Genomic DNA, 124,954 nt, shown 5'->3' with positions numbered 1-124,954 from the left:
TGTGTTCGTGTGTTTGTGTTCATGTGTAAGTTTGTGTGTGTGTGTGTGTGTGTGTGTGTAAGTTTTTGTGTGTGTGTAATTTTTTGAGTGTGTTTGTGAGTTTTCGTGTGTGTGTGTGTTTATTTTTTGTGTTTGTGGTTTTTTGTTTTTTTGTGTGTTTTTTTAATTTTTTGTGTTGTTGTTATTTTTCGTGTTATTGTGTTATTTTTTGTGTGTGTGTGTTTGTGTGTGTGTTTTTGTGTGTGTGTGTGTGTAAGTTTTGGCGTGTGTGTGTAAGTTTTCGTGTGTGTGTGTGTGTGTAAGTTTTTGTGTGTGTGTGTAAGTTTTTGTGAGTGTGTGTATGTTTTTGTGTGTGTGTAATTGTTTTTTTTATATATATTGTGTTTTTTCTTTTTTTTTTGTTCTTGTTTGTCTATTTTTTTGTGTGTGTGTGTGTATTAGTGTTGTTGTCGTTTCCTGTGGGTGTTTAGGTTATTTGTGTTGGTTTGTTTGTTTGTTTGTGTGTGTGTGTGTGTGTGTGTATTTTTTTGTGTGTGTATTTTTTGTTTTTTTTTTTTTTTTTAATTTTGTGTTTGTGTGTGTGTGTGTGTATGTTTTTGTGTGTGTAATTTTTGGTGTGTGTGTGTGTGTATTCGTGTGTGTGTGTGTAAGTTTTTTGTGTGTTTGATTGTTTGTGTGTGTGTAAGTTTGAGTGAGTGTGTGTGTGAGTTTTTTTTGTGTTCATGTGTAATTTTTTGTGTGTGTTTTTGTGTATGTTTGTTTGTGTGTTTTAGTGTTGTGGTGTGTGTGTTTGTTTTTTTGTGTGTGTGTGTGTAAGTTTTGTGTGTGTGTGTGTGTAAGTTTTTGTGTGCATGTAAGTTTTTGTCTGGATGTAAGTTTTCGTGTGGTTGTGTTTGTTTTTGTGTGTGTGTGTGTGTGTGTAAGTTTTTGTGTGTGTGTGTGTAAGTTTTGGCGTGTGTGTGTAAGTTTTTGTGTGTGTTTGTAAGTGTTCGTGTGTGTGTGTAAGTTTTTGTGTGTGTGTGTGTGTAAGTTTTCGTGTGTGTGTAAGTTTTGTGTGCATGTATGTGGACCGGGGGAGGATCTTTGGGGCCCTGGGAGGGCGTTTGGGGATCCGGGGCCCTTGAGGATTGGGTAGTCTTTTGGGAACCCAGTGGACCTTTGGGGACCTGGGGAGGACCTTTGGGGGCCCGGGGGACCTTTGGGGGCCGGTTGGCCCTTGGGGGGCCCGGGGGATCCTTGGGGGCGGGGTGGCCCTTTGGGAGCCTGGGGGACCTTCGAGGACCAGGGGTGGGCCTGTGGACGTCTGAGGAGGGAGGTTGGTGGGATAACATTTCGAAATTTTTACTGTGTAGTTTACTTTTTTTGCGGCACACCCCTGCGGCGCATCCTGCAGCGCTTTCCCGCGGTGCCTCCCTGCCGCACATCCCCTGCGGCGCTTTCCTGACCCGCGGCGCATCCCCGCGGCACATCCTGTGGCGCTTTCCTGGCCCACGGCGCATCCCGGCGGCGCTTCTCTGGTCCGGGGGACCTTTGGGGGCGGGGGGAGGGCCTTTGGGGCACAGGGGGGGCCTTTGGGGGTCCGGGGGGCAGTGGGGGGCCGGGGGGACTTTTGGGGACCGGTGGAGGGCCTTTGGGACCCCGTTGGTCCTTTGGGAGCTCGATGGGCCTTTGGGGGGCCCGGGGATGGCCTTTGGAGGTCTGGGTAGGCCTTTGGGGGCGCCGGTGGCCCTTTGGGAGCTTGGGGGGCCTTTGAGGACCGGGGGCTTCCTTCGGGGGTGGGGTAGGAGGATTGGAACCCTTTGGGGTTGGGTTAGAGGACCTCACAACACTGTTCAAATGAAACTTGTGTGTTATAACGACCACAGAGTTTCACCATTAAATTCTCTTCTAAAATCTCTTCAAAAATCATCTTTTAAAATGTCTCTAACTGTTTCGCCGAAATAGTTCCATAACCTGTCTAAAACAGTTTTGCCCAAATAATCCCTAAACGTAATTCAGCGTGTTCCTTTTGTTTTTGGCATCTCTGCGCTAATGCATTTCAAATTAATAAGAAACCTGATTCCCGCGCTAAAACAATTCATCGCTAAGATGTTTCTTGGAGAATTGTTTCCATGGCCTTTGGCTATTAATATCCTTTGGAGTTCGACCAAAAGAGTTGTTTCCGAGGCAAAGACATTAATGACTTGGATCTATTCCTGGAGAATCGTTTCTATGCGAAAATTTTTAAAGTCTGACAGATGATGTCATTGGTTGATTGATCTGTCAAGAAAGGGGAATTAATTTGTTGTTTCTAAGGGGAATTATTGATTCACGATTGGTGAATTGAGGTCGACAGCACAGGTGTTCCAAAGTCCGGGAAACACATAACATTTGGCTTGAACAACAATAACAAATGCTATTTCTGGATCATAACATTCGCTGAGAACGTGCACTTTCAACAACAACAACATCGACCTTGGAAACTTAGGTCATTGACCCCATTAACAACGTGTTCTCCCCAGGGAGGCTATGCCCATATATGGCGTGGGGTTCAGAGTCTATGCCCATATTTGGTGTGGGGTTCGGAGTTATAGGGTCATCTCTACTAATAAACTCCAGTTGACTATTTGTATCCATGATTTTTTGTTTGAAAATTTTGCGCAATAAATTTTTCTTTCAACAAATTTTTCTTATCGCTATCGTTTGTCCACTGATGCTGAAATCGGTTCTCGAAATCAGCTACGTGTGCCCAGCCCTTCAGTATTTTTAACATTAATTTTCAAACCTATTCTTACCCCCTGAACTATTTTGTGTTCGGTGGCAGAAAAGCGCAAGTACAAGTGACATCTGAGTTGATTTTTATACATACATCTAGTAACTGCGATTGTTTGTTCAACAGTGTTCGTTGTTGTTGTTTTTCTATAAGCCAATAGCTGCATTGTAATTTTCGTTTTATTTGATCGTTACTTATTTTTTTGCCGTAGGATTGGGCCAATATACTTTTAATCTTTTTTTTTTAATCAGTTCTAAAGCGAATATTTATAAACATTTGCTTTTAAAGCATATTATTACTAAATTAAGATCCTTCCCTTAGTCGAAAACAAATTCCTGGCGGAAAGGCTATATCCAAGGAGGGGGGATTAGATGGTTTGCCCCCCCCCCCCAAAAAAAGAAACTCCGACTCGTAAAAACGTAGCAAAAATGAATGTGGAAAAATTTTTGATGTATTTTTTATGTATTTTTTGTAACACCCCCCCCCCCCCCGAAAAAATCCTGGATACGTTCTTCCTGGCCGATGACAGTAGATCTCACACTAGGTGGTTGTCCCTCTTCCTTGAACAAGCCTCTACCTATGCAGCTTACTTTTCTCCACTTTAAGTTGTTCGTTTAACACATCTGTATTCAATTAGGACTAAAATAAATTGCATTTTAAGAGTATTTATTTCAGGCATTAAGCGGTTTTTTAATGATGATAACTCAAAGCGGAAAATTACTTTACATATCAGAAAATGCTGCTGATTATCTTGGACATTCTATGGTAAGTTTAACAAACTTTCAATAGTTCTCCCCCCCCCCTTCCAATCACATTGCTCATAACGCTAAGTGTGGCTCGCACTTTTCTGAAGACCCGATTTATCTTCAAAGAATTTGTTAGAAAGATAATAATAAAGTTTTTCTTTTGATTATTCATTGGCTGAAAAACCATTTATGCTCAAAGATTGTATATTGTTGGAAAATAAAATAAATTTAGATGAACACAAGTGGACATGCGCGTTGGCACACATTTTAGAAGATAAATTTTTTGAGCAGGGGCATTAATTCTAAAACAAAAGCATGCGTTTTACATGACAGATTCATAGTTTGTGCTTGTGTGCTTGTGTGCTGTGTGCTCTAAGTTTGTGCTTAGAGCTTTTTTGTTTGCGATTGCATCTAATAATAATGCTAATCCAGTTTTAGAGTTTTAGTTGCTATTGGCAACCGAAACTCTACGTACCTTTTTTTTCTAGAGTTTGTTACTACGAACTGATAAAAAGAAGCATGGCCACAAAAAACGCCAAAACTTTAGCATAAGCATCAAGGGGTTTAGGACAGGCCCTTCTAATATTTAATTACCAAATATGATGTTAAAAACAAAAGCTTTTTTCAAATGAAAGTAAAGAGTGATATCAAAACTTGAAACTCCTATACATAAAGGAACTGCTACCCAGCCCAGGTTTCCTACTCTATTCACTGAAATATAACTTTTTCGATTATTCAAGAATGAATTAGTCTTTCACAAAAGTAATGCAATAAAAAGTAGACGAAGAATTGTTTGGATAAAAGGAGAATGGAAGGAGATATTTATTCACATTGTCTTGAAAAAATAAAAAATTTAAGTTCAGATGTTTTGAAGGGCAATTGGCAAATGAAATACCTGCAGTTAACAGCTGACTATATTTCAAACCCTCTAAAGTACATTTAGGAAAACATAGGGCGGGCTTTATCGCATTAAGAGCTATTGAGGGGATAGCAGATCCCTCATGTATAAAACAATATTTGCCTTAATCATCTTTTATTTTCGATTTTTACTTTCATAGCTGGAAAGTAAAAACCCCCTGCTGGAATAAGGAAACTTCAGTAGGGGTTTTAAAGGTTATTTTCTATTAATAGTGATGGTTTTAAAGGTTTTCTCCTTCTATGGCTTGCAATCCATTGAACATGTGTTTGCCTCATTGTTTAATAAAATCCTGTTGAAACATGGGTAGTGTATAGCATGGGTAGTCATACTCCTGTTGAAGTGTATAGCATTTCGTCAGTAAATTCTATAAGTGAAAATATTTGAATCAGTATTTCGAATATTTCTCTATTTTTTGGATTAACATAAAATAAATACTTACCGAAGAGGAGTTTTCCATTGAAAAGTAAAGAGCCATATTAAACTTGAGACAAGTAGAAATAAAGTTCTTTAATAATTCAAGCTTATAAAGAGGCCCAAAATTACTATCGAGCCCAAACGATTAGAATTTAAAGTAAACAATCACATCAAATGAAGTCAAAAAATTCTAAACAAGTAAAAATTGAAATGAAAATTCAGGTCAAACTTATTGCAACAAATAGGAGTATGACTACTACGGTAATTTAGCTAACTCCTCTATGATACTCAATAAACTGTATTCTTGCTGAAGTCTTTTTATTCTGTATGGGTGATACCCCCACCCTAAAAAATGTCTTAAGACATCCTGTAAGAACTAGCATTTAAAATTAATTTTTTTTAATCCTGGAAATGCTTCTAGAACAAAACGATCGCCGCTTTTTCTGCTTAAGTGGGTGGGTTCATGCCGTTTTTAAGACATTTTTATTACAGTGGACACACTGGTCTGGAACAATGCTTACGCTGACGTCAAAAAAAAAAAAAAACAACGACAAAAAACAATAGACTTAGTTTGGACACAGTATATTTTTCACTGTCACTCCCACAGCGAAAAGGCATTGAAGCATTGTTTGATGTTAAACGGTTCAGGGCTTGGTATTACTCTACTTAAGCTAAACAACTCTTATTTGGCAAACAACTTAGCCATCTTAATTTTTATTTTTTATTTTTACTTTTCTATTTATATTTTTATTTCGCTTTTAAAACTCTTGGTACTATAGGTCTTAAGCTTTTAAAACAAAATTGTGTCATATAAATGTAGCCTACAAGAATCTAGTAGCGTTTAGAGGGGAGAGGCAAAATGTATTTTCAATATCTAGGGAGGGGCAAAGAAGTTATTTTTTTTCATTTTTACAATGAAAATACAAAGAAGGCATTTTTTTAATGAAAACGTACTCAGAAAAGGCATTTATTTTTTTTTTAAATCTAGGGAGGCAAAAATCTAGGAGGCACAGTCCCACCCTACCCAATCTCCCAATACTTTTATCAATTTTTTAAACGAAAATACAAATAAGGTATTTTACTGAAAATTTCCCCCAAAAGGTATTTTTTACACCTAGGGAGGCAAAATCTAGGAGGCACAGTCCCAGCCTGCCCACTCCCTCTAAAGACGCCACTGCAAGAGTTGAAACTTATTTGTGTGTGGTAAAATAATTTTCAAGACTTGCAGGTTCTAGGTGTTTATCCCCCCCCCCCTGAAAAATACCCCCTGGTTAAATACCCCCCAGCGAAAAATACCCCCAGGAAAATACCGCCCCTCTCCGCGGAAAATGCACCCTCAGAAAATACCCCCTCTTCCGGAAAACACACCCCTTTGAAAATATCCCCCCCCCCCTGGCAAATGCCCCCGGATTTACCCCTCGACCGGATTACCCGGAAATACCCCCTGTGGGAAATATCCCCTGGAAAATACATCCTCGCTTAAATGAAATCATTCCCAAAAACTCCCCACTGAAAATTCCCTAGACAATGCCCCCCCCCCCTGTAGAAAACTCCCTCGCGAAAAATATACGTATTTTTTCCAATAACAAATACTATCTGTAAGTAACTGACAAATATCAAAACTTAAAAAGGCACTCTTAGAGTGCCTTTGAAAAAGACAAACTTGTACAATCGGGTTCTCGATTGTTGTGTTTTCCGTGGGAGGTATTTTCCGCGGGGGTATATTTCCCGGGGGGCATTTGACAGGGGGGGGGGGGCATTTTACAGTGGGGGTGGGGGTAAAGCCTGGCCACCGACTTAAAATATATTGTCGCTATTGCTGGGCCTTGCTGTAAAAAATTTTTATGTAACCTAAGTTTCTCCTCATTTTCTAGATTCTCCCTCCTAAATCTGGATTAAACAATTAAGCCAGAAGCGCCTCTGAAATTCTAATTAATAGAAATTTTCTGGAAAAATGAAGTATAAAGTTGTTATTACAGTGCCTCGTTCCACAAAGGACCAAGAGTGCACGGGTACCTGGATATTTACCTGACAATTCATGAACAGGGATGTTCTTTAGTCTTCTTTACACTATAATCTTTAATTTGGGCGTAGGAATCTTAGGGGCCTTTCAAAAGCCAATTATCTCTAAGTTATTATTCATTATTTGTTATTCTTCCTAGTGTTTTCCTTGTGCATTATTTTGAGGATAGAAGGCACTACACAATATTCTAACCTAAATGTGTGCATATAAGGGTCTAGATCTCTAGTTGTCCACAATCTTATGTTGACCGCAATTCTAGGATACAGTTGATAACAGAAAAAAAAATGCTTATTTTGGAATATCTTTTGGAACACAATCGAGGGTCACTCGCTTTCAGGAATAAAGTACAACATGTGGCGCGTGCCAAGTGTGGCAGAGCTTTGCCACGAACAGAAAAAAGTGATTATTTTGGAATAATCCGCCACGCGTGGCGGAACCCTGTGGCACATATGGTGCTACCAAATATACACTAGGTGGCTGAAAGTTGGTAAGCCCTCGAACGTGCCCTTAGCAAGAGATAAATGATAAAACGAAGATGGGAAAAACTAAGAATTAGATCACCATTTTAACTGCTCAATGCCATTTACTCCAACTATGTTTGCAACTCAAACGTTCGCTACTTCAATCAAGGCTTCGGGTGTCTTTTTTGGTTTATTCAAAGTGAATTGGGTTTTCTTAGTCCATTTACTTATTAATGACAACGTCATGCTAGTCATTCTATGTGACAGAAAGTCGCGTTGTTAAGAATGAAGAAGAAGAAAAAACAGAATCGGGCAAGTTCTGGCTATTCAGTGTCGCTTAACTAACGGGTTTTCCTTAATCATTCAAGATATATGATATTGTGAAAATGCATAGGATGTGACTTGTGTTTTTGAAGTATTCATAAATAAAAACAAATGCAGAAGGCGAAAAACGAAGCCGAAATTTAGAGTGAATCGAATATTTTGTCTATTCGATATATAAGTGCTAAAAAAAACATGTTTGTCGGTTCTATGTCTAACACCCCTCTTATAACGGCCAAAATTGCTCTGTAATAGGCAAATTACACTTTTAAGGCCAACATGATCCGGGGATAGGAAGTTCTTACGGACGTTCCCTCGTTCTTTACACCTCGACTGTCATTACACTTGCCTCAATTGTCCATGTCCTTTAGGAGGGGGGTGTCTGGTCTTCAAAGTCAGGATGACCCTGGGATTCAATGTTTGCCCTTTCCCGGGTATTCGAACATACAACAGGGGTCCAGACGTCTGACTGGGACTGAAGAGCTATCTTAGATTCGCACAAGGAGTTTGAGGTTTTCAGCTTGCTCGTTATTAAGGAAAGAGATTTAGAAAAAATCATCCTCACCCATTTACTATGAATTTCGTTGCAGAAATTATACCCTGCTAAGTACCCTAAACCATTTGTGAAGAAAATGTGCAAGCTATCTTAGATTTGCATAAGGAGTTTGGGGTTTTCAGCTTGCTCGTTAATAAGGAATGAAGCAACCATTTATACTCAAAGTTAATGTTTTGTTTTTCAAAAAAAGATCACCAAACAGCAATAACCACAGGATACGCAAGAAGGGTGCTTGTCTCTTATCAGAATAGTTCCTTTGGAGGATTCTTATTGGAGATCCTTGGAGGAATAACTGTTATTCTTTCCGATCTTATTTTAAAACTTAAAGATTCCAATGCTGACCATTGGTCTGCATTGCGAAAGTACCAATCTCCTGCTCTGCCTTCGGCTAAAAGTGCAATGCGTGGTTGGGGGCCAATCATCCGACGCTTCCCGTGTTTTCGCCCAGATTTCTTCAGGTACCCATTTAGAACTGGGTTGACTCTGGACGAGCTTAAAGACTCACAGCTCCGACTCCAGTTCCAATCCGAATAACTAGCAACAGCAGGACTTGAACCCCTGTCCTCAGAAACAAAGGATTTCCAGTCTAGCGCGCTAACCACTTGGCTAGGACGGTGTCCCATTTGGTGTCAAACAATATTAGAGGTGCTCCCATTTTAGTGATCTCCCAGTAGTTGGGCATTCTCCTCTGCATTTTTATTCATTTTTTCACTATAACAAAAATTGAAGGTACTTGTGCATTATATGGTACACACGAAAAAAGTCAAGTTTGGTAAATACTAATGACATATAATAAAATAGGATGAATATACAATAGTTTAGAAACAAATTTGGGCCAACAATTTGCACATTAGGGGGTGGGGGGGGGGGGGGTAAAGCAAACCAAAAACTAAATACGTAACCTAAACTAGGTCTCTCACCCCCCCCCCGTACACCCCAAAAAAACAACAGTTTAAATATTGTAAACGCAATTAGCAATCACGCTTTGCCATTCATTTATCTCTTGCAAATACCCGTTTGACGGGTTTCCATCGGTAGTTCCTTGTACAGTATTAAATAAAAAAAACTAGTTTTTTAAACTGAAAGTAAGGAGCGACATTAAAACTTAAAACGAACAGAAATTATTCCGTATATGAAAGGGACTGTCCCCTCCTCAGCGCCTCGCTATTTACGCTAAAGTTTTTTATTGTTTTAAAAAATAAAGTCGTGTGACCGAGTCAAACTTTAGCGCAAAGAGCGAGGCGTTGAGGAGGGGACAGTCCTTTTCATTTACGGAATAATTTCTGTTCGTTTTAAGTTTTAATGTCGCTCCTTACTTTCAGTTTAAACAACTTGTTTTTTTTAATTTAATTTTTGAACATTTTTCAATTAATGCAGGTTTTGATTTTGGCTCACCGTACATGAATAATTAAAAAAAAAATTTCATATTAATTTACTTTTATTTAGTTAAATGGCTTTCTCGAAACTTGTTTAATTTTATTTACGAACGTTTTTATTAGTAATAAATATACGTATATGAAAGGGACTGTCCCCTCCTCAACGCCTCTCTCTTTACTCTAAAGTTTTTTTTTTTTTTAAAAAATAAAGTTGTGAGACAGAGTAAAATTTTAGCGTAAAGAGCGAGGCGTTGAGGAGGGGACAGTCCCTGTCATATACAGAATAATTTCTGTTCGTTTTAAGTTTTAATGTTGCAACTTACTTTCAGTTTAAAAAACTTGTTTTTTTTATTTAATTTTTGAACGTTTTTGAATAAATGCAGGTTTTGATCTTGGCTCACCGTACATGAATAATTAAAACAAAATTTTCATATTAATTTACTTTTATTTAGTTAAATGGCTTTCTCGAAACTTGTTTAATTTTATTTACGAACGTTTTTATTAGTAATAAATATACGTAACTTACGAATTAACTTACGTAACTATATTCATATTTCTATATTCATATATTTTTAATTTTTATCTTAGGGGACTCGCCTCATAGTTAGTACCTTGTCCTTTAGGCTAAATTTCGAATTTCGTTCCAGTTCTCTAAAAATGAACGCTGAGTCACAAAGACTGTTAATTAGAATAAATAGCTCTTATGGAAGTACTAAAAAATCTCTGGCTTAAAAAGTGAGGCATTGACTATAGGGTGAACCCAATCATATATGTAATATTTTCTGTTCGTTTGAAGTTTCGATGTTGCTGCTATTGCAGTTGAAATACTTGTTTTGTTATATTAAATTTCTGATCTTTTTTTTAAATAATGCTGGGAAGTCCGGCGTCCCCTTCATAGCAGTATCCCTTCCCCCCATGAAAACTTCCTTCATGGAAAGATCCTCCCACATAACCCCCGACCCACCCACCCCCCTCCCCCACTACCAGGAAAAATCTCCCCTGAAAACGTCTGTATACTTCCAAATAACCAATACTATATGTTAACATTGGGTAAAGTTCATAACTTTCAGCCCTCCCCCCGGGAATTTCGGGGGATTAAGTCATCCTAAAAGACATACTTATTATATTTTCCAACATGCTGAACAAAATGGCTATCTCAAAATTTTGATCAGGTGACTTTGGGAAAAAAATGAGCATGGGAGGGGGCCTAGTTGCCCTCCATTTTTTTTGGTCACTTAAAAAGGGCACTAGAACTTTTAATTTCCATTCCAATGAGCCCTCTCACGATATTCTAGGACAACTGGGTCGATACGATCACCCCTGGGAAAAAAAACAAAAAAAAAACAAACAAACAAACAAATAAACACGCACCCGTGATCTTTCTTCTGGTAAAAAATGCAAAATTCCAAATTTTTGTAGATAGGAGCTTGAAACTTTTACAGTAGGGTTCTCTGATACGCTGAATATGATGGTGGGATTTTAATTCAGGTTATTTAGCTTTTAGGGGGTCTTTCCTCCTTTTTTCGAAAATCAGCCAAATTTTCTCAGGCGCGCAACTTTTGATGGGTATGATTAAACTTGATAAAATTTATATATTTGAAATCAGCATTAAAATCTGATTCTTTTGATGTATCTATTTGTATCAAAATACCATTTTCTAGAGTTTCGGTTACCATTGAGCCGGGTCGCTCCTTACTTACAGTTCGTTACCACGAACTGTTTGATTAAATAAAAAAACAAACAAGTTTTTTAAACTGAAAGTAAGGAGAGACATTAAAACTTAAAACGAACAGAAATTATTCCGTATATGAAAGGGACTGTCCCCTCCTCAACGCCTCGCTCTTTACGCTAAAGTTTTTTATTGTTTTAAAAAATAAAGTTGTGAGACAGAGTCAAACTTTAGCGTAAAGAGCGAGGCGCTTAGGAGGGGACAGTCCCTTTCATATACGGAATAACGGAATTGTATCAAAATACCGTTTTCTAGAGTTTCGGAGGGGACTGTCCCCTCCTCAACGCCTCGCTCTTTACGCTAAAGTTTTTTATTGTTTTAAAAAATAAAGTTGTGAGACAGAGTCAAACTTTAGCGTAAAGAGCGAGGTGTTTAGGAGGGGACAGTCCCTTTCATATACGGAATAACGGAATTGTATCAAAATACCGTTTTCTAGAGTTTCGGTACAATACGGAATTGTATCAAAATACCGTTTTCTAGAGTTTCGGTTACCATTGAGCCGGGTCGCTCCTTACTTACAGTTCGTTACCACGAACTGTTTGATTAAATAAAAAAAAACAAGTTTTTTAAACTGAAAGTAAGGGGCAATATTATAACTTGAAACGAACAGAAATTATTCCGTATATGAAAGGGGCTGTCCCCTCCTCAACGCCTAGCTCTTTACGCTAAAGTTTTTTATTGTTTTTAAAAATAAATTTTTGAGACAGAGTCAAAATTTAGCGTAAAGAGCGTGGCGTTTAGGAGGGGAAAGTCTCTTTAATATTCGGAATAATTTAAGTTCGTTTTAAGTTTTAATGTCGCTCCTTACTTTCAGCTTAAAAAACTTGTTTTTTTTATTTAATTTTTGAATGTTTTTGAATAAATGCAGGTTTTGATCTTGGCTCACCGTACATGAATAATTAAAACAAAATTTTCATATTAATTTACTTTTATTTAGTTAAATGGCTTTCTCGAAACTTGTTCAATTTTATTTACGAACGTTTTTGTTAGTAATAAATATACATAACTTACGACTTAACTTACGTAACTTCTATATCCATGTATTTTTAATACGTATATTAGGGGGTTCGCCCCCTAGTCAATACCCTGCTCTTTAAGAGAAAGTTCGAATTTTGTTCCAGTTCTTTAAAAATGACTACTTAATCACAAAGGCTGTTTATTAGAATAAATAGCTCTTATGAAAGTACTAAAAAATCTTTGGCTTAAAGAGCGAGGTATTGACTACGGGGTGAACCCAATCATATATGTAATATTTTCAGTTCCTTTAAAGTTTCGATGTTGCTGCTGCTGCAGTTGAAATACTTGTTTTTTTATATTAAATTTCTGATCTTTTTTTAAATAATGCTGGGAAGTCCGGCGTCCCCTTCATAGGAATGTCCCTTCCCCCATGAAAACTTCCTTCATGGAAAGATCCGCCCACATAACCCCCGACCCACCCCCCCCCCCCACTACCAGGAAAAATCTCCCCTGAAAACGTCTGTATACTTCCAAATAACCAATACTATATGTTAACATTGGGTAAAGTTCATAACTTTCAGCCCTCCTCCCGGGAACTTCGGGGGATTAAGTCATCCTAAAAGACATACTTATAATATTTTTTTGACCATTCTGAACAATATGGCTACCTCAAAATTTTGATCAGATGACTTTGGGAAAAAAATGAGCATAGGAGGGGGCCTAGTTTCCCTCCATTTTTTTTGCTCACTTAAAAAGGGCACTACAACTTTTAATTTCCATTCCAATGAGCCCTCTCACGATATTCTAGGACAACTGGGTCGATACAATCACCCTTGGAAAAAAAAAACAAAAAAAAAATACAACTAACAAATAAACACGCATCCGTGATCTTTCTTCTGGCAAAAAATACAAAATTCCACATTTTTGTAGATGGGAGCTTGAAACCTCTACAGTAGGGTTCTCTGATACGCTGAATATGATAGTTTGATTTTCACTAAGGTTCTATAACATTTAGGGGGTCTTTCCTCCTTTTTTCGAAAATCAGCCAAATTTTCTCAGGCGCCTAACTTTTAATGGGTAGGATTAAACTTGATGAAACTTATATATTTCAAATCAGTATTAAAATCTAATTCTTTTGATGTATCTATTTGTATCAAAATACCGTTTTCTAGAGTTTCGGTTACCATTGAGCCGGGTCGCTCCTTACTTACAGTTCGTTACCACGAACTGTTTGATATAGCGGTGTGTACCATAAAATGCACAAGTAACAAATTGAATTTCTAGATATTGTTTTAGTCAAGACTTTGCTCCTTAGATGAACCACTTCCAACGTGTTCTGTACATGGGTCAGGGGTATGTTATGTGGTTAGTTTGTCAGATAACTCAATATTCATAAAAGTCCGAATAAGACGTGTCCATTCCGCCCAAACTTTAAGCCAGTATTTTTACTCTTAGATTAACCGCTTCTAGCCCAAAGTATCCATGTCACAGAAAGATGATAAAGGCATGCATTGAACTCCTAGCGTGTGACTTAAGCCCAGTGGATGAGAAAATAAATGAATACGATGACACAATCTTAGGCTTTATTGTAAACAGGATGATTTAATTTTGTCACCAGGGTCGTCAATTGGATTGATGATTATTCGGCCTCCCCCAGGTTTTCAAGAAAAGAAAATTACCCCCTCTCCCAGATATTTAATAATAAATTTTCCCCCCTCCCCCTAGATTTTCGTGAAATGATGCCACTTTTTCTCACTGACCGAGTTTTGATGAAAACCCTATGTTTTTTTTTGTTATCAAATTGCTGGATTTATCATGTTTCTGCGACATATGCATGTCTCTGGGGAGGAGGAAGGGAGCATATTGTTGATTTGTTAGAGAAAGAAAAAATTAAGTTGTCTTAGCTACAAACAATCAAACTACTTCTCTAAATATAGTCTCATAACTTGTAGTTATTTCCTTCAGTTCCATTTCTTTGTTTTAAGGTGGGGTTTTAGGGAAAATGAGGATTTGGAGAGAATGCAAAGGAATAATTTTAAGAGAGTTTTTGGGCACATAATCCATTCACAGTGTTGTACTGGAAGGGGATTTGGGACTAAGTAGGTTAAAAAAAGATAGGTTAATAAGCAGGGGCGTCGTTTGGGAGGGGCAAGGGGGTGGGGGGGGCAGTTGCCCTTCCAATAACGTGGAGAAAAAGTTATTATATAGCCCATGCTCCTTGAACATCCGGATATAGACCCCTCTCCCCCCTACCAATGAAAATACCGTAGATTCGCCCCTGTTAATAAGAATGGTGAAGTTTTGGATAAAAATTTTAAGAAGTAAAAATAGGCTAGCAAAAGAAGCGTATTTTTGATTGTTGGAGAATAAGATAGGGGTAGGGCTGCCGTAGGAAATTAAGAAAATTTTTGATGAAGTAGGATATTCGTATTTTTGGAATGAAGGTAAGGGATCGAATTCGGATATAGGGGTTGATAAGGTAAAAGTTAGGTTACACGAGCTAGGAATACAACACTGGGAGGTTCGGGAGGAGGCCTAGGGATCTCTGAGTCTGTATAATACAGTGAAGGTCATGTGGGGGAAAGACGTTTATTTTAAGTTTGGGTTGAAAGGGGAAGAAATAAAATGGATTTTGAGTTTAAGGCGAGGGTCGATTGATATTGGGGAGAGAGAGAGGAAATTTAGTATGTTAATGAAGGGCTGATACATCGTGAAAGATGGCTCTCTTTATAAATAATTTCGTGAAGATTCATATATAAATACGTTTTTCTTTTTAATTTATTTGTGTTTTTTGTCGGTTTTGTTTTGTATATGTTCTGTATTTTTCCTATGGCCCGACGGCTTTTTTTGGAAATACAAACATACATACATATATACATACATGCGGAGAAGAAGCAGTAGAGGCTGTAGTATGTGTCTCTCAAAACGAGGCAAAGGAAGCGGAGATATAGAGGCTGCAAATAAATATTTCCGATGGGCAATTATTTACCAAGAGTAGTCGGTACTTTCCCATTATCCAGGCCTCTCTAAAAAGTCCAGTGTGGTTAATGCTAATGAAATAAAATAGGATGAATACATAATAGTATAGAAACAAATTTAGGCTATATATTTGTACATTAGGGGGAGTGGGGGGCAAAGCATAACATATATTAAATACGTAACCTAACCTAACCTAGGTCCCCCCCCCCCAAAACCCAATAAAACAACACCTTAAATATCTTAAAACCACGCTATACAATGTATTTCTTACAACGGTGTATTGAATCATCTCGTAAAAACGGGTTTTTCATTGTTTCTCTCCCGTTTGACTGTAGCATCTCTTGTTGGACTTCTTAGAGAGGCCCGGTTAATGGGAAAAAGTACCGAGTAGTCTGCTATTATATCCAGAAAATGGCGAAAATACTGACTATATGAGGTTTTCCCAGGGTAGTAACTTTCAATAGTAACGAAACTTTTAGGTAGAATTTAAGAATTCCACATGTGTTTAAGCACCTCTAGGGCAATGAAGAATTGCTGGTTCTCAAACAGACAGAAAAAATCGATCTGTATTTGCTCAAGATTTACTGGAATTATCGAGGTATCCTCCATCCTTGTCTTTGGTTCACATTGACCGTTGTTTTTTTTTCGCTTTTTTTGCAAAACGGCTTATGTACAACAGATGCCGCAAACATGGGAAAGCAAAAAGGAGTATGAGACCCAGTAAAGGTAGAATAAAAAGTGAATTAGTTAAAATTTACAATGAATAACGGTCTTCAACGACTTGGGTAAGATATTTTAATTCGGCCGATAAGCCACACTTTTACTTGAACGTGCTACGAAAAGAATTAAATGCACCACAAAAAAATTTTGTCTTTTTTTCGTGAAAACAGATTAGTGTGAAAAGGTCTACAGAGTTAACCAATGTATTGTGCATAACCGGCCGGGTACCCATTAGGGAGGCAGATGGGTGGGACGATTGCACCGCCGTATATTTTGAAAAATACCTTTTTTGGCATTTTTATTTTTAAAATTGAAAAATACACCCCCCCCCAGATTTTTAAAAAAACACCTTATTTAGTATCTACATTTCAAAAAATCAAACAAATCCTTGCCTCCCCTCCCTAAATGTTCGTGAATTGGCACAAATGATAACTAATTGCATTTTTTATCAGCCCCGTAGTCTGGAATGGGTAGTTATTCTTTTTGTCAGAAAATCTTTATCCCATTATAATTTTTTTATATCCGTTTCTTTGTGGATTATAGAAGAAACCCCCAGAGCCCCTGGCAACCATTTTTTCCTTGGGCATCAAGTTTGACATTACGACCAAATCTTTACGCATGCGTATATTGAAGTGTTGCGTGATAGTCATTTCTTTTTAATTTCGAACAAGCGGTGAGAGCATCCCAGCCATTACTATCCAGTCAAAACAGTAGCAGATAATCTTTTTAAGGAAGGCGGATGTACAGACATAACTGTATCTGACCATACATACTTGACGTAATAAAAAAACTGGTTTCGGCTCTCTTGACTCTGCCTAACTGGTTGCGCTCCAAGCATTTTAATAACAATACTTCATTACGAATCAGTAATGAACTAATTAACTGATAGTCTGTATAAGTGGATGCCGTTTAGTTAATAATTGTGTAGGCTTATACTCAAGATATTGTTGACTGCTATAAGCGGCATTTATGTGTGACAAGTTTAAGTAGGGACGTCATTTAATACTTAGCCATGTTCTCGACCAGCCTTATAAATTTTAATTTATTTTTGAAGATTTCGGTATTAAAACCTGACTCTAATTTGCAGTTAATTTTAAAGTGTTTAAAATTCTCACTTTCGAATCAAAGGTACCTCGAATTTGCGATGATAGCATAAAAGTGATTAAAATTGAAAATTTCGACCCCATATTAAAGACTGCGAAGCAAGGAAGCGATCTTTTTCATATTGTTTTGCTATTCAACGAATAGGTTGTTATATTAAATTGTTGTTACATAAAATTGTTATATTAATTGTTTTGTAAATAGTTATATTAAATTGTTATATATAACTTGTTTAAATTGTAATATAAATTACTGTATTAAATTGTTGCTATATAGCGATAGTTTTTTTTTTATATTTTTGTTTTCAAATGAAAACGGAGAAGCTCTGATTAGTCAGTGATCCAAGTCTCGCTATCGTTCAAAAAAAGGTAGGGATGGCTCACATCAGCTGTAGTTAGTTTGAGGGTGGATTCTAAGGTAATCGGGGGCGCTGATAATGAATATCGGGGTACACAAGTTCTTACGCGTGTAGAACATGTTCATTTTAGCCTAAAAAGTCAAATTTGGCCTATAACGACGTCATACCGCTCTGGATTTTTTTACACGGTAAAATAAACTGAAAACTTTATAAACTTGACATATTCTGAATTCTAAGAACGAGTAGCCTACTTTCACGTGGTGTTTTTATTTTGTCCTTATAACCTCAATTTTTTTAGTTAAACCCTATTAAATTTTAAAAACAACGTTTTTTAATATACTTTTTTTTTAGTTTTTTCGATTTTTCTTAAATTTTTGCCTACATAAGTATATTTTTTATGCTTTGTTTGAATTCTGCTCGTCATTACGGGTCAAACTATTTGCCTCGTTTCCAAAAAATCTTAACTCTTGAGCAACTATTTATTTTTTCTAAGTAACGTCATACCTTTCAGGAATTTGCCTACAATGACCAGGTTTTTTTTTTTTTTTTTTTTAGCTGTTAAAAAAATGAAAACAGATCAAACTGCACATCAATCAAACCGACAGAATGTCCTTTAGACGTTGTTAATAAAAACAAAGTCAAGACTTGAATCTGTAGGAATATATAAGTGTTTGAACAAGAAATTCCCCCCCCCCCCCCGAAAAAAAAGAAAATTTTCTGAATAGGCGTTTTACTCGAAGTATTTTGCACACAACCTATAATTTTTATCTCACTAAACGATAGATCGCTCTTTTCTGAATCGAATCATGTATCTATATTCTATACAACTAATATTTTGAACCAGGAAAAAAAAAATAACAGATCCCTCGTTCTGCGGTCGCATGCGCGAATTTGGTTTTCACAGCAATAAAAGAAAGCCAAGCATCTTACATATCGGGTTTTAGTTGCATACAGACTTAACCATAAAAGGCTAAATTCTTCTTTAGGTTAAAATCGTCAAATTCTACATTAGTGCGAGCATATGCACCCCGATATTTGTTTAAAGCACCTTAGATTACCCTGGAATCCGTGCTCAAACCAACTGCGGCTGATGTGAGACACTCCCTCCCTTGGTTTTAACGATAGCGAGCCTTGGAGCACTGACTATTGCATAAAATACTGAAAACTATGACATAAAAGGAAAGGATTTAGGATATTTATCTGATCTAGCTAAAGGTAAGGATTCCGGCAACAACGATTTTAGGGGGTGTCATTGGTCTTGCGTGAAGTACGCCATGTTGATACAACTAGTTCTGAAGCATGTAAACATATAGGAGATCCGTTGGACAGCATTGCTCCGCTTTTCTCGAAGTACAACGAGTCCAGATCTACCATAAGGAATCATAGCCTATGGGTCAGCTATCTAGTCGTTTCCGTACCGGAAACGACTATCTTTATACTGAAAGAGCTGCGGACTGGGGATCACACTTAAACGCCACAAAAGAGATGGTTCCGATTTTCTTTGCATCTGGAAACCATAAATACGACACAGCTGCACTTAACTACCTAGAAGAAATGCTGCGCCTGCCTGAAAAAGCGCCAGAAGTACACAGAGAGTTTCTAAGTGGCAATTTTGTGGTTAGGAAAACAACCAACCCATTTTTCAGCATTGCATGCGATCTGGCTTTAGAGTCGACCATGAATCTGGACATCAAAGGTCATCGAGGAGTTTCTGGTATTGTTGGGGTGACAACAAATGAAAATGCCAGGGATCGATATCTGGCTACTCTTCCCTTTCTCACGGCAGTAACCAGAACGCTGAAAGCAAACCTGAACATGGATGACGATGCAATGAACCATCATGAAGATATCACTGCGTTTACGAATCTGACAACAAAAGGCAGAAATCGGGTTATGGACTTGGTAGAGTTGTTCGGAAACCCATTCAAGACGACGAGAACAGAGCTCTGCAACTTTATGACAGAGGATAGAGCTCCAGAAGCCGTATCAAATAGTCTTCTGAACTTCCGAGACATTGGCCTCGAAGCCATGAGCTCATATCTCGAAGGGACATCCGTGAAAGTAAAAGTTGGCGTAGTGCAATTTCGCCTCTGTTGCCAAAAAAGATAAAAGAAACAACCACAAAAAAAGATTTTGGGGAAACTGAGCTGCTTAAACGACCTCTTCATCTTGCAAATTCAACACACACCCGGTCTCTCTGTGAGCTGCTGAAGTACGAGCTACAGCCATATCCAGCCTCACTTGCAGCATTATGATCAAGTCGCAGGGAGTCTCAGCTAGGTACTGGTACAAAATCAACAGCCTTGAACTACATTCTGCAACAGTCTGGCTTGCAGTCATGGCCAAAAACGATTCCACATACGCTTTTTGAAGACTCTCCTCGATCTAATTATACAGTTGATGTCATGAGTGTCATAAGGTGTTATCGACCAGAACAAAATGAGACGCTAGCAGATTTTGGAATAAGAATTTACAATGGGATTCTTAGGAGCACACCCAAAGCTTGTCAGTCTATCCATTTGGTTGGTGACAGGTATGACGGTCTTAGTGACGATAGAACCTGTGATGACTACTCGTTCAACCTCAAAGAAGCATCTAGCTGTCGAAAAAGAAGAGGAGATCCTAGAGGAAATATTTCCAGTCCATTCGCTTCCTCCAGAAAAGTTGGAACACTCTGGGACGGGATTCTCAGTAGTGGCTCAGCCAAAGGTCAACTCTTGAAAGTTCTTTTCGAGGTCTGGGAGTACAAAATTTCGAACCGTCTGATGGTTCATCTCGCTGGAGGTCTCAAGATTCAACATAGAGCTATTACCATTTCGCCCCATGGAAGCTCTGTTGATGACGATCTCTCGTCTGGCCATGAGGAAGCAGACACTTGGGTGTTATACCACACGGCAGTTCCCGCAAGACGGAAGAACACGCTTGTGATAATGCAAGCCAACGATACTGACATCGTCTTACTAGCTGCATACTACTTCCAGTAAATTGCTAGTCTCGGCCTCAAGTAGCTCTGGGTTGTTTCCGTCCTACTGCATACCTATTCATACGGCAGTGCAAAAACTAGGAATAACATTTTGCAACACCTTACCACTTGTCCAGAATTTCAGTGGATGTGACACCACAAGCTTTCGGTATGGAATTGGAAAGATCTGCTTTTTTTGAGTCTTTGGGAACTTTGTTGGGGTTTTTAGGTGATGAAGCTCGAGTCCTTGCAGAGAAGCCATCTTCTGTGCAAAGTGATGGTTTAGTCAGCGTATGTAAGCAGCTTGTGGTTATAGTGTATGGGAGAAGTCCGACTAACTTCAATAGTCTGAATGACCTTTGAGCACATTTGTACCCAAGATTGGAGGATTCATTTGAAAAGGTACATGTTCCAGTCACTGATTTGGATCCAAAGCCACAAGCCCCGTATTGATTTGCCTCAGGCTACCGATATGGGCTGGAGAATTGAAGATCATGAACTGAAGTCAGGCCTAGTTCCTGGGATGCCACATTGGCTAGCATCGCTTTCTTTTTGCAACTGTGACACGACGAGGTACAGCTCGCGCTGCAAATGCATTAAAGTAGGTTTTTGTGACAGCACATGCAAGGGTGGAGCTAACCTCCAAAAATGCCTACTTTCCGATGTGAATCAGAACGAGTCCGAAGACAAAGATGAAGAAGAAAAAGAGATATGAGCCACTGCTTCATGTTCAGTTTTAAATATTTGGTTTTTTGTTTGTTTTGATATTAAACTGCTAATGCAGTCGTCTAAACCTTACTTTCAGCTGATCATGAAAGTTACCATCTACTATTCAGTGGCCGTTGACCCGATCCAACCAATTGAATCATTAGCCCCTGCTATCATGGGAATCAAAGAAAATAGTGTCTTAAATTAGCCTTAGTCACCTCTGCACCACACGCTCACATGGATTTGCCACCTTGAGGCTCGTATATGAGCCTACGTAAGCCAGATGGTATCTACTACATAGTAGTAGTAGTTTTTTTTTCCTGGTTAAAAATATTAGTTGTATAGAATGTGAATACATGATTTGATTCAGAAAAGAGTGATCTATCGTTTGGTGAGATAAAAATTATAGATTGTGTGCAAAATACTTCGAGTAAAACGCCTATTCAGAATTTTTTTTTTTGGGGGGGGGGGGGAATTTCTTGTTCAAACACTTATATAGTCCTACAGATTCAAGTCTTGACTTTGTTTTTATTAACAACGTCTAAAGGACATTCTGACGGTTTGAATGATGTGCAGTTTGATTCCTTTTCGTTCTTTTTAATAGCTAAAAAGAAGTTTTTTAAAAACTTGGTCATTGTAGGCTATTTTCTGAAAGCTATGACGTTATTTAGACAAAATAAATATTTGCTCAAGAATTAACATTTCTTGAAAAAGAGGCACGGAGTTTGCCTCGTAATGACGAGCAGAATACAAATAAAGCATAACAACCTATCCTTATATAGGCAAAAATTTCAGAAAAACCGAAAGAGCTAAAAAAAAGTATATTCTTAGAAAAAGCTAAGAAAGAAAAAGCTAAGAAAAAGTAAAAAACCTTTTTTTCAAAATTAAATAGGGTTTAACTAAACAAACAAAGGTTTGGGGAAAAACTAAAAATGCCAGGGGAAAGTACTTTTTCTTAGTATTCAGAATATGTTAAGTTTATAAACTTTTCAGTTTGTTTTACCGTGTAAAAAAAAAATCAAGAGTAGTATGACATCATTATAGGCTAAATTTGACTTTATAGGCTAAAATGACCATGTTCTACACGCTTGCGAACTTGTGCACCCCAATATTCGTTATCAGCACCTCAAAATACGCTAGAATCCTCCCTCAAACCAACTGCAGCGAATGTGAGCCACCGCTTAAAAGATAACGGTCACTGGATCACTGACTAATCTGTTTTGAGAACAGTGGCGTAATTTTGTCAAAATCCTGGGGTCGGCAATGTTGCGGCAAATTTTCCCAAATCAAGTGAAAATGACAGCGAAAACTGAAAAATGAGCTATATAGTACAATTAAAAGTAAAAATATACTAAAGAAAACTGACCCGTTTCACTGGATTTTTGAATTATGCAGGCTGTATTTTGTCAATGCATTTCGTGAAATTAAATTATTTGCTTTGTTTAGTTAATCTGCTAATGGAATTTGTACAAGCTACTTCTTATATGAACCTTTTAATTTAAAATTCATCACCAGGAAGTTTATTTTAGCCATCTAGTTTTTAGATCTCAGTACTTCGACACTTGTGTGGGTTTATCTTGCCTTCAAGCAAATTTTCTGTTATTAGATGCTGTCTTTATGCACACCTCTAGAGAAATAAAAAAATATTTCCGGCCAAAAGAATTACCGAACCACAACTTTTTTTAATCTCACCGAATTATTATTTTAAAACATTAATAGACTTCATAAATTACATTATAAATTATAATTTATAGTAAATTTGCAATAAAATACAAAACTGAAGTGTAGGCTTAAACCAAAATAAAAATGAGAGCTTACTTTCATATACTTCCGTGTAAAAAAAATGTACTTCAGTTTTTTCGGTTTATTTCTGTGACGTGTTTACGTCAGCCAGTTAAATTATTTCTTACTTCTGGAGATACCAATAGTGCCATCTGTTACAAACAAAGCTGTTGCAAAGAGAAACAGAGATATTGATATCCTACTGCCTATTAAAAATCTATGGCGTTTTACAAAATGGGCATAAGTCCACTTTTCCTTATTTACAGGATAGCAAAATGAAAATGGGACAATCTTTCTCACCAATCAGAATTTAAGAATCTTCAAACTTTAAGGTCTGATGCCTTGTCAACTTTTCGATCAGAATTTGCTGGAAATGTTCAAATTGCTGAGTTATTCGTTACTTAAAAGATAGGGGACTTACGCCCTTTTAGGATAATTAATTAAAAAGCTTTTTCCACAAAATAAGTTTTTCAAAGAAAAGTAAAGAACTCCATTAAACAAAAAATGAGCAAAAATGAAATTAAATGATCTACCAAGCATGAAACTACCACGAATCAGCATCGATAAATAAATGAAACCCAAAACGACCAGAAATCACAATAAACAACCGAGTCAAACTCAAAACGAGCAGAAATTAACATAACTAGGGCTCAAAACCCCTATGCCTTCCAAAGGCCAGAACATAATTTGCACTTTACTGAAAAAAAATACAAAAGTTTTTAATTTTATGACTTTACTAAATCAAATAATATTAACATTTTGATTACTAAATATCAGTATATGTATAGTAAACTGACAATGCACATTCATTTGTATTTTTTTTTTCAGTAAAGTGCTAGAGTTTTTTTTCAGTAAAGTGCTGCTAACGAGCAGAAATTAACATAAGTTGGGCTCAAAACCCCTATGCCTTCCCAAGGCCAGAACATAATTTGCACTTCACTGAAAAAATACAAAAGTTTTTAATTTTATGACTTTACTAAATCAAATAATATTAACATTTTGATTACTAAATATCAGTATATGTATAGTAAACTGACAATGCACATTCATTTGTATTTTTTTTTTCAGTAAAGTGCTAGAGTAAATTTCTTTTCAGTAAAGACGACACACACATAGAGATGACACACACACACAGATGACTTTCGACTATTAAAAAGGGCACTAGCCCTTTGAATTTCCAATCGAATGCGCCTTTTTGAAGTTTCTACGACAGCGCCTTCTATAAAAACCTTATATGCCCCCAGGGCATAAATTAAAACCCTTGCCCCGAGGGTTGTGGAGGAATGTCCTCCTCAAAAACATATTTTTTATCTGGTAATCAACAACGCTGAATAAAATGGCAAAATTTTGATTGGATGTGTTTGGGGAATGATGGGCGTGGGGGGGGGGGGGGGGGCTGCGAGTTGCCCACCAATCAATTTCGACAATTAAAAAAAGCACTAGCCATTCCAATTTCCAAACGAATGAACCTTTTTCGAAGTTTCTACGACAACTCCTTTAATATCAAGTGCCCTGGTCTGGAGAAAAAAAAAATAATACATTGTGCCAGCATCGTTCTTTACTTAATTAGCGCTATTGCGTTGCCTATGATTTGTAACTCGGTCGGAATTAAAGATAAGCCCATTTGGAATAGAGCAATCGATAGATCTTTTCAAGCCCTTTCGAACCATATGCTTAACTCATTAAAAAAAAAAAAAAAGCGGACTAAGGTCCTTTTTGCAAAACGCCACAGAAATAAAGCTGCTGCAAAGAGAAACAGAGAAATCACTGCCTTTTACTTCCGTGTAAAAAAAATTGCTTTAATTTTGTTGGTGTATTTCTTTTGTGTGCTGTACGTACCCATGAATTTTATTTTCAATAACGAAAAACAGAATGAAATTTGCGGAAAACATATACAAATTTACGCTAATTATTTTTTTTCATTTCAAAGATAGCGGTACCCCCTTAAACACCCCCCTGTACACATAGAGATGAGCTGTCAAGAAGGAATCATTTACCCATACTTATATCCAAAACCATAAGACCGCTACAAGTAAATATTTTTGGACGGAAATAATGTAAGATCCCATGTTGTCTCTAAAGATGGGTATACGTAGGCTATATCAAACAGTTCGTGGTAACGAACTGTAAGTAAGGAGTGACCCGGCTCAATGGTAACCGAAACTCTAAAAAACGGAATTTTGATACCGTTTTTTGATTTTAATTCTGATTTCAAATATACTAGTTTCATCAGGTTTAATCTTACCTATCAAAAGTTACGCGCCTGAGAAAATTTGGCTGATTTTCGAAAAAAGGGGGAAAGACCCCCTAAAACTTATAGAACCTTAATGAAAATCCAACCATCATATTCAGCGTATCAGAGAACCCCACTGTAAAGGTTTCAAGCTCTTATCTACAAAAATATGGAATTTTCCATTTTTTGCCAGAAGAAAGATCACGGATGCGTGTTTATTTGTTTTTTTGTTTTTTTTTTTCTTTTCCCCAGGGGTGATCGTATCGACCCAGTGGTCCTAGAATATCGTGGGAGGGCTCATTGGAACGGAAATTAAAAGTTCTAGTGCCCTTTTTAAGTGACCAAAAAAATGGAGGACAACTAGGCCCCCTATCCCGCTCATTTTTTTCCCAAAGTCACCCGATCAAAATTTTAAGATAGCCATTTTGTTTCGCATGGTCGAAAATATTATAACTATGTCTTTTAGGATGACTTAATCCCTCGAAGCCCCCAGGGGGAGGGCTGAAAGTTATGAACTTTACCCAATGTTAACATACAGTATTGGTTATTGGGAACTATACAGACGTTTTCAGGGGGAATTTTTTCTGGTAGTATGGGCTGGGGGTGGGTCGGGGGTTATATGGGAGTATCTTTTCATGAAGGAAGTTTTCATGGGGGAAGGGACATTGCTAGGAAGGGGGCGCTGGATTTCCCATCATTATTTAAAAAAAGAAAAAATCAGAAATCAAATATAAAAAAACAAGTTTTTCAACTGAAAGTAAGGGGAGTGAAAGTAAGGGTGGTATTGACTAAGGGGAGAACCCCCTCATATACGTAATAACATATACGTAAAAAAAAAACAAAAAAAAAACAAGCAAAACGGCTCAATAGTAATCGAAACTTTTAAAAGCGGAATTTTGATGTCATTAAATGTATCAAAAGAATGGGCTTCTAATGTTGATTCTTAATATACAAATTGTTTTAAGTTTAGTATTACTCATCAAAGGCTACGAGCCTGAGAAAATTTATCTGATTTTTTAAAGAGGAGGAAACATCCCCTGCAAGATAAAGAATTTTAATGAAAATCACACCGTTAGATTCAGCGCATAAGAAAACCCTATTACATAGGTTTCAAGCTCTTATCTGCAAAAATCTGCAACTATATCTGCAACACATTTTTTGCCAGTAGAAAAATATACCAATATAGAAGTTCGTTACGTAAGTTAATTTGTAAATTACGTCAGAACCAAATTTAGAGACAGCCATTTAGCAAAAGAGTAAAATTTTTATGCAAATTTTGTTTACTTATTCAAGGACGGTGAGCCAAAATAAAAGGTGCATTAACTAAAGAACGATCAGAAATTAGATAAAAAAAAAAATTTTAAACTGAAAGTAAGGAGCAACATTAAAACTTACAACGAACAGAAATTATTCCGTATATAAAAGGGGCTGTCTCCTCCTTAACGCCTCGCTCTTTATGCTAAAGTTTGACTCTTTCTCACAACTTTACTTTTTTTAAACAATAAAAAACTTTAGCGTAAATAGCGAGTAAATAGCGTTGAGGAGGGGACAGCCCCTTTCATATACGGAATAATTTTTGTTCGTTTTAAGTTTTAATGTCGCTCCTTACTTTCAGTTTAAAAAACTTGTTTAAAAATCTACAAGCAAGCATCTATAAAACTAAAGCCAGATGCTCTTGGTGATGTGGATAACAAATTTGTAAGTTTTTCTAGATTTGTCAGTGTGGTGGTGAGATACATATCTGTATAGTTAAAACCACCTTGAAAACAAACAAACGAAAAAAAAATGACCTCCTCTACCCAACTAATATTTATCATTCTTTTCAGGAAGATCTCTTAATACATGGTGATAGTGTCTATGATATTATCGACAAAAATGATCACCAAGCCGTAACTACTGAGATGAAAAGACCTATCCAACCAGGTGCCACAGACACCAGGCGATTTTTGTGCCGTATGAACGTGTCAAAAAGCTCGAGAAGGCAAATGCGATTCGGAGATCAGAGGGTTCGTGTTACTTTTTATCCTATGTTAGAGTCAAAACACAACAGAAATGTTGATTTTAAAAGTTTCAAGTTACAAAGCATGATCTGCGATTAAAATTTGAAAGAATTTTCGTTACAGCAATCTATCTTAATTTCCAAAAATGAATACAAATTTCCAGCATCATATATTCGGTAACAAAGGCGTATCCAGGATTTTTGTTCGGGAGAGGAGGGTTATTTTTTTGGCGGGGGGGGGGGGGGGATTACAAAAAAATGACAAATTGCTTCCAAAATTTGTTGATTTGCATTTTCGATTCTTTTTTATGAGTCGGACAAGAAATACGGGGGGGTGGGGGTCAATCCTGGTAACCATTATAATAAGACTAGTTTAGATACAAACTTGGCAGTATGTTTCTTCTTTCTTTTGCTCTTGTTCGGATTAGTATGGAGACGCTTTTGCATCGTCTTATTACCTGTATCCAATTTTAGCCCTGCAGTAGTTTGCTGCAGCTGAGTTAGAAACCCTAGTTCCGTACTAAAAAGCTGAGATTAATGCTAGTACCCCACTCCAGGACACTTGTAAAATGATTCTTATTCTTCTTCTACTTTGGATTAGTATGGAGACGCTTTTGCGTAACCTCATCTCCGGAATCAAATTCCGAGCCCTGGATTGGATTTCTACAGCTGAGCTCGAGCTTTGGGTCTCGTATTACCAAGCTGAAATCAATTCAACTGCGCCACTCCAGAACCTCACAATATGTTTAAATTCTTCTGCAGTTTTTTCTACCATAGGCAGCGCAATGCCGGTGCCCAAGTAAAGATTTGTATCGAAGGAATTATCGTAGAAACTTCGAAAAGGGCTCATTCGATTGGAAATTGGAATGGCTAGTGCCCTTTTTAATGGTCGGAAGTGATTGGAAGGCAACTAATACCCCTTCCAAGGCCAAAATTTCCCCAAACACATCCAATCATTACTATGAGATAGCCATTTTGTTCATCGTAGTTGATTTCCAGATAGAAATTATGTTTTTGATGAGGACACTCCCCCACAACCCACATGGCAAGGGTTGTAAGTTATGCCCTGGGGGCATATAAGGTTTTTTTTATAGAAAGCTTTGTCGTAAAAACTTCAAAAAGGACTCATTTGGCTGGAAATTGAAAGGGCTAGTGCCCTTTTGAATAGTTGACAGTGAATGGAGAGCAACTCAGGCACCTCTCACGCCCACCTTTTCCCCAAACACATCCAATCAAAATTTTGAGATAGCCATTTTGTTCAACGTAATTGAAAGTTCTTAAAATGAGGTCTTTGGGGATGACAACCCCTCCGCAGCCCTAAGGGTGAGGGTTATAAGTTATGCCCTGGGGTCATATAAGGTTTTCATAGAAAGCGTTGTCTTCGAAACTTCAAAAAGGGTTCATTCAATTGGAAATTGAAATGGCTAGTGCCCTATTTAATAGTCGAAAGTGATTGGAGGGAAACTAAACCCCCTCTCACGCCCAATATTTATCCAAATCCAACAATCAAAATTTTGAGATAGCCATTTTGTTCAACGTAATTGAAAGTTCTTAAAATGAGGTCTTTGGGGATGACAACCCCTCCGCAGCCCTAAGGGTGAGGGTTATAAGTTATGCCCTGGGGTCATATAAGGTTTTCATAGAAAGCGTTGTCTTCGAAACTTCAAAAAGGGTTCATTCAATTGGAAATTGAAATGGCTAGTGCCCTATTTAATAGTCGAAAGTGATTGGAGGGAAACTAAACCCCCTCTCACGCCCAATATTTATCCAAATCCAACAATCAAAATTTTGAGATAGTAATTTTGTTCAAATTAGTTGACAGTTATGAAAATTAGGTCTTTGAGGGTGATAACCCCCTCAGAGCCCTCAGGGCAAGGGTTATAAGTTATGTCTTGGGGGCATATAAGGTTTTATTGAAAGCTTTGTCGTAGAAACTTGAAAAAGGGCGCATTCGATTGGAAATTCAAAGGGCTAATACCCTTTTAAGTGTTTTTGTAGAAACTTCAAAAAAAGATCATTCGATTAGAAATTGAAATGTCTATTGCTCTTTTTAATAGTCGAAAGTAATTGGAGGGTAACTAATCCTCCTATTACGCCCGCTATTTTCCCAAACACATAATATCAAAATTTTTAAATAGTCATTTTGTTCAATGTAGTTGAAAGTTTTGGAAATTAGGTCTTTAAGGATGACAGCCCCTCTCCCACAGCCTTCAGGGCAAGGGTTGTAAGTTATGCCCTGGGGGCATATAAGGTTTTTTTAGAAATAGTTGTCGTAGAAACTTCAAAAAGGGCTCATTCGATTGGAAATTGAAAGGCCCTTTTTAATTGTCGAAATTAATTGAAGAACAACTAACCCCCCTCTCACGACCACCATTTCCCCAGACACATCCGATCAAAATTTTGAGATATTCATTTTGTTCAACATAAATGAAAGTTCTGGAAATTAGGCCTTTGAGGATGAACCCCCTCCCCACAGCCCTCAGGGCAAGGTTTGCAAGTTGTGCCCTGGGGGCATATAGGGTTTTGTAGAAAGTTTTGTCGTAGAAAATTCAAAAAGGGCTCATTTGATTGGAAATTGAAAGGGCTAATGCACTTTTTAATAGTCGAAAGTGAATAGAGAACAACTAACCTCCCTCTCACGCCCACCATTTCCCCAAACACAAGCGATCAAAGTTTTGAGATAGCCATTTTGTTCAACGTAGTTGAAAATTCTGGAAATTATGTATTTGAGGATGACAAACCCCCCAGAGCCCGTTTATTTTTTAATATAATTCAAATAGAACACGTTACAGTCAGCATAACTAAAATAAAACATTCCAGTGTTCGAACCTTTTTAATAGTTGAAAGTGATTGGAAGGCAACTAACGCCCCTCTCACGCCCACCATTTCCTCAAACATGTCCAATCAAAATTTTGAGATAGAAATTTTGTTCAACGCAGTTGAAAGTTCTGGAAATTAGGTGTTTGAGGATGACAACCCCCCACAACCCTCAGGGCAAAGGGTTGTAAGTTATGACCTGGGGGAATATAAGGTGTTGTAGAAAGTTTTGTCGTAGAAACTTCAAAAAGGGCTCATTTGATTGGAAATTTAAAGGGCTAGTGCTCTTTTTAATAGTCAAAAGTGAATAGAGAGCAACTAACCCTCCTCTCAGGCCCGCTATCTCCCCAAACACATTCAATCAAAGTATTGACATCTTTGTCGTAGAAACTTGAAAAGCGGCTCATGTGATTGGAAATTCAAAGGGTTAGTGCCTTTTTTAATAGTCAGAAGTGATTGGAAGGTAACTAACCCCCCTCTCAGGGTTATTTTGGGCACGTTTATTTTTTAATATAATTTAAATAAAACACGTTACAGTCAGCATAACTAAAATAAAACATTCCATGTTTGAACCTTTTTAATAGTCGAAAGTGATTGGAAGGCAACTCACACCCACCATTTCCCCAAACACATCCAATCAAAATTTTGAGATAGACATTTTGTTCAACGTAGTTGAAAGTTCTGGAAATTAGGTCTTTCCCTGCGTCGACGTAGAAACTTCAAAAAGGACTCATCAATTGCGAATTGAGAGGGCTATTTTCCTTATTAATAGTCAGAAGTGGTCACAGGGCGAATCCCCCCACGCCCCTCATTTCCCCAAACACTTCCGCTCAACATTTTGATATAGGCATTTTGTTGAACGTAGTTGAAGGATCCAGAAATTATCTTTTTGAGCATAAAAACGCTCTCACAGCCTTCAGGTCTTAGGTTGTAAGTTATGTCCTGGGGGCATATAATGTTTATATAGAAAGTGTCGTCGTAAAAACTTCAAAAAGGACTCATTCAATTGGAAATTGAGAGGGATATTGCCCTTTTTAATAGTTGAGAGTAATCGGAGGGAGAATCGTCTCCCCCAGGCCCATCATTTGCCCAAACATTTCCGATCAACATATATGGCCATTTTGTTCAACGTAGTTGAAGGGTCTGGAAATTATGCCTTTGAGGATGACAACCCTCAGGGCAAGGGTTGTAAGTTATGCCCTTAGGGCATATAAAGTTTTTATAGAAAGTTTTATCGTACCTGTTTCAACTAGTGACTTGTTTATTAGTCAAACGTGATCAGAGGACAAATTTTGTATATAGATATTTTGTTCAGCCCATCAGAAAGGTCTGAAAATTATGTCTTTGAGGATAAAAAATCTCCCCAACCCTAAGGGCAAGAGTTGTAAGTTGTGCCCTGGGGACATGTATGGTTTTTATAGAAAGTGTGGTCATATAAACTTCGGAGGGGGCTCATTGGATTGTTAATCAGACGCGCTAGTGACACGTCGTATTGTCCCGAAATGAGTCTAATAGAAATATTTGAGATAGCTAAACTCTTTTAAATGTTTTCAGTTTTATAACTTTAAGTAATAAAAAATTAAAAAATGATTTTAAGGAATAAATATCAGCATAAGTATATTAAACTGACAATGCACAGTTTCTCAGTAAATTCATTTGAGTTTCTTTCAGTAAAGCACAAATTATATTCTAGCTTTTAGAAAGTATAGGGTTTAGAACCCTACTCGGATTAATTTCTGCTCGTTTTGAATTTAAATTATTCTAATTTCTGTTTGCTTTGGGGTGCAATTATTTGTTGATACTGATTTGTGGTAGTTGTATGCTTGGTAGATTATTTGATTGTATTTTTTTCATTTTTGGTTTAATGGAGTACTTTACTTTAAAAAAAAACAAAATTATTTTATGCAAATTTTTTTATTAATATAGCTAAGGAAGGATATTAAGGCTTTTTAAATAGCTGGTCTTAGCTACACTACAAAAAATAATACAACGAACTAGATTGTGGTGCTGGTTCTAGGTAGCTTGGGATTCAGCTGAACGTAATATGAATGGGTTGGTTTCGTATTAGCAAAGCCTGTTAGACTTTGACTAACAGCCTCGAGCAACATTACGTTAGCTCGAGACCGTTAGTCCGTCCCTTGCGAACGAGGACGCGTCCACTAGGCATACTTTCGTACCTTTAAGGGGCATTTTTTTTTATAGTAACGAAATCAAGACAAGTATTTACATACAGCTAAAACTACAAACTATTTTTTGTTTGTTTTTGGAGACAGGAAAACCAGTTAACGCAGAAAGAAGCCAAATAGTAGAAGTAGTCTATGATTATTTTTTTTTTTAGCTAAAAGTAAGGGCGAAGCGAACCAATAGTTCAGCCAATATCTATAAAACGAACTCCAGGCGACGATTTTCTCTTCCCGGCATAAATGTCGATGACCTTGTAAGGGCAGATGTCAACGTCCCTGCGAACTACAAGGAGGGCTAAGTCACTCAGTCATTCTTCTCCTGTTTAATCTCTCAGCCAGGTTTTAAACCTCCTGAGCGTTGAGAAAATTCTTCCCGGAGTAGCAGTGCTAACAGGTAACGCTGCGAGAACAACCAGAAGAAGAAAAACATTTCGAAAAAAGGTGACGTTGCATGTCTGAAGCGAAGACACAGAATAAGTAGGTCTCTCTGATAATGGAACATTCTCCCACTTGATGGGACATAGCTCAATCTCTTGCTTCAGACGGTCTGGTTCAACAGAAACAATTTTGGCCAGAGAAAGGACGCTGAGATATGACAGCAGTTTCTGATGAAGCTCAAATTGTTGTTTAAGCTCGGAAGTGCAGTGGTCCAGGAAAGGAATAAAGAGCGAGGTTCTACGGTGGCCACCTCGTTTCCTTGGACGAGTCATCTCCATTCCTAAGTCGCTGGCAAAACGCTGAGCTTCGTCGAAAATAGACGGGAAAGCAGTAGCAGCATTTCCTTTGTTTTTGAAAGAACAGTTTCCACATGCCTGCGTGCAGCTGCCAAACCACAGTCAAATGACTGAAGAGTCTTTCAAAGTGGAAGCGTAAGCCAGAAAAGCTCTTTGACCACATGGGGACAACCAACAAATTGCGACTGGCTCATCGTGTCCAGCAACTACGCCGCTTTTGCAGACGTTTTTCTGCATTTTCGTTCTCTTCAAGAGCTTCCAGGGATCGCAGGATTGTTCGGTACAGCTCAAGAAAACTCGCGACTGAATCGTGGCACTCCACCCATCTTGTTTTGCAGAGTCCGGTTAAAGTATGTTTCCTCGAATCCGGTAGTATTTCGTTCATCTTCTCTTTTAAAATCTGTGTCCTGAGTGGGGAAGTATGGTAAAAACTGCAGATTTGCGAAAAGACAACGAAGAAATGCTTAATCGCTGGAATAGAGTATGCAGAAGAGATGACCAAGTTGTGACTGTGGGCACTGCACATTGCTGCTGCACCATAATATTCTCGACCAACCATCTTGTTCAGATTAAGAACAAAGCTTTCGAGAAATTGCAAAATTGATGAAGTCAGACCTTGCCCAGTCAAATCAGAAACTAGGGTAAAACCAAGGAAGTCCTCATGCAGGTTCCCTTTGAAAGTGTACCGGACGCAAACATACAGCTGCTCGGTATTTGAACCGTCCGCCGTTTCATCGGCAAGCACCGAAAAGCATATACTTGCGTTTACTCTTTCCACAATAGACTGCTGAAGAAGCTCCCTGGATACGGCAATAATACCATTATGGATGATGGAAGAAAGATATGTGGCATTTCTGGCCTCAGAAAAAAGATGGTTCTTCAGAACATTGTCACCGTGTCTCGCTCTCAGCCACAGTAGTATTCGGAAGTTGCCATCATTGTGAGAAGGTTCTGGATCCGAGACCAAAATGGGACCGGAATCGTTGGTACCAAGAAGGGCAAGGCTTTGCCGCCCACCGTTTCAGCAATTGGTCGCAACTTCTATCAATTTTTTGAACCTGCGCTTTCCTTGCCACGTCTAGTTGGTGCACGATATTGTCCTACATTTTCTCCGAGACAGAAATGAGGTTCTCAGCCGATAGAGTGCAGTTTCTATGAAACTGTGCTTGTTGGTGAGCTGTGAAGCACTCTATCACATCTTTCCAGTTCCTGAATGGTTTGGTAACTAGATTCCCCAAGCACTGGTGGCAGCCTTTGCCAGCTGTCTCTGACGAGAACAGAACGCAAAATCTGCAAAAAGTAGCAGCCTCAGACGGAAAGTAGGACAACCAACTGAAACGAGTGAGCCAGGTTAACTGAAACTTCAGCTTCCGTTTTTCGGATACTGGAAAAACTTAGGAGATATCTGGAGTCCAAGGGCTCTTCAGCAAACGCAGTTTAGGATTGACATTAAGACTGGAGGATTTATCGAAAAAAATGACTGAAGTTATTTGCAAACGACGACAAAGACTGGGTTGGTTCCAGTTTGCGTGATTCAGAAGCTTCAGCGATGGCTCCAGTGCCGTTCAGATCCACAGGTGTGGATGAATGCTCCGCAGACGTCCCGCTAACGCCACTGTCAGAGACATCCCTGGTCCGCTTGGGCGCGAAAAAAGGCGCAATGTCACACTTCCTCTTCATGTTGAAAATCGCTCTTCTCTTATCCAAGTCCGAAATTGAACTGAACTGACAATCTTGCACCCTCCTATTATACATTTACCTCGAGCACCTATTAATTCTTATTTACTATTCAAGGTCAGGTGAAGATGGGGTTACCTAATTGGCAATTAGTAATTGCGTAAGCGATTGCACAACCGTTTACCCACAAAATGCAATAGGATTTAGTGTGGGAGCATATTTTTTTTCTGGTAAGCTTTTGTCTTTACAGGTACTTTTTAGACTAATTTTTGACTCCGTCAAAAATTTCGGGGGAGGGGGTCAAACCGGGTACCCCCCTGGATACAGCCCTGAGTATCAGTAAAGAGTCTCCAGTCCCCGCAGTATCCTGCTACTACCTGCACATCCTCCCACTCGGGTTGCAGCACCGCAGTGAAACAGTGGAGATCTGACTGGTACTCCGTACCAGTCAGATCTATGTGAGGTGTTGTGAGGTGTATGTGAGGTGTATGTGAGGTGTTGGGTATTCTCGGGACGATCTCTCCTCCTTGATTCTGTAGATTGTTACTTGAAAGTCGCCTTGGGAGTTTAGTTTCATATTCTCAAAACATCACCTAGATATTGCCATCGACGATGGCAGGTCACATCCGTAATAAGAGGCTGGTGGGTCATTTTTCAGATTTCAACATTTAGAACTCATTCTGTCCAGTGTAAATTCATTGTTTTAGGAGACATGCACCGTTAATAATAAAGTTTTCTGACAAACCAGGTTGTCTTTAGGTCTTTAAGAGAATCTTCGTACTTCCATCACTTCATATCTAGTATTTTAGCAAGCAAAACAAATGAGTCACGAAGTACTGTGAAATTTTTTTTTATTTTTTTCAAATTTTTGTTTATTTTTAAGGCACAAATGGTTGGATCTCAGCGTTAGCTAAATCTCTTAAAGATGGTGTAAGTGAATGGGGTTTAAACAATTCAATAATAGACCTTTATAGCAAATTGTGAAATTACATTGACACCTTTGAAGCTTATGTGCAGAATTTGCGAATTTATCTTTTGTGCAAAAAAAGAGTAAAAACGAAAACCTCTCCTGTGTATCGATATTTTTTCCATTTATTGCTATATTTCTAAAAAAAGTCGCATACACGAGGCTTTTACGGCTCGAGAAAAATCAAAATTTTGTAAAAAAAAATTTCACCGGTTCCGTCTCTCAAATATTTATTTTTTAAATTAATATTAATTTTATTTGGAAATTTTTCATTCATCCATCATAAGTATTGAGCCAAATTTGCTTAAGGGACAATCAAAGAGTTCGTGTAACGAACTTTAAGTAAGGAGCGACCCGGCTCAATAGTAACAGAAACTCTAAAAAACGAAATTTTGATACCAATAGATGCAACAAAAGAATCAAATCTTAATGCTGATTTCAAATAGATAAGTTTCATCAAGTTTAGTCTTATCCATCAAAAGTTAAGCACCTGAGAAAATTTGCTTGGTTTTCGAAACAAGGGGGAAACACCCCTTAAGAGTTATAGAACCATAATGAAAATCACACCATCAGATTCAGCGTATCAGAGAACCCTACTGAAGAGGTTTCAAGCTCCTATTTGCAAAAATGTGGAATTTTGTATTTTTTGCCAGAAGAAAGATCAGGGATGCGTGTTTATTTTTTTTTTTTATTATTATTTTTTTAATTTTATTTTTCAGGGGTGATCTTATTGACCCAGTGGTCCTAGAATATCTTAAGAGGGCTCATTCAAATGGAAATTAAAAGTTCTATTGCCCTTTTTAAGTGACAAAAAAATGGAGGACAACTAGGCCCTCTCTCACGCTCATTTTTTCCCCAAAGTCACCCAATCAAAATTTTGAGATTGCCATTTTGTTCAGTATGGTCGAAAATATAATAAATATGTCTTTTAGGATGACTTAATCCCCCAAAGTCCCTGGGCGGAGGGCTGAAAGTTATGAACTTTACCCAATGTTTACATATAGTTTTGGTTATTGGGAAGTATACTGACGTTTTCGGGGGGAATTTTTTCTGGTAGTGGCGGGGGGGGGGGGTCGGTTTTTATGTGGGAGGATCTTTCCATGGAGGAAGTTTTCATGGGAGAAGGGACATTTCTATGAAGGGGGTGCCGGATTTCCCAGCATTATTTAAAAAACGATCAGAAATTGAATTTAAAAAAAACAAATTTTTCAACTGAAAGTAAGGAACAACATCAAAACTAAAAACGAACAGAAGTTATTACGTTTACGATTGGGTTCGCCCCCTAGTCAGTACCAAAACGGTTCTGATCAGCTTACGCAGGACGTTAGACAAAGTCCACGGGAAAAAATCGGGTAACCCCCCCCCCACCGAACAAAAATCCTGGATCCGCTCTTGCCTTGCTCTTTAAGCCAAAGATTTTTTGGTACTTTCATAAGAGCTATTTATTCTAATTAACGGCCTTTGTGATTAAGGGTCATTTTTTAAGAATTGGAACAAAATTCGAACTTTAGCGTAAAGAGCGAGGTATTGCCTAGGGGGCGGACCCCCTAATATACGTATCAAAAATATATGAATATAGAAGTTCGATACATAAGTTAATTCGTAAGTTACGTATAATTATTACTAATAAAAACGTCCGTAAATAAAATTAAACAACTTTCGAGAAAGTCATTTAACCAAATAAAAGTAAAATTAATATGCAAATTTTGTTTTAATTATTCATGTAAGGTGAGCCAAAATCAAAACTTGTATTAATTCAAAAAAGTTCAAAAATTAAATAAAAGAAACAAGTTTTTTAACTGAAAGTAAGGAGCGACATTAAAACTTAAAACGAACTAAAATTATTCCGTATATGAAAGGGGCTGCCCCCTCCTCAACGCCTCGCTCTTTACGCTAACGTTAGACTCTTTCTCACAACGCTATTTTATAATACAATAAAATACTTTAGCGTAAAGAGCGAGGTGTTGAGGAGGGGGCAGCCCCTTTCATATACTGAATAATTTCTGTTCGTTTTAAGTTTTATTGTTGCTCCTTACTTTCAGTTAAAAAAACTTGTTTTTTTTTATTCAATAAATAAAAGAAAAGCAATGATTTTTAGATTTATAGCCTAGGGTGACATCCCAAATATATTATTAAGTACTAACATCCATATTTGTGTTTCTCATGCTTTTTTTAGCAATCGTTACTAACCATCTCGCTCCCTGATGGAAAATGTATTACGACTTGATATAACCTATTATTTATAAATATAAACATTAAATTGAATAAATACGGAAAGATGAATAATACAGTCCAAAAGATTTCCAGCAAATGCCTAGCTTTGCATTAGGATTGTTGATAAAAACGAAAACGTTACTTTTACATAATTTGCCGTACAAAAGTGATTAAAATTGTGCTTTGAATTTGTCGGTTTGTAGGTGTGGCGTATTTCCTAATCCATTCATATAATTGCCTAGTTCTGGAGAGACAAATATCCCCGATTTTTAAAAAGTTGATGGGTTTTTATAGCCTCATGAATGGAATTTTAAGCAAAAAAAAAAAAAATAAAATTTAAACTCCTTGTGATTGGCTCATCTATGTGAAATTTCGTACCAGTAAAAAAAAAAAAAAAAAACAATTTTAGCCACAAGATTTATTACAAGTAGCCTTCTGTTTCTCTCTGGCAAAACTAAAAATTTTCTTCGTATTGCTCCTGTATTCCAACGTCTGTTATCAACAACTTATTTTGATAAAATGCAAAAGTTAACAACAAAATTCCAATCCCCATATTCCAAAGGTCCCATGCCCATCCCCCCTTCAAACTCATCTTACGTTTACACTAAAATTCTGGCTAGCACTAAGCTGGGTATTAAGTTATCAAAAACCTAGTTTAGACATTCTATCTTAATAATAGCCTCCCATTATTTTTTATGCTCTTTAATTAAGGGCGTAATAGCAGTTATTATCCTTCTTTTAAATTCCTGGTAGTTGCATCATCGTAAAAAAATATTGATTGGTTAACCATCTTACCACTTTGATGTATTTCGACTAATTGCGGGTACCAACAATAGAATTGCGGTTAACCATTTTTTTAATTTATGCAAAACACTTTTGAAATAAAGCAATATTAAATATAAAAATAATGAATGGGTTCAGCCAATAAATCGATTGTTTTATGGTCAGAAATTATTATGTATGAGGTGTGGAAAAAAGGGTTTTGAATAATGATGTTGGTACTCCAGTTTAATTTTCTAGTTAAAAATCCTCAGAGTTGTATCTCATTTTGCATATATTATGCAGATTGTGCTCTAGATAAGATAGATAAGATATTTTATTCAGAAAATTAAATATCACAATCCCATAAGGGGTCAATTGGTAATTCAGAGTCTAGAAACGAAAAACAGGCCAGTGACTTGAGAAGAAAAATATATATATTTTGACGTCAAAACATAAAAATGGTTGAAACAGAATTTCACATAAACTGGCTAGAGTACAATAGACAGGATGATTTCATTATTTGAATATTGCAGAAACCATAATTTTACCAGTTTGTATATGAATCTATATAAATATATATATATATATATATATATATATATATATATATATATATATATATATATATATATATATATATATATATATATATATATATATATATATATATATATATATATATATATATATATATATATATATATATATATATATAAATATATATATATATATATATATATATATATATATATATATATATATATATATATATATATATATATATATATATATATATATATATATATATATATATATATATATATATATATATATATATATATATATATTATTGTTTAAAAAAGAACGCCGGATTTGAAATGCCCGTAATTTTTTTTATTGTTGTTGTCAACATTGTTCTTGCATGTTTTGTTATGACTGGTCATTGATGGTATGTTTTGATACTGTGCTTTTGTTTTCCAGGTTATGGTTTATGATGTATAGAAACAAATTTGATTTATAGTAGATTCAAAACCTATGTACAGCGTTAGAGTTTTACTTACGCACAGACCCTACCAAGAAAACCGGAGCAAATAAACACATATACAACTTGACATAGGCAATGCAATTCCGTTGATTTCATACCGAGCAACTCAACTCAATGGTCCCGCTACACTGAAAAGCTCAACAAAACTTTCTGCTGGTTCAATTAAGATTTGAGAAGCAGCCTCGTGTTTAGCCTAGTCTTTCAGTGTAGGAAGATTGCTAGTTTGAACGTTATTGGCTAATCAGAATCTGTCAAACCCTAGAGAGTTAGGACTTAGTAGCATTCATAGGAGCGTAGAAGTAAAAAAAGAATAAAAAAAGCTTTTATGTATAAGTCAATATCACTTGGTAAACCCAAATCGGTTAATGGATTTTCTTTGACTGCTCAAACCTCTTCGAATTTTTGTTTCTGGTAGGAAATTTGGGAAGGGGGCAATTTTGTTGTTTTTATAAACGAAAATCTCAAAAAAGGCATTTTCAGGGAAAGTATCGACAAAAATTGGTTTTTAAATCCATGGCTGCCATTGCCCCCCTCCCCAGTTGACGCCTCTGATGGGGTTATTCTATTTTGGCATAAGTACTTTCGCCCAGTTCTTAGTTTAAAAAATTCTCCGATTGCAGATTACGAATAGAGACTCCATAAACAGGGAAACAGAAAGTTTACTCCTAAAAATGGTGCGGTTTAAAATATGGCTCAAAACTGTACACCTCAACAGCAGGTAAATAAACAAGGGCTGAAAAGTTGACGTTATATGGCATTCCTTGTGGCATGCGCATAATGAATAAAGTGGCTGGCTTGTAAAAGCACACCACAAAAATAAGCCAATGAAGTAACAGTTGGCTGTACTTTTTACCCCGAAGTATAGGACAATAAACTATGTTTTCAGCTTTGGCCGACACTTCTAAGGTGGATTGTGTGAAGGAAAGTGTTCTTCCGTACATCTAGGGAAGAAGTGCTACGGTCTGTTTTGCAACCTTGATGTTGCCACTAACTTAAAACACATTGACTTGGCAAAATGCGCAAAAGTATGTACTCTGATCTTAAAAACGCTTTATTGGTAAAATGAGGAAGAGAATAATAGCGGCTTTTTACTTTTAGTTGGCGTTACACCACTTGCCTTAATTTATTTTTTTTAGTTAGGGTATATACGTGCAGAGGGCAATAGAAAAAATATTTCTTAAAGGAGATTCGAATCCCACAATTAAATTTTTTTTGTTTATCCTGGGCAGGGAGCTGTGACGCGACTAATTTAAAGAAAGAACTGTAAAAAAAACCCTGAAAAAGTAGATTAAACGGGGGTAAAGTCTTTATTCCAATAAAAGTTCCTTGACCCCTTTTCTTCCCCAATTTGCAAAGGTAAAGATCCTAAGCGTGTAGTACAAAGTGTGTACCTAATTTAATGCAAATTTTAGATAGTCATTGTAGAAGGTCATTACTTGGTTCCGATGGCTTTATCATCTAGACCAGAACCTGTTTTATTGGCAGTTTGTACACCAGTGGCAATGCCAGAAACACGAGAAGCTGTAATACAAGGCGCATGTAATGTTTTTACTACCCTACATAGCATGGATATGAAAATCCTTGAAGTTGACAGAAGGTAAGAGATCCTCCTTTTCTTTCTCCCTATCATTATTAATCCTTTCTCCCTGTTTCTTTCTCATCACTCAATGTCTCTGTTTGTCTGTTTTTCTGTCTCTCTCTCTCTTTCTTTCTGTCTCTCTCTCCCGCTCACTCATTCTCTCTTTCACACTCTCTCTCTCTCTCTTTCCCTTTTTTTATCTCTCTTTTTTATCTCTGTTGCAAATTTGAACATCAATAAATAAAAATTAAAGGAAGATAGATAGAAGAGCTTCTTATAACTATAGTAACACAGAGGAACATCTGTCCAGAATATTCCGTCGATTGCACACTGCAGAATAAGGTTTCAATCGTTCTAAAAAGATTTTTAACCGTAAAATTTATGGTTCCATGGCTTTGTCCAACCCTTCCTGGAAAACGTTCATTGTTTCATATCTGATTTCTGTTTCCTTGCTTACCTCGTGGAATAAGAGGTGTTATTTTGTTATTATAATTTTTTATTTCGACTTTTGGAATGTTTTTTTTTTCAGTATCCTTCTCGTTATTTTGCCAGCAAACTGACCTATAAGTACCACAATTTAGGAAAATTTGATAAAAGAAGTGATTTGATGGTGCCTTAAATTGACTGAAAGAAGTTACTTCACAGTAATTTATTCTTCAAGATTTTGCTGTTTCTATGTGACTATCACTTTTTATGAAATACTAGCAATTTGCATAATGAAAACCAGTTTTTAGATATTAGTGGGTGTTTTTGTGGTGCCTCCAAATAAACTCCTTAATGATTGTTGATCAAAAATTTTCCATTTTCTTTGTCTGTTTCATATTTCATTACGTTGGCGCTAATTTTATTGTAACTATGTAGTTAAGAACAAGCTGTAACAAAAGAGTACAAAATAAAAACGGTTTAATGAGAATTATCACTATAAGAAAGGGCTAAAAGTTGGATCCTTTTTCGTTTAACATGGGAAGGTAGGGATTAAATACTACTAGCGCCAATGGGCTAACAAAAATTGGCCCGTAAGAATGGGCTAAGAGTTGGATCTTCGGTGATTTAACATGCAATTCCAGGGATTAAAACTACTAGCGCCACTGACAGTGTAGAATCTGGCGGCTTCATTAAACAAGAATAAGATTTCAATACCACCATCGCACCTACACCCACATTGAACACCTAGTACAAATATATTTGTCCAATTAAAGTGAGACTAGGGTTCAAATCCCCCTTTTCCGTATTGGTATGTAGGATCTGTGATGGGAAGTTTCAAAATGGTGACTTAAAAGTGCAATTTTGAAGCTTTTTGACCCCCCCCCAAAAAAAAATACGATGGCCTCCCTCTTGATACCTGGTACACAGCTCCACAATGCTGCATAACCGTAAATATTGCTATGTAAACAATTTATAACAGCTCATTTTATATGTGATCAAGGCCATATCTAAGATTTTTACGGGGAGGGGGGAGGTGTTATTTTTTCAGGAAAGGGTTCACAAGAAACTTTAAAAATGCATTAAAGTTTGTTAAATATTCTTTTTACGTTTTTACGCGCTGGACAAACATTTTAGGCGGAGGGGGAGGGTTCAAACCCCCTAAACTCCCTGGATACGACCTTGTATATAATGCAAGGAATGGGGATTGTGACAATCAAATGAATTCTGACCCTCGTCCTATTAAACCTAACCTAACCAAAATACCAACTAAATATTTAATTAAAATATAGCTACAATGTAGTTTTCCACCGAGCCGAAGCTAATTGTCTGGTATAAAGACCGTGAAAACTGGTTGTACCTTTTTGATAGAAAGTACCTTTTTTTTAAAAATCACGCTTTTTAATTTTGATTTTAATAGGACGAGGGTCAGTATTCATTTGATTGTCACAATCTCCATTACTTTCATTTAATAAGTTCCCACCCATTGCTCTAGCTCTCGTCTTAAAGGTGACGCAACACTGACATATTGTTAGCTAATGGACTTAATCATTTATGATGGATTTTTGGCAGCGGTTAAATTCTGGGTTCCTGCACAAGCAAGAAAAAACGGAAAACCCAACTGCAATTTGATATTATGACGCCCATGATACTTTAATAACCTGCCAAATTTGTATCATACCTGTTCAGTACGAGTGTTTATGAAACAGTTCGTGTGCTTGATGATTATTAGTTGTCTAAATGTAAATGATGCTTTCAAACTAAATATATTTTAAAACTAAAAGCCAAAGAATTTGAAAATTTGCAGTGTTGCCTTTTTATGTTTTTCACAACAACATAAAACACAACAACACCCACTTTTCATAACACCATATAACAACATAAATATTTGTTGTTAGTAGCTCTGTCCTTTTTGTGTTGTATTTTTCCCAGCAACACAAAACACAAAAACATCAAGTTTTCACAACACCATTAACAGCATAAGTATGTGTAGTTTGTTGCTCTGCTCTTTTCGTGTTGCGGAAGCAACATTTTGGTTTTATCCCTCTTTTTAGCTTCTTATTTTTCTTGTTCCACTGATCTTTGTTTATCGAGAGAAACTACCAAGGCATTAAGAAAAGTAAAGTTACTTTTATTTTAAATAACCTGTTTTAATGAATATTGTATTAAATTCTGAAAAACTGCGCACAAGCCTTGACTCAGGCCAAAAAGGGTTTTTCTGCTTGTCTTTAATCCAGAGCCAATAGAGCACGAGCTCAATCGATAACGTGTCAGAAACTTGAATTTTCGTCTATTTTCCCCAATGGTGCTAAACGGGGGAGAGGCAAATTGAGGAGGTATTCGTCCCTAGACGTTTTGCCCCTGCTAGATGTCGAAAAATACCTTTTTTGGTATTTTATTTCAAAATATTCCTTTTTGGTATTTATATAGAAAAAAATGAAAAGAAATACAAAATTGCCACCTCGAAGATTTGAAAAATACATTTGGCTCCCCTCAACACTTTTATGAATTGGCGACACAGGTTTTCTTTAATTTTTATTTTTATTAGAGGCGACTTTTTTTTCAATTAAAGAAAATATAAATTAAAGTAATAGTCCAGGGTTGCATTGCTACTCCAGGAAAAGCCAATTATTTACCCCAGTCTATTCGTGTTTTATTCTTTTTGGCATTTTTATTGAAAAATATAAATTGAAAAAAAAAATTGTTTTTCCTCCCCCTAGATTTTGGATACGGTAATACATTTTGCCGCCCTCAACACTTTCATAAATTGACAGCTATGATGCTCCCCAATTACTCTCTTCACTATAGGCAATTTTTTTTAATTGACAAAAAAAAAAAAAAAAAAAACTATTAGCCCATGCTTGTATTGCTACTCCAAGAAAAGGTACTTTTCTACACCCGTCTATTCATGTTTCCATGGCTCAAACTTTGTTCCCCTTGACTTGATTCAAAGTAAAAAAAAAAAAAATCGGACAGACTGTTGTTATAAAATAATATCTATGGTACTTTGAAGATGGAGTTTATATCCCCCTTTCAGATGTTTGATCCCAGTGAAAGATCTAGAATATTAGAAATGTCACAGTTCGACTTTTATAGACATAGCCCTTGTCCCCGAGGCTTATGCAATTCAAAAATATTAAGAAAAATCAATTTTGATCAGAGAGAACGTTAACATTGGCCTTGCACCTCAGCAACTTTTCTTCAAGAAGCTCGTCCCCGCTGTTTATGGAATTCCAAAAATAGTAAGAAAAATCCATTTTGATCAAAGAGAACGGTATTATTGGCCTTGCACCTGAATAGCTTTTCTTCAAGAAGCTTGTCACCGTTGTTTATGGAATTCCAAAAAAATTACAAATAAAAATCAGTTTTGATCAGAGAGAACGTTAATATTTGCCTTGCACCTAAGCAACTTTTCTTCAAGAAGCTCGTCCCCGCTGTTTAGGGAATTCCAAAATATTAAGAAAAATCAATTTCGATAAGAGTAAACGTCATTATTGGCCTTACACCTCAACAGCTTTTCTGCAAGAAGCTGTCCCCGTCGCTTATGGAATTCTAAAAATCACAGGCAGCGCGCTAGCGCTGCCTAAGTAAAGAACGATGTGAGCACAATGTGTTTTTTTTTACATACCCGGACACTTCGCATCGAAGGAGTTGTTGTAGAAACTTTGAAAAGGGCTCATTCGATTGGAAATTGGAGTGGCTAGTGCCCTTTTTAATAGTCAAAACTGATTGGAGGGCAACTAGCCCCCTCCCCCACGCCTAAATTCCCCCAAACACATCCAATCAAAATTTTGAGATAGATGCAATAAAATGCATTAAAAAGAAAATATGTTTTTCGAGGAGGACACTCCCCCAAAACCCTTGGGGCAAGGGTTTTAAGTTATGCCCTGAGGGCATATAAGAACGATGTTGGCACAATGTATCATTTTTTTCCCTTTAGAGAAGGGCACATCATTTGGAAGGAGTCGTCGTAGAAACCTCCAAAGGGGCTCATTTGATTGGAAATTGAGAGTTCTAGTTCCCTTTCTAATAGTCGAAAGTGATTGAAGGGCAACTAGCCCCTCCCCTCCCCCCACGCCCATCATTCCCCCAGACACATCCAATCAAAATTTTGAGATAGCCATTTTGTTCAGCGTAGTCGATTTCCAGATAGAAAATATGTTTTTGAGGAGGACACTCCCCCACAACCCTTAGGGCAAGGGTTTTAAGCTATACTCTGGGGGCATATAAGGTTTTTTATAGAAGGCGTTGTCGTAGAAACTTCAAAAAAAGCTCATTCGATTGGAAATTCAAAGGGCTAGTCCCCTTTTTAATTGTCGAAAGTGATTGGAGGGCTACTAGCCCCCCCCTTACGCCCATAATTCCCCCAAACACATCCAATCAAAATTTTGAGATAGCCATTTTATTCAGCGTAGTCGATTTCCAGATAGAAAATACGTTTTTGAGGAGGACATTCCCCCACAGCCCTCAGGGTAAGGGGTTTTAAGTTATACCCTGGGGGCATATAAGGTTTTTAAAGAAGGCGTTGTCGTAGAAACTTCAAAAAAGGCTCATTCGATTGGAAATTCAACGGGCTAGTGTCCTTTTTAATAGACGAAAGTGATTGGAGGGCAACTAGCCCCCTCCCCCCACGCAAATCATTCCTCCAAACACGTCCAATAAAAATTTTGAGATAGCTATTTTGTTCAGCGTAGTTGATTTCCAGATAGAAAATATATTTATGAGGAGAACACTCCCCCACAACCCTCAGGGCAAGGATTATAAGTTATGCCCTGGGGACATATAAGGTTTTTATTGAAATCTTTGTCGTAGAAACTTGAAAAAGGGCTCATTCGATTTGAAATTCAAAGAGCTATCACCTTTTTTAATAGTCGAAAAGGATTTGAGGGCAACTAAGCCCCCTCTCACGCCAACCTTAGGGCGAGGGTTGTAAGTTATGCCCTGGGGGCATATAAAGTTTTTATTCAAAGCGTTGTCGTAGAAACTTCAAAAGGGCTCATTTAATTGGAAATTGAAAGGTCTAGTGTCTATTTTAATAGTTGAAAGTGATTGGATATCGACTAACGCCCCTCTCACGCCCACGCACAAAGTTCTGGAAATTAGGTCTTTTAGGATGTTAACCCCCCTCAGAGCCCTCAGTGCAAGGGTTGTAAGTTATATTTTTTTTTTTCCACCTCCTCTCCTCTCGGTGACTTTCAAATTTTCATTAAAAATATCTCATAATTTATTTAATGTCACCTACTCTTTTCTTAATAAAAAAGTTCTTCAAAAATTTCAAAATATTAAATTTATATAAAATTGAGCATTCCAAAATATATTAGGTTATAAAAATAAAGGTATGCTACATTTCAATTTTCATATACCTTTTAGGTTCATCCGATATCTCAGGCTGCCCTTCCCCCTTAGGGTACCCCTTCCATCGTGACCTTAAATTAGACTTTTCAAATCCTTTTTCATCAACCTCTATTTCCCCCGATATATAATTTACTTTTACCCCCCATCCCCCAAAATAACAATATACAAAAAAAAAAAGTAAGAAAGAAATGAAAAACTCTACCCTTACAAAAAAAATACTAATAGATAGAATGTCTCATTATCCCTTCACTTCATTTCCTTTAACTTTATTACTCATCTTACCTTTTCCCTTTGGCTGCTCAATTCATGTTGTAAGTTATGTAAGTTATGTTGTAAGTATTATATAAGATTTATATAGAAAGTTGTTGTATAGATCATAGGCAGCGCGATCGCGCTGCCTAAGTAAAGAACTGGGACACTCGAGAACAACACAAGAAGCGGGTACTAAGTAAAGAGGGGGAAACTCCCCCACAACCCTCAGGGCAAGGGTTTTAAGTTATGGCCTGGGGGCATATAAGAACGATGTTGGCACAATATATTATTTATTAACTTTAAACTTTCACGCAGGGCACTTCGTATCGAAGAAGTTGTCGTAGAAACTTCGAAAAGGGCTCATTCAATTGGAAATTGGAGTGGCTTGTGCCCTTTTTAATAGTAGAAAGTGATTGGAAGGTAACTAACACCCCTTCAACGGCCAGGATTTCCCCAAAAACATTCAAACAAAATTTTGCAATACACATTTTGTTCAGCGTAGTTGATTTCCAGATATAAATTTTGTTTTTGAGGACAGTCCCCCACAGCCGTTAGGGCAGGGGTTGTAAGTTATGCACTGAGGGCATATACGGTTTTTTATAGAAGGCGTTGTCGTAGAAACTTCAAAAAAGGCTCATTCGATTGGAAATTCAAAGGGCTAGTGCCATTTTAATAGTCAAAAGTGATTATAGGGCAACTAACCCACCTCTCACGCCCACCTTTTCCCCAAACACATCTAATCAAAAATTTGAGATAGCCATTTTATTCAACGAAGTTTTAAGTTCTGGAAATTAGGTTGATAACCCCCCCCCCACAGCCCTCGGGGCAAGGGTTGTAAATTATGCCCAGGGGGCATATAAGGTTTTTATATAAAGCGTTGTCGTAGAAACTTCAAAAAGGGCTCATTCGATTGGAAACTGAAATGGCTGGTGCCCATTTTAATAGTCGAAAGTGATTGAAAAGCAACTAACACCCCTTCCACGCCCGCTATTTCCACAAACACATCCAATAAAGATTTTGAGATAGCCATTTTGTTCCACGCAGTTCAAAGTTCAGGATATTATACATTTGAGCAGGACACATCCCCCACAGTCTTCAAGGCAAGGGTTATAAGTTATGCCCTGGGGGCATATAAGGGTTTTATTGAAATGTTTGTGGTAGAAACTTGAAAAGGGCTCATTCGATTGGAATTTCAAAGAGCTATCACCTTTTTTAATAGTCGAAAGGGATTTGAGGGCAACTAAGCCCCCTCTCACGCCAACCTTAGGGCGAGGGTTGTAAGTTATGCCCTGGGGGCATATAAAGTTTTTATTCAAAGCGTTGTCGTAGAAACTTCAAAAGGGCTCATTTAATTGGAAATTCAAAGGTCTAGTGTCTATTTTAATAGTTGAAAGTGATTGGATATCGACTAACGCCCCTCTCACGCCCACGCACAAAGTTCTGGAAATTAGGTCTTTTAGGATGATAACCCCCCTCAGAGCCCTTGGTGCTAAGGTTCCAAGTTATGCCCTTGGGGTGTATACAAGCTTTATAGAAAGTCTTGTCTTAGAAACTTCATAAGGGCTCGTTCCAGTGGAAATTCAAAGAGCGATTTCAATTTTTAATAGTTGAAAGTGATTGGATAGCGAGTAACGACCCTCTTACGCCACCATTTTCCAAAACACATCCAATCAAAATTTTGAGATATCCATTTTGTTCAACGTCGTTGAACGTTCTGGAAATTACATCTTTTAGGATGATAACCCCCTCAGAGCCCTCAGTGCAAGGGTTGTAAGTTATGTTTTTTTTTCCACCTCCTCTCCTCTTGGTGACTTTCAAATTTTCTTTAAAAATATCTCGTAATTTATTCAATGTCACCTACTCTTTTCTTAATAAAAAACTTCTTCTAAAATTTCAAAATATTAAATTTATATAAAATTGAGCATTCCAAAATATATCAGGTTATAAAAATAAAGGTATACTACATTTCAATTTTCATATACCTTTTAGGCTCATCCGATATCTCAGGCTGCCCTTCCTCCTTAGGGCACCCCTTCCATCGTGACCTTAAATTACACTTTTCAAATCCTTTTTCATCAACCTCTATTTCCCCCGATATATAATTTACTTTTACCCCCCATCCCCCAAAATAACAATATACAAAAAAAAAAAAAAAGTAAGAAAGAAATGAAAAACTCTACCCTAAAAAAAAAAATACTAATAGGTAGAATGTCTCATTATCCCTTCACTTCATTTCCTTTACCTTTATTACTCATCTTACCTTTCCCCTTTGGCTGCTCAATTCATGTTGTAAGTTATGTAAGTTATGTTGTAAGTATTATATAAGATTTATATAGAAAGTTGTTGTATAGATCATAGGCAGCGCGATCGCGCTGCCTAAGTAAAGAACGGGGACACTCGAGAACAACACAAGAAACGGGTACTAAGTAAAGAGGAGAACACTCCCCCACAACCCTCAGGGTAGGGGTTTTAAGTTATGGCCTGGGGGCATATAAGAACGATGTTGGCACAATATATTATTTATTAACTTTAAACTTTCACGCAGGGCACTTCGTATCGAAGAAGTTGTTGTACAGACTTTTAAAATGGCTCATTCAATTGGAAATGGGAGGGGCTTGTGCCGTTTTTAATAGTCCAAAGTGATTGAAAGGAGACTAACACCCCATACATGCCCGTCGCTTTCCGAAACACATCCAATAAAAATTTTGAGATAGCCATTTTGTTCAGCGTAGTTGATTTCCAGATATAAATTTTGTTTTTGAGGACAGTCCCCCACAGCCGTTAGGGCAGGGGTTGTAAGTTATGCACTGAGGGCATATACGGTTTTTTATAGAAGGCCTTGTCGTAGAAACTTCAAAAAAGGCTCATTCGATTGGAAATTCAAAGGGCTAGTGCCATTTTAATAGTCAAAAGTGATTATAGGGCAACTACCCCGCCTCTCACGCCCACCTTTTCCCCAAACACATCTAATCAAAAATTTGAGATAGCCATTTTATTCAACGAAGTTTTAAGTTCTGGAAATTAGGTTGATAACCCCCCCCCCCACAGCCCGCTGGGCCAGGGTTGGAAATTATGCCCAGGGGGCAGATAAGGTTTTTATATAAAGCGTTGTCGTCGAAACTTCAAAAAGGGCTCATTCGATTGGAAACTGAAATGGCTGGTGCCCATTTTAATAGTCGAAAGTTATTGAAAAGCAACCAACACCCCTTCCACGCCCGCTATTTCCACAAACACATCCAATAAAGATTTTGAGATAGCCATTTTGTTCCACGCAGTTCAAAGTTCAGGATATTATACCTTTGAGCAGGACACTCCCACACAGTCTTCAGGGCAAGGGTTATAAGCTATGGCTTGAGGGCATATAAGGGTTCTATTGAATGCTTTGTGGTAGAAACTTGAAAACGGGCTAATTCGATTGGATATTCAAAGGGCTAGTGCCCTTTTTAATAGTTAAAAGTGATTGGAAGGCACCTGACCCCCCTCTCACGCCCACCTTTTCTCAAAACACATCAAATCAATATTTTAGATAGCCATTTTATTCAACGTCGTTGAAAGTTCTGGAAATTATGTCATTAAGGATGACAAACCCTCCCCCCCACAGCCCTCAGGGCAAGGGTTCTATGTTATGTCCTGGGGGCATATAAGGTTTTTATTGAAAGCGTAAAAACTTCTAAAGGGCTCATTCACTTGGATATTGAAAGGGCTAGTGACTTTTTTAATAGTTGAAAGTGATTGGAGAGCGACAAACGCCCCTCTCACGCCCACCAATTTCCCAAACACATCCAATCAAAATTTCGAGATAACGATTTTGTTTAACATAGTTGGAAGTTCTGGAAATTCGGTTCTAGAGGATGACAACCACCCCAACAGCCCTTAGGGTAAGGGTTGTAATTTTTGCCCTGGGGCCATATAAGGTGTTTATAGAAAGCGTTGTCGTTTCAAAAAGGGCTCATTCAATTGGAAATCGAAAAGCCTAGTGCCCTTTTTAATAGTCGAAAGTTATTGGAAGGCGTGACATTTTTATGGTAAAGATCGATTTGGGTATAATGTATTATGTGCTGTTGTTGTTGTTCTATAGACCAGGGTACTTCGTATCGAAGGAGTTGTCGTGGGAACTTCGAACAAGGCTTATTCAATTGAAAATAGTAAGGGGCTGATGCCCTTTTTAATAGTCAAAAGTGATTGGAGGGCAACTAATCCCCCTTCCACTCCCACCCTCCCACGCCCACCCTCCCATTTGCCCATTATGTTTAAAAACTAAATGTTGCTGTAAGATTAAACCAAAATGAGCCGTGATAATGCTAATTCACAATAAGGCATCTCAGCAGTATCCCAAGAACGACTAAGGGTATTATGTTCAAACTTCCGGGGCTACTTCTGCTCTTAAAATTTAACCAAATCAAAATAGCGTAAGTGTATCCAAGCTATCAAAGAAATTAAACAGATAATTTTGCAAATGGTATAAAGTTTTCCATTTCAGGTCAACTAGAGAAGGTATGAAACTAAATTAAACAGTACTATGTGTTTCCAGATTTTTAAAAGGGTGTACATTGTTAAAAATTGCATAAAAGTTTTCTTCGGCATAAAAATAGTAGGCTAAACTATAAAGTCTTAAAAAACGAAAAAAAAGTCTTAAAGTCTTTTAAAAGTATTATTTTCTTTTCACCTGAAAAGACTATGTCAATATAAAAAGGAACAGATATTAATTAAAAAAAAATTTTCCACAAAATAAATTTTTCAAAGAAAAGTAAAGAACTCCATTTAGCAAAAAATTTTAGCACTTTACTGAAAAAATACAAATGAATATGCATTGTCAGTTTAATATACATATACTGAAATTTAATCATCAAAATGTTAATATTAATAAAAGTAAAAACATTTATATATTTTTCAGTAAAGTGCAAATTTTGTTCTGGCCTTGGGAAGGCATAGGGGTTTTGCGCCCAACTTATGTTATTTTCTGCTCGTTTTGAGTTTGACTCGGTTAATTATTGTAATTTCTGTTCGTTTTGGGTTTCATTTATTTATCGATGCTGATTTGGTGTAGTTTCACGCTTGGTAGATTATTTGATTTTATTTTTGCTCATTTTTTGTTTAATGGAGTTCTTTACTTTTCGTTGGAAAACTTATTTTGTGGAAATTTTTTTTTTAATTAATATTAACGAAAATCAATTTTGATCAGAGAAAACGTGGTTATTGGCCATGCGACCTGAACACTTTTCTTCAGGATGCCCTGCAACTAACAGGACATGATGGTATCTGCTCCTTGACCGCACCTGTCTAATCAGACCATTTGGCTGACTAGTTTCATCTAGTAAGATGATTAGATTAAACTAATCAGATTGAAAACAAAATAAATATATCATTTATCTAAAGTATAATTCAGAACATTTGTTTCAGCACCGAGCATTATCTGGGCTACTCAAATAAAGATCTTCAAAATGTTTCTTGGTATGATCTATTGCATTGGGATTGCTTATTCGACGCACAAGCTAAGCACAAACTTGGTAAGTACAGTCTGTTATTTCCTTATCATGTTCATGCAGTGTAACCCTAATTTAATAGAGTTATTTTTTTGCAAAACTTTCTTCATAGTCATAGCAAAAATAGTTATACAATGGTACGCAATAAACATATACATCAAAGGCCTGTTTTTTTTTGTTTGTTTTTTTTTGGGGGGGGGGGGGGACAATTCCATAGGAGCCCATCTTATGCGCGTATCATGTGCAGTGGCGTAATTTCGTCAAGGATTAGTAATTGTAAGGATTACCAAGAGACGATGAAATTGAAGCCTAGCGTCTGCTGCTTAGGTAAAGCGTCCATTGACCCTCCTTGTTTATCTACCACCTCTATGCTAGATTAAATTAAAAAAAAAACAAGTTTTTTCAACTGAAAGTAAGGAGCAACAGTAAAACTTAAAACGAACAGAAATTATTACTTATATAAGAGGCTTACCCCTCCAAAACACCTCGTTCTTTACGCTAAAGTTTTTCAATACTTTTAAAAAAGCTTCCCGTTATTCTAATTAAACAAATATAGTGTTTTAGGAGTGGTTCTTAAAGAATTCAGATATAATTCAAACTTTAGTGTAAAGAGCAAGGTGTTTCGGAGGAGTGACCTCCCTCCTATACGTAATGATTTCTGTTCATTTTAAGTTTTAATGTTGCTCCTTACTTTCAGTTAAAAAAATTTGTTTTTTAAAATTAATTTCTGATCGTTTTTTACATAATTCCAGGAAATCTGGCTACTCCTCCACGACAAAATCCTTCCTCCTTAAGGATTTATTCTCTAGACAAATCAATCCTGGTGAAAATTTACCCCGGACAATTAACATTAACATCTCCAGGCGTAAATTGAGTCAGCAGGGAAAAAACAAGAGATAAGAAGAATTTCTTATAGGAATTCTGGCCAATTCCCCCAGTGTAAAGTTTCCCCAGAAAATTCACCCCCTGGAATCTTCCTTCTCCACGAAAATTATCACCCTGGAAAATCCCACCAGCAGAAAATTCCTCCACAATAACTTTTAATTTCTGTTCGAATGAACATTCTCGCGATATTCTAGGATCACTGGGTCGATACGATCACCCTTGAAAAAAAAAAAAAAAAAAAAAAAAAAAAAAAATAAACACGCATCTGTGATCTTTCTTCTGGCAAACAATACAAAAATTCCACATTTTTTCAGAAAGGTGCTTGAAACCTCTCGAGTAGGGTTGTCTGATACGCTGAATCCGAAGGTGTGATTTTCATTAAGATTCTATGAATTTATGGGGTGTTTTCCCCTTTTTTCAAGAATCCAGCAAATTTTCTTAGGCTCGTAACCTTTGATGGGTAAGATTAAACTTAATGAAACTTATATATTTGAAATCAGCAGAAAACTCCAATTCTTTTGCTATATTTATTGGTATCAAATTCCTTTTTTTAGAGTTTAGGTTATTATTTAGCCGGGTCGCTCCTTACTTACAGTTTGTTACCATAAACTGCTTGATTCGTGTACATACTTACCTACTTGAGACGAGGGACATGCTGTTCAGCCTAAATCAGCGCCCATAGTTGTCGACGTTTCATTTGCAGGGTCTTTTACAAGGATGAGAAGCAAGCCTGTTGCTCAATCTTGCAGCAGCTGCGACCGAACCCATTAGCCTTGAACTGCCTAACAGATTTCGATCCACTACGCTACCACAAGGGTATATTTATATTTCCCTTTGTGTATTTATAGCCTCTATGCTAGATTCCCGAATCGGCACCGATGTTTGTCGACGTTTCAGTTGTGGGGTCTTTTTTTTTACAGGGATGTATAGCAAGTCTGCAGCTCAACCTTGCAGCAGCTGGGATCGAACCCTGAGCCCCTAATTGCCATTCGGAGTTTAATCCCCTGTGCTGCCACAAGGGTAGATTTATATGGAAGTAGTGTACTCAGGGATAACTTTGGACCTATCCTCTTCGGTCAGTACCGTCAAGGATAAATAATTCCACAGGTAGCATATATAATCCTTTGAAAGCTAGGAAAAATTAAAATCCCTCAAAAGTTCTGTGGATACTTTTTTCAAGATGGCGTATAATTACGCCATCTACACCATAATTACGCCATCATAATTTAGTTTTGCCACCATTTTCAGACCAAAGTAACTCTTAAAGAGGACTTTAAGTTCGTCAACAGGTGAAGTAATTTCTTTTGCTGGAATTTATACAAATGTATAAAGAATTGGCTTAAATCAGCCGCAAAAGAAAAAATAAAACAAGCTCTAATACGTTCATTATCTTCACCTTTCTCTTACTTATTCTTTGATATCCTTTGTGCGTTATGAAACGATTTTCCTGCCGAAAAAATACTTATTCTCCTGATTTGAACTTCTTTTAAGTTAAACGTGAGATAGTTTATTACTTGTTGTCTACTGTCAAGTCATACCTTTGAATAAATATAAACTAAAATCTTGTGCTACCGGCAACCCTGATACAAACCAGAGTTCAATAAAATTTCAACTAAGAATTTCTGTCATTTGCAAGACCTTAAAGCAAAAATAAATATTGAAGTAATTAAATGTATATTAAACTTATCATTTTTTAAAATGCATTTCCTCTGTTGCTATTCACTCACCTACTAGCTTTATGTGTGGGAGCTCTTTGATTTATCAATACTTTCATCCCTCGCATTTTCATTTGCATCTGTATCACGTTTTGTCATTTAAAGGAAATTATTTTGTCCTGGTTTAATTTAAAAATTAGGTAAATTTTAGATGTGGGTGTCCCGTGAAATTATTATCGTGAAACGTCTAAATTTTAACACTAGAAATTAGCCTCATAAAAACCCACCCACAGTGTCTGAAAATTAAACATTATTTATCAATTTACTACAATAAAGATTTACGAAACATTATTGATACTGAAGCTCAAAAGTTTACAATGCTCAGTAAAATAAAATTTACCTTTTGAAATATTCTTTTAGTAATATTACTTCTCCCTAATGTAAAAATATTTCAGTCTATTCCAGCTTGTAAAAACCTATACAGTCTATATAAAATACCACTATAGTACTATATAGATACCGTTGGTTGGTTTCTTGAAGAATCAAAAAACTAGAAGAGAAAAAAATTTGAGCAAAAGCAAAGGGGGACTCTCAAAGTGGCCAAATTATTCAAATTAAATTTCATTTGAACGGATTTGTAGCGTTTTTCACACATTTGTGCAAGAACATTTTTGGGGGTTGCCTTTTCCTGAACATTAAAAGAAAATTCTGCTTCGTTTAAAGGAAAAACCCAAAAAAATAAAATCACTTTCCGGTGATTTAAGTTTCATTTAAACTGAACGTCTCTATCTTTGGAACAGAACTGGAGAATTTATCATGGGCGCTTATAAAGGGGGCAGGGGGACGCCAGCCCAGCCCCCTGGCTGAATGACACTGCCTTATATTTTTGTATTTTTGTTTTGGGATTTCTATTATATAGCATTGAAAGTGCCAATTAGACTATGTAAAGTGCCAATTAGACTAAATTCAGCTTATGGGCGCCCATGGAAGTTATGGTTTTTTAACATTTACGAAAAAGTAGGGGTTGACTTTTTGTTTTCTGCTGATTATTCACATCTCTTATTCAAGCTCTACAAGTAATGGCAAGGCTATTAATAGGTAAGCGGCGTTCCTAAACTTCAGCTTATGGGCGCCCATGGAAGTTATGGTTTTTCTAACATTTACGAAAAATAGGTGTTGACTTTTAGTTTTCTGTTGATTATTCACATCTCTTATTCAAGCTCTACAAGTAATGGCAAGGCTATTACTAGGTAAGCGCCCTGCATAAAATTCAGCTTATGGGCGCCCATGGAAATTATGGTTTTCCTAACATTTACGAAAAATAGGTGTTGACTTTTAGTTTTCTGTTGATTATTCACATCTCTTATTGAAGCTCTACAAGTAATGGCAAGGCCGCCCAATCTATTCTAATTAGTTTGGCCACATAAATTAAAAAACTTTATAATGGATGAAATAGGGCGATTCTTTTAAGGTATTGTGTGGGCTTAAGAAACCATTTCAATTCCTTTCTCACGTTAACTAAAGAAAAACTTGCTCTAGTGGCAAGGTCTGATAATTCCTGTCCAAAAAGGAATGGACTAGGTTGAACAAAGGAATAATTACCCATTAATGAAATAACTAAAGTTTTAAACAAATAATGCAAAACTAAAACTAGATTAAACAACATTGGAATAATTTCTAAAAAAAAGAAACTGGTCTCTAGTCGCAACTCAAGAAGACAATGCCTGTGGTATGGGTGTACGACTCGATTAAAACGCAATCACGCGAACGTTTACAGGTTTTTTACAGCACAATAACATACAAAAAAAATAAAATATAAAATAATTTATGAAAAGAACAATAATTGGGTAGGAAAAAAAAGCGAAGGGGGCAGATTAGGAAGTAGCAGGAAAAAATTACGAGATAAGAATGAAACACTAAAAGACCTTTGGCAAACCGCGATGAACATGAGAACTCGATTAGACTACTTTGAAATGATTCAATCCCAAAAAAGGTCTCAGTTCAAAGCTCAAGAATACAGTGCCTTTGGGGTGGATGTACAATCCAAGTCAGCTCTCAAGCGCTGTCTAGGTACAGATCCATATGTCTTCAATGTATTTTTTTTCTCAGCCACAGCCAATTCAGATGGAAGAAATGATCGTAGAAACATTAAAGGGGTTTATTTGATTGGAAACTGAAAGTTCTATTACCCTTTTTAAGAGTTGGAAGTGATAAGGGGACAACAAGCCCTAATTACAAGCCCTTATTCCTTGCCATTTTTTACCATCTGATCCCCATGACACCCGAATAAATCCGATTAAAATATTGATACAGCCATTTTGTCTAAAATAATCGAAAGATCCAGAAAAGCTGGAAGAAAATGAATCCTAACAAGAATAAAAACTAAAACGAAAAATCAAGTAAAATATAAAACGAACAGAAATTACCACGAGCAGAAATAGATCTATCACCCCTTAACCCTCTAAAGAGAAGAGCATCATTTGCTTCTCTGAAAACAAAATATATGCTTCAAAATTTCTCTGTGATGCTATTGTACAGAAAATGAAAAAAACTTAAAAATTGCTTAGACTTGAAGGAGCTAATACTATTAAATATTGGTTATACAATCAGTCTACTTTCATTTGCTCTTTCCTGTGTTCTTGATTAATTGTGGCGTTTTTATTTATTTATTTATATATTTTTTTGTTGATGTTTTGACAAATGAAAAATCAAACGTTCTTAATGCATGACATTTTCAGTAAAATTCAATTGAAATTCAGGCCGTTTTGAGTATTTGAGATGGATAAGGGGGTAGCCCAAATCTTACTCAAAATTTCTCTGGGATATTTATTATAATTAAAATATATATATATATACATATATATATATATATATATATATATATATATATATATATATATATATATATATATATATATATATATATATATATATATATATATATATATATATATATATAAGTAGAGTTGACCTTTTGAATTTGCGTACAGGTATAGCAATTTCCATGTTATTTGCGTACAGGTATAGCAATTTCCTATGCTATTCTGGGCCTTTACGTGGCGCCCCCGTACCAAACAGGTTTTTCTGGTAGGTATTCTATTCTACAGGTCATTACATCTTTGCCAAGAGATTTACGCAATTAATTAAACCTGTATTATAAAACCAGCGCGTCTTGTTTCGAGTTTTAACGGACAAGTTTTTTGATAACTTGATAGGTGATTTGAATAAAAGGAATTCAAATATTTTGTCTATGAAATAGAAGCTAACTCAATTTGCGAAAAGGTATTCCATTTGAACAGCTCTGATTGAATTGTCGCCGACAATGAGATTTAATCGCTGCTAAGCCTATTGTTATTGCGAAAGGGTTACTCAATTTACTTCTTAGTGTTAAATGACAGATTTCCAAATACGATCATTTTGAAAAGCAGACAAAAAAAATTGGTTTGTTCCCTCATTTCTGTAGGGCAGGAGATAACTTAATTTACGTAAACAATTAACTATATTAATTAGAGATTAATTGTATCTGTGTAGAAAAAAAAAGGATTAAACTTCTTAACATTTAAGATAAACCCAAAGGAGCTGTTAACTGCGTTAATTTGTTATAAAATTTGAAAAATACTTAACGAAGAATCAGAAATGTTTGGTTAACATTTGCAAAAGAAAGGGGTAATGGGATTTGCGAATTGGAGGAGATGGGGTGGTTATGCACTGTATAATACACAAGTGATGTTTTGGAGAGTATTGTCAATTTAAATAGGATCTAACGTTCCCCGGGGGGTTTAGTTAAATTGGGTTGAGTTGCACGAAGGTTCAGTAGTACGAGAGTTCAGTAGCACGGGGGTTCAGTTGTACAGGGTTTCGGTTATACAGGGGTTCAGTTACACGGAGGGATTCAGTTGAACGAGGGGGGATTTGCGATTTGGAGGAGATGGAGTGATATTGTACAGTATAATACACAAGTAATGCTCTGGAGAGTATTGTCAATTTAAAATAGTTTAGAAATAAAAAAAAATTAACAAGAAATGGCTGAAAAGTGTTTTGAGGGAGATGGACTGCATGGAGGGTTGAGAAGCACGAGAGTTCAGTTAAAGGGGGGGAGGGGGGGTACAGTTACAACGTTTGATTAACATTTGCAAAAAAAGGAGTAATGGGATTTGCGAATTGGAGGAGATGGGGTAGTTATGCACTGTATAATACACAAGTGATGTTTTGGAGAGTTAGGGGACGTGTGTGTCTCTTTGGGCTATGTGTGTCTCTTTGGGGCGTTTGAATCTTTTGGTCTGTATGTGTCTGTATGGGCGTTTTTTTTTATCTTAGGGCTGTGTGTATCTCTTTATCCGGTGTGTGTGTCTCTTTTGGCTGTGTGTGCCTCTTTAGGCTGTGTGTCTCTTTGAGCAGTTTGAATCTTTTTGGTCTGTGTGTGTCTCTTTTAGCTTTTTGTGTCGTTTTGAGCTTTGTATGTCTCTGTTGGATGTGTGCGTCTCTTTGGGCCGTGTGTATCTCTTTGAGCTGTATGTGTCTCTTTGGACTGTTTGAATCATTTTGGTCTGTGTATCTTTATTTTGGCTGTTTGTGTCTCTTAGGGCTCGTGTGTGTCTCTTTGGAGCTATGTGTGTCTCTTTAGGGCGTTTGAATCTTTTGGTCTGTATGTTTCTGTATGGGCTATGGGCGTTTTATGTCTCTTTGGGCTGTGTGTGCGTCTCTTTGGGCTTTTTGTGTGTCTTCGCGCTGTGTGTATGTCTATTTAGCCTGTGGGTGTCTCTTTGGGCAGTGTGTGTCTCTTTAGGCTGTGAGTCTCTTTGGGCAGTTTGAATCTTTATGGTCTGTGTGTGCCTCTTTTGGCTGTTTGTGTCGTTTTGGGCTTTGCATCTTTCTTTGGTCTGTATGTGTCTCTTTGGGCTGTTTGAGTCTTTTAGGTCTGTGTTTGTCTCTTTGGGCTGTGTTTCTCTTTGGCCTGTCTGTGTCTCTTTGAGCTGTTTGTGTCTCTTGAGACTGTGTGTGTCTCTTTGGGCTGTGTGTCTCTTTGGGCTGTTTGAGTCTTTTTGGTCTATTTGTGTCTCTTTGGGCTGTTTGAGTCTGTTTGGTCTGTGTTTGTCTCTTTGGGCTGTATGTGTGTCTTTGGGCTGTGTGCGTCTCTGTGGGCTGTGTGTCTCGTTGGATTTTTTGTGTCTTTTTTATCGGTTTGTGTCTCTTTGGGCTGTTTGAGTCTTTTTTTGGGCTGTGCTTGTCTCTTTGGGATTCTGTCTCTTTGGGCTGTTTGTGTGTCTTTGGGCTCTGTGTGTCTCTTTGGGCTGTTTGAGTCATTTTGGTCAGTGTGTCTTTCTTTTGGCTGTTTGTGTCTCTTAGGGGTCGTATTTGACTCTTTTGGCTATGTGTGTGTCTTTGGGGCGTGTGAATCTTTTGGTCTTTATGTGTCTGTATGGGCGTTTTTTTGTATGTGTGGGTTTCTTTTGGGTTTTTGTGTCTCTTAGAGGCCATGTTTGTCTCTTTGGGCATTGTGTGTCTCTTTGGAGTGTTTGAATCTTTTTGGTATGTATGTGTCTGTATGGGCGTGTTTTGTCTCTTTGGGCTGTGTGTGTGTCTCTTTTGGGTTTGTGTGTCTATTCGAAATGTGTGTATGTCTCTTTAGCCTGTGTGTGTATCTTTTGGCTGTGTGTGTCTCTTTAGGCTGTATGTCTCTTCGGGCAGTTTGAATCTTTATGGTCTGTGCGTGCCTCTTTTGGCTGTTTGTGTCTCTTCGGGCTTTGTCTCTCTCTGTTGGATGTGTGCGTTTCTTGTCTCTTTGGGCTGTGTGTCTCTATGAGCTGTTTGAGTATTTTTGTTCTGTTTGTGTGTCTCTTTGATCTGTTTGAGTCTTTTTTATCTTTGTTTGTCTCTTTTGGCTGTTTGTGTGTCTTTGGTCTGTGTGTGTTTCTGTATGCTGTGTGCGTCTCTTTGGGCTGTGTGTCTCGTTAGACTGTTTGAGTCTTTTTTATCTGTGCGTGTCTCTTTGAGGTGTTTGTGTCTTTTTTTGGGCTGTGTTTGTCTCTTTGGGCTTCTGTCTCTTTGGGCTGTTCGTGTTTCTTTGTGCTATGTGTGTCTCTTTGGGCTTTTTGAGTCGTTTTGGTCTGTGTGTATTTCTTTTGGCTGTTTGTGTCTCTTAGAGGTCGTGTGTGCCTCTTTGGGCTATGTGTGTCTCTTTGGGGCTTTTGAATCTTTTGGTCTGTATGTGTCTGTATGGGCGTTTTTTTTGGGTCTGTGTGTGTTTCTTTGGGTGTTTGTCTCTTTGGGCTTCTGTCTCTTTGAGCTGTTTGTGTTTCTTTGGGCTATGTGTGTCTCTTTGAGCTGTTTGAGTCATTTTGGTCTGTGTGTGTCTCTTTAGGCTGTATGTCTCTTTGGGCAGTTTGAATCTTTTTGGTCTGTGTGTGTTTCTTTTGGCTGTTTGTGTCTCTTAGAGGCCATGTGTGTCTCTTTGGGCAATGTGTGTCTCTTTGGAGGGTTTGAATCTTTTTGGTATGTATGTCTCTGTATGGGCGTTTTTTTTTCTCTTTGATCTGTGTGTGTGTGTCTTTTGGCTTTGTGTTTATATTCTGACAGTGTGTATTTCTATTTTGCAGGTGTGTGTCTATTTGGGCAGTGTGTGTCTCTTTATGCTGTATGTCTCTTTGGGCAGTTTGAATCTTTATCGTCTGTGTGTGTTTCTTTTGGCTGTTTGTGTCTCTTAGAGGCCATGTGTGTCTCTTTGGGCATTGTGTGTCTCTTTGGTGGGTTTGAATCTTTTTGTTATGTATGTTTCTGTATGGGCGTTTTTTTTTTTCTCTTTTAGCTGTGTGTGTGTGTGTTTGGGCTTTTTGTGTCTATTCGGACTGTGTTTATGTCTCTTTAGCCTTTATGTGTCTCTTTGGGCTATGTGTGTCTCTTTTGGCTGTGTATCTCTGTGTATAGTTTGACTCTTTATGGTCTGTGTGTTCCTCTTTAGGCTGTTTGTGTCTTTTTTGGCTTTGTGTCTCTATGTTTGATGTGTGCTTCTCTTTGGGCCGTGTTCGTCTCTTTGGGCTGTTTGTGTCTCTTTGAGCTGTGGGTGTCTCTTTGTGATGTGTGTATCTCTTTAGGTTGTGTGTGTCTCGTTTGACTGTGGGTCTTTTTGGGGTGTCTGAGTCTTTTTGGTCTATGTTTGTCTCTTTGGGCTGTTTGTGTCTCTTTGGGCTGTGTATGTTTTTTTGGGCTTTGTGTGTCTCTTTGAGCTGTGTGTCAATACGTTTAAGCAATAAATATCTTTAAGCTTAACCCGTCCTTATTATTTAGAATAGTTCTATTGTAAGCAAGTAACAAACTCTTTCCTGAAGTCACCTCTTGGATACACGATACAGAAATTTTATTAAATAAATTATGAAAAAACTTTAAGTAAGTAGCAAATTCTTTCTTGAATTCACCTGCTGGATAAACAAAAAGACATTTCGTTCAAGAAATTATGACAAAATTCTAAGTAAGTAACAAACTCTTTATTGTTTTCATGACTTAGATACACAATGCAGAAATTTCATTTAAGAAATTATGAAAAAATTCTCAGCAAGTAACAATTTCTTTCTTGAAGTCAACTCTTGTGTAGAAATTTAATTCAAGAAATTCTGAAAAAATTCGCAGTAAGTGACAATTTCTTTCTTGAAGTCAACTCTTGAATACACAATACGGATATTTCATTGTAACTAAGTAGCAAATTCTTTCTTGAATTCACCTGTTGGATAAACAAAAAGACATTTCGAAGTCAACTCTTGGATACACAATATGGAAATTTCATTCAAGAAATGATGAAAATATTTGTAAGTAAGTAACAAACTCTTTATTGATTTCACCTCTTAGATATACAGTACAGTTACTTCATTCAAGAAATTATGAAAAAATCGCAAGTAAGTAACTTTTTTTCTCTTTATCACAAACAATTTTCACTTAGCTACACGATGTAGAAATTTAATTCAAGAAATTATGAAAAAATTCTCAGTAAGTAACAATTTCTTTATTTTCACTTAGCTACACGATGTAGAAATTTAATTCAAGAAATTATGAAAAAATTCTTAGTAAGTAACAATTTCTTTCTTGAAGTCAACTCTTGGATACAGAATACGGGAATTTCATTCAAGAAATTATGAAAAAATTGTAACTAAGTAGCAAATTCTTTCTTGAATTCACTTGTTGAATAAACAAAAAGACATTTCATTCAAGATATTATGAAAAAATTCTAAGTAAGTAAAAAAATAATTATTTTTTTCACGAGTTATATATACTATTTAGAAATTAAATTCAAGAAATTATGAAAATATTGTAAGTATAATTATCAAATTCTTTCTTGAATTAAACTTTTGGATAAACAAAAAGACATTTCGTTCAAGAAATTATGACAAAATTGTAAGTAAGTAACAAACTCTTTATTGTTTTCACGAGTTAGATAAACGATGTAGAAATTAATTTCAAGAAATTATGAAAAAATTCTCAGTAGGTAACCATATCTTTCTTGAAGTCAACTCGTAAGTAACAATTTCTTTCTTGAAGTCAACTCTTGGATACACAATAAGTTAATTACATTCAAGAAATTATGAAAAAATTGTAACTAAGTAGCAAATTCTTTCTTGAATTCACTTGTTGAATAAACAAAAAGAAATTTCATTCATGAAATTTTGAAAAAATTCTAAGTAAGTAACAAACTTTTTATTGTTTTCACGAGTTAGATATACGATGTAGAAATTAAATTCAAGAAAAGTCACCTCGTGGATATGACAAAATTGTTAGTAAGTAGCAAATTCTTTTTTGAATTCACCTGCTGGATAAACAAAAAAGACATTTCGTTCAAGAAACTATGACAAAATTCCAAGTAAGTAACAAACTCTGTATTGTTTTCATGACTTAGATACACGATCTCTTTATCACAAACAATTTTCACTTAGCTACATGATGTACAAATTTAATTCAAGAAATTATGAAAAAATTCTCAGTAAGTAACAATTTCTTTCTTGAAGTCAACTCTTAGATACACAATACGGAAATTTCATTCATAAAATTATGAAGGTATTTGTAAGTAAGTAACAATCTCTGTATTGATTTCACCTCTTGAATATACACTACAGATACTTCATTCAAGAAACGTGATTAAACACGTTTTGAAACTAAATGCTATTTGCATGCCTTTCCTTGGCACCTTTCCAAATGAACGGGGATTCCCCACTGCTTCCTACACATTGCAAAAAGTGAGCAGTACGAAAACTCCACGTTTTCAACCAGACTGGTTTTTTACACACACATAGAGACGAGACACGCACAGACACGACACACAAACAGAGTCATAGTGAGAGAGATATCCAAAAAGTTGGGTTGATCTAGGTTCACTTAGAGTGGCGCGCCACTCTAAGTGAACCTAGATCAACCCAACTTTTTGGATATCTCTCTCACTATGACTCTGTTTGTGTGTCGTGTCTGTGCGTGTGTCGTGTCTGTGCGTGTGTCGTGTCTGTGCGTGTGTCGTGTCTGTGCGTGACTTAGAGTGGCGCGCCACTCTAAGTGAACCTAGATCAACCCAACTTTTTGGATATCTCTCTCACTATGACTCTGTTTGTGTGTCGTGTCTGTGCGTGTCTCGTCTCTATGTATGTGTAAAAAACCAGTCTGGTTGAAAACGTGGAGTTTTCGTACTGCTCACTTTTTGCAGTGTGTAGGAAGCAGTGGGGAATCCCCGTTCATTTGGAAAGGTGCCAAGCAAAGGCATGCAAATAGCATGTAGTTTCAAAACGTGTTTAATCACGTTTCTTGAGTGAAGTATCTGTACTGTATATTCAAGAGGTGAAATCAATAAAGAGATTTTTACTTACTTACAAATACTTTCATAATTTTATGAATGAAATTTCCATATTGTGTATCTAAGAGTTGACTTCAAGAAAGAAATTGTTACTTACTGAGAATTTTTTCATAATTTCTTGAATTAAATTTGTACATCATGTAGCTAAGTGAAAATTGTTTGTGATAAAGAGATCGTGTATCTAAGTCATGAAAACAATAAAGAGTTTGTTACTTACTTGGAATTTTGTCATAGTTTATTGAACGAAATGTCTTTTTTGTTTATCCAGCAGGTGAATTAAAAAAAGAATTTGCTACTTACTAACAATTTTTTCATATCCACGAGGTGACTTTTCTTGAATTTAATTTCTACATCGTATATCTAACTCGTGAAAACAATAAAGAGTTTGTTACTTACTTAGAATTTTGTCATAATTTCTTGAATGAAATGTCTTTTTGTTTATTCAACAAGTGAATTCAAGAAAGAATTTGCTACTTAGTTACAATTTTTTCATAATTTCTTGAATGAAATTCCCGTATTGTGTATCCAAGAGTTGACTTTAAGAAAGAAATTGTTACTTACGAGTTGACTTCAAGAAAGAAATGGTTACCTACTGAGAATTTTTTCATAATTTCTTGAAATTAATTTCTACATCGTTTATCTAACTCGTGAAAACAATAAAGAGTTTGTTACTTACTTAGAATTTTGTCATAATTTCTTGAACGAAATGTCTTTTTGTTTATCCAACAGGTGAATTCAAGAAAGAATTTGATACTTAGACTGAGAATTTTTTCATAATTTCTTGAATTTAATTTCTACATCGTATATCTAACTCGTGAAAACAATAAAGAGTTTGTTACTTACTTAGAATTTTGGCATAATTTCTTGAATGAAATGTCTTTTTGTTTATTCAACAAGTGAATTCAAGAAAGAATTTGCTACTTAGTAACAATTTTTTCATAATTTCTTGAATGAAATTCCCGTATTCTGTATCCAAGAGTTGACTTCAAGAAAGAAATTGTTACTTACTGAGAATTTTTTCATAATTTCTTGAATTAAATTTCTACATCGTGTAGCTAAGTGAAAATAAATTAATTGTTACTTACTGAGAATTTTTTCATAATTTCTTGAATTAAATTTCTACATCATGTAGCTAAGTGAAAATTGTTTGTGATAAAGAGAAAAAAAGTTAGTTACTTACGATTTTTTCATAATTTCTTGAATGAAGTATCTGTACTGTATATCCAAGAGGTGAAATCAATAAAGAGTTTGTTACTTACTTACAAATATTTTCATCATTTCTTGAATGAAATTTCCATATTGTGTATCCAAGAGTTGACTTCGAAATGTCTTTTTGTTTATCCAACAGGTGAATTCAAGAAAGAATTTGCTACTTAGTTACAATGAAATTTCCGTATTGTGTATCCAAGAGTTGACTTCAAGAAAGAAATTGTTACTTACTGAGAATTTTTTCATAATTTTTTGAATTTAATTTCTACACAAGAGTTGACTTCAAGAAAGAAATTGTTACTTGCTGAGAATTTTTTCATAATTTCTTGAATTAAATTTCTACATCGTGTATCTAAGTCATGAAAACAATAAAGAGTTTGTTACTTACTTATAATTTTGTCATAATTTCTTGAACGAAATGTCTTTTTGTTTATCCAGCTGGTGAATTCAAGAAAGAATTTGCTATTTACTTACAATTTTTTCATAATTTCTTAAATGAAATTTCTGTATTGTGTATCCAAGAGGTGACTTCAGGAAAGAGTTTGTTACTTGCTTACAATAGAACTATTCTAAAGAGTAAAGACGGGTTAAGCTTAAAGATATTTATTGCTTAAACGTATTGACACATAGCTCAAAGAGACACACAAAGCCGAAAGAAACATACACAGCCCAAAGAGACACAAACAGCCCAAAGAGACAAACATAGACCAAAAAGACTCAGACACCCCAAAAAGACACACAGTCCAACGAGACACACACAACCTAAAGAGATACACACATCACAAAGAGACACCCACAGCCCAAAGAGACACATACAGCTCAAAGAGACGTACACGGCCCAAAGAAAAGCACACATCCAACAGAGAGACACAAAGCCCAAAACGACACAAACAGCCAAAAGAGGCACACACAGACCATAAAGATTCAAACTGCTCAAAGAGATATACAGCCTAAAGAGACACACACAGCCCAAAGAGACACACACAGGCTAAAGATAAATACACACAGTCCTAAGAGACACACAACGCCCAACGCGACACACACACAGCTCAAAGAGACAAAAAAAAAAACGCCCATACAGACACATACATACTAAAAAGATTCAAACCCTCCAAAGAGACACACATTGCCCAAAGAGACACACAGTGCCTCTAAGAGACACAAACAGCCAAAAGAAACACACACAGACCATAAAGATTCAAACTACACAAAGAGACACACAGCCTAAATAGACACACACTGACCAAAGAGACACACACACAGTATAAATAGACATACAAACATTTTTAAGACACAAGAACCGCCAATCGCGACACACACACAGCTCAATGCGACAAAAAAAACGCCCATACCTAGACAGACATACTAAAAAGAGTCAAACCCTCCAAAGAGAAACACATAGCACAAAGAGACACACAGGGCCTCAAAGAGACACAAACAGCCAAAAGAAACACACACAGACGAAAAAGATTCAAACTGCCCAAAGAGACAAACAGCCTAAAGAGACACACACAGCCAAAAGAGACACACACAGGATAAAGAGACAAACACACAGTCCGAAGAGACACACAAAGCCCAAAGAGACACACACACAGCTCAAAGACACAAAAAACACGCCCATACAGAAACATACATAACAAAAAGATTAAAACCCTCCAAAGAGACACACATTGCCCAAAGAGACACAAATGACCTCTAAGAGACACAAACAGACAAAAGAAACACAGACAGACCAAAAAGATTCAAACTGCCCAAAGAGACATAGAGCCTAAAGAGACACACACAGACCAAAATGACTCAAACAGCCCAAAGAGACACACATAGCCCAAAGAAACACAAACAGCCCAAAGAGACAGAAGCCCAAAGAGACAAACACCGCCAAAAAAAGACTCAAACAGCCCAAAGAGACACAAACAGATAAAAAAGACTAAAACAGTCAAACGAGACACACAGCCCAAAGAGACGCAAACCCCCAAAAGAAACAAACAGACACCAAAAAATGCCCATACAGAGACATACAGACCAAAAGATTCAAACGCCCTAAAGAGACACACATAGCCCAAAGAGGAACACACGACCCCTAAGAGACACAAACAGCCAAAAGAAAGACCCACAGACCACAATGACACAAACAGCCCAAAGAGACACACAGACCCCAAAGACACTCACACAGCCCAAAGAGACAGAAGCCCAAAGAGACAAACACAGCCCAAAAAAGACTCAATCACCCCCAAGAGACACACACCGATCAAAAAGACTCAGACAGTACACCGACACCCACAGTCCAAAGAAACTCACACAGCCCAAAGACACACACACAGCACAAAGATAAAAAAACAGCCCAAAGAGACAAACACAGATCAAAAAGATTCAAACATCTCAAAGAGACACACAAACAGACCAAACAGACTCAAACAACTCAAAAAGACACACAGCCCAAAGAGACAAGAAACACACACATCCAACAGAGAGAGACAAAGCCCGAAGAGACACAAACAGCCAAAAGAGGCACGCACAGACCATAAGGATTCAAACTGCCCGAAGAGACATACAGCCTAAAGAGACACACACAGCCCAAAGAGACACACACAGGCTAAAGAGACATACACACAGTTCGAAGAGACACACAAAGCCCAAAGAGACACACACACACCCCAAACATAAAAAAAACTCCAATACTTAAAAATAAATATAAAAAATATTCAAACCATCAAAATAGACAAACTATGCCAAAATAGACACAATTGGAATATATTATACAAAAATAGCAAAAATAAACGCACACACACAAGAACACGCCCATACAGACACATACAGACCAAAAGATTCAAACGCCCCAAAGAGACACACATAGCCCAAAGAGGCACATACGACTCCTAAGAGACACAAACAGACAAAAGAAAGACACACAGACCAAAATGACTCAAACAGCTCAAAGAGACACACATAGCCCAAAGAAACACAAACAGGCCAAAGAGACAGAAGCCCAAAGAGACAAACACAGCCCAAAAAAGACTCAAACAGCCCAAAGAGACACAAACAGATCAAAAAGACTCAAACAGTCCATCTAGACACACAGCCCAAAGAGACGCACAAAGCCCAAAGAAACACACACAGCCCAAAGAGACACAGACAGCCCAAAGAGACAAACACAGACCAAAAAGACTCAAACAGCCCAAAGAGACACAAACAGACCAAAAAGACTCAAACAGCTCAAAGAGACACACAGCCCAAAGAGACACACACAGTCTCAAGAGACACAAACAGCTCAAAGAGACACAGACAGGCCAAAGAGAAACACAACCCAAAGAGACAAACACAGACCTAAAAGACTCAAACAGCCCAAAGAGACACATACAGACCGAAGAGAGACGCAAAGCCCAAAACGACACAAACAGCCAAAAGAGGCACACACAGACCATAAAGATTCAAACTGTCCCAAAGAGACGCACATCAAAAAGAGACAAACACTGCCCAACGATATACTCACAGGATAAATAGACATACACAGAGCGCGAAGAGACACATAAAGCCCAAAGAGACGCACACACAGCCCAAAGAGACAGACCACGCCCATAGCCCATACAGACACATACAGTCCAAAAGATTCAAACGCCCAAAAGAGACACACATAGCTCCAAAGAGACACACACGAGCCCTAAGAGACACAAAAAGCCAAAATAAAGACACACAGACCAAAATGATTCAAACAGTCCAAAGAGAAACATACAGCTCAAAGAGATGCACACGGCCCAAAGAGACGCACACATCCAACAGAGACATACATAGCTCAAAACGACACAAAAAGCTAAAAGAGACACACACAGACCAAAAAGATTCAAACTGCTCAAAGATACACACAGCCTAAATAGGCACACACAGCCCAAAGAGACACACACACAGGCTAATGATATACGAACAGCCCGAATAGACAAAAAAACGCCCATACAGACACATACAGACCAAACCATTCAAACTCCCCAAAGAGACACACATAGCCCAAAGAGACAAACACGTCCCCTAACTCTCCAAAACATCACTTGTGTCTTCTACAGTGCATCACTCGCCCCTCTCCTCCACTTCACACATCCCATTACTCCTTTTTTTGCACATGTTCATCAAACGTTTTCACTGTACCCCCCCCCCCTTTAACTGAACTCTCGTGCATCTCAACCCTCCATGCAGTCCATCTCCCTCAAAACACTTTTCAGCCATTTCTTGTTAATTTTTTTTTATTTAAAACTATTTTAAATTGACAATACTCTCCAGAACATTACTTGTGTATTATACTGTACACTATCACTCCATCTCCTCCAAATCGCAAATCCCCCCTCGTTCAACTGAATCCCTCCATGTAACTGAACCCCTGTATAACCGAAACCCTGTACAGCTAAGCCCCCGTGCTACTGAACTCTCGTACTACTGAACCTTCGTGTAACTCAATCCAATTTAACTAAACCCCCCGGGGAACGTTAGATCCTATTTAAATTGACAATACTCTCCAAAACATCACTTGTGTATTATACAGTGCATAACCGCCCCCTCTCCTCCAATTCGCAAATCCCATTGCTCCTTTTTTTTGCAAATTTTAATTAACCATTTCCGATTCGTCGTTAGGCATTTTTCAAATTTATAAAAATATACTTCAGTTAACAGCTCATTGGGGTTACCTTAACTGTTAATAAGTTTAATACTTTTTTTTTCTCCACTGATACAATCAATCACTAATTAATATCGTTCATTGTTTAAGTAAATTAAGTTATCTCTTGCCCTACAGAAATGAGGGAACAAACCAATTTTTTTGTCTGCTTTTCAAAATGATCGTATTTGGAAATCTGTCATTTAACACTAAGAAGTAAATTGAGTAACCCTTTCACAATAACAATAGGCTTAGCAGCGATTAAATCTCATTGTCGGCGACAATTCAATCAGAGTTGTTCAAATGGAATACCTTTTCGCAAATTGAGTTAGCTTCTATTTCATAGAAAAAATATTTGAATTGCTTTTATTCAAATCACCTATCAAGTTATCAAAAAACTTCTCCGTTAAAACTCGAAACAAGACGCGCTGGTTTTATAATACAGGTTTAATTAATTGCATAAACCTCTTGGCAAATGTGTAATGACCTCCAGAATAGGACTACCTGAAAAACCTATTTGGTACAGGGGCACCACGTAAAGGCCCAGAATAGACTAGGAAATTGCTTTACATGTACGCAAATAACATGAAAATTGCTATACCTGTACGCAAATTCAAAAGGCCAACTCTACTTATATATATATATATATATATATATATATATATATATATATATATATATATATATATATATATATATATATATATATATATATATATATATATATATATATATATATATATATATATATATATATATATTCTTTTTGAAGAAAATATATACATATATATTCTTTTTGGTGTTTTTTTTCTTTTTTTTCCTTTTTTTGTGGTTGATGTTTTGACAAATGAAAAATTAAACATTCTTAATGCATGTGGTTTTAAGTAAAATTCAATTGAAATTCAGGCCATTCAGAGGATTTGAGATAGATGAGGGGGTAGCCCAACTCTTACTTGTAAACCTTGAATAGTCTTGGGAGATCAAATTTTTGTTGAGTTGTTGTTGATTTTATAACAAAACGTACTCCTAGATATATATATAGTTTTCAGTAAAACGCAAATGACGCACTGAACTTTAGAAGGTTTAGGGGATAGTAGCCCTATTCCTGCTCATGGTAATTTTTATTCGTTTCCCCTCGCTTCAGGATTTATTTATTCATCTACAGGTAGTCTTTGATTCATGCTTAGCTCTCTATTGGCTCTATTTGAAGATTTTTGTTTTGTTCATGATGTGTGTTAAATAAAACTCTCTAATGTTTAGCATTATTGGCACAAAATGGTAGAAATGCCTCTTTGTTGGGGCATACTCGTTTTTGCTACTTAATAAGGGCACTAGAGCTTGCAGGCTCCGTTCGAACGAGTCTTCTCCCGATATTCTAGGACCATTGAATCGATAAGACTACCCTAAGGGGAAAAACAAAAAAACGCGCATCCCTGATCTTCCTTGTCTGAAAAACACAGAATTTCGCATTTTGGCAGATAGGGGTTTGAAACCTCTGAAACTCGAGGGGCTTGAAAATAGGATTTCTGATAAGCTGAATTTGACGGGGTTTTTCAATCAAGATCGCACGTCCTTTCTGGCGGTTTCTAATTTTTTTAGTGTATATATCGTTTTCAAAACTTTTTTTTAGAGTTTCGAATATTGCTCACACGAATCACTCCTCACTTACCGTTCAATGTTTGATTATTCAGTTTATTTCCGGTTCGTCTTGGGTTTCATTTATTCATATTATGTCCGTCCGTTTTAAGTTTGATTGGTTACATAACTTTAGTTCTGCCCGTCTCAGATTTTAATTTTTGCCTTTCTTTACTTTTCTTTGAAAAACCTCTTTTTTGCAAGCTGCTATTTTAAAATAAATTCTATGAAATTGCAACCACAAGGAAGTATGCAACTTGATAAAGCACAATAATGTTAAGAAAACCAAGAAAATATAAAACTAAATGTAAAAAATAATAATCAAGTATGTAAAGAAAGTAAAGCGGAATAGATTGGGAACTAAGGGAGAAAATAACGGAATAGGAATCAAGTGCTAGAAGACTTAACGAATTATAATTACCATACATCACGAAGAGCTAGGACATTCAAGACTTATTTTTAAATTCAAGCTTTCCAGAGTCTGTAAAATTATTTATAATTTAAGAGTTACTATCTTTTACGAGCGGCATATTTTGGAGCATTGAATATCCAATAATGTCGAGAACAAGAGAATGTAATCTATTGCTTTCAAAAAGTGAAATTTTTAAACTCAAATTTAGGAAAAAAAAGTGCATAGTGAGAACAATCATCGAAGCAATTCTAATAGAGAAAAAGTAACGGTCATTACCATTAACTGTGTACTCAAGTTTTCAGAGCAAATTCAATTTACATAATTTGAGAAGGGGATGAAAAACAGTCGAAGGAGTTTTTAGACTCCTTGGATTGTATCGTCGTGTTTTAATGTTTCGCCGCGTTTCGCAGACGTTTGTTTTGCCGTCAATATTTCACCGGATTCGCCGTGTTCAAAAACGCTTTTGTGTTTTCTATATACTATTGAGGATCGTATTTTGCAAGGAGAAACATTCTACTTTTTTTCTACAGGTCGTCTTATCAAACACCTTATCGTATAGGTTTAAAAAATGTCCAATCCGGGAGCGAATCATAAGTTTAACAAGATTTTACAAGAAAAAAACTATTTTTTTAAGATAGCAATACCTCTGTTACGAAACTAATTAACTCAAAAATGACTAGAGATGGAGAAGTAAATGTTGTAGTATAAGATATGATTTTTCTGAAAACTTTTGAATTTGGTATTTCAGTTGCCTTTGTATATCCCATGGGCAGATCTAGATCAAACTATTGGCGGGGAGGGGGGGGGGGATTGACAAGGGCACCAATAAGAAAAATCTTGGGGGAGGGGCAAAGTGACGAAGGTGCCAAAAATTGACCAAATTGACAAATTTATTCTAAAAACAAGAGTGAAAAACAGGAAAAGAGGGCGCCAGAAAAAATCATGGGTGGGGGGCAGGGCCCCCTGGCACCCTTGGATCTGCTAGCGGTATATCCATGTGATTGGATCTATTTATGACTGTACTTTGCAATGTAAACGCAAAGAGGGTCCATGACTTTTCAAAACTCCTCCCTTCTAGTGCCAAAAACGTCGTATTTTATTTATATCCTGCAATAATTGCATTTTTTTTTACAAAAAAAATTATCTTTGCTGATAACAGAGGTGAGGATTTAAGTTGAACTTAATTGGTATTTGTTGAGAAACCGATAAGTTCGCGAGCAGTGAATTTTAGCTAATACTAATGAAATAAAACAAAATAGGATGAAAGTATAATAGTTTATCAACAAAATTGGGCTATATATTCGCAGATTAGGGAGGGGGGGAGTGAAGCATAGCATATATTAAATACCTAACCTAACCTAACACAACCTAGGTACCTTTTATTCCCCCTAAACCTCAAAAAACTAAAGTTTAAATATAGTTCCCGGAGTGAGAAACCCTTTGCTTTTCTCATTACCCGGTACATGCCTATCTATTCTCGCAATACAATTCTCAAGGATTTACCGCTTTCTTAACAAGTACCACTTAATTTTGTTTAAAGACACAAAACAGAACTCCTGTATAAATGACCTAGATATTTATTGACTTAAGCACGATAACAATTACAAATAAAAGAGCACAAATTCGTTTAATACGTGATAGAATATGACGAGTCTATATTTAAAGGTATCCACAAAATGGCGTTAGGATTGCATCTGCTGTGCCTCATAGAATACGAATATTCATTCTTATATTTCAATCCTTATAGTTGCATTTCCCTATAATTCTTATTGTTCCATTTCTATATACTATAATCCTTATAGTTATACATTTCTTATACATCCTTATAGTTATACATCCTTGTAGTATACATACATAGTTATATCCTTGTAGTATACATGTAGTTATACATCCTTATAGTTATATCCTTATAGTTATACATTTCTATATACTATAATCCTTATAATTGCATTTCAACTATTTGTTGCTTATAGATTATAGTTGCATTTTAATCCTTATAGTTGCGAACTCCCTTAACGCTCCGCCGCGATTACTTTAATTAAACCTCGTTTGAAGTTTCTTGTACAAACATACGACTAATTAAAAAATTTTAGTGAATATTCAAATCTTACTAAAAATTTTAATTGCAATCGAAAAGTAAAGTTCAACGCCAAAAAGCTTTAAAACTTACCAGATATTACTACGACTAGTTCATAATAATTATATCAATCAATTAAAAACAATCAATTAAAAATAATATATCAATTAAAAACAAAGAAAATTAATTTCAAAAACATGTTCCTGAAATAACTTTTTAAAGAAAACTGTGGAGATATTAAAACGTAAATTGTAGAAAGTTGTGTGTGTGTGTCTATTTGTTATTCCAGCCAATTTGCAACTAAACTATTCAAGCTAAAAATGTGAAATTGTTGTCGAAAAAATCAGGAACCATAAAGATATAAAAAAAAGCTATACAAAATGAACTACAGAAACCGGAAATTAGACGTCATAATAATAAGCGTCAGAAGATCAAAGCCTAGAGCAGTCGGAGGGAGGTGACAAAAAGCCAAAACTATTCTAGCTAACAATACAAATTAGTCGCTTCTTTCCCTAATATATATATATATATATATATATATATATATATATATATATATATAGTACAATCAGAATCCTGATCTCGCGCTCCTTCTAAGCTCAGCTCAACCACCCAATTTTTACTGTTCCTCGTATCATATGCATGAATTTCACAGTTAGTACGGTAAATATCATGCAAAATACTTGGGACTAGATTATGCACGCACTGGAAGACAAAAACCGCTGCTTGATAGTCACGTAGTTGACCCCCATTTTGAGCTTAAATCCCTGAAGCAAGCGTTTGTATCGTTCATATCTTTCTCATAGTTGCCTATGATCCTCACTGCTTTGTTTTGAAGAATTTGAACTCTCTTGAAGTTGCTGTAAAAGTTGCTTCTCCAGATCAGATAACCTTGTGATATGTATGGATAGACAATGGAGTGGTAAATGATCAGTAGAATCCCCTTTGGCAAAAAATGCTGAAGTCTACGGAGCATCCCAATTCCTCTTGCAATTTTGGCAGAAATAACATCACTGTGATGCTTCCATGAAAGCCTTGAGTCTATCAAAATCCCAGGTAACGTACACTATTAACTTGCTGCACCGGCTTCCCAGATAGCATAACTAGACCGCTAGCGTCAACAGGTGTGCCTACTCTGCAGAAATTCATTAGGAAAGTTTGTTTTATGTTGACACACAGTAAAATGAGGTTCATATAAATATCCAGTCTTCTTAGCACATCATTAGCTTTCAACACCAGATCTTCAATTGATCTCGCACAGACTGTCAAAGCTGTATCATCAGCAAACGTAGTAGCATAGATGTCTTGAAGATAAAAGCGCACCGCGTTGACGTACACAAGATAAAGCAGGGGACCTATATCGAGCCTTGCGGTACTCCACATTAAATGGATAAGAAGACGAAGCTACACAATTTAGCACTACACGCAGGGATCTTCCATAAAGATAACTATCTAACCACAGAAGGAAGGTGCCACGAATTCCCATACACTTCAGTCTGTCAAGCAAGATCTTGAAATCTATAGTATCGCATGCCTTTCTAATATCAATGAAAATCAACATAGGCAAATAGCCTTTATCCAACGCACCACTTACGCACTCCACCAAATGCTGCAAGGCATGCGTTGTTAAGTGTCCCTTACGAAATCTAAACTGAGTCTCACTGAGTAAAATATTCACCTGGAGAAAATCATAGAGGCGTAAATAATTTTTGCCGTCTTATAGAGCTTGTACAATTTCGGTATTTTCATAATTGCGTTTTACTCATGTGCTGCTGCTCATGTGGCATGTGCTGCTCAGAAGCAGTATTAATAACTGTAATCTTGTGGCTGGTGTATTTGGTTGAGATTTTGATTGGGCTGTGTATCAAAATATACTTAAGAACCTTCTCCACAAATAAGTACGCAAGTAAAGACACTAACGCACACCTACGGATGCCCTCACATATGGACGTGCGGACACACACATATACGAACAGAAGCAACCATAGGCGCATTAAAAAACTCACATAGCATAGACAAGACGTAGACGGAAAAATCCAAACCCAAACACATACAAATTCATACAAACACAGAGGTACAAATGCGCACACCCACAAATGCGTACAAACACACATTTTCTGTCCGATAGGTAATTGATACAACAAAACTGTAACAGAAGTGTATCTTCTTTGTCATCAGCCTTTCTGTTATTTATTATGAAACTAATGATGTGGCAACGGAGAAAACTATTTAGTTTTTCTGTTTGTTAATTATATGCCTGCCTTTTTATCTTAATGAAGGAATAGTAGCTTTGTCGACCTTATCTACTGACGGCGCTTCACTGGACATAATGACGGGAAACAAAAGTGCTATTTTAAATTTTTCAGTAACGAGATCAGATCAAGAACGTTCTAGTGTCCTCTTAGCAAGAATGCAGAGAAATGATGGGCTTTGGATATGGGTTCATTGCGTTTTACATGTCGTCGATGGCCACCAATCTTCAGATCAATCTATCATCATCGCAACGTGTCAGGTTCTTTCGTAAGTATCATTTGATCAATACAAATACTATCTACCGTAAAATATTTTTTTCTCTTTTAGTAATTAATCTATGTGGGTCTTATCTAATTTAAGTGAACTAAAATATTTTCAAATTATGAGATTAGATTTACTTAATTAAAAAATCAATCTCTTTAATTTGAATATTTTAACGATTTGACGTATTTGTTCGAAAATTTTTGAAAATTTTTATTGCAAGTTAAACAGTACTACGATTTAAACTAAAACCTATTCAATCATATTTTATAAAGGTCCATTAAATTTGTCAATTATAAGCCCAAGATTACAAAAACTAGCCCCAGGGTGGCCGAAAGCCAAGACTGGGCCCTTGTGACTAATTTCCTTCTGGACTTGCCCAGCCCTTTTCTCTTTTAGTCAATACCAAAGCAATGGCAATGAAAAATGTAGCATTGGATGCAGGGTTGCCATTCCACTTGAATGAAATTCAATTTAAGGGACCCAAATTACTATTTGCCGATATCTTCGAAGAGAAGTCACAGGTGTTGCACGTCCTGTGAATGTCCGCTGAATGTTGAATGTTGTGAATGTGCACGTCCGCTCAATGTTGAAAAGAGTGAAGTTGTTATTTTAAAAAAAGGAAAGTAACTGGCAAAGATAATTATAAATATTAAATTTAATAATAAGGAACTGAAAGTGAGTAAAAGAAAAAAATATTTAGGATTTGTTTTATCAGAAAATGGAAGTTTAAAGAGTCATGTTGAAGAAATAATTAAAAAAGGCAAAGTGGCCATGTCTGCAATTTTTAGAAATCCAACGATAATCGGAATTAAAAAATCTAAAAATGCATAAAAGAATATTTAATAAAAAAAAATTTACCTGTAATAGAATATGGAGCAGAAATTTGGGGCGGAGAAGCGGTAAAGACGTTGGAGTCCCTCCAGCTCCAGTATTATAAAAGACTGTTTGGGTTATATCCGACAACTCATTCACAGATTCTGAAAGGTGATATGGGCCTGTTTTCGTTAAAACTACGTAGGTCTATTTTGATGCTTAGATTTTGGTTGAAGCTCATTAGGTGTAATAAAGATAGACTAGTTAGAGCAGCTTATTATCAGATGTTGAGTTACGGTTCGAAAACGTCGTGGCCATCCCAAATTAGGTCATTACTAGAAAGAGTGGGAATGCCTTACTTATGGAATGATGGTCTCGGTTCCCGTGATCTACCAACAGATTTATAAAGTCAGGTACGATTTATCTTAGAGGGTGAAGAAATTCTGTAATGGCAAAAGCTGGTTTTAAATTCTACTACATTGACTCATTATAATCAGGCTAAACCTACTTTTGGAGAGGAAATTTATTTTAAATTTAATTTACCGGCTATGATTTTATGTCGATGGATTCACCTTAGGGCGAATTGCCTTCCAATCCAGAGCAGGTAAATGGTTTTCGACAGGAGGATAGTTGATCCTAAAGGTCAGTATGTGTGTCCTCTTTGTAAAGATGAGGACGAAGATTTGGACCGTTTTCTCGGAAAGTACCCGGTGCTTTCTGATTTAAGGGAAAAATACTTACATGGGATTGTTTTGCTGCTTCCTGGTATTTTACAAAGTAGTAATCCAACCACAATATTTCGTATTGGTGTGTACATAGAGAAAAGCTTAGAAAGAAGAAAAAGTTTTAACAGTTAATTGTTATTTATTATATGGAATACATTTATTTTCTCGATAAACTACCGTTAGGTATTTTTTGCTATGTATCGTGTTCAGGGGCGGATCCAGGATTTTTTTAGGGGGAAGGGGCGCAAAATAGGTTGATCCAATAAAGATTTTTTAAGGTGGGGGGACGCTAAATAGGTTGATCCGGTAAACTTGCGTTAGGAGCAAGTTTAATTAACGCAAACTTGAATTACTTAAGTAAATTACACTACTTTAGACTACTCTAGGGGGGTGCCCCCTCCCCCCCCCCCTCTGGATCCACCACTGATCATGTTTCTATGTGTTTCGTAATTTTTTCTGTTGTGATTTCTTTATCTTTCCTAAATTTTTGTGTGTATTTGGTTCTTGGGCTTTGGAAATACATTATCTATCCATCTATCTATGCTGCTGCAAAGCAGTGATAAAACTGAAGACATATCCCTCTTCTTCCCTTGCCACAGTGTGTTTGAAAACAGAGCATAAATTAAAAAGTAAAAAAAAAAAAAATCAAATCTGCAATATTCTGGAAAAATCATAAGTTCTAAGAAGAATTGAAAATTTTCGACGTTTCAGAGAGGGACGTGCTCCCCCCCCCCGCCACATAAGCAACGCTTTAAAAATACGAGATAGTACAAATCTTATACAAATTAGTAAGTCTTATTGTAATTTCATGGCACTCTTCTGCAGTTTTGTTTTCGGGATGTAGGCTATAGCCTACAGCTATACACACTTATCTATACGATCTACTACATTTATCTCGCAAGCCCAATATAAAAAAGCCCATAAGCATAGCAATAAGATAAGATTTATACAAAATTAGTTAATCGTGCATTAAATACGTGGTACTAATCAAACAGTTCGTGGTAACAGACTGTAAGTAAGGAGCGACCCGGCTCAATAGTAATTGAAACTCTAAAAAGCGGAGCTTTGATACCAATAAATACACCAAAAGAATCATATTTTTATGCTGATTGGAAATATATAAGGTTCATCGAGTTTAGTCATACCCATCAAAAGTTACACGCCCGAGAAAATTTGCCTTATTTTCGAAAAAAGGGGGAAACGCCCCCTAAAAGTCATAGAACTTAAATGAAAATCACGCCATCAGATTCAACGTATCAGAGAACCCTACTATAGAAATTTCAAGCTCCTTTCTGCAAAAATGTGGAATTTTGTATTTTTTGCCAGAAGAAAGATCACGGAAGCGTGTTTATTTGTTTGTTTTTGTCAGGGGTGATCGTATCGACCCAGTGGCCCTATAATATCGCGGGAGGGCTAATTCTAAGGGCAATTAAAATTTCTAGTGCTCTTTTTCATTGGCAAAAAATGGAGGGCAACTAGGCCCCCTTCCACTCTCAATTTTTCCCAAAATCACCCGATCAAAATTTTGAAACATCCATTTTGATCGGAATAGTAAAAAAACACAATAACGACGTTTTTGAGGATAATTTAATCCCCCACAGTCTCTGGGGAAAGAGCTGCAAGTTATGAATTTTTCCCAATGTTTACATATAGTATTGGTCATTGGGAAGTATACAGAAGTTTTCAGGGGGAATTTTGTCTGGTAGTTGGTGGGAGGGTGGGTCGGGAGCTACGTGGGAGGATCTTTTCATGGAGGAATCGTTCATTGGGGAACGTACATTGCTATGAATGGGGGGCCGGATTTCCCAGTGTTATTATAAAAAACGATCAGAAATTAAATAATAAAAAAAACAACAATTTTTTCAACTGAAAGTAAGGAGCAACATCAAAATTTAACTAACAGAAATTATTACGTATATGATTGGGTTCGCCCCCTATTCATAACCTCGCTCTTTACGCTAAAGTTGTTTTTTGTACTTTCGTCGGAGCTATTTATTCTAATTAACGACCTTTGTGAGTAAGGGGTTATTCTCAAAGAATTGGAACAAAATTTCAATTTTAGCGTAAAGATTGAGGTATTGACTAGGGGTGAACCCCTAATATACGTAATAAAAATATACGTAGGCTATATATAAGTTAGTTACGTAAGTTACGTCAGAATAAAATTTCGAAAAAGCCATTTAGCCAGAAAAAGTAAAATTAATATGCAAATTTTGTTTTAATCATTCATGTATGGTGAGTCAAAATCAAAGCTGCAATAATTCAAAAACGTTCAGAAATTAAATAAAAAACAAGTTTTTTTAACTGAAAGTAAGGAGCGACATTAAAACGCTTCACTCTTTACGCTAAAGTTTGACTCTTTCTCACAACTTTATTTTTTAAAACAATAAAAAACTTTAGCGTAAAGAGCAAGGCGTTGAGGAGGGAACAGCCCCATTCATATACCGAATAATTTCTGTTCGTTTTAAGTTTTAATGTCGCTCCTTACTTTCAGTTAAAAAAAAGTTGGTTTTTATTTAATCCCCCAAAGGCTTATATGCCTCTAAAGGAGGGGAAAAACAAACAATTCAACTAAGCATTAAATCAAAAGAAAAAAAATATAGAAAAAAGATTGTGATTAAAGCATCTCACCAAAAAAAATATGAATAGAACAGAAAAAGTTAAATACATTATATTTTTGTGTAAATAAATTAAAACAAAAAGTCAATTAAAAACAAAAAGGAAAAAAGGAAAAAAAACAAAAAGTCTAGTCAATTAAAAACGAAAAGGAGATAGAAAAGTAAAGAAAAGAAGAACAAAATCATCTAAGAAGAAAAAATATTTTTATAGCTTTTTTGAATGAGTTAAGCAAGGGGCACCTTCGAGATGATTCAGGCATCTTATTCTATAAAATATGATTTGCCACTTTAAAATCCGAGCTTATGGGGGGAGTAAAAATAATTTGAATGCCATTTATCAAACAATTCGTAATAACGAACTGTAAGTAAGGAGCGACATGGCTCAATAGTAACCAAAACTCTAAAAAAACAAATTGTTTTATATCAATAGATAAATTACATCAAAACAATTGGCTTTTTTATGTTGATTCCAAATATATAAGATTCATTTAGTTTAGTGTTACTCATCAAAAGTTTTATGGGGATTAAGAGGTTGGGACAGTTTTTGGGCACAGGTATTGCACATACCTGTGCCATACAGGCACGTACGCAGGATTTTGTTTCATGGGGGGGGCCATATCCTTCAAACCCATTATTCTGTGAGAAAAATCAGAAAATTATGGGAAAATGAAAAAATACACCTGTGCCAAAAAACTGTCCCAACCTCTTAAGCACGTATATTTATATATTAGTTTGGATTTAAGGCTGCGTCTTTGTTTATAATTTTTCTTTTGTTATATTTTTGTATTCACCCTGGCTCGTAAAGGTTTCAACTGTTAATAAAAATTAAATAATATCGTAATATACAGGAGCATATATGGTTTTTCGATAAACCTTAATTTATATGGATCTAAAAAGTGCAACTTTCGGAATAGGCAAACAAAGTTTGGTCTCAGCCGTCTCAATTATGTAGCATACTTTTAACTCAAGAAGTAAGTAATTATTTTATAAAGATATTACCAAATTAGCGAACATAATACGCTGGAACATGTACTAGTGCTACCACTAATAACTCATTGCAAAACCAAGTCACTCGAGGCCAACACAGCTAGGCACGCTCCTCCTCCATCCCAATCTATTCAAATCTACTCTCTTCACGCACCCCGAAGAAGCTTCATTTTCCTTTAAATCCGTTCTTACGAAATCTTCCAACCTCATTAGGGGCCAACCAGAATTTTGTTTGGCCCTAGATGGATAGCCGAAAAGGACGATTTTTGCCAATCTGTCATCTTTCATCCGCAAAACGTGTCCTAGCCACCCCAGCCTTTCTCTCATTATAGCCCTAGAAAAGGAAATAGGACAATATTTTCGTACAGCTTACAATTTGAAATACGGCCAGCAGGGTCGTATCCAGGATTTTTTTTTTTCGGGGGTGTTTTACAAAAATATTTTTTCCGACATTAAAAAAAAAAAAAAAAAAAATCAAAAACGGATCAAATTTTTTTATATTCATTTTTGTCACTTTTTTTACGAGTTGGAAAAACATTTCGGTTGCCCCCCCCCCCTGATTGCGGCCTTAACGGCCGGTCAAATGAGTACTTAAAACGATTCATAGACAATAAATCAATTAACTCTTTTTTTTCAATTAATTATAATTCAAGTAGATCTAAAAAGTGCAACTAGCGGAATAGATGCATCATGTCTTGGATTTCATAGCAACAAGAGATGCTCGTTAAGAAGCACAATCGATCACACTTTTTCTGCTATTTAATAGACGCTTAATCATTGTATTTTTAAAAATATAGAATGCTCACAAGTAAGAGGCGCATACGCCTTTTACTTTTTAGAAATGCAATTATACCTTTGATCCAAACTAAGACAGCTATTGTAGGCGGGTTTAAAATAAGTCGATTTTTCTAAATATACACTTCGAAGAAACATATGTTTAAAGTTTTGCTACTTTGATCGAGTTCTGTTTGTCTAGAAAGTCTAGATCTCAATGCGCTAAGTGCATAAGTACTCAAAATGATTAAATGCTTAAAAATCCTCAAATGCTAAAGGCTTTAAAAAGAATCTTAACACGGTTGGAAAAGTAGAACTATCAGGAATAAGATCAAGAGCGCCATCTAAGCGGTTGATGATTTTGAAAGCCTTAGCATAGAACTGCTGGAATAGGACCGAACTAACAATAAGGAATACCACCTACCTGGAGGGGGGGGGACAATTGAAGAAACTGTTAGGGGGTAAAGAATTTTTTCTCAATGCGTTTACTAAAGACATCAAAAGTATAAAGGTCAAAAGTATACTTTAATTTCGCATTGTTTTTCGTCTGTGACGTATTTTCGTAAATCAATCCTTCTATTCTATGTCAAAAAAGAAAATTAAATAGCCCAGCTTTGCAAACATGATTGGTTTTCATGCGTGGCTCTGTGGAACCTTAAGCGAGCAAAAAGAAGGAAATTTTTTGAGTAATATTTTTTGTTTGTTTTACAAGCAAACTCTCTATTTCTCTGCGCTATAGCTAAGCATTCTTATTATTTGTTATAATTTATTTGATATTAGTGTCATTAATTTAAGTGATACTCTTCTTGTTATTAGTTTTGTGATCATATTTTAATTAGTTAGATAATCATACGGTAGAAATATTTAAAAAACGGGTTATTAATATAATGCTTGGTTCTACTTAATTATTATTACTAATGGCCCAAAAAGAACTGACCTACAAAATAAAATTTGACAAAACACTTGATATACCAGTAAAAGAAAAGTTATTGTGATCTTTAAGAAGTTCACATGCTATTCCAAAATTTCGAAGGATATTTTTCCTTCATAGCTCTTTCTAACTCGTTATTGATCTTTTCTTTCTAGAAATGAAGAAGCAGAAATAATGAAGAATCATCGATGGATTTATCGCTATTATTCTACAGAAACTCGACTACGCTACGGACCAGCAACTGATTCGAATGAATTTGAAGGGGGGTCAGAACTAAGCAGTTCTCCCCAACCAAGTGCTTTTCACTCTCCGGCTTTATCGTCAACTCAATATCAACTACCAGATACTGAATTAGTTCGAAGTGTGTATAGCCCAGATATTCGCCGGATAGCACCCCCAGATTTATACGAATCTTATATAAAAAGAGAGTATCTACTGGCTGATACTGAGATTTCAAGGACTATAGACTATTCCGTTAAATATGAACCATATCCAAATGAAAGAGAACCTAGAAATAATAATGATAAATATTATAACATTACAAGTGATACCGGTGCGATTATTACGGAATTGCCATATGTTCGCAGACGAGGTATTTATTTTAATTCTAATTATTAGTCGTTGCTTATTACGTTCATAAGTACCATATTAACGTTATTCTGTTGTATTAAGCATAAAGAACGTATTTCTAACGTGTTTCTATAATAAAAAACGCTAACATAAAAGGTGTATAGAATACGCTGGTATATTTTAAAAAACACTATATATTCGCCAATCCGACCAGCCTCGCTGGCGGAATAAGTTTTATTACCGATACGAAATGATTTTTCTTATGATGGTATTCAAGCAAATACCAGCAGTAAAAAAAACTTTGTTTAAAAAACTTTGTTCTTTTAAAATTTTTCAATAAAAAGTAGGCCTAAAGCCCTCCATTAAACCAAGAATGAGCAAAAATAAAGTCAAATAATCTTCCAAGCTTAAAACTATCACAAATCACTATCAATAAATAAATGAAACTTGAAACGAACCGAAATTACAATTAATAGCCGAGACAAACTCAAAACGAGCCAAAGTTAACATGAGTAGATCTGATAACCCTCATGCCTTCTCAAGACCACCATAATTTGTGCTTTACTAAAAAAAAAAGAAAAAAAAAAAAAGACTGTGGATTGTCAGTGTAATTGCCATGCACCGACATTTCTTCCTTAAGCTTTTTTAAGCTTTTGATAATTTTTTTATTATGAAAAAAAGAAAGGCGAAAACATTTCAAACGTATTTTGTTTTCAGTAAAGCACAAATTGTGTTTTGGACTTGAGAAGGGATAGGGGTTTTCAGTCCTACTCATGTTAATTTTTGCTCGTTTTGAGTTTGATTCGGCTATTTATTTTAATTTCTGTTCGTTTTGAGTTTCGTTTATTTATTGATAGTGACAGTTTTACGATGCGAAAATTATTTGACTTTATTTTTGCTCATTCTTGGCTTAATGGAGCTCTTAATTTTCTTTGGAAAACTTTTCTTGCGGAAAAGTCTTTAAATTAATTTATGTTCGATTTTTATTGACATAGTCTTTTTCATGGAAAAAATAATATTTTATATCTTTTCAGTTTTCTTATATAAGAAAACATAGTATGTTTGGATTATCTTATCTCAAAGTTTTGATTGGAGGCGTTTTGGGAAAGGGTGAGCATGGAAGGAGGGGGGGGGGTAGTTGCCCTCCAATCACTTTCGAGCACTAGCCCTTTCAATTTCCGATCGAATGAGCTCTTTTCGAAGTATCTACGACAACACATGGCCATCTCAAAATTTCTATCAGAGGCATGTCGGGAAAATGCGAGATTGGGGGGGGAAGGTATCCAACCTCCAATCACACTGAATCTTAAAAAGTGCACTAGAACATCTTATTTCCAATCAAAAGAGCCCATTCCGGAGTTTTTACAATCACCCTTTGGAGGACCTTATATGCCACCAGAGCATAACTTATAACCCTTGCCCTGAGGGCTCTGAGGGTGTTGTCAACCTCAAAGATATATTTCTGGACCTTTCAACTACGTTGAACAAATGGCTATCTCAAAACTTTTATTTGATGTGCTTGGGGAAATGGTGGGAGTGGGAGGGGGTTAGTTCCCCTCCAATAACTTTTGACTATCAAAAAGGGCACTAGCGCTTTCAATTTTCAATTGAATGAGCTTTTTCCGAAGTTTCTAAGGTAACAAATGGCCGCCTCAAAGTTTCTATCAGATGCATCTCGGAAAAAAAGAGGCGTGTGTTAAGGGGGGGGGGGAATCCACCCTCAGATCACTCTGAGTCTCAAAAAGGGCACTAGAACTTCTTATTAGCAAACCAATGAGCCACCTCTAAAGTTTATACGATCACCCTTTCTATATAAACCCTAAATGCCCTCAGGGCACAACTTACAACCCTTTGCATTCAGGGCTGTAAGGGGGATTTTTCATCCTCAAAGACATAATTTCTAGGTCTTTCAACTACGTTAAGCCAAATGGCTATCTCAAATTTTGATTGAATGCGTTTGGGGAAATGGTAGGCGTGGGAGGGGGTTAGTTGCCCTCCAATCACTTTCGACTATTAAAAAGGGCACTCGCCCTTTCAATTTCCAATCGAATGAGCCTTTTTTGAAGTTTCAACAACAACTCCTTCGATACGAGGAGCCCTGGTCTAAACAAAATAAATAAATAAATAAATAATACATTGTGCCCACATCGCTCTTTACTTAGGCAGCGTTGTTGCGCTTCCGATGATAAATGTATAAGAGTAGACATAAGAAGAGTTCTTTAAAGCGTCCTTTCAAACTTCCTTTAAAAAGTCCTTTGAAGTGCAAATTCAAAATGGAAATGCTACTGAAAGGAAGACTGTGCGTATATAGATTTCAAAATTTTAAGACATTGAGGGAATTTACCCTTCTTTAAAAGCAAAATGCATGACAAGAATATCATCCTAAAAATCATCCTAAAATCATCGTCCTAATTCTGCTAAAACTATCCTAAATATCATCCTAAAAATAATCATCCATAGAAATCATCCCAATTCTTTTCGAATATTCATTGATGATTTTTTGAATGTCAATACGACTCGAAGTGGCAATAGAAATCTTAAAGATGTTGGCAGCTTTAACTCTGACAGTAGTACCGATTCTTATTACAACTAGCTCTAGTTTTTTATATATGTACATGTATTTTATTGTAGATTTTATTATATATTTTACTATCTTTTCATTTTATTGAATCATTTGTTTAGGTTTTTGATTTTTTGGCTAGTTTTGAAGTAAAAGACAAGAAAATTATGTTTTTCTTAAAACAATTAGGATAAAAATGATTTTTCATCCATAAAAATTATTTTAATTCATTTCAAATATTCATTCGTAATGTTTTTGAATGTCAATAGGACTCGAAACGTACATAGGACTTTACGGAATACATACAGAGATGTATTCCAACTTCAACTCTGACACTGACAGTAGTACCGATCCCTATTACAACTTGCTCTAATTTTTTGACAAATTCATTAGGCTGTGGTTATCAGACCTAAAGGAGCAGACTCAATATAAGCTGTATCGATCGGAACCTCGTTAGCATGATTGGGAGAAAAAGTGTTGTGATTAGAGGTTATATATCGTTGAACTAGTTAAATTATAAAGTTGTATCATGCTCCAGCATTCCTTCTTTATATAAATTCCATCGTATACCAACGAAATTGTGACACTCCAACAGATTCAAGTTTAGATTCCTTTTTCCACAATATATCTTGGGTCATCATAATATTAATATTAATAGATAAGGGGGAAGCTGGGCTCGAGGAACCTTTTTTAACGGCTTTCATCACCTGTCACAGATTGTCTTTTTTTACAGGGAAAAACACGAATGTCTAATTCTTTTTTCTGGGTTGTAGGAACTGTTAAGTTCAAAAATGTATGAGATTACGGGGGTTACTCCCTGCCTGTATATAAATAGGATCCATCAGTTCCTTTCAAAAATTGAATATTACGGTAAATTTGGGAAGGGCAAGGTTGGAAGTACCTCTCTTGGAGACAGTGGCCGATCCAGAGAGGGGGCGAGGGGGCACCCCTCCCTAACGTAGTCTAAAGCAGTGTAACTTACTTAATTAACGTAAGTTTGCATTAATTTAGCTTGCTCCTAACGCAAGTTTATCGTATCAACCTATTTTGCGCCCCCCCTAAAAAAATGCTGGATCAGCCCCTGCTTGGAGAACGCATTACTTTCCTGGAGAAAAACTAAGAAGCCATTAAGACACGTAGAAAATGACGTCACACAGGGGTGTCAATTCACGAGAATAGGGATGGGGCAAAAATGTATTTTTAATAATCTAAAGGGGTGATTTTGTTATTCTTTCGATTTTTTCAATGGAAATGCCAAAAGAAGGCTTTTTCAAGGGAAATACCTAAAAAAAGTCTTTTTCAAAATATGAAGAGTTTAATGCCTCTCTCCCCCCGATTAGCGTTTCTGATGTCACAAATTTAGCTTAAGAACAATGTATTTTCTTCCTTTACAACACCAATAAGCATTGCAGCAAAAATTTGCCCATTTTTATTTTAATTCATCTGATCAAAGCTGAGTGAAGCTGTTTGCACATAATGTACTATAATTTTGATAGACCTTACCTTAGACCTTAGTTCCTCCTGTGCCACCAGGGCATCCAGGAAGAGCCGCAAATCATCCCTCATATGTGCTGCTGCCCATATATCTTCCCACTGGGGCTATACCGTCGTATTGATGTGTTTGAGGTCCCGCTGGTATGTGTGACGAAGTGTATTTTTCGGTCATCCTCTTCTACGGGATCCCTGCGGCTGCCATTCCAGTACGGTTCTAGGAAGTCTATCCTTTGTCATACAGATAACATGCCCCAAGTACCGCTTTCTTCGTCGGCGGACGACATCTGTTGCCAGGGGCTGGCACGACATAGATCGAACTGACTGGTTTGTTACATGTGCTCTCCAATCGATGTTTAGTATTCTTCAAAGACAGTTGTTTTCGAATGCAAGAATCCTCTTTTCCTGTTGTTGGTTAAGTTTCCAGCACTCGTTACTATACAGGAGGGCCGAGAGGACGTTACTGTTGAAAAGCCTTAGTTTCCGTTTGGCGGAGTACTTTTTCGATCGCCAAACAGCCTTTAGTCGATTAAAAGCTCCACTGGCTTTCCCAATCCTCGACTGCACCTCTTTTTCGCTAGATCCCGTTCGTTCAACTGTATTTCCAAGGTATTTAAACTCCACCACCTGCTCTACTGTGGTATCCCCGCACCTTATGTCCAGTGGCGAGTCGCTTGTTGCCATGCTTTTTGTCTTGCCTGAGTTGATCTTCAATCCTAAAAGGCTTGCCTTCTTTCGGATGACATGGAGAAGGTCCTGGAGCCTTTTCTTGTTTGCCTCTATCAGGGTGATGTTGTCGGCGAAATCGAGATCTGTTAGTTGCTTATTGTCGCGGAGTTGAATACCAAACCCCGTGCAATCTCGAAGTGCATAATCGATTACAAGGACGAAAAGAAGGGGAGAGAGGACACACCCCTTTTTAAAAACAGACTTAATATGGAAATAACTTGTTCTTCCTTCATTGGTCTAAACGCAAAACTCGGTATTTTAATACAGAGCAATATGCATGGACACAAGTTTCTTAGGGATGCCGTAATAACGGAGGATTTTCCACAGCGACTCTCGATGTATTGAGTCGAAGGCTTTTTTGAAATCCACAAAGACAAGGTACATCTTTTGCCTCCATTCGTTGCATTCCTCGATCATCATGCGCAGGACGTATATAATGTCGGAGCAGGAGCGAGATGGACGGAAGCCATGTTGTTCATCTCGTAAGTGTTTATCTAGGGCTGCTTGAATACGGCTGAGGATTATATGCGGAAAAAGTTTCCCAGGGATTGAAAGCAGACTAACGTCCCTCTAGTTGTCGCACCTTGATGCATCTCCTTTCTTGAAAAGGTTTAATCTGGGTGCTTTTCCTCCATTCTTTGGGGACCTTCTCTGATTTCCAAATGCAAGAAAAGAGTGCAGTCCACAGAGTTATACAGGCACCTAACGAGGTTTTGATCATTTCTGCTGATATCCGATCGCTTCCTGGCGCTCTGCCATTTTTAATTTGTGAGCGGCTTGTGTCAATTCCTCGGTCAATGGATCTGCAGTATTGATTTGAAGCTCTAGGAAAAGTGTTGTTGGAATATCAGCTGTATCGGGGGGGGGGGGCTGGGTCTGTTGAGAACTTTCTCAAAGTACAAGGCTCAAACTTCAGAGATTTCATCAAGGGCTGTGACTGTCTTCCCATTTACGTCTTTCAATGGTCCATCAAGGTTACGACGTTTACCGATGATTTCATTAGTGATTCTGTAGACAGCTCGATAATCACCACGTTTGGCTGCTTCTTCCGCCATAACTGCATTTTTTTCTAAAAAATTCCGTTTATCCCCTATTGCACTCTTTTTCAACAGCTTGTCTTGGTCATGGTATAATATATTTTTCAGTACTGTGTCACTGCTGTCCCCACCATTTAACAAACAATGTTTTAGTTTTCGACGTTCTTCAATAAAGGTCCACGTCTGATCAGACAGCCACTCGTCTTTAGGTCACTTTTTGTGCACAATTGTTTCTTTGGCTACCTGGTTCTAGGCTTCCTTTAGGGCGATCCATGTTGCCTCCACGCTAGCAGCGTTGTCCAGGTCTAGGGTCAGGCTTTCAAACCTATTTGTTATCTGCATAATAAACATGTGTCGCACTTTGGTTTCGGAGAGTTTATCTGAGTCGTAGGCAGGACTTCCTTTGGTTTGTGTTTTCTGCGTGGCTTTCAACTTGAGAGCTAGCTTTGCAATCATCCAAGCATGGTCTGTAGCAACGTCTGCTCCTCTATAGGCTCTTACATTTTGGAGGCTTAATTTTCACTTTTTGTTGATCAAGGCATGGTTAATCTGGTTATGTGTTCGTCTATTCGGGGAGTTCCATAAATACTTATTGATTATTTTGTGTTGGAAAAAGGTTCCTCCAATGATAAGGTCGTTCGTTATCGCAAAATCAACTAACAGTGTCCCGTTTTCGTTTACTTTACCTAGGCCTTGGCTCCCAAGAACCTCAGGACAGTATGACTTGTCGCTCCCCACTTTGGCATTGAAGTCTCCAACAAAACAGACGAGATCGTGACGGGGGATATATGTGGCAACGGCTTGCAGGGTGGTGTAGAAGTTGTCTTTTGAGGTTTTGTCTGCATCATTAGTTGGCTCATAGCATGCGACTACTGTTAGTTTTGTTTTTCTACTTGCAAAACGTGCTACGATGATCCTCTCATTTATAGGAGTCCATTTCATGAGCGCTCGAGACGCCGATTTTGACAGCATTATGGCAACGCCTGCCTATTTTGTTTTGTCGGTGCCTCAGTGCAGGTTTGTGAATCCGTTTTTGAGGTTCTGATTTCCTGAACCAGTCCAACGGACCTCCGACAGAGCCAGAATGTCTAAGCCATAACTTTCCATTTCTTCGAGGACCTATTATGTCTTCGAGGGCTGAGCCATGGTCCTTACGTTCCAGAAACCAAGATTTATTTGGCAATTTGCTTTTAAGAATCGAGTCCGGACGGGGGGGGGGGGAGTCTGAAGTCGTCATCAAGGGGTCCGGGGACGGTCCATGGTCGTTATCAGGTTGCATATTTGGTATCATGTGGCTCTCTCTGAACGTTTATGTAACAAGGCTTCTTTTTCCAGGGGCAGGCTGCTGGTCTACCGCCCAACCCTCCTTCTTTATCCAGACTTGGGACTGGCTGTATCTCTACAGGTGGAGTTGTCTCCCTAGCCTATCCCAAGTCTATTCATAATTGAAAACCTAGGTCTATTAAGATTTATCTTTTGGTTATTTTAAACTTATCAGGTTTTTAGGGAATGTTGAGCCGTGAAAATAAATAAGCGAAACTATTTAGTGAAATTTGATAATGCTTTTCTTCCTTAAAAATTTAAGCACTAACAATATGTTAATTCCCAAAGACGACTACAACTTCAAAGGAAAGCTACATATACTTAAGGGAATCCGATACCCTAAAATTATTTTGCGAGCCTAAGCGTAGGCTGTCAGTTTCAAAGACAAAGGGTCCATTAGGGAATTCTCCCATGTGACTAGTCGCCATCGAGAGAATCTGAATCTTCACTCATCCGAGTGATTCCGAGATGATCTCATCGAGAATTTGTGGTTTCACTATGAAACCTGATTAAAAAATGGTGAAATTTTGCATCCCCTTTGTCGGCAAGATTTTCAGAAAAAAGAGGGTAACGCCACAGGGAACTCTCAGTGAAGGACTCGGTTTAATCAAAAACAAGATTCACACTTATAATGATGCACGCTTCATTAAAACTGAACAAAACGGGACAAAACGAGGGAAGTTAAATGGTTTTTCTAAGATTTACGGGAAAGCAGGTGTCGGCTTCTAATTTTTTGTCAGTTATTTGGATCCCTTGCTCAAGCTCTACAATCTAAGAAAAGATCACCCAACCAATTCGAACAATTTTGGATATACAAACTAAAAAAATGTTTATAATGGACGACATAGGGTAGTTCTTTCAGGTATTAAATAAAAAAAGGATTTTTTTTTAACTGAATGTAAGGAGCGACATTAAAACTGAAAAGGAACAGAAATATTCCTATATGAAAAGGGCTGTCCCCTCCTCAACGCCCCGCTATTTACGCTAAAGTTTTTTTTTGTTTTAAAAAGTAGATTTGTGAGAAAAAGTCAAACTTTAGCGTAAAGAGCGGGACGTTGAGGAGGGGACAGCCCCTTTTATATACGGAATAATTTCTGTTCGTTTTATGTTTTAATGTCGCTCGTTACTTTCAGTTGAAAAAATTAATTACTGAACGTTTTTAATTAATGCAGGTTTTGAATTTGGCTCACCGTACATGAATAATTAAAACGAAATTTGCATATTAGTTTTACTTTTTGTTTAAACTAATAATAAGCTTATTATAACCTAAGTTTGATTTGTGTTCGATTTACTTAGGAATGACTCCTGAATCATAAAGGCTGTTAAAAGCTTAAGGGCTGTTGAATCATAAGCCTTTAAAAGTTAAACAAAAAAAAAAACTTTAGCGTAAGATTGAGCTAATGAGGAGAGGCAACCTCCCCTATATACGTAATATTTTCAGTTCGTTTTAAGTTTTAATGTTGCTCCTTACTTTCAGTAGAAAAAACTCGTTTTTTTATTTAATTTCTATTTGTTTTTCTATAATGCTGGGAAATCCAGAGCCCCCTTCATGGAAATTCTCTTCCCCCATGAAAAATTCACATAATTCCCATCCTCCGAACCCCCGCCCCCACGATAAAAACCCTCCCTCAAAACGACTGTATACTTCCCAATAACCAATATTATATGTAAACAATGGAAAAATTCACAACTTGCAGCCCTTCCCCCGGGGACTATGGGGGATTAAGTCGTCCTCAAAGACATAGTTATTAGATTTTTCAACTATACTGAACAAAATGGCTATCTCAAAATTTTGATCCAGTGACTTTGAGAAAAAAATGAGCGTGGAAGGGGGCCTAGTTGCCCTCTAATTTTTTTGTTAACTTACAAAGGGCACTAGAACTTTCGATTTCCGTTCAAATGAGCCCTCTCAAGACATTATAGGACCCCTGGGTGGATACGATCACCCTTGGAAAAAAAAATCAAACAAACAAATAAAACAAATAAACACGCATCCGTGATCTTTCTCCTGGCAAAAAGTACAAAACTCCACATTTTTGCAGATAGGAACTTGAAACCTATAGAGCAGAATTATCCGATACGCTGAATCTGACGGTGTGGTTTTCAATAAGATTCTATGACTTTTAGACGTGTTTCCCCCTTTTTGCAAAAATAAGGCAAATCTTCTTAGGCTCGTAACTTTTGATGGGTAAGGCTAAACTTGATGAAACTTATATGTTTAAAATCAACATTAAAACACAATTCTTTTGCTGTATCTGTAAGTATCAAATTCCGCTTTTTAAAGTTTCGGTTTCTATTGAGCCAGTCGCTCCCTATTTACAGTTCGTTACCAAGAACTGTTCGTTGAATCTGCTTAAGCTGTTTGGTCATCTGTTGATAACTAATTATTTGCTAATTTTCAACAACGTTTCTTTTTTTTCAAATTTGGTGCTCAATGCTGCCAAAAATTGCATAATTGCATCTGATAGTCTTTTTCATTAAAACCAAACTCCCAATTTTATTTTAGGTATATATTTTTAAGTTATATCTTGTTGTGTAATTTTCCACTTACCCAATTCAAGCAATCAGATTATGTTTTCTCTGTCCTTGGTAGTATAAGAACTTAACAGAAGCATTATGGATAGACCTTTTCTGACCTTATGTATATTTAACGCATTAGAATTTAAATTTAGAAGTGTCATGTTTGTTTTTCTAGCTAAAGGAAAACATCATTTTAACGCTCTTTTCTTCCTTGTTTCAGATTCTGATGAGAATTAAACTCTGATGGACTACTACCCTACAAGTCAGTGACTTGTCTGAGTATGACATATTGTCATCTAAGTTATTCAGATGCTAAAATCACAGATTATCTGTTAAGTTTCACCAGATATCTCACTCCTGGCAAAATACATGGGTCGACGTGTTCCTCAATTACATTGACTATCAAACAAAACTAACCCACCCGCACAACCTCTTCAATGTCATTGGATTGAATTGGATATCGCTCGCCCGCTTAATGTCATTGAGTATCGTCACCCTTTAGGAAGTCAAATCATCTGATCGAGTGGCTCTTGAGCTTTGCAAAAATATTGAAGTGAGAAATCTGTGTAAGCATAATTATAAAAAATAAAAAGAGTTTATTAGTGTTCAAGCTCACGGCATATTTAGATATGACGTTTATTATTTGATTATTATTTTATTTATTCATTGTTTTATTATTTTATTTTCTATGTTGCAATTTTGGTTAGCGTATACATAAATGATTTATGTATGTAGGCAAATAATTATTTATGTAAGCATAAATAATTTGTGCTAAAATTATATTAACAAAAAAAACCCTAAAATGTGATTTATATAAGAAATACAAAGAGTTTATTGTGAGTTCAAGCTCACGGCATATTTAGATATGACGTTTACTATTTGATTGTTATTTTATTTATTCATTGTTTTATTATGTTGTTTTCTATGTTGCAATTTTGATTTTGTTGTTTCTAGAGTTGGAGATACAGTGATATGTATGGTTTTGAAAAGCTAAATTAAAGTAATGCCAAGAATGTGTGTCTCTTATATTTTCTTAACAAGAAGGTGAATATTTATAATGGTGTCGCACCATATACACAACCATATCAGAAAACAAGTTTAAGCAAAGAAAGGAACAATCTAGTCCATCTATGATTTAATTTAATAATATATTACATTTAATTTATAATCGATAATTTAAAACTTGATGTAATTTAAATGTTAATAAATTATGTATTTTATTACTTTCGTTTTATAACTTATTATCATTTTAATTTATAATTAATTTTCAACGCTAATTTTAGAAGAGGCAGCTTTTTTATGATGACGATTGCAGATTAAAGGATTTTAAAAATAAAAACAGAGATTAATTTCTTATACTTCTGTGGTAAAAAGTGTGCTTTGTCGACAAAGCACACTTTTGTGCTTTGACGCACACTTTTGTGCTTTGACGACCACCTATGACCTGTTTATGTAAGCTAATCAGATTATTCCTTAAACGCATAACAGAAAAGTAAATTAAATAATTATGCCTGTAAAAACCTTATTGCCTCTCCTCTGTGAAGTTCTAATCCAGTAAAAATAATAAAATGTTGTGAGTCACCAGATTTTTGTAAAAGGAGTTCCTCTGTATTTGGTAAAACTGAAGTCGGTTCATGGGTGCACAGATCCGACCCTGATGGATCCAAAGTCAAGACAGCGCCATGCTAGTTTTGTACCGGACAATTTAAAGGTATCCAAAATCGGAGATGCAAAGTGATCAGCATTGTGAACTTAAAAGATGGCCTGGAAGTCTCCTAGAAAATTTTCTATCGAGAAAAAATTCAGGAAAATTACAATAGAAAGTTGCCAATAACTTTCATCAAAATAATTAGGCTACCTCTATAACTAGTATGTACCTTTCAAAAGGATGGATATGTGCAAAAAAAAAAAAAAAAAAATTAACACACTTACACATATGGGCTCTTTATAATTTGTGTTGGTTAACTTCTCAAATTGTCAAGATCAAGAAACGAAAGGCTCTCAAACCACTTCCATTTTCGTTTCTTCCCTCCCTCTGATCTACTTTTTGATATCGTGTTTTTTCTTCTGTATCCATCCCTGAACGCAATAATTTTTGACATTCTTGAACTAAAATATAAACACAACAATTATTTTCCTAGAATGTATATAGAATGTATCCTGTATACATAGAATGTATACAGGAGCCCTCTTGACAATTTGATATACAAAGGCATATTAAGGTACTTTCACTAAATCTTATGCCAACAACAATGCTGCTAAATTTAGGATTTTTGCCCAGTTGAACAAACCTCTGTGGCGTAGATGCAAAATTCCCATCCGCAAAGAATCTGAGTTTAAGGACCAAAGGTCAGATTTTTTTTGCTGTACGGAAGCGAAAGATGGGGCATTAAGGGCACTAATTTTTAAGCGCTTAGTTTTCGATTATTGATGCCGATGGATAATAGATAGATAGATAGATAGATTTATCAGATGCAACGGTATAGCGTTACCGATAGTAAATGCCACAAGACTCCAAAGTTTTGTTATTATTTTTTTCACAGAGGGCACTTCATATGGAGGAGGTTGTCGTATAAACTATGGAGGAGACTCTTTTCATTGGAAGTTGGAATTTCTAGCGCCCTTAAAAGTGATGGGCCAAAAGTGACCAGAGGGTAACTAGCCCCTTCCCTCTGCCCTTTAATCCCCAAATGTATTTGACAAAATTTTGAGATAACCATTTTGTTAAAAAAAATTCAAATATCAGATAATAAAGACTCCTAAGTCGACAGAACCCCCCCCCCCCAAGCCCGAGGGCAGGCATTGTGAGTTATGCCCTGGGGGTATATATGGATCTTATGGAAGGGCTAGCCCCCCTACCCCTTCCCACCTTTCCCCCCAACCGTTACGAACCTTGAGATATCGATTTTGTTAAAAATAGTTCAAACATCAGATAAAAAAAATCCCGGGGTAGACACAACCCCTCAGAACTCAAGGGCAGGCTTTGTAAGCTATACCCCGGGGGGCGTATAAGGTTTTTATGGAAGGGTGGTTGTATAAACTTCAGAGAGGGGTAATTTGATTGAAAATTGAAAGTTCTAGTTCATTTCTTAAGATCTCTTTTCCCGAAGTACATCTGATCAACATTTTGAGATAGACATTTTGTTTGAAATTTTCCAACGATCAGATAAAAAACTTCATGGTCTACATAACGTCCCTGAGCCCGGAAGAAGGGTTGTAACTTTTGTCTGGGGGGCATATAACGTTTTTATGGAAAGGGTGGTCGTATATGCTTCGGAGGGGATTCACATGATTAGAAACTGAAAGCGTCAGTTCCTTTTTTAAGAGTCAAAAGTGATGGGGTGAGAACTATAACCCCTCCCCCGCTCTTACACTTTTTACTCAAATGCTTTTCATCTGATTAAAATTTTGAGAGAGTCATTTTGTTCAACATAGACCAAAATCATACAAAAAAAACTCAGAGGTTTGCACCCCCCTAGAAACTGGGGGTAAGTGGTGTAAATTATGCCCCGGGGAAAATAAGGTTCTTATAGAAGGTGTGGTCACTATACTTTGGACGGGACTCATTCGATTGGAAATTGAAAGTTCTAAGTCCCCTTTTAAGAGTCGAAAAGGACTAGACGGCAACCAGCCCCTCTGGCCTATTTTCCCCAAATCCATCTGATTGAATTTTTGAGATAGCCATTCTCTTAAAAATAAGTTCTAAAATCAAATAACGAAAACTCAGGGGTCGACACAACCTGCAAGAGCCAGGGGTAAGTGTTACAAGCTATGCCCTGGGGTAATATAAGATTCTTCTGGGAGGGGTTTAAAATATTTTAAGGATCAGATAAGCCCAAACTTCATCCTCATTAAAATAACTCATTAATGATATTTTATCCTGAAACTTATGGAAGCTGACCTCTGTCCCTGTATAGCCCGATCCTCCTCATTTCCCCCTAAATACTTATCAATGATAAATCATGGCAGCTGACCCCTGGTCCCCCCTCCGTGGCCTGGCCCCCGCGATTTTTCCACCTTCATACGATCGCAATGAATGGTACTTGTTATAAGAAAAAAATGTCAATTGCCAAAAAAAAAAAATAAAATAAAATAAAACACGCCATGCTGAATGTGCTTCAAAAACCCATCTGGTTGAAAACATGTTTGTTATCGTTAACCATTTCCATAGATTGATATTGTTGCAAATTAATAATAAATATCTCGCTTTTTGCAATGTGCACGTGAAACTGTAGTGTATATTCTTGTACATGCTAGAGATAAGACATCTCGAATGAATATCATTGGAAGTAAAATATTCCAAGAGAATATCATGGGAAGGAACATTTACCAAGAGTACAGCATTGGTAGAACCAAATTCCTAGAGAACAGCATGGGAAGGAACGCAGTCCTATAAAATAGCATAGGAAGGAACATAAACCCTTGGAATAGCATAGGAAGGAACATAAACCCTTGGAATAGCATAGGAAGGAACATAAACCCTTAGAAAAGCATAGGAAGGAACACGAACCCTTAGAATAGCATAGAAAGGAACATAAACACTTAGAATATCATAGGAAGGAACATAAACTCCTAGAATAGCACAGAAAGGAACATAAACTCCTAAAATGGCATAGGAAGGAACATAACCTCCTAGAAATGGTACTTAGTCCTCTACTTACACGTTCGTATCACTCGATTGTTCTGTGCCTTCTGTACTCACTAGCTTGCTTGGGTGTCACTTTGGTCAATATTCACTCAACCTGATCATGTATCACTGATCTTGCTATTGATAAGGGGTAATTCACCTGCAGCAACTTCCTGCGTTGAAAAAGAGGAATAAAAATAATATAACTGTGCTTTGTCATACAGCAATTAAAATACATAAACAACACAATTATAATAAATAATGCATTTTTACATTATAACCTGTTCCATACCTCCAGATATAGAAATTTAATCAGATAAAATATCAAGACAGATAAGGATAATGAAACAAATTAAATCAAAAAAAGGATAATTCTAAAATAAAATAATATGGGAGGGGGCATCATGGCCTTCAAGATTAAAATAATATTGAGCCATCTACCATTGATCTTGCTTATCATAGGGGTTAATCACCAGCAACACCTGCCATCAATTATAAACAGGAACCAGAATGATCAAATACCTTATCAAACAACAAATACAATGTTTATACAAGTCAATTATAATAAATAATACATTTAACCTGTAACCTGTCACCTAGACCAAATTAAAAACAAATCAGGGAACTCTAAAAAAAAAGAAGCATGCAGGAAAAAAAAATTAGGGAATGAAGCGAACCAGTAGTCTTAACCAAAGTACTTAATAAGTTTGTGCTTAGTCAACCATGCCAAATAAAGGAAAACAGTGGAGAGATAACTAGTCAATTGTCTGAGAAGGGGCTAACCTAGGTCTCTGTACCCTAATTATAGCACATTCTGGGCTAGGTACAGACTCCTTTCCTTTATGTTTTCTTTCTGCTTTGCCAGGGCTGCTGGAAACTGCTGACATTGTGGGAAGGAATGAACCTTCTCTATTTAGGTTTTCAACTGACTTTTTTAGGCTACAGACTTCATTTTGAAAATGTCTTGGTGCTAACTTATAAAACAGTTCACAAATAGATGTAATAGCCTGACTTAGATCAGAGATCTGCTTTGCAACACCTTCAAACATGGCCGTGTACCTCATTTTGAGTTCCTCAACTGGAGGTTGATTAGGAGTCAGTGGAGGGAAAGAGTCTGTGTGTACTCTGGGGATGTGTTCTGTATATGTAGGAAGTCCTTTTTTCAAGACCTCAGTAGCAGTCCTCATGGGGACAGTACTGGTGAAAGAGTAAGTTACAATTGCTTTCTTCTCTATGAATACTGGGCACCCCTTAGCATTAGCAGCGTGGTTACAATTGCAGTTAGGGCACTTGAGTACCTGATCTTCCTTAACTGCTTTAGATTGGTGACACTCATCAAGGGTGTGTTTGTCCACTACAAAGTAGACATCTTCTGCCTCTGCGGCAGAAAAAGCCATGTGGCCAAAATCTTGACAGTTGAAACACTGTTTTGCCTGGGGAATAAACTGCTTAACTGTATACCTTGCACCCCAAACAGAGATTTTCAGAGGGAACTGAACATCATGCTTAAAGGTGCAAACCAAAGGGATAACTGGTGGGCTTGGGTTTTTAAAGGCCAATGTCACTTGTTTTTTTCTGCCATCAACTTGGACCTCCTCGACAAAATCATCCAGATGGGTGACCTCCTCAGATGGGATAAATACTATGCCTTTTCTGTTTCTGATTAAAGCAGGGTTAGATCCAGGACCAAGCACAAACTTTACCTTACATGCATTTACTGCTATATCTGAAATAGAAAGTATAGCAGAATGTATATAAATAGAATGTATAAATAGAAAGTATAGGTTCACAGCTATTATGATAATGGAGCCATCTGGTCTCCTCTGATTTTGGACTCATGATTTTGGAGATGTTGAAACAGTTTTTGTCAATAACTGTTGGCCTACTGGTCTCATTTGGACCTTCAACACCTAAAGCCAAAATCCTTACACTAGAGTTATTGGGGTCAGGGGTGACAGGACTACTAACCGTTCCGTCAGTCATCACAAATAAAACCCCAAAGGGTTAAAACAGGTAAAACGACAAAAATAAATCACAAAAAGGAAATAAATTGTCAAATAAATAAAACAATTAGGCTATAAGCAGAGGGGGGGCCTCAGTCAATAATAAATTAAGCAAGCAATATAAATCAGAAGCAGGCACAGCACTAAGTTTCAAAGCAGGGTATAAAACGGGTTTGATAAGCACTTTCAAGCAATTTGGTAGTTGCAATATGCAGGAATCTGAGAAAATTTGCAGCAAGCACATTAACAGTCAAAGCAAGCCAAGGGCCAAAATATGAACGAGTGTACAGGCGTCAGGTACCCCAAAGGGCAGAGCCCCTTGTGTTTTAGTCAACAAACTGCGGCGCAGATCTATCCCTACTAGGGAAAGAGAAATTTTGAATATATTTGGATCATTTCAATTTCAATTCGTCTTTTCTCCCCCCCCTCCCCCCCCATAGCTGTAATAGCAGTCAAAGTAGTAGTGTTAGTATTAGTGGTGCTAGTAGTAGTATTATTAGTAATAGAACTAGCACCAGTAGCAGCGGAAGTATAAAATATTGCCTTTTGTTCGGCTGAACATGTCTCTAGTCAAGCTCTGGCGGGTAAAACTTAAAACAATTAGCCATTGCTATGACACTGCCGATACGTTTTTTTCATAACCTGTATATTCATATTATTCTTGAAACTTTCATCTTATTGTTCTTAGTCTTACTACTTGTAAGGCTGGTAGGCAATAGAAGCAGCAGTTGGAGTGATAGTAACAGTAGTAGTGGAGCTAGTTAATGTAGGAGTGGCAGCAGTAGGCTACTAATGATGAGCATTCTCTGAGGCTCCAACTTAATGCTCCAATCAGTTCTCGAAAGACGCTCTTTTGACAACCTAAATGCATATACTGTCTTTTGATTTAGTTCAAAGTTGTCCTCAATATTCTCTCAAATTTTCACCTTCATAGACTTAGCCTTAATAATCACAGCAGTTGTGGTGGTAGCGGGAGAAGTAACAGCGGCATTAGTGTTGTATTAGTAGCAATAGTAAAAATAGCAGCAGTATCAATGGCAGTAGATGCATATACATGTGGCTACGGGGCACCAAGGTGCCCCGGAAGTTTCCCCTTGATACGGTAATCGGTTCCAAAAATATTGTTGATCTGTCATTTTGACCCTCTTTTGAAGCCGTTTTCATCTTAATGGTCTAAATCTTACAAGTTTTTGCAATTAAAGTAGAAGTTAGAATAGTTTGGTAGCAGTAGTAGTGGTAGTATTAGCAAAAGCAGGAGTGGTAGTAGTATTAGTAGTGACAATCACGTATTACCTATTTGTCAATTTTTCTTAGTAGTAGCAGCTACGTATTGCCTTTCGGACAGTTAAATATCCACGCATGACGCACCAGAACTTTCCTCTTGATACGGTTAGCCGTTTCAAATACATTACTCATGCGCTCATATTAGCAATCTGTATACACACAGCATGTTTTGATTCAGTTCAACTTTCTTCTAAATGTTTCCTCATATGTTTGATTCAATATGCTCAGCTTGGTAGCACTTGCTACAGAAGCAGTATTCTTAGTCGTAGTAGTGGCAGTAGTAGTAGTAATAGTGGTAGTAGGAGTATTAATAGTGGCAGTAGTAGTAGTGGTGGTAGCTGTAGTAGTAATAGTAGGATAGGGTACCTCCATAGGAGGTACGGACCAAGAGGAGACGTTGTCCCTGGGGGCTCATAGCAGAAACTGGGGCACCCTTTTCCGGGGCCGTAAATACAGGTAGAGGAGGAACAAGCCCCCTTAAATGTACACTCAGCAGCGCCCACCAATGTGTAGACGTCCCCTAGAGTTGCAAAACTTCTCCCAGTAATGGGTTAAATCGTATAGTGACGCAAAAACAATCGTGAGAGGATCCTCTATACGAGAACAACTGCGGCAGGGCATAAGATCGAAATCTATTAACAATTTCCTCTGCAAAGGGCTGCCTCGATCCTTTCGGGGTACCTGCAAAGCTGAGGACCTTGAAATCAATAACATTCCCACTTGAGGAGTGACACCCCCGGAGGAAATTGTAGCCTATAGATCGACACAGCCTTCGTTCAGGATTCGATGATCCTGATTAATCAGGATTCGAATATTGATTAATGGATAATTCTTCTGGGCTTGGTCTGTTTTGGTGGGCGTTATGGGCCGAAAAATCTCTTCCTAGCTAATTTATCTACTATGGGCTGCCTCCCCGTAGTAGCATAATATTTGTAGACATGGATATATAATGAGTCGGAGGTAATAGGTTTGAGACTGTCTGTGCAGGATTTCGACTATTGTTGATAGAAGAGCATCGGCATGTGCTGAAAAATATGTTTTGCCAAAGATGGGCCTAGGATTGCAAAATGTCTCCATTCATACTGGGGGGCCCAGGGACTTCTTCCTGTCCGGTTCTAAGCCGGCTTAAGTCTGGCCCAGATTCAGGGCCTTGGCTTTGGAGGGGTGGCCGTGTTAGGAGGGAAAAGTGGGACGTCATCCCTCCATCTAGAATTTCGTTCAAAATAGGTGTGTTAGGGCCGGGCTTACTATCGAAGTAACATAAGACACGGGGAAGTAAAAATCAAGTGTTGGAATAGGCGTTGTAAATTTTTGCGAACGATGGGACGCTAATTAGGGGTCCATCATGTGTGAAAAACCCTATTTTGATTCAGTTCGCCATGTTTTTTTTATTTTCGAAAATTTTACTAACCTTAATATTTTACGCAATGTAAAATACATTAAAAAATAATTATGGCACGATATGATCAAACTTTGGCATATAGGTCCGAGCGGTCTCTCTTGGGAGAGAGCACATAGGCTACTGTAAGGCTCATTGTGATACCACCAATATAATAAAAATACTAATTAAATAAATAGTGATTATAACATGCAGTCATTTTTTTAAAGTATTTTTATTTCATAATGTCACCGCCAAAAATCTACTAATAAGTTAAAAAGGTGTAATAACATATTTTCGATCTATACATAACATATTTACAAAACACCTTATTCCACCGAAGTACCGGTTTTAGTTTTTAGTTTAAGATATAACTTAAAGACATATATTATATATTATAGTGCAACTTTAGATGAAAAAATGCATAAAGTCATTTCGTCTTTTGTCCGTGCATCTAAAAGCCATTATAATTTCCAAAGCTTATATATACAATATATTGTATAAATAGATTCCAACTTCTTATGAATGCGATAGTGGTGTTATTTTGTTTGGATTTTACTAAAATTCTTAAAAATATAAAGGAAGAAAATCTTTATCGAGTTCGTTAATGGCTAAAATCGGAATAAGGTGGCAGAGATAAGAAGGGTTTTTTTTTCAAAAGCAGAAAATCGGCTATCGCTCCTTTAACACAAGGGATGCACCATCCATTTAAATTTATTAAAATGTATAAGAGATTTACCTGAAACTCATGTTTGGACATTTTTTGGATAAAACCATTTTTAAAGTCAGGAGTGGAAACAACTTGGGTTGAAGAGAGAAAGTTTATTATTATTAGAACATAATTTTTGTTTTTAGCTATGGGGTTAGAGGAGAAAAAAATATCTCAACTTCGTTGTTTATTAGTAGAAGTTGATCAAACTTGTTTCTGTCAACATGAATCAGTTAAATAAAGCGTAAAATTTGTATTTCAACTATTTTTACAACTTTCTTAATACCCAACGAGCCCAGTTTGTTTTTTAAGCCGGTAAGAATCAGCTAAATGATGCTAACAATTGTTGTTTAAAACAATTACCAAAATGAAGGCGAAAGATAAAGAGATAATAGTAGGCACATAACGAGAGGTTTCAAGTTGGCCCGGCTGGCCTCCGGAAGCTCATGCTAGCCATCTTTACTTTTGAAATGTGCTCCTTACTTAAAACGTTACTTTTTTCCTACTCCGGCTCCTTTTTTACCGAATCAATTGGCTGAATTCAATATTCTCATTTGATATCGAGGTCCCCCAGTTGGCCAAGCTGAAAAGGAATTTTTCAGTTTTGTGTCTCTCAAATTCACGAAAAATAGTTTATATGTCAGAAGAATGACCCCAAAGCGTAGAAACCTTGTAAGGTCAGTGTAAGTTTGGCCAGTCTTGTTCCTGAAACAACCTACATGACGAAAGTTTTGAGAAATAGCAATAGAGGCTGTTGCAATGTAACTCACTCTGTAAATATTAACCCCACTCACAAGTCAGTAACGCACTTTGAACTAGTGTAATTTAAAAAATCCAGAGAAATAAACTATAGTTTATAACTATAGATAAATAGTAACTACTTTCTATACAAAGTAGAGATCAAACTTAAAAAATACTGAAACTCATTCGTCCCATCTGCTATTCTTTCTTGTGGATCAAGTAGTAAACATACAGACAAATACGCTTCATTATTTCATAATATAAATAAAATGCAACTTACCATGGCAAGCTTTCTCTAGCCAGATGTAAAACAAAACAAGATGCACACACAATTAGCCACCGACAGACAATTTGAATTTTTTTCCGTCTCCGGGGAGCACTATTAAGTGATACCAGCCTTTTCGTTCTCATAACGAGTCGCAATCAGGATTGTCCCCCGGTGAGGAAAAGAATATCACTAGATTTTGGTGATTTGTGATTTTCTTCAATAATCTAATAATTTAGGTGCTGATTTAGTATTTTTTTTTGTCTAGGCAAAATACAAAATTATTAGAAATAGTGATAAACCACCATGGATGGCAAACCTGGCCACAACACTGTTACCGTTACCGTCCAACCTTCTTGCTCAAGTTACCCTCTACAGGTTTTGTTTCTCACTTCACAGAAACATTTCAGTCTTGCGTTCATAACACTGAAGGTGTTTGAATAATTTACTGTGCGGTGAAATTTGAAAATGGTGGATATTTCAGTTCTTTTTTCTCGAATATAAATTCTTAGCACCCGATATTATAATTTAGGGCGGAATCTTAACAATTCCGTTTGGGGGAGGGGAGATCACTCCCATCCCCCTCCCTTGAGTCCGTACTTGATTAAGTGCTTTCGTGTAGAGTTGCAGACTATTCGAACTGGATTTATTAGGAGTTTCAGAAACTCGTATCCCAGGGGTAGGAGTCATGAAATTAGGTGATATAGAACTTATTAACTCAGGCAGGAAGGATGGGGTACATATAAAGGGAGCAGGGCTTATGATGAATAAGGAACATGCTATGTTTATGCTGGGAAGTTATTACTAATGGAATACTGTTAGCTCATCTGTTGACTAAAAAGTGCAGGGTATCAGTCATAGTAGTATATGCCCCTGTAAAACCGACTGACAGAGATAGTAGTGACTCAGATGAATTTAACTTACAGTTACAGAATATAATAGACAGGGTTCCATGTAGAAATATAGTGTATTTAGTAGGAGATTTTAAGGCCAAGGTCGGTACAATTTAGGGATTGATGATATCCTAGGCTAGGTAAATGTGATGTAGGAATAGAAAACAGTAATGGCTACAGACAACTGCAATTTTGTAGGTATAAGAATCTAGTTATAACCAATAAAGTATTGGGCCATAAAATGACCCATAAGTTAACGTGGTATTCACATGGTGGTAAAATATTAATTATTAATTGCGTTGTTGTAAACCGAAGACTGGCAGGATGAATACGAGATACTAGGGTATTTAGAATAACTGCTATTGATGTTAAAAGAAAAGTTCGCCATCTAAAAGTGTCTAGGGTTAATTTAAAGCTGCAATTTCGGAAGGGTAACTACCTTCCGGTAAGCTTTGATGTTGATAGACTCCAGAATGACGATTTTAGAGAAAATTTCCTTGAACAGTTGAACACTAAACTGGAGAGACTGAAATTTGACAATGTAGAAGATGGATGGAATAATTTTAGGAAAAATATTTGTGAATTTGGTGATGGTGCCTTGGGGAAGAAAGTTAGAAACGTAGCTAGAAATATTAGTGAGAAAGCTGTGTGTTCAAGTGAGAGGAGAAGGGGCTGGTACAAGAATCATCTGAGTCGCAGATCATATCACAGTGGTAGAAAACAACAGGAATGTAAAGAAAATAGAGAAAGCATAAGAATATAAGATAAGCAGATGAGAAGTAGAGGCCATTGATAAAATTGCAGAGGATCCTGAAGATGGAGCCAGACGAAATAATAATAAAATATTTTTTGGCATGTTAATAAATTGAGAGCGAGTAGTCACTCCGGACTTGTCCTAGTCAAACAGTTCGTGGTAACGAACTGCAGGTAAGAAGTGAAGCGGCTCAATAGTAACCGACACACTAAGAAAAAGTCTTGATAACAATAGATATATCAAAAGACTCAAATTTGATTTTTATTCAGAATATGTAAGATACATCAAATTCAATGGTACCCATCAAAAGTTACGAACCTAAGAAAATGTGCCCAATTTTTAATAAAGGGAGGAACCCCCCTCCCAAGTATCAAGTGATCTTAATGAAAGTCCCACCATCAGATTCAGCGTACTAGAAAACCCTACTGTAGAGGATTAATGCTCCTATGTACAAAAATATGGAATTTTGCATTTTTGTCATAGGAAAGATCACGGCTGTGCCATTATTTGTGTGTTTTTTTTTCGGAGGTGTGATTACATCGAACCGTTGATCCTAGAAGATTGGACGAGGGTTAACTTGACCGGAAATCAAAATTTCTAGTGCCCTTCTTAAGTGATTAAAATATTGGAGGGCAGTTAGCCCCCCTTCCACGCTCATTTTTCCCGAAGTCATCCGATCAAAATTTTTTGATAACCATTTTTTCAAGCATAGTCGAAAAATCTAATGAACTATTTCTTTAAGGTTGATTTAATTCCCTCCATTCCCCGGAGGATGGGCTATAAGTTATAAACTTTACCCATTGCTTACATATAATATCTGTTATTGGGATCTGTTATACAGATTCCAATAACATATATTACATTGATGTAATACAGACGTTTTATATCTGTTATACCGACGTTTTCAGGGGGATTTTTCCGATGAAGCACAGGGGGGGAGCGTTACGTGGGAGGATTTTTCCAAGGAGGAATTTCTCATGGGAAAAAGAAATTTTTCCTGGAGGGGGAACCAGATTTCCCAGCATTATTTAAAAAAAAGACCAGAAATCAAACTTAAAAAAAAATTTTCAACTGAAAATAAGAAACAACGTTAAAACTTGAAACGAACAAAAAATTATTAAGTAAATGAAAGGGGTTGCCACCTCCTCAATACCTCAATCTTTATGCTAAAGTTTTTTTAGTACTTTTAAAAGAGCTTTTAATTCTAATTAAACGGCCTTTGTGACTCAGTCATTCTTGAAGAATTGGGAAAAATTTCGAACTTTAGCGTTTCAGTTGAAACAACTTGTCTTTTTCAATTTAATTAAAAATAAAAATGGGGTCACAATTAGTAATGAGGAAAGAGTAAAAGAGAGATCAGCAGAACATTTTAAGAATGTGCTAAACCGAGATAGAGTCGCAGGACGAGATATAGAGGAAAATGAAAAAGTTAGCGATACTGTTTTGTGAGGAATATTTGTTTTGTTATTAAAAATTAGTGACCGAGAGTGTACAGTGAGTAACATGTGACATATTTAAAATACAAAGATTCTTTCCTTCTAAAGATAATTCCGACTTCCCCTAATTAAGTTTAAATCCCGTTTCCAAGAGTCTAAATTCTTAATCAGCAAAAAAAACTGCATTTTAGTTTCAGCTAAACCTCGGTACTAATCACTTTAGACGGTTTTGAATTTCGCTAAGATATTTGGTAATGAAAAAAATGCTAGATACAATTTTTTCTCAGGAAGTTTAAATTATAAGAGCAGTGTGAACGTTTAAATCATCGAAATATTTAAAACAAATGATTGGATAGATAGTTCGCATAATGTAGTGAGTTTGCGAACATAATTACAAAATAGCGGCCCCCTCCACAGGACTTGGACCAATCATGGGGTAGCTCTCACGGCACATGATCATGACTTAGGATATATACCGAAGAAAAGTGTTTTTCGCGCTCTCATTATTATGATCAGAATGATTTCGGCGTTCAGGCATGGCAATTCAGTCATTATTATGGTCATAATTGTTATCTCAGTCACTATTGTTGCCAGTTGAAGTGAAACACTGCTGTACACCTAATATGTAAATCACAATAAAACTATTTCTTTTCTACTTGCGTTTATTTTATTTTATATGTCTCTATTTAATCGCACGGCAGGTAATTAGTTCGTATGTCTCCATCGGTAGCGCTCCCAGGAATCTGATTTCTACATAACATTAGAGGTAATTGACAAAAAGATACTCGAGGAAGCGAGGTCACGCTCCAGGATTTATAGTTGGAGGATTTCTAACCTACTACAATTATGCATTTTATTTTCTCGCTTTAAGCGAGTTGCGCGATCGGTATACCGCTTTAAGGAATAATATTACATATGACACAGTCTTTAGCGCTATAAGTGGCGTGACACTTAAAGTTCACAGCTTTAAGGTATAATATTACATTGTCCCGGTCAATCTTGATTACCACAATAAAGGCCAGTCCAAAATTTTTTTTCGCTACATATGGCGCGGTCGGTAGGATTAGATAGGTGGGAAAATTCCAGAAGAAACCTAATTAACGGCATTAAAACCGCAACTAACAAATACCCTCTAACTAAATCGCAATTCTTAAACAAATTTAATATGGATCATATTACGGACTTTATTAATTATTATGCGAATTATTATGGAATTTTAAAGATATATTTTCCGCATCTGAAGATGACATCGGACTGATACCATTTTATGAACACTCAATTTTAACGACTGGTAATCCTGTCGCGAAACAGCCATACTGTGTGCCGTATAAGCACAAAGAGTGGTTAAAAAATAAAATTCATGAATTAGAAAAAAAATGAAATTATACGCCCCAGTATAAGTCCGTATTCTGCACCAGTGGTCTTAGTACCAAAAAAGAATGGTGATCTTAGACTTGTTGTAGATTATAGAGCCGTTAACAAACAAACACTTAGTGGTCAATTTCGTTCACCAAGAATAGGTGAAATCCTTGACTCTTTATGAAGCAAAAGCGAAATATTTACTTCTTTAGATCTCATAAAACGTTACCAACAGGTGAAAACAGCAGAAAAAGATGTCTACAAAACTGCGTTTTCTACGACTGAATGTGGTTCATATGAATACTTAAGAGTACCTTTCGGACTTAAGACAAGTTCAAGCGCACTATGTAGACCCTTATTACACCTATTAAGAGGATTAAAGAATATCATTCATTTTGTTGTTGATGTCATATGCGTGGGAGAAAACGCTGAACAACACTTAGAAACATTAGCTAATGTGTTCGAAAAATTCAGACAGGGCAATTTAAAATGCCGGCCTGAAAAAGTGAATTTATTTCAACCTAAAATTAAATTTTTAGGAGTAGTGGTGACTCAAGGAGAGATATCTCCAGACTCTGATAAAATAAAATGTGTTGAAAACCTCAAACCCCCAAGAACTATGAAAGAATTAAGAGGAATTTTAGGTCTTACTGGCTACTTTAGAAAATGCCTGCGCAATTATGCCCAAATTGCGAAAACCCTCACAGAATTAACTAAAGGGAACTCCCAAAATGTTACCTGGTCCCAGGAAACTCAAACTTCCCTAGACGGTCTCAAAAAAGCACTCACTTTTGAACCAATATTATCGCTGCCTGATTTCGATAACGGACAATTTGTGATCACAACCGATGCTAGTTCAAAGGGCATTGGCGCTATTCTTTTGCAAATAATCCCGGCAGAAAACCCTAATCCTCTAGAAGGATCGCCTAAACAAAAAAAATAGAAAAAGTTATATGCTATTCGAGTAGAACTTTATCAAAAGGCGAAAGTAGTTATTCCACCACAAACTTAGAATTATTATCTATAATCAACCACTTGTACAAATTTAGACACTATTTAATCGGTAGAAAATTTATGCTATGATCAGATCATAAAAGCTTGCTGTACCTGCGCACATTTAAAAACCCCACGGGAATTCTAGCTAGATGGATTATGAAAATCCAAGACCTAGATTACGAATTTGAACATTTAAAAGGTAAACAAAATGCAGCTTGTGACTTTTTGAGTAGATACCCAGAAATTATGCCGCCGGAAACTGAGGAAAATGAAGTTAACGCTATCAATGCTATGAGCAAACATAAATTTAAGAAAAACAAAGTCAAAGACACAGTAAAAGAAAATAAGGTTAACTATTGTCCCTTGTCCTTAGAAAATATAAAAACAAAGCAAAAAAAAGGATGAAATATGTCTAGCACTTATTAATTATTTTGTGAATGATGATTCGTGACCACATAAATTCAAAACTCTTAGAAAAGAAATAGATAATTTTTACTATGATCTTGATGAAGAAATACTATGTAGAATCGTGACCGCTGAGGCAAATAGAAACCAAACCTGATTAATACCTGTATTACCCCAAAACTTAATAAGACCTGCATTTGAATATTTTCATTCAGATATAGGTGGACACTTAGGAGTAACGAAAACTCTCCATAAATTAAAACAAAATATTTACGTGCCGTCGGGAATAACAAAACTTAAAGAATTTGTAAGTACATGCGAAGCGTGTAACTTAAGAAAAACCCCCAAGCTTATCCAAGTCCTCCAATGGGAAGAGTACCGGTAGCAAGGTACCCCTTTGATATTGTCTCATTCGATTTATATGGAACGAGCGGAAGCTTGCGTGTTTCTAACAGAGGCCACACTTGTATTATTTCAGTTATAGATCACTTTTCCGGATTTACTTTTGCAAAAGCATTAAAAAATCAAGGAGCTTACGCTACAAGTAAAGCGTTAGCGAAATTATTTTTAAAATTTGGCATCCCAAATAAGGTTTTAAGTGACAACGGAAGCAATTTTGTTTCCAAAGTAACTAAGGAATTAGTGAGTTTCCTCAGCACAGAGAAATTGGTGGCATCTCCATATCACCCACAAGATAACGGTAAAATATAAAATAGGCATAAAATATTTTCGAATGTATTAAAAATTTATACAAAAGACAACAGGAACGATTGGGATCAATTCTTACTTTATTTAACTAACGTAATCAATACTGCTTATTCAGAAACAACCAAAGACAACCCTTTTTGTTTACTTTTTGGTCGTGATTTTAGAATCCCCTATGATGAGATTATTCAATCCCGGAAATATTACAATAGCTCAGAGGATTATAAACTAGAATTCATAAATAGGATGAGTAAAACTTATAAGATAGTTAGGCAAAAGTTGGAAAAATGTAAAATCAATCAAGAACTAAGAAACCAACTCAAAGTCAAGAGGAGCATAGATTTCAAGATAGGAGATTGCGTCTACCTAAAGAACGAGGCAAAGACAGAAGGCAAAAAACTTTCCAACAAATATTCTGGACCGTACAGAATAGTCAAAAAGTACGATAACGATTATACTTTTAAAATGGAGAATCCCGATAGCGGAAGAACTTACAAGGCGTATGTTAGCCGAACAAAAAGAGCCAAATTTCCAGAAAGATGGGTACCGCGTCCCCCGTCTACCGATTCGTCAGATGCAGAAAATTTCTTCTCTTATAACTTCGCATACAGCACCTCTAAGTCTAAAAATCATCATATTACTAAGTAATTTGGTACCTATAGAGATCAGGCTAAAGCTTCAATAATTACCACACTCTTTCATCACCTTTCTTATACAGTGGTTTAATTAGTGTTTTCATAAAAATCACTAAATACTTCCCCTTTTCAAAAACTATATTAATAATCTTCATTAACTTATTTCTAGCCTTGGAGCCACCATATTTAAGACACTCATTTACCACACTATCAGTACCTGGGGCCTTATTATTTTTAATCCTTTTATTGCTGTCGGTCACTAATTCTTACTAAAAAAACAAATATTCCTCACAAAACAGTATCGCTAACTTTTTCATTTTCCTCTATGTCTTGTCCTGCAACTCGATCTCGGTTTTGCATATTCTCAAAATAATCCGCTGATCTCTCTTTTACTCTTTCCTCATCACTAATAGTGACCCCGTTTTTATCTTTAACTAAATGGAAAAAGACAAGTTGTTTCAACTGAAACACTAAAGTTCTAATTTTGTCCCAATTCTTCAAGAATGACTCCTGAATCACAAAGGCGGTTTAAATAGAATTAAAAGCTCTTTTAAAAGTACTAAAAAAACTTTAGCATAAAGATTGAGGTAGTGAGGAGGTAGCAACTCCCTTCATTTACTTAATAATTTTTTGTTCGTTTCAAGTTTTAACGTTGCTGCTTATTTTCAGTTGAAAAAACTTTTTTTTTTAAGTTTCATTTCTGGTCTTTTTTTAAATCATGCTGGGAAATCCGGTTCCCCCTCCAAGACAAATTGCTTTTCCCCATGAAAAATTCCTCTTTGGGAAAATCCTCCCACGTAACGCCCCCCCCCCCTTTTCCTTCACCGGAAAAATCCCCCTAAAAACGTCTGTATAATAGATATAAAGCGTCTGTATTACATCAGTGTAATATATGTTATTGAAATCTGTATAACAGATCCCAATAACAGATATTATATGTAAGAAATGGGCAAAGTTCATAACTTATAGCCCATCCCCCGGGGAATGGAGGGGATTAAATCAACCTCAAAGAAATAGTTATTAGATTTTTCGACTATGCTTAAAAAAAGGTCATTTAAAAATTTTGATCGGATGACTTAGGGAAAAATGAGCGTGGAAGGGGGGCTAACTGCCTTCGAATATTCTAATCACTTAAGGAGGGCACAAGAACTTTTTATTTCCGATCAAGTTAGCCCTCGTCCGATCTTCTACGATCAGCGGTTTGATGCGATCACTACTCGGAACAAAAACAAACACACAAATAAAGGCACATCCGTGATCTTTTCTATGACAAAAATGCAAAATTCCATATTTTTGTGCATATGACCATTAATCCTCTACAGTAGGGTTTTCTAATATACTGAATCTGACGGTGGGACTTTCATTAAGGTCACTTGATACTTTGGGGGTGTTTCCTACCTTTATAAAAAAAATTGGGCACATTTTCTTAGGCTCGTAACTTTTGATAGGTACCATTAAATTTGATAAATCTTACATATTCTGAATAAAATCAAATTTAATTCTTTTGATATATCTATTGTTATCAAGACTTTGTTTCTTAGTGTTTCGGTTACTATTGAGCCGCTTCACTTCTTACCTGCAGTTCGTTACCAAGAACTGTTTGACTAGGACAAGTCCGGAGTGACTACTCGCTCTTAATTTATTAACATGCCAAAAAATATTTTATTATTATTTTGTCTGGCTCCATCTTCAGGATCCTCGGCAATTTTATCCATGGCCTCAACTTCTCATCTGCTTATCTTATATTCTTATGCTTTCTTTATTTTCTTTACATTCCTCTTGTTTTCTACCACTATGATATGATCTACCACTCAGATGATTCTTTTACCAGCCCCTTCTCCTCTCACTTGTACACACAGCTCTCTCACTAATATTTCTAGCTACGTTTCTAACTTTCTTCCCCAAGACACCATCAGCAACTTCAGAAATATTTTTCCTAAAATTATTCCATCCATCTTCTACATTGTCAAATTTCAGTCTCTCCAGTTCAGTGTTCAACTGTTCAAGGAAATTTTCTCTAAAATTGTCATTCCGGAGTCTCTCAACATCAAAACCTACCGGAAGGTAGCTATCCTTCCAAAATTGCAGCTTTAAATTAACCCTAGACACTACTAGATGGCGATCTTTTCTTTTAACATCAATGGCAGTTATTCTAAATACCCTAGTATCTCGTATTCATCCTGCCAGTCTTCAGTTGACAACAACATAATTAATAATTAATATTTTTAACACCATGTGAATACCATGTTAACTTATGGGTCATTTTATGACCAAATACTTTATTGGTTATAACTAGATTCTTATACCTACAAAATTTCAGCTGTCTGTAGCCATTACTGTTTTCTTTTCCTACATCACATTTACCTAGCCTAGCATATCGTCAATCCCTAAATTGTACCGACCTTGGCCTTAAAATCTCCTACTAAATACACTATATTTCTACATGGAACCCTGTCTATTATATTCTGTAGCTGTAAGTAAAATTCATCTGAGTCACTACTATCTCTGTCAGTCGGTTTTACAGGGGCATATACTACTATGACTCATACCCTGTACTTTTTAGTCGACATATGAGCTAACAGTATTCCATTAATTATAACTTCCCAGCATAAACTTAGCATGTTCCTTATTCATCATAAGCCCTGCTCCCTGTATATGTACCCCATCCTTGCTGCCTGAGTAAATAAGTTCTATATCACCCAATTTCATGACTCCTACCCCTCGGATACGAGTTTCTGAAACTCCTAATAAATCTAGTTCGAATAGTCTGCAACTCTACACGGAAGCACTTAATCAAGTACGGACTCAAGGGAGGGGGATGGGAGTGATCTCCCCTCCCCCAAACGGAATTGTTAAGATTCCTTCCTAAATTATAATATCAGGTTCTAAGAATTTATATTCGAGAAATAAGAACTGAAATATCCACCATTTTCAAATTTCACCACACAGTAAATTATTCATACAGCTTAGTAGATTGCTATGTTCCATTTCTATCGAGGCCCTAGGAATTCCCATGCTATTTGCTTGAGGCCCTAGGAATTCCCAAACTATTTGCTTGATGTTCTACACCTTTTCAGAGAGAGTCAGTATTCCCTCACACAGTTGCACGTGCACATTGCAAAAAGCTTGCAAAAACTATAAAGTGATTAAGCACGTTTTGAGAGTATGGTTGTTTGTTTTTTTTTTTTTTTTAAATCGAAAACTAGAGATTGTCAAATTGCGTATTTGAATGATTTTGTGGGAAATTTTATAGGAATGATTTTTTGGGAAAAGCTGTCTATCACCCATGCGTTATCCACTGTTCCATTTCTTTGAAGTATGTGCTATCAAGAGCAGTTTCTGATTTTTTGGTACAATTGCCCTGAGCCAAATATAGTTTGATATGAATGTGTCGGTGATAACTTTCGCAAATTGGACCATATGAAGGTGGATAAAAAAAAGGGTGGTTTTATGACTTGACCTAGCTTTACTTCCTCGATGTGTACTGTATAATACACAAGTGGTGTTTGAACAGTGTTGTCAATTTAAAATAGAGTTTAACGTTATACTATACTAAAAAGTTGATACTAAGAGAGATGTAGATGGCAAGAAAAGAATTTTAATAACGGATAGCTTTACTTCTTCGATGTGTTCTGTATAATACACAAGTGGTGGGGTGATGGGAGCGGGGTGTCTTAGAGTACTTATAGTGCTGTACTGTGGGCCGAGTTGCTAGCGAAAAACCCGAGTGGGTGACTTGAAAATAAAACTTTTAACGAGAAATAGCTGAAAAGTGTTTTGGGGGAGATGGGTTGATTGGCAGAAGGATGTCTTAGCGTAGTTATAGTGTGATAGTGGGGGGCGAGTTGCTAACAAAAACCCGTGTGGATGATTTGAAATAAAATTTTTTAACAAGAAATCTCTGAAAAAATATTTTTTGGGGGATGGGGTGATGACAGCGGGGTGTCTTAGAGTACTTATAGTGCTGTACTGTGGGCCGAATTCCTAGTGAAAAACCCGAGTGGGTGACTTGAAAATAAAATTTTTAACGAGAAATGGATGAAAAATATTTTTGGGGGGATGGGTTGATTGGCAGAAGGATGTCTTAGCGTAGTTATAGTGTGATAGTGGGGACCGAGTTGCTAGCGAAAAACCCAAGTGGATGACTTGAAAATAAAATTTTTAACGAGAAATGGCTGTAAAGTTTTTTGGGGGAGATGGATTGATTGGCAGAAGGATTTCTTAGCGTAGTTATAGTGTGATAGGGGGGGGGGGGGCGAGTTGCGAGCAAAAAACCTGTGTGGATGACTGAGCTATGTTTCTTAGTCTTCCGTTGGTGTGTGTTGTCTGAAACCTATGATTTGGGATCTTTAGTTTGCAATATCCTGCTTTTCCGAGCTAGGTTTCATAGCCTTTTGTAGGTGTGTGTTGTCTGAAACCTATGATTTGGGATGCTATTTGGGCTTTTCAGAGCTAGGTTTTATAGTCTCTCATAGGTGTGTGTTGTCTGAAACCTACAATTTGGGGTGGGTAGTTTGCTATTTCTGGCTTTTATGAGCTAGGTCTCCTAGTATTTCGTAGGTGTGTTTTGTCTGAAACTTATGATTTGGGATGTGTAATTTGCTATTTCCGGCTTTTATGAGCTAGGTTTCCTAGTATTTCGTAGGTGTGTGTTGTCTGAAACTTTTGATTTGGGGTATGTAAATTACTATTTCGGGCTTTTCTGAGCTGAAAATTATGATTTGGGATGTGTAGTTTGCTATTTTTGACTTTGCTGAGTTAGATTTCTTAACCTTTCATAGGTGTCTGTTGTCTGAAACTTATGATTTGGGGTGTGTAGTTTGCTATTTTTGACTTTACTGAGCTAGGTTTTTTGTAAGAAAATTATGGAAAATACAATTCTCTGGTTAAAATGTGAAACTTAGATCCATTTTGGATCGAAAAATAAACTATTTCTGTAAAATCTAAGTTAATAAGGGTTTTTGACCGTAAACTCTAGTTTTTTTTGTAAGAAAATTATGGAAAATACAATTCGTTGCCTCATAGGTGGAACTTAAGTCCAGTTATGGATCGAAAAATAAACTATTTCTATAAAATCTGAGCTAATAAGGTTTTTTGACCGTAAACTCTAGTTTTTTGTAAGAAAATTATGGAAAATACAATTCTCTGGTTCAAATGTGAAACTTAAGTCCATTTATGGATCGAAAAATAAACTATTTCTGTAAAATCTGAGCTAATAAGGGTTTTTGACCGTAAACTCTAGTTTTTTTGTAAGGAAATTATGGAAAATACAATTCTCTGGTTCATATGTGAAACTTAAGTCTATTTTTGGATCAAAAAATAAAACTATTTCCGTAGTATCTGAGCTAATAAGGGTTTTTGACCGTAAACTCTATTTTTTTGTAAGAAAATTATGGAAAATACAATTCTCTGGTTCAAATGTGAAACTTAGGTCCATTTTGGATCGAGAAATAAAACTATTTCTATAAAATCTTAACTAATAAGGGTTTTTGAGCGTAAACTCTAGTTTTTTTTGTAAGAAAATTATGGAAAATACAATTCTCTGGTTCAAATGTGAAACTTAAGTCCAGTTATGGATCGAAAAATAATGTATTTCTGTAAAATCTGAGCTAATAAGGGTTTTTTGACCGTAAACTCTAGATTTTTGTAAGACAATTATGGAAAATACAATTCTCTGGTTCAAAAGTTAAACTTAAGACTATTTTCGGATCGAAGAATAAAACTATTTCCTTAAAATCTGAGCTAATAAGGGTTTTTAAACGTAAACTAGTTTTTTTTGTAAGAAAATTATGCAAAATACAATTCTCAGGTTCAAATGTGAAACTTAGGGCAATTTTGGATCGAAAAATAAACTATTTCTGTAGAATCTGAGCTAATAAGGGTTTTTGACCGTAAACTCTAGTTTTTGTAAGAAAATTATGGTAAATACAATTCTCACGTTCAGATGTGAAACTTAGGTCCATTTCGGATCGAAAAATAAACTATTTCTGTAAAATCTGAGCTAATAAGGGTTTTTGACCGTAAACTCTAGTTTCTTGTAAGAAAATTATGGAAAATACAATTTTCTGGTTCAAATTTGAAACCTAGTCCAATTTTGGATACTCATCATGATGAGGACTGATGGTTCTAATTCAATATTTTTTTTCATAAAAACAAACTATTTTATTTTAGACTTCGAAATTATTCAACTTTATTTTTTTTGTACGTATCTTAAAATGACAAAATATGCTTACGGCTCTAACAATTGTACTCTATGATTTGTCAGAGACACGATGTCGCTTTCCCACTGGTATTTTATGTCCGGTTATCGACACTACCTAGTTTATTGCATGTATTAAATCAGTATTTTTTACGCAGTGGAACGATAAACACATGAGTCATATCTTTAAAAAAAAAGAAAATGGAGCATTTTAATAAAGTGTGTTCACATAACAAGGTTATTGTAGCATTGAATGCCGACAAGGAGAAGTATTTAAACTATGAAACAAGTACAAGTGGTAGCACTATTGGAAATCTATGTCTGCATTGTCATGACAGTCAGGAATTAAATTTCTTTGAAATAGCAAAAAAAAATTCAACTCTTATATTGGTGGTTATGCGAGATTGAGATCTCCAGAGATGATTGCACTCAAAGAGAATGCCAACATAAAAATAATCGTTGATGATAGAGGACAACTCCTTGCGACTGTTGCAGGTAACAAATTACCTACTGATACATCCAATCGTCAGCTTTCGGGAATTAGCATTCAACGGAAGGTCAATAAAAGAAAGGCCTACTCTTCTTCTAATATCGTAAACCATATCTTATCTACATGCCGAAACTGTTACCTGTGTAAAAATAATGGGATAATAGAGAGTAAAATTGCCAGAAAAATAAAAAGGGCATTGGCATAAAATATAACTATGGAATATAAAGATTAAACGATAAAAAACAAAGCACCAGCAAACGTTACTGCCATTGATCAAACAGTCAATGAACCAAATAATACCAAATACGAAAAGCATATTGAGCCTGTTGATGAGACACCAGTAAAAATTGTGTATGACTCAAAATGGAATAATAATTATTCTACTGATTAAGAATCAAGAGAAGAAAATAGCTACACTATCAAAATAAAACATGGTGAATTATTTTATGGAACAGATTCAAAATGTCCAAAGTTAATCATTGATATTAATTATGTATCATAATGTATTTTTGTATTAATATTCTACATAGCATTATTTCATTAAAAATATTACATTGTTATGTGTTCATTATTTTTAGAGTAAGATAGCATATCAAACGTTTAGAATGTCTATTGAAACATCGGACATGTAAGAAAAGGAATTTGCATACATCTATTGTCAGACACATAAGATAACATTGACAAAATCTAGGTAATAGAATGAATAAATTCTTTATCAACATCCATTGTTGGATATGTCCTTATGTCATTATGAAAAAATTGTAAGTAAGTAAGTAAGTAAGTAAGTAAGTAAGTAACAAACTCTTTCTTGAATTCACCTCTTGGATACACAGTACAGAAATTTTATTCAGGAAATTATAAAAAAAATTGAACAAATTCTTTATTAACATTCATTATCGATTGAAGTCGCTTCCTAGACTGACAATACAGCAATTTCACAAAATCTAAGTATAAGAGTGATTAAATTCTATATCAACATCCATTTCTCGGATACATATGAAAAAGTTACGTGCGTGCACGTGCGTGCAAGTAACCTCGTCTAGATTAACCTTAAAAAATGAAATAAAGCTATGTCGACTTTGCATATTTTATTCAACAAATCCGACAAAGGATGCTCAAAAAGCATTTATTCACTCTGATATTTAGATTTAGATAATTATAATTGTTGTAACATATAAAAGATGTTGATAAAAAATCATTCTGACACTTAGATTTTGTCAATTTTATCTTATATTTTATCCTATGCATCCGAGAAAAGGATGCTGATATAGAATTTACTCACTCTGATACTTAGAATTTGTCAATTTTATCCGACATATCCGATAAAGGATGCTGTTAAAGCATTTATTTATTCTGAAATTTAGATTTTGTCAATTTTATTTGATATATCTGACAAAGGATGTTGATAACAAAAATTATTCACTCTGACACTTAGATTCTTTCAATTTTATTCGATGTATCTGACACAAGATGTTGATAAATAAAATTTATTCACTCTAACACTTAGATTTTGTTAACTTTTTCCTATGTATCCAAGAAATGGATGTTGATATAGAATTTAATCACGCTTAAACTTATATTTTGTGAAATTGCTGTATTGTCTGTCTAGAAAGCGACTTCAATAGTTAATGAATGTTAATAAAGAATTTGTTCGAATTTTTTTTAATAATTTCCTGAATTAAATTACTGTATTCTGTATCCAAGAGGTTAATTCAAGAAAGAGTTTGTTACTTACTTACTTACTTACTTACTTACTTACAATTTTTTCATAATGACATAATATCATATCCAGCAACGGATGTTGATGAGTAATTTATTCATTCCGAGAACTAGATTTTTTCAATGTTATCCCATGTGTCTGACAATAGATGTATGCAAATTCCTTTTCTTGCATCTCCGATGTTTTAATAGACATTCTAAAAGTTTGATATGCTAGCTTACTCTAAAAATAATGAACACATAACAATGTAATATTTTTAATGAAATAATGCTATGTATAATATAAATACAAAAATATATTATGATACATTATTAATATCAATGATTAACTTTGGACATTTTGAATCTGTTCCATAAAATAGACCTTTCTTTTATTGACCTTCCGTTGAATGCTAATACACGAAAGCTGACGATTGGATGTATCAGTAGGTAATGTGTTACCTGCAACAGTAGCAAGGAGTTGTCCTCTTTCATCAACGATTATTTTTATGTTGGCATTCTCTTTGAGTGCAATCATCTCTGGAGATCTCAATCTCGCATGACCACCAATATAAGAGTTGAATTTTTTCGCTATTCCAAAGAAATTTAATTCCTTACTGTCACAACAATGCATGCATACATTTCCAATAGTGCTACCACTTGTACTTATTTCATAGTTTAAATACTTCTCCTTGTCGGCATTCAATGCTACAATAACCTTGTTATGTGAACACACTTTATTAAAATGCTCCATCTTCACTTTTTTTTAAAGATATGACTAATGTTTTTATCGTTCCACTGCGTAAAAAATACTGATTTAATACATGCAATAGACTAGGTAGTGTCGATAACCGGACATAGAATACTAGTGGGAAAGCCACATCGTGTCTCTGACCAATTATAGAGTACAATTGTTAGAGCCGTAAGAATATTTTGTCATTTTAAGATACGTAAAAAAGAAGTTGAATATTTTCGAAGTTAAAAAAAAACTAGTTTGTTTTTATGAAAAAAATATTGAATTAGAACAATCAGTCCTCATCATTATGAGTATCCAAAACTGGACTTAAGTTTCACATTTGAACTAAAGAATTGGATTTTCAATAATTTTCTAACAAGAAACTAGAGTTTACGGTCAAAAACCCTTATTAGCTCAGATTTTACAGAAATAGTTTTATTTTTCGATCCAAAAATAGACTTAAGTTTCACATTTGAACCAGCGAATTGTATTTTCCATAATTTTCTTACAAAAAACAAGAATTTACGGTCAAATACCCTTATTAGCTCAGATTTTATAGAAATAGTTTATTTTTCGATCCAAAATGAACCTAAGTTTCACATTTGAACCTGAGAATTGTATTTTCCGTAATTTTCTTACAAAAAAAACTAGAGTTTACGGTCAAAAACCCTTATTTGCTCAGATTTTACGGAAATAGTTTTATTTTTCTATCCAAAAATGGACTTAAGTTTCACATTTGAACCAGAGAATTGTATTTTCCATAATTTTCTTACAAAAAACAGGAGTTTACGGTCAAAAACCCTTATTAGATCAGATTTTACAGAAATAGTTTATTTTTCGATCCATAACTGGACTTAAGTTTCACCTTTGAACCAGTGAGTTGTATTTTCCATAATTTTCTTACAAAAAACTAGAGTTTACGGCCAAAAACTTTTATTAGCTCAGATTTTATAGAAATAGTTTATTTTTCGATCCATAACTAGACTTAAGTTCCACCTATGAGGCAACGAATTGTATTTTCCATAATTTTCTTACAAAAAAACTAGAGTTTACGGTCAGAAACCCCTATTAACTTAGATTTTACAGAAATAGTTAATTTTTCGATCCAAAATGGATCTAAGTTTCACATTTGAACCAGAGAATTGTATTTTCTATAATTTTCTTACAAAAAACTAGAGTTAACTATCAAAAACCCTTATTTGCTCAGATTTTACGGAAATAGTTTTATTTTTCGATTCATAACTGGACTTAAGTTTCACATTTGAACCAGAGAATTTTATTTTCCATAATTTTCTTACAAAAAACTAGAGTTTACGGTCAAAAACCCTTATTAGCTCAGATTTTATAGAAATAGTTTATTTTTCGATCCATAGCTAGACTTAAGTTCCACCTATGAGGCAACGAATTGTATTTTCCATAATTTTCTTACAAAAAAACTAGAGTTTACGGTCAGAAACCCCTATTAACTTAGATTTTATAGAAATAGTTTATTTTTCGATCCAAAATGGATCTAAGTTTCACATTTGAACCAGAGAATTGTATTTTCTATAATTTTCTTACAAAAAACTAGAGTTAACTGTCAAAAACCCTCATTTGCTCAGATTTTACGGAAATAGTTTTATTTTTCGATTCATAACTGGACTTAAGTTTTACATTTGAACCAGGGAATTGTGTTTTCCCTAATTTTCTTACAAAAAAATGGATTTCACGGTCAAAAAACCCTTATTAGCTCAAATTTTACAGAAATAGTTTATTTTTATAGGTTTCAGACAACACATACCTCCGAAAGACTAAGAAACCTAGCTAATAAAAGCCGGAAATAGAAAACTAACCATCCCAAATCATAAGTTTCAGACAACACATACCTACGAAATACTAAGAAATCTGGATAAAAAAAGTCGGAAATAGCAAATTACACACCCCAAATCATAAGTTTCAGACAACACACACCTACGAAATACTAAGAAACCTCAGCTCAGAAAAGCCCGAAATAGTAATTTACATACCCCAAATCAAAAGTTTCAGACAACACACACCTACGAAATACTATGAGACCTAGCTCATAAAAGCCGGAAATAGCAAATTACACTTCTCAAATCATAAGTTTCAGACAACACACACCTACGAAATACTATGAAACCTAGCTCAGCAAAGTCAAAAATAGCAAATTACACACCCCAAATCATATATTTCAGACAACACACACCTACGAAATACTAAGAAACCTTAGCTGAGAAAAGCCCGAAATAGTAATTTACGTACCACAAATCATAAGTTTCAGACAACACAAACCTACGAAATACTAGGAGACCCAGCTCATGAAAGCCGGAAATAGCAAATTATACATCTCAAATCATAAGTTTCAGACAACACACACCTACGAGATACTAAGAAACCTAGCTCAGCAAAGTCAAAAATAGCAAACTACACACCCCAAATCATAAGTTTCAGACAACACACACCTATGAAAGGCTAAGAAATCTAACTCAGTAAAGTCAAAAATAGCAAACTACACATCCCAAATTATAAGTTTCGGCTCAGATAAGCCCGAAATAGTAATTTACATACCCCAAATCATATGTTTCAGACAACACCCACCTAAGAAATACTAGGAGATCTAGCTCATAAAAGCCGGAAATAGCAAACTACACACCTCATATCATAAGTTTCAAAAAACAAATACCTATGAAAGGCTAAGAAATATAACTCAGAAAAGTCAAAAATAGACAACGACCCATCCCAAATCATCGGATTCAGATAACACTCACCGATAAAATTCTGAAAATCATGGCTATGTATAGACCGAAATAGAAATTTAAATACCCCAAATCACAAGTTTCAGACAACAAACACATACGAAATACTAGGAGACTTAGCTCATAAAAGCCAGAAATAGCAAACTACCCACCCCAAATTGTAGGTTTCAGACAACACACACCTATGAGAGACTGAGAAACCTAGCTCTGAAAAGCCAGAAATAGCAAACTACCCACCCCAAATTGTAGGTTTCAGACAACACACACCCATGAGAGACTATGAAACCTAACTCTGAAAAGCCCAAATAGCATCCTAAATCATAGGTTTCAGACAACACAAACCTACAAAAGGCTATGAAACCTAGCTC

General features: G+C 36.3%; 1 protein-coding gene across 1 annotated transcript; it reads left to right on the top strand.

Moving 5' to 3' along the window:
- Positions 1 to 3,433: 3,433 nt before the first annotated feature.
- Positions 3,434 to 95,524, top strand: dysf (neuronal PAS domain protein dysfusion). Its single transcript, XM_089092860.1, has 7 exons — positions 3,434 to 3,517; positions 26,924 to 27,103; positions 40,908 to 41,092; positions 52,505 to 52,611; positions 77,289 to 77,442; positions 84,443 to 84,879; positions 94,738 to 95,524. Exons 1-7 carry the CDS (start codon positions 3,446 to 3,448, stop codon positions 94,752 to 94,754), a joined length of 1,152 nt encoding a protein of 383 aa, XP_088948986.1. The 5' UTR covers positions 3,434 to 3,445; the 3' UTR covers positions 94,755 to 95,524.
- The last annotated feature ends 29,430 nt before the right edge of the window (positions 95,525 to 124,954 follow it).

The sequence above is a fragment of the Artemia sp. Qi Xiang Cuo genome, chromosome 8 (genome assembly GCF_049724085.1).
Source record: "Artemia sp. Qi Xiang Cuo chromosome 8, ASM4972408v1, whole genome shotgun sequence".
NCBI lineage: Eukaryota > Metazoa > Arthropoda > Branchiopoda > Anostraca > Artemiidae > Artemia > Artemia sp. Qi Xiang Cuo.
The sequence above is the reverse complement of the archived record's forward strand: the minus strand, read 5'-3'. Positions and strand labels throughout refer to the sequence as shown.

Bases quoted from the DNA above. Each gene is read 5' to 3' on its own strand.
- dysf (XM_089092860.1), top strand. From the start codon at position 3,446: ATGATGATAACTCAAAGCGGAAAATTACTTTACATATCAGAAAATGCT. The intron at 3,518-26,923 runs GTAAGTTTAACA...CATTCTTTTCAG, and splicing joins ATTATCTTGGACATTCTATG to GAAGATCTCTTAATACATGG. The intron at 52,612-77,288 runs GTAAGTACAGTC...TAAATTTTTCAG, and splicing joins ACAAGCTAAGCACAAACTTG to TAACGAGATCAGATCAAGAA.